This window comes from Labrus bergylta, chromosome 14, assembly GCF_963930695.1.
Source record: "Labrus bergylta chromosome 14, fLabBer1.1, whole genome shotgun sequence".
Classification (NCBI taxonomy): Eukaryota; Metazoa; Chordata; class Actinopteri; order Labriformes; family Labridae; genus Labrus; species Labrus bergylta.
Window position 1 is genome coordinate 22,180,348 of NC_089208.1, and position 105,822 is coordinate 22,286,169.

At 45.2% G+C, this 105,822-nt stretch overlaps 6 protein-coding genes across 11 annotated transcripts; 4 read left to right on the forward strand and 2 right to left on the reverse strand.

The window, feature by feature from the left end:
* Positions 1 to 292: 292 nt before the first annotated feature.
* On the forward strand, positions 293 to 11,163 carry p2rx5 (purinergic receptor P2X, ligand-gated ion channel, 5). 2 transcript variants are annotated; one of them, XM_020649956.3, is made up of 12 exons: positions 294 to 525; positions 1,644 to 1,794; positions 2,847 to 2,918; positions 3,002 to 3,077; positions 3,376 to 3,460; positions 3,666 to 3,746; positions 5,670 to 5,811; positions 5,952 to 6,085; positions 6,173 to 6,266; positions 6,356 to 6,421; positions 9,552 to 9,640; positions 9,742 to 11,163. In XM_020649956.3, exons 1-12 carry the CDS (start codon positions 395 to 397, stop codon positions 9,983 to 9,985), a joined length of 1,365 nt encoding a protein of 454 aa, XP_020505612.2. In that variant the 5' UTR covers positions 294 to 394; the 3' UTR covers positions 9,986 to 11,163. The 2 variants fall into 2 exon arrangements, with proteins under 2 accessions (XP_020505614.2, XP_020505612.2); XM_020649958.3 differs by lacking the exon at positions 9,552 to 9,640 and having other exon boundaries at positions 293 to 525; positions 9,742 to 9,984.
* Positions 11,164 to 12,187: 1,024 nt separating this feature from the next.
* emc6 (ER membrane protein complex subunit 6) lies at positions 12,188 to 18,572 on the reverse strand. Of its 3 annotated transcripts, none has more exons than XM_065963170.1 (2): positions 18,432 to 18,572; positions 12,188 to 12,937 (listed from the first exon to the last, which is right to left on the reverse strand). In XM_065963170.1, the coding sequence occupies exon 2, from the start codon at positions 12,901 to 12,903 to the stop codon at positions 12,571 to 12,573; it is 333 nt and encodes a 110-aa protein (XP_065819242.1). In that variant the 5' UTR covers positions 12,904 to 12,937; positions 18,432 to 18,572; the 3' UTR covers positions 12,188 to 12,570. The 3 variants fall into 3 exon arrangements, with proteins under 3 accessions (XP_065819242.1, XP_020505625.1, XP_065819241.1); XM_020649969.3 differs by lacking the exon at positions 18,432 to 18,572 and adding an exon at positions 14,217 to 14,416 and having other exon boundaries at positions 12,188 to 12,934; XM_065963169.1 differs by lacking the exon at positions 18,432 to 18,572 and adding an exon at positions 14,217 to 14,414.
* Positions 18,212 to 22,469, forward strand: shpk (sedoheptulokinase). Its single transcript, XM_020649953.3, has 7 exons — positions 18,212 to 18,398; positions 18,481 to 18,622; positions 19,395 to 19,569; positions 20,179 to 20,331; positions 20,728 to 20,903; positions 21,140 to 21,340; positions 21,806 to 22,469. The coding sequence occupies exons 1-7, from the start codon at positions 18,222 to 18,224 to the stop codon at positions 22,198 to 22,200; spliced, it is 1,419 nt and encodes a 472-aa protein (XP_020505609.3). The 5' UTR covers positions 18,212 to 18,221; the 3' UTR covers positions 22,201 to 22,469.
* A 1,414-nt stretch (positions 22,470 to 23,883) lies between these two features.
* Positions 23,884 to 42,062, forward strand: trpv1 (transient receptor potential cation channel, subfamily V, member 1). Of its 2 annotated transcripts, none has more exons than XM_020649949.3 (17): positions 23,884 to 24,074; positions 24,382 to 24,543; positions 27,144 to 27,371; positions 27,521 to 27,675; positions 28,785 to 28,937; positions 29,959 to 30,096; positions 32,002 to 32,303; positions 32,936 to 33,112; positions 33,254 to 33,412; positions 33,672 to 33,767; positions 33,866 to 33,936; positions 34,492 to 34,657; positions 34,738 to 34,804; positions 36,870 to 37,204; positions 37,296 to 37,417; positions 38,551 to 38,675; positions 40,239 to 42,062. In XM_020649949.3, the coding sequence occupies exons 3-17, from the start codon at positions 27,166 to 27,168 to the stop codon at positions 40,331 to 40,333; spliced, it is 2,367 nt and encodes a 788-aa protein (XP_020505605.1). In that variant the 5' UTR covers positions 23,884 to 24,074; positions 24,382 to 24,543; positions 27,144 to 27,165; the 3' UTR covers positions 40,334 to 42,062. The 2 variants fall into 2 exon arrangements, with proteins under 2 accessions (XP_020505605.1, XP_020505607.1); XM_020649951.3 differs by having other exon boundaries at positions 27,148 to 27,371.
* A 436-nt stretch (positions 42,063 to 42,498) lies between these two features.
* fam222ba (family with sequence similarity 222 member Ba) lies at positions 42,499 to 84,297 on the reverse strand. Of its 2 annotated transcripts, XM_065963168.1 has the most exons (4): positions 84,140 to 84,275; positions 82,881 to 82,979; positions 56,258 to 56,385; positions 42,499 to 46,679 (listed from the first exon to the last, which is right to left on the reverse strand). In XM_065963168.1, the coding sequence occupies exons 3-4, from the start codon at positions 56,337 to 56,339 to the stop codon at positions 44,989 to 44,991; spliced, it is 1,773 nt and encodes a 590-aa protein (XP_065819240.1). In that variant the 5' UTR covers positions 56,340 to 56,385; positions 82,881 to 82,979; positions 84,140 to 84,275; the 3' UTR covers positions 42,499 to 44,988. The 2 variants fall into 2 exon arrangements, with proteins under 2 accessions (XP_065819240.1, XP_020505598.1); XM_020649942.3 differs by lacking the exon at positions 82,881 to 82,979 and having other exon boundaries at positions 84,140 to 84,297.
* Positions 84,298 to 91,603: 7,306 nt separating this feature from the next.
* Positions 91,604 to 102,372, forward strand: eral1 (Era-like 12S mitochondrial rRNA chaperone 1). Its single transcript, XM_020649971.3, has 11 exons — positions 91,604 to 91,838; positions 93,243 to 93,401; positions 94,076 to 94,203; positions 94,311 to 94,388; positions 94,464 to 94,510; positions 94,608 to 94,669; positions 94,755 to 94,867; positions 95,800 to 96,093; positions 96,173 to 96,322; positions 96,876 to 96,956; positions 98,675 to 102,372. The coding sequence occupies exons 1-11, from the start codon at positions 91,733 to 91,735 to the stop codon at positions 98,795 to 98,797; spliced, it is 1,341 nt and encodes a 446-aa protein (XP_020505627.2). The 5' UTR covers positions 91,604 to 91,732; the 3' UTR covers positions 98,798 to 102,372.
* The last annotated feature ends 3,450 nt before the right edge of the window (positions 102,373 to 105,822 follow it).

A 105,822-nucleotide genomic window follows, 5' to 3' on the forward strand; every position in this document is an offset into this window, starting at 1 on the left:
CGGCCCTGCTGTTACACATTAAACATGCATACTGTAGTTAGTTCTCTAAATGGAAGATAAATGCAGAAACCTTATTTTTATTATTAATTGTTTTTTATTATAAATCAATACCAGCTTAAGTAAGTTAGGTGATTAAAAGCTCATAATGAATCTACATCTACACAGGACTTATCGTTAAAACTGCTGCTTGATAAAGTTTTGTGAAGCTCCAGGTTTAATACTGCAGTTACATTTCCTCCCATGCCTCTCGTATTGTTTTATAGCAGTCATTGTTCTGGGTGTACACAGCCCCTGTCTGTGTCCCTGTCTGTGTCTGTGTGGGTCTGCCTGCCTGACAGTGAAGCAGTGGATCATATGAGCTGCGAGCTGCTGAGCGCCTCATCGTGCAGGAGACATGGCAGGCTGGGGAGCCTTCTTCGTTTCTCTCCTCAACTACAAGACGGAGAAATATGTCATCGCCGAAAACAGGAAGATCGGGATTTTATTCAGACTGTATCAGCTGGCGGTGTTGGGGTACATAATCGGGTAAGCAGCGGCAGCAGCAGAGCCGTTTAGAAAGTGATTCACACAGTTAAAAATAGTGCAGCTGAAAGTGAAGCGGTGACTTTGTTTCTGTTGTGGAGGAGTCCTCGCTGTGGAGACCTTCTTTTATCTCACAAGTTGAGAAGTTTACATTGTTGAATTAAAGTCTCTTATATTTACACGTTATCCGTGTGATGATGTCACGCTGACAGGAATGATGAGCAGGTGACAGGGACAGTTTGCTGACGTCAGATAGTTTCTGGTTTGACCTTTAAAACTTCGTAAAGTGATTTGACAGCATTAAAAGAGAGACTTTACATTCAGAGGCAGCAGAGTGGTGGCTGATGATGGCTGCTTATGAAATCAGATGTGGCTCATTGGCATGCTGTGCAGCTTAGGCAGGGCTGCTTATGTTCATGCTCTCATTTTATTGCTTCGTCATGTCTGAGACGTGTGTGTGTGTGTGCTAACTGATTAGGTTTTAACAAAACATTTATTTTGCCCGAAATTTCAATCCAATGGTACGGTGGCCGATAGATGCAAAGGCTCCGCAACATGCTGAAACGATGCATTTTAGAAAAGCGTGCAGCATGTTCAGAAACTGCAGCACAATCTAAAGTTAATGCAAACAAATGCAATGACTGAAACACGCTGCAAAAGAAATAAACGTACTTCAAAAGAAACAAACACGCTGCAAAAAAAGGCAAAACAGCTGCATTAACACAAAACACGCTGCAGCCTGCAGATACAGAAAGTAAAAAAATACACACATTCATACAACAGCAAATACAGCAGCACATATTTATAAATGTCTGTCCGTGATGCCGAGTCTTTGCACCTGAAAACGGATATAGACAACAAAGAGAAGCAGAAAATCCCCAATTTAACTAGCTGTACACTAGATGATTTAAAAAAAAAATTATTATGATGTTGAGACTTGTGATTTGCTCCCCTCCGATGTAACTCTAGAATTATTCTATAATCTTGTCCAGGATTCATTTCCACATTACCAACACTGTTGATGGCAGTGTGTGATGTCACGCACGAACCACGAGGCTGCCTAACAAGGGGAATCACACATGCTGCACCATGTTCAAAACTTTCTCTCTTTCATTTTACAGGTGGGTGTTTTTGATGAGGAAAGGTTACCAGGAGAGAGAGGAGGGCATCCAGACCTCTGTCATCACCAAGCTTAAAGGTGTCGCACTAACCAACAGCTCAGAGACGGGCGTTCAGCTGTGGAACTCGGAGGATTATGTCATACCCCCTAGTGTGAGTCTGTTTATCTATCTATGGTAAATGGAGTTGAGCATGCTTTTTAAAAAATGTGTTTTCTAGTCATCTGACGCTTTTACATCCCAGGTCACACCTACACATTCACACACTGATGGTAGAGGCTGCTGAGTAAAGAGTCATTCAGTGTTAACACATCCATTCATTCACCACTGTGGCGCCATGGGCTGGGGATCAAACCCCTGACCTTCCGGTTGAGAGACGGCCAACTCTACCACTAAGCCACAGCCGCCCTGTTATCCATCAATCAATCCATCTATCCGTCTATAGATCCATCCACCCATCTGTCCAACCATCCATCATCTATCTACAATCCTTCTCTCCATGCATCCCTATGTCATCCATTAGTCCATCCATCCATCCATCCATACATCCATCCATCCATACATCCATCCATCCATACTTCTGTCATCCATACATCCATCCATCCATCCATACTTCTGTTATCCATCCATCCATCCATCCATCCATCCCTCTGTCATCCATCCATCCATACATCCCTCTGTCATCCATCCATCCATCCAACCATCAATACTTCCGTCATCCATCCATACATCCCTCTGTCATACATATGTCATCATCCATCCTTCAGTTCAACCATCCCTCTGTCATCCATCCAGCCAACCATCTATCTGTAATCCTTCTCTCCATCCATACTTCTGTCATCCATCCTTATATCTGTCTGTAATCAGTCCGTCTAGCCATCAAACCATCCATCCATCCATTCCCCTGTCATCAATCCGTCCATGCATCCATCCATCCATCTGCCATCCATCTGTCCCTCTATCCATATCTGTCTGTAATCCTTCCGTCTATCCATCCATCCATCCCCCTGTCATCCACACATCCATCCATCCAGTCTCACCTCAGTCAGATAGATGGTGATACTATCGAGTGTCTGCCTCAGTGGATATCTTATTAGCCTCAGCATCTGTCTATACAGATTTAATGGTATTGATCTTCTTTGGAGACTAATTTGTTTAACCTTTGCCTCTCTGAATCTCCCTGTCTGGATGTCATTTTATTTGTAGGGGGAGCAGGTGATCTTCGTCGTAACAAATTACATAGAGACGCCCAATCAGACGCTGGGATTCTGTCCAGAGGTGAGTAAACATGGGAACAGGAAAACCCATTATTATAACATTTTAGCAAGTGGCAGCTTCTTAATGTTTGTTCTGTGTCACAGAGTAATAAGGTTCCAGATGGGCGGTGTCAGAGTGACGATGACTGCCCAGACGGGGAGTCAGTGATAGCTGGCCATGGTGAGGATTATTGCTTTTTGATTGGATCATCATTTCATGTCATCATAATGGTCAATTGTGTCTGCTTCATTCATTAACAATAAACCCCAACGCCACCCAAAGTTATTTCAATTTGGACACTTTCATACACCAATGCAAAGCGACTACTGTTTGATTGGGACCATTGGACGTCCAGTATGAGGAATGTTAGCTTGAAACATTTTATTATGTACATTCTAACAGCTCTGTTTGCTTCTTCATGGGAACTTTAATGGTTTACAAAGAGTCAAGCCAAGCGTCTTTACTCTCTGTCCATCAGGAATCAAGACTGGCGTGTGTCTGAACAGCACTGGGACCTGCGAGATCCACGCCTGGTGTCCTGTCGAATACGGCGAGAGACCCACGTGAGACCCCCTCCCCTCTCCTCTCTTTAAGAACTCTGGATATTAGCCATTTTGTGCCACTACACTGACACTCACTCTGATCCCCCACAGGGACGGAGATATTTCACAGGTTCTATTTATTACTAATGCAGCCTGTCAGCTCCACTTGTCTTGTTGTTGTTTTTTGTTCTTCACATGGCTGCCTGTCTCTTTCCCGTCTTCACAGAGAGCCCTTACTAAGTGCGGCGGAGAACTTCACCATCTACATCAAGAACTTCATCAGGTTTCCGAAGTTCAAATTCTCAAAGTAAGTGTCTCTAAGTGGAGCAGATCACTCTTATGGTTTCAATGCATCGTGAGAGAGCCCACCGCAGAGTGTGCTGAGGGATATACATGCCCCGATGGCTGCTCGAAATAACTTTAGGGTGTAGAGAGCCTCTATTTATACCAGCCGGTGCAATGCACTGAGTGAGACAGTGAAACAGTCATCTGAGACGTCCTTGACAGCAGGCCGTGCCCTGGACAGGTGTCCGATCAGATGGGGGTAGCCCACAGAGCGGTGCTGCTGAGTGTTCAATTGCTGCAGGAAAGCAGAGGGATGCATCGAGCCTCTGTTAATTCATCAGTCAGGATCTTACTCCAGTTACACACCCTCTCTCTTATGTCCCTTTATGTTCTGCACTCATCTGGATGTGGTTTTGTTTAATGAGAATCTGCCGGTTATACAAATCCCTCCTAATGATTGGTACGCATCCAGTTACGCTGTGCTCAGAGCCAAAGGACATGGCACACATACTGTATATGTGGCTGTTAGAGAGTGTATATGGGGGAGTTAGGGAGCAGAGGTGAAACCCAGTAAACTTAAAGATCCCATATTCTCCTAACTGTCCATCTGTGAAGCTGATAGAGAAACTTTGAATGATTTACAGCTCAAACAAACTCCTTATTTATCAGACAGTGGCGTCAGTACAAACCATAGATGGTAAGAGTGAACGGAGCGTGAGTGACGTCACCCATCTGTTCCTGAAGGGGGCTTTGGAGTCCCATCGATGGTGGTCTCCATGCTGGAAATGCTGTCTCAGCCTTACTTTCGGTCAACCTAACGACAGGCAGAGAGCTGGAGCTGAGGCGGGTTTTAAGAGTCCTGACAAACCCTCACAGTCAGATCAGCCATGCAGACTAATTATGCATGACTGGTACCCTTCATAAAGCTAAATGGGTTAGTTAAAAAAAAATCCCCCCCGTACAGTGTGTGCTGATAAAGATGTTGACGAATCAGACCAGAATCATCGTTTGTTGATTTCTGCTGTCTGCTGTGTGTGAGACATCAGGGTCTCTAAGAGCCAGCCTCAAGTGGACTTATAACTTTGTAAAAAACAATGTTAAAGCTAAAGCTTGAGCAGCAAAGGTATCAAAGATGATGATCAAAAAGTCCAGCTGAGGGGAGTCAGTGGCGTCATGGTTGGTGCATGCGCCCAATGTACAGAGGTTGTGGCCCTCCAAGCAGGCGTACTGTGTTCAAATCGGACCTGTTGCTCCTTTCCTGCATGTCATCCCCCACTCTCTCTCTCTCTCCCTGATTTCTGACTCTATCCACTTCCTGTCTCTGAAAGAAGGCAAGAAAAGCCCAACCACCTCCTGAAAAAAAGTCCAGCCAATATTAGAGGTCAAACATTCTCCTCCTCTTCAACCAGTGTAAATAAGTGTCAGAGCTCCTCAAAACAAAAACAAAAACAAAAAGTGTGTTAAGTTTCTTGTTTTAAATCCACTCTGATCCTGTATTTGATCATGTCTATAAACCCCTCTATTTCAGCTCTGCACAGAACAGACCGTTTCTGTGTCTGTACCTTTAAATGTAAATGAGCTGTGTTTGACCACGCCGCCTTTCTGGAAGGTCTTGGGTGTCTCAGGCTTTCTCGCTCCATGTCCTATTGTTTACAGTGAGAAGGCAGACTCAGAGGGCAGAACAAACACCTAGCTGTGGGAGTGACACCCACCTGGGGGAGGGGCTACTGCCCTTTGTGATGTCATGAAGGGAAAATCTCCAAATGGCCTGTTTGAGCACACATTTTCTGAAAAGTGGAGCAGGCAAGAGAAAGAGAGGATTTTCTCATCATTGGGGGGTTTGTAGACGGACTAGAGACACATATTAGTTAGAGGAACATGATGAAGTGTATTTTGAACAATATGTGACCTTGTAGTTAATCACGTTTGCTGTTTTGACTCTCAGGTCCAACATCCTTGAAACGTCCGATGACAGCTACTTGAAAAGATGCTCCTATGAAAGAGTACACAATCCTTACTGCCCCATCTTCCGCCTCGGAGAGCTGGTCGGCTGGACGGGATACGACTTCCAGGACATGGCTGCTAAGGTACCGAGTGTTGTGATGTGTCAGTTCAGACTGCGTGAAGAATCACTTCTTGGCTTATAAAACGATTTAAGACGGTTATGGTGAAGGATGCGGATAATACGTGTGAACACTGACACATCCTGTCTGCTGTGGTCTGTCAGGGGGGGTCCGTTGGGGTCCTCATTGAGTGGGACTGTGACCTGGATAAAGACTCCTCACATTGTAATCCAGAGTACAGCTTCACTCGTCTGGACATGAATCTGAACACCTCGGTCACATCAGGGTACAACTTCAGGTCTGTCCTCCAAGATATTTAAGAGGAGACTCTTCTGGTCTCTGTCTGAGTCTCACCTGCTGAGTTTTGTTCTACACCCCCCTGCAGGTACGCCAGGTACTACAAGCATCAGAGCGGTGAAAGCTATCGCGATTTATACAAAGTCTTCGGGATCCGCTTTGATATCATGATCAATGGGAAGGTACGGTGGTCATACAAGTTTTTTTTCTTTCTGATGGAATTTCCTGATTTTGAAATGAGGCGTTCATAAATGTTTCATTTTTGTTGCAGGCTGGAAGATTCAGTATTATTCCCACAATCATCGCCATCGGGTCGGGTGTTGCTCTGCTGGGTCTCGTGAGTATTTTTGTTTTAAATATTACGTTCATGTGTCGGTGGATACTTGTGTGTAGGGAGAGAGGGTCTAGCTTGGAGAGAGGGTCTAGCATGGAGAGAGGGTCTAGCATGGAGAGAGGGTCTACCGTGGAGAGAGGGTCTAGCATGGAGAGGGGGTCTAACATGGAGAGAGGGTCTAGCATGGAGAGGGTCTAGCATGGAGAGAGGGGGTCTAGCATGGATAGGGGGTCTAGCATGGATAGAGGGTCTAGCATGGAGAGGGGGTCTAGCATGGAGAGAGGGTCTAGCATGGATAGAGGGTCTAGCATGGAGAGGGAATCTAGCATGGAGAGAAGGTCTAGCATGGAGAGGGTCTAGCATGGAGAGAGGGTCTAGCATGGAGAGAGGGTCTAGCATGGAGAGAGGGTCTAGCATGGAGAGGGAATCTAGCATGGAGAGAAGGTCTAGCATGGAGAGGGTCTAGCATGGAGAGGGTCTAGCATGGAGATGGGGTCTAGCATGGAGAGGGTCTAGCATGGAGAGGGGGTCTAGCATGGAGAGGGGGTCTAGCATGGATAGAGGGTCTAGCATGGAGATGGGGTCTAGCATGGAGAGGGTCTAGCATGGAGAGGGGGTCTAGCATGCATAGAGGGTCTAGCATGGAGAGGGGATCTAGCATGGAGAGGGGGTCTAGCATGGAGAGGCGGTCTAGCATGGAGAGGCGGTCTAGCATTGAGAGGGTCTAGCATGGAGAGGCGGTCTAGCATGGAGAGGCGGTCTAGCATTGAGAGGGTCTAGCATGGAGAGGGGGTCTAGCATGGAGAGGGTCTAGCATGGAGACCTTTTCTCGGTCTAGGAGCACTCTGGTCTTGGGGACGTCTTGGTCTTGGCTGGCCTTGACTACAACACTACAGTAGGGTAAAGTGGGACTCAGAATCCGTCCTGGATTCACTTCCATCAATTTAAGTGAACCTCGTGCCAATCAGGACTCGTTTGCTAAATCTTTCATTTTCAGTCATCGGGTCTTTAATTTCTTTTTGTTAATATATGTTATTGTGAAGCTCTTTGTGATGTCTGCTGTATGAACAGCCAGGCCCTGGAGTCATGGATCTATGCCCATCATGCCCAATTTAAACTGTCTATAACAGACAGAGCAGAGTAGGCTTCCTGAGCTTTTCCTGTCAGTACACACTGTAACATTATGGTACGATCCTCATCAGGCCATTTTCTGAAATCTGAAACTCTTTCAAAGAGAGAAAAGAACGTTTCAGGGTCTTTTTCATTTCATTTCATAAATTTGGGAATGAGCCACATGTTACCAATCAAATCAAAAGAGTGAAGAGGGGAATGGTTCCTGGTTAGACTGCCACTGTCAAACACCTGCCCAGCCCCTAGACTTAGCTTACCTTCTTTGATTAGATTTAGTTTCTGTCTTTCCAAATTTATTTTTGCCTGCTCACTTTCAAATTTAATTTTTTCTATAGCCAATTTTCTGTTTTATTCTTTCCTGTTCAATTTTAAGCAACAATAGTTCTTTTTGCTGTTCAAAGGAAAACCCAGAAGTCTAAGATAGTGACGGCAAAGACATCCCAGGAGCATTCAACAAATTATCATTAGCATTTCCAACATGTGCAGTCAAATCTTTCATTTCAAACAGGTTTGCTTTTAGAATAGACTTTACATTTTCTTTAAGTCTTTTCTCACTTATTTCAATATCATAATGCTCGGCTATTCTAAGCAAATCCTCTTTTGTACACAAGTCTAACAAGTGCTCAGAAGGAGCCGACAGAAATTCATCAACACGAGACATCATGACACCTTCACCAATCCAATGGAATGTATAGTATCAACACACTGACTTTACCAAAAAGGGGAGCGTTAAATGTAGGCGTGTCCCCACTATCTGCCTAACTAAATACTAGTTAAACTCATCCCTAGTCTTCATGCAGCTAGTTCTGGCAGGTACTTATGCACTGGAGACCGCTGGTATGGGAAACCGACCAGCTAGGTTGGCAACACCCCAAAACCACGGACATGCTCCCACCCCTTTCACTGCAACACTACAAAAATAACAAAGTCAATGAATCCCAAAGGCGAAACATTGCTGAGCCTAACAGGGGACATAAAAGCTTAAACTCCAAATCCTAAATCAGCGTGTCAATACTTACCTTCCCTTGGACCAATTAAGACTCTACAAGGCTACAAATCAAACCAACAAACAAAACTCACACGTCTCTCCCAACAAATGCACTAATTAGAAGCAGGTGCACTAATCAAACCAAAGGGAAGTCAATACAAGGCGCATGTAGAAAGTCTCTCCAAGTAGAGTGAAGTGGCAGCTTATATCATGACTGTGATCAGCGGGCCCAGGTGCTCCCAGTCAGACTGATGGACAGCAACACATACTAATTACACCAACCTGCAACACAAGAAAAGAGGAGGCACAACCTAACAGGCCACAGGGCCGTCACACACACACACCAAGACTCCACCTAGTGTTCAGTGCCGGAATTACACCCATCACAGTTTAGCTAAATCTCAGGCAGAAATTAAAAGAACATGTAAATTCCACATTTGTAGAAGGATCATGTTTGTGGGATTATCACATCCAAAGCTGCACATCTGTATTACCTTCTTGGTTTATTACATCTTCAGGCAGTGGGGATTCTAGAACCTGTTAGGGCCCCAGGCAAAAATCAATTGAGGGGCCCTCCAACCAGTGATCATCACCATTATGTCTGCCAGCCGACGCTTACTCCTCCTCCAGTTCATTCCAGTTTATTTTTCTGTCCCATAGACAGCTAAGTCCTCTTCAATTTCCTGAGGTGACATTCATTGACAAACTTTGGTTTCCACGGCAACAATGCATGCAATGAATAGCAGGGCAACGAGAGGAAGTGCTGTCAGCTCCTTAGGGAGGTTTCCTACTCTCATTGAAAAATTTGCACATTTTGGGCCACTGCTTCGGACTAAGTTTGTGAGCCCTCTGGGGCCCCTTACTTTCCTGGGGCCCCAAGCAGGTGCCTGCCTTACCTGTTGACAAGCAGCTCCACTGTGTTGTTGCTCAAATGTGAAAAAAGTTATATTTAAGTTTCCCCAGAGGGCGTCGGATGATCGCCTCTAACACATAAATGTTTTTCTGTCCTATCAGGGAGCCTTTGTGTGCGATATGATTCTACTCTACATGATGAACACAAGCTCCTTCTACCGCGAGAGCAAGTTTGAAGTCATCGACTTCAAGTATGACCCGCTGTAGCCACTCTCCTTGTTATGACAAAGGCTTTACTCCAAACCTCCAGCTCACACTTAATAACACCTTTCTCTCTTTTATTACGTAACAGCAAGAAGACCAAAACAAAGGAAGGGAAGACGAGACACCACGAAAGGAAATCCAGGAAAAAGGCTGCAGAGAAAGAAAACTCCGTCAAAAATGCGGATGAGACGTCTCCAGCTGCAGAGAACCAGCAGCCTGTGGACACACGCGGCCCAACCATTCCACGCAACACAGGACAGCGATACTCTGGCATGGTCTCTCTGCAGGGACCAGAGCCAAGGCATCACATCACCATCTCTTCAGAAGCTTAATCTGCAGGCCGAGCGACAGCAATCCCCTGCAGAGGAGCGTCCCTGCACGACTCGTCTGCAAGCCACTATTTCAGCGACGCTTGTTCTGACTGAAGATACGTTGGTCCAAAATAAAGGTTTAATGTTTGACTCTGAGGGCCGGGAGGCGGACGGACGAACTCAAAAGGTGGATTTCAGTGGCAGGGTGGGGATCCAGAGGCGGGACTTTGTGGGAGATTACACCTGGTCCATATATTATGTTGTGATAATGTCGGTGCAATCAGCAAAAAAACATTTTTAAAAAGTATCAAAGCAAATCACCAAATTTATACTGAATACTGATTTACAAAAGCAAAGAATGAACGGCGTCAAGAATCAGAGCTTTAAAGGCTGTTGATCAGACTCATGAAGCTTCCTGTCCAGATCCAGTGACATATTATGGGCTTTAGTTTGACATATTAATCATGAGATGACTTTGCACATCCTTTCATGAGACATTGTAAAATAATCATAATCAGAGTTGAATCAAGACTCTTACAACCCGACTGATTTGTTGTGTTTGCAACATTTAAGCCTGAAGCGTTAGAGAATATTTACTGGACGTTAGACGGTGTGCACAAGTCTTTTTCAACTCAACAGTTATTCTAATCACTGCAAAGAAATGATGATTGAATTAGGGAAATGGACTGTAATTGCTGCCCTTCTCATTGTGGCTCATTATCAGTTTGGATCTAAAACTTAAGATGTCTTAGATCGAGTGAAAATAAACATGAACAAATCGACAAATTGTCACCAGAGGATTTATTCTGCGAGCATGAATACGAGATGAAAATGTATTTAAAATCTGATCTTTGAATCAACATGAGAGGAGAAGTGTGGATGGTCTTAACTGCTTCCTGTACCCGTGTGTTGAGCTTAAACACTGTGAATGTTTCCTGCTGTATTCTCAGTGAGTTGAAGATGAAGATAAAGCCTGTTGTTTTAACAGATTGACTTCAGCTGTGACTCTGTGTTGTGTCGTCATGATGTGTAAACTGTGAGCAGACAGCTGATGTTCAGGCTGATATTTGATGAATTGTGCAACATGCTTGTGTTAGTTATAGGTCTGTCAAATGATAACATTTAAGTCACGATTATTCACATTATTATTAAGCATTTTATTTTGAATGTTTGTCCTGTCTTAAACTGAAAGAACTTTATTTACTGTGTGCTTTTATTTTGAAATAAAGTAAGGAGCTAATAGTAGATGGAAGGTTAGGACATGAAGTTAAGCGCAGAAACAGGAAGTGGTTAGGGATCCCAAAGTGAGGTCAAACAGCTCAAAGGAACGGTAACAAAGGTCAATGTGTGATGTCATAAGGTGGATATTACTTTGGACTTGTCAGCTGAGCTATCAGAGTTTGTTAAAGAGAAATGAGACATTCAAAGAAGCAGCAGTGTCCTTTTACATCAGAGACTACAGGGAGAGACTGAGGACCACTATCTACGGTGAGCCACAAGGGACAAAATAACACAAGATTAATGGAGATTTAAAAAAAATGCATTAAAGGAGCAGTCTGTAAGATTTGTAGTGAGTGAAATGACAAAGTGACCTTACTATATGATCAGACATTAAGGAGCAGCCGGTCTGTCCTCCTTCTAATTTTCTGGTTAGATTCTGGTCCTGAGTGCTCTGGATTTGTTTGGACCAGAGAAGGTAGGGAGTTTGAAGGCACCCCAAACATGGCCGTTTTGGACGCCCCTCGGTTTGCCAGATATGAGAGCAGTTATCAGGTCAACAGGTGTTGCAGTGATGGAAGCGGGCAAGAGAAGTGTTTCAGATAGAAGTGATTGTACCCGACCTAAAAAGCCTCTGCATGTTTCTAGTAAGCTCCACGAGCAGAAACGTGCTCAAACTAGGATCAATATTGGAGATGATTTTGAAAAATGGAGAGAGGTTAGAACACAGAAAGGTTTACAGACTGATGCAGAGCTGGACAAACACTGAAGCTTCAGTATCCACCACATGGTGACCTGTGTGAGCATCAACTCTAGAGAGGAGTCGGGCGGGGGGGAGGCAGCTCTCTACAATGTTTAGAATTTGGACTGCAGTACCCATTTTAAACACTAGGTGTCAGAGTTACATATTGCTCCTTCAGCTTCAGAGCTTAATTAATGGTGATTAACTGGTAAATTCTGAGAGCTCTAGTTGATGACAAACAATCAATAATGATGACAAAAAAGTTGTTAAGAGGTATTTTTATTTCAATCAGAAATCAGGTTTGTTTTAATTTAATCATAGTATTGAACATTAAATGTGATTAATCTGTTTTTGATCTATGTTACACTCTAAACTATGGCTCTGGTATGCATGAAAATGATCGCAGATCAGGAGTTACAGGTTACACAAGTCCATGTTCACCGTGATGTGTGGGGCAGAAGGGAAACAAGGACAGGTCATTCTGCATCACTTAATTACTGACACACCTTCATGTCAGTTCATCATGGAAAAGAATCATAATGTTTCTCACTAAAGGCCTATCTATCTACAAACAGCAGGGCAGACAACATCATTGGTTTACAAATTATTAGAAGGATTAATTCAAGGTTATTTGTGTTGGATCGTTTTAGTACACATGCACCATCCCGTAGAGGAAAGTCCAAAACAGGACGTAGGTGAAAAGGCCCCCGACGAGGCCCCCGGTGAAGAGCAGCCGTCGTGATTTAAAGCACTTGCTCCACCGCCGCCCGGCCTTCAGAATGAGCAGCAGAGAGAGGAGGAACGAGGCGAGGAAATAAAATATGAAGCCGTACAGTCCAGTCAGGCCAAGGATCCCGGCTGTTGCTCCGGACAGAGCAGATACAGAGGTGCGGCAGTAGTCCAGCACGGCGGCGTTGCCTCTCACGGATACTTCACTGATAAACTGCGGTCCCTCACGCTTGGCTATAACTCCCGCCATCTTGGCTCCGGTCAGCTGTCACAGGAAGGGGCTGCTGTTTCAGGAGAGATTCAGACACATGTGAGAGTTAACAGTGAAAATAATAAAAAAGACAAAATTCTCTGAAATCTGCAGATGGAGATTTGATATTTGCAGCTATAACTGATGCAATATTCGATTTGATTTAATACAGAGGGTGAGACAGGATCATTATTATTTATATCATTAAGTTTAAAACAACAATTAAAATACAGACAAACAAACACACGTCAGCTATGTTTTCATCTTGTGTTCATCATGTTGCCTCATTGATTATTGACCCAATAGATCCATTATAATGTATCCTAACACTGCTTAAAAAAGCTAAAAAAAAACAACTGATGCGCTGGTAGCCTGGCGGTTGGCGTGCACGCCCCATGAACGGAGGCTGTGGTCCTCCAGGCAGGGAACACAGGTTCGAGTCCGACCTGTGGCTGCTTTCCTGCAAGTCATTTCCCGCTCTCTCTCTGTCTCTGACTCTATCCACTGACCCGTCTCTAAATAAAGGCATAAAAAGTCCAAAAATAAAACTTAAAAAAACGCTTGTGTTTCAGCATGGTACCAGCTTAGTGTACGCACGCCCTCAGTCGCCCCCAAACCCTGCAGGAGGGGGCCAGTAGACGAGGTCACCTACTGCCAACCTGTCATCTGTCCCGATCAAACCCCAGACCACATTATTACTAATATCACCATCACTTCACTCTATGCCTTAAAAGATGGACAGAGGAGAGGACTGGGCGGCGAGGAGAAGTCAGGAAGCATGTCGAAGACGTAGGGAAAGAATTGGGTCAGAAAATAATTAATAAATATAATGGGGGGGAGGAAGGGGTATGTTGCTGGTATGTGATGTACTAATAATAATATTATTAATGATGACATTATAACTATTATAAGACATTTTTAACACAAACAACATGATAATAGTTGGCCTTTTAAAGATGGCACACCACTGTGATAGAAAGAAACCAGCAGATAAACAATAATAATAATCTAATAAGAGCTTTAAATAAAACAGACAAGACGTTAGCTTCTGACAACAATTTAGCATTAACGCTAATTACTTCATTTAAAGCCCTGCCCAGGATTAAAGGCATAATTACACTTTAAAGAATAAAAATAACAGAATAAACCAACTTAGTTACGTCTAATAATGAACTAAAACATAGTAAGGTTGGACCCTGTGAGGTAAACTTGACATTAAACTGATTTATTTCCACTTCACCATCACTAGCGCTGCTAACAGGCTAGCTTACACACTGCTAACTAGCCAAAGCTAACGGGTTTCAGATTCTCACCGGAAACACGCGCAGGGACTCGTCGACACTTCGCGGCGGGATCAAAGATTCATCACCTGTCGGATTAACTTTGCACACTTTTATATTTTATCGTCTGTTCGTAAAATTCTGCCGATATTGAGCCACATTCATTCTCGTAGGGATGACACTCCAAGGCAACAGTCGGCCATGCTCACTCCTTCGCGGTGCATTGTGGGTACAGCTCATCATCAAACAGGAGGCGACGGCGTGGTGCGTTCAAAGTACATTTAAGAGTAGGAAATTATGTATACCATAATAAGGAAATTCCCCTCATCTGACTTTGAGGTAATGATGCAAAGTAAAGGTTTTTATTGTCACGCCATCAGAATTGGATCAAGACCCAAACTCATGTAACAGACGGTTCTGTGGTTGTAAAAGGTAGAGTCCACCACTGGCGGACTCAGGATGTTTGAGGGGCGAATTAAAAAGAGGGGCACCTGCTATATTCGGTGCGACACCAGCGCACAAAAAGGGCATGTTACCATATTTCTGCATCTGGAAGGGCAACCTGGACCCTTCGTGTTTTTTTATTATCTACCACAGGAGCATCCATGAGGGCCCCCCTGAGTCCACCAGTGGTACCCACCTTTTAGATCAACGTATAAGATGAGATTCAACTTTATTGTCATTGCACATATACAAGTATAGAGTAACGAAATGAGGTTTGGCATCTCACCAGAAGTGCAATAAGCAGAAAGTGCAAGAATCTGTGCTATGTACAAGTAATTACAGAATTTACAGATGTAGACTAAGAAAGTGAATTATTGGGTATATATGGATGGATTAATGGGATGCTATAAATATAAGTATATTCTTCAGATTATAATATACAGATTAAGGTGCAGTGATCATGCTATACTAGATTACAGATAATATACAGAATATGGACATATTGTAGATCGATAACTTATTGAGGTGATATGAACATACTATAATACAATAATACAGGTGGATGAGAGAAGTGTGTGTATGACCAGGAGGAGTGGTGGGGGGGGGATGATGGGTGTGAGGTGATGTGCAGGGGAAGGGGGGTCAGCGGGGGGCGGAGTTCGGGAGGGAGACAGAGTTCAGAGTTCGGGGGACAGAGTTCAGTAGAGAGACAGCTCTGGGGAAGAAGCTGTTCCTCAGTCTGCTGGTTCTGGTCCGGAGGCTTCTGAAGCACCTACCGGAGGGCAGGAGGGTAAACAGTCTGTGGGCAGGGTGGGAGGAGTCTTTAAGGATGCTGTGAGCTCGCCGCATACAGCATTTTCTTTGGACATCCTCAATGGCAGGAAGTGGACACCTTGTGATGTGCTGGGCAGTTTTTACCACCCGCTGTAGCGCCTTACGGTCTGCGACAGAGCAGTTTCCGTACCAGACTGAGACACTGCTGGTCAGGATGCTCTCGATCACACAGCGGTAGAAGTTCATCAGTACAGCTGAAGACAGGTGGTGTCTCTTCAGTGTCCTCAGGAAAAAGAGGCGTTGATGAGCCTTCTTAACCAGACTGGAGGTGTTAGTTGACCAGGAGAGGTCCTCTGTGATGTGGGTCCCCAGGAACTTGAAGCTGGAGACAGGTTCAACAGCCATCCCGTTGATGTGAATGGGGTTGTGCGTGCTTCCTCTTTCTCTCCTGAAGTCCACGATGATCTCCTTCGTCTTGCTGGTGTTGAGGAGCAGGTTGTTGTCAGCACACCAGGCGGCCAGATGCTGTACCTCCTCCCTGTAGGCTGTGTCATCGTTGTTGCTGATCACCGCCGCATCGTCCGCAAACTTGAGGATGGTGTTGGATTCATGTACAGGTCTGCAGTCGTGGGTGAAGAGGGAGTAGAGGAATGGGCTCAGCACACAGCCCTGTGGTACGCCTGTGTTGAGTGTGATGGTGGTGGAGCAGGTGTGTCCTGACCTAACATACTGGGGTCTGTTGGTCAGAAAGTCCATTATCCAGTGACGGAGGGAGGTGTTGAAGCCCAGGTCTCCGAGTTTAGTGTTTAACTTGGAGGGGATGACAGAGTTGAATGCTGAGCTAAAATCAACAAGCTGCATTCGTGCGTATGTGTTGTTATTGTCCAGATGTGTGAGCACAGAGTGCAGCGCAGTGGAAACTGCATCCTCTGTACTCCTATTGCTGCGGTAGGCAAACTGGTATGGGTCCAGTGTGGGTGGGAGGCAGTTTTTCAGGTGTGCTAGTCTCTCAAAGCACTTCATTATGATGGGTGTGAGTGCTACAGGGCGGTAGTCATTCAGGCCTGTCGGGCTGGAGTGTTTCGGCACTGGGACAATGGAGGTGGCTTTGAAGCATACTGGCACAGCTGCTTGGGCGAGGGACAGGTTGAAGATGTCCGTAAAAACCCCAGTGAGCTGCTCCGCACATGCTCTAAGCACACGCCCGGGGGTGCCGTCTGGGCCAGCAGCCTTTCGAGCGTTGATCCGGCTCAGTGCAGCGTGGACGTCTGTGGAGGTGAGTGAGAGGGGCTGGTTGTCTGCAGGAGGTCTGGTCGTGGTCTGTGTCTCTCTGTTGTCTCTATCGAAACGAGCATAAAAGTGATTTAGCTTGTTCAGGAAGGCGACATCTGTGGTTATCGGGGTGGAGTTGCTTGGTTTATAATCACTGATGGCCTGGATGCCCTGCCACATGCGTCTGGGGTCGGAGTTGGAGAAGTGTTCCTCAACCTTCAGCTTGTAGCAGTGCTTGGCCTTGATGATGCCCCTCCTCAGGTTTGCCCTGGATACGCTGTAGGCCATTACGTCATCTGATCTGAAGGCGGTGTTGCGGGCCTTCAGCAGGAGACGCACCTCCTTGTTCATCCATGGCTTCTGATTTGGGTACGTGGTGATCTGCTTCCATGTTGTAACACTGTCGATGATGGTATTGATATAATCCAGCACAGAAGAAGAGTAGGTGTCAATGTCTGTGTGAGAGCCCAAGGTAGCCTGAGAAGCAAACATACTCCAGTCTGTGTGATGGAACTTGTCCTGAACAGAGTCTGTCCCCGCTGGCCACGCGTAGGCTCCTGCGATGTTTGTGTAAACATGATCCAGAGTTTTGTTTCCTCTTGTATTGCAGGAAACATGCTGGTGAAATTTAGGGAGCACTGTCTTTAAGTTTGAGTGATTAAAATCACCTGCAACTATAAATGCAGCCTCTGGGTGAGCAGTCTGTTGTTTGCTGATAGCTGTGTAAAATTCCTTCATAGCAGCTTTTGCATCGGCATCCGGGGGGATGTAGGCTGCAGTTACAATAGTGGAGCTGAGCTCCCTTGGCTGATATATACCTTGAGAGTTACCGTAGCTGCCATAAAGCAGTTGTTGTTGGAATCTGGCTCGCTGTGGCTGGAGAATACAGAGCCACTGAATTCTCAAAAAGTTAAAAATGTTATGTTGTGGGCACAAGCTATTATATTGTATGTAAAATATAATTATCTTGTAGAAACTGTTGTTTGACTGATGTTTTAGGCAGATCTGTAAGTTTTTCAATGTCCTGCTGGGACATAAGGCTTTTAAAATTCAGAGTCCATCACTACAACCGAATTTCTTGCCTGGTCTGTTGTTTTCAATTTACTGACTGAAGCAGCGTGATTCTTTTAAACTTCAATCAATAGCCCAAACTTTTATTTTCCTTATCAGTGAAATGACCCTGCCTTTATTTGGGACAGGCGTCAATACGAGACAGGCCGTATATTATTATTATTTTTTTTTACCAGAGAGCACCTTCTTCGTTGTTTCACCTGCCTAAAAAGTGCTGAATCCCTCCTATTTTGTTTCTATCAAAATATAAATAATATTTAAATTCAGTAAGGAATTATAAAAATCCCTCAAAGTGGTGAGCTTAATCTAACTCAAGTTAATGTCAGGAATTAAAATAAGGTTGATTTAAAGCCGATTGCAAACGCTGGAACTATTGTGGTCTTGTTTTTCTTTTAAATGTTCCTGCATGGAAGTAGTTTTCTAATCTCCGATTGCCTTCCTGCACGTAAACGCCCATTGTTGACTTTGCCCTGTCTGATGACAGTGGCTGAACGCTCAGTACGTGAAGCAGTAATGTCTGCCTTCATCCTCGGTTTAGACGTGGGAACAACCTCAGTGAAAGCCGTCCTGTTAGAAACTGACTCCAGATCGGTGGTTGAGAGTCACGCTTTGCCGACTGCGTCTGATATCAGCGACAACAACAACGGGATAAATGTGAGAGATAAACACACAGCCTGCTGAACCTACCTGTGTCACTGACTGAGGTGTGATTGCAACATGTTTCCATCTCACGCAGGCGAAAGAGCAGGATCCCGGCCGGATCGTGGACGCGCTGAACAGATGTGTCGGCCAGCTGTCCAGAGACAAGCTGCAGCGTGTCAGCAGCATCGGGCTGTCCGGTCAGATGCACGGAGTTTTATTCTGGAAAGCAAAGAGCGGTAAGGCTTCCTCTTTTCTTACCCGTCCATGAACGCACCGTGTGGTCATCCGTGCAATAACGGCTGTGAGACACGAGTCGTTTAAGCAGCAGAGGAAGCGTTTCCTCACCCCTTTATTCATTTAGATACTTTATTATTAAAGCTGAGGGGAAATGCCATGACACATAAACAGTTTGTGTGATGGGAGTCAGTGCAGGGAGATGAACAGTATAGGGACATGTGCTGTTTCGGGGAGGTTGAAGACTAGTCACACTGCTGCGATGTGGATCATCTGCAGGGGTTCGATAAACTACGGTGGCTGGGAAGTGCAAAATTACAAAGTGTGAAACACTTTTACAAAATTTGAGACAAATTAACATTTTGAAAAACATTTTTACATTTTTAAAATCATCAATTCCGACATTTGGTACATTGCCTTTCTATCAAGATTCTGTCATTTGTAAATTTGTTTGGGGACTGTTAATAGTGTTCTGCCACTTGTCATTTTGCTTTGCACTTCCCAGCCACCGTAGAAATGCATGTCATCTCATCTAACAGACAACAAACTAAGGAGACAGAATACTACACTCCTCCTTCAGAAGACGCTCTGCAGGACTGATGCACATTGCATCACCATGTCGCCCTCTGCTGGTTGCATCTGAAAGTGGACATGCATTTAGTCTGGCATCATAAAAACACAACTGGTATCCTTATGTTTTCAAACCGAACCAAAACCATCAACGTGAATATGACTTATCTTGCTGAATGGTTCCTGTCTTCTGCCTCCTTGCAGGTTGTGATTGGTTGAACATGGAATTCTTCACACCCAGAGACACCAGTCAACTAATCACCTGGCAGGACGGGCGCTGCAGCAGTCAATTCCTGTCCTCTCTTCCAAAGCCAGACTCTCATCTCAGCGTGGCTTCTGGGTTTGGCTGTGCAACAATCTTCTGGTACACGAGGAACAAGTGAGCAGACGCTTGTTAAAGGAAGAACGTGCAAACCGCTGTTTGGCCACACCTCCTCCACACTGAAGCCTACGCTCTCCTCCAGAGACACACATCCAACCCCCTGCCCTCACGTTCTCACTAAGGAGTTATGAATCAGAGCGCACTATCATTAAGCACCATAAAGCGCAAGCGACAGACAAAATCATCCTTTACTCGAGCTGAAGTCACCTGTGTCCTGCATTGTTGTGTTAGCTTGTAGCTTCACATTTCATGTAAACAGACACAAAATGAGCTTGATCTAAAAACTCTTACTTGACATCCAAATAATCAGTGAGTATGTTCTTCTTCTTCTCTCTAGTCCTTCACTAAAAAAGCTTTTATAAACAAGGGGAGGAGCCAGCCGTCCATGTAAAAACGGCTCTGACAACAATACAGCCAGTGGGACTCGAGCTTCTCACTCATTGTAGACAGTCAAGACTCAAAGAGACATTTTCACAGGATAGACTGGATCTTTGATATATTTATGTGGAACATGTTGCACATTCTGCCTCCTCCATGTAGAGCCTTCTTCCCCAGCTTTGATGGATATTTGTACTCACTACATAAATATGTGTGGTTCTGCTGCAGGCCGGAGTTCCTTGAGGACTTCACAGTGGCAGGAACCATCCAGGACTATGTGACGTCCATGCTGTGTGGTCTGGAAGAGTGTGTGATGACACCTCAGAATGCAGCCAGCTGGGGCTTCTTCAACACCACGTCCAACCAGTGGAACACTAACATGTATGTGATGTGTTTGTTTAATAACAACCAATGTCTGTGCTGAACTGTTGGTTTGACCTGATAACTGCTCTCATATCTGACAAACCGAGGGGCGTCCAAAACGGCCGTGTGGGGGTGTCTTAAAAGTGCCTACCTTCTCTGGTCCAAACAAATCCAGAGCATTCAGGACCAGAATCTAAAGTTAGAAGGAGGACATACTGGCTGCTGCATTGTTGTCAGAGAAGCCAGCACTTCAACATAGCATGTTTCCTTAATGTCTGATCATATAGTAAGCTCACTTTATCATTTCACTCACTACATACTGCTCCTTTAATATCAGGTGTACATAGTGCCTTAGGTGTTTAGTCTAACCTACATAACCTCTTCGCTCTGTGTATGTGTGTTTGCATGCTCCAGCTTGACGGAAGCCGGCTTCCCTTTGCACCTGCTTCCAAAGTGTGTGCCGTCTGGTGGCTTTGCGGGGAAGACGTGCTCTAACTGGCATGGTATCCCTGCTGGTACACCTGTAGCTGTCGCCCTGGGAGACTTCCAGTGCTCTGTCTACTCCTGCATGAGTGCGAACACAGACGCAGGTGAAACCGGATGTGCAGACATGTCTTCACTTGATGCAGTGAATGCAGCGCATGTATTTAATCATATGTATGTTACATGTTGCATCCATCAGTAGTTAAAGCATGAGTAAAGTACATAACTTCAGAGCTGAAAAAGAACACATTATGCTTCAGGTGTCGTCCCTCTCTCTCATGCCATGCTGTAAACTCTTCATTCATTCACCTTGATCACATTCTTTCTTCTGTTGTTTTTGCAGTTCTTAACATCAGCACCTCTGCTCAGCTGACCTTTGCCATGCCAGCTGGCTTCAAACCTCCAGACTCTCCTCCGCCCGCCTCCTCCATCGCCTACTTCCCTCACTTCAACGACTCGTACTTGGCGGTGGCGGCTTCACTGAACGGAGGGAATGTGATGGCGACATTTGTGGGGATGCTCGGTGCCTGGATGAAAGAGCTCGGTACGTGGGTGGTTCAAGGGGAGGGGTTAGATAATCTGAGCGTTTGTTTCAGACTTTTAGGGATAAATCCTAATGACGACGTGTCAGAGTTAAGACAGCTACACATCAAACTGACAACAAAGAATGAGCTGCAGCGGAAACCGACTCCTGCGTCCTGTTGCCCGCCGCTGATGGGCCAAGAAGCCGTCGCACTGTTCCCACCAAAATGATAGCAGCCTAGTATTTCAGTAGTTCATTCTACAGGAGAGACAATAACTGGAGGAAACAAACTGCAGAGTACAGAGGTTTATCATTTATCTGATGAGCACGTTTGGAGGGGGTGTTTATTTGAGGAAGGCGGGGCCTGTGAGTAAGTTCTTAATGTTCTGTCTCCAGAGAGAGATAAAGTGTTTCTAAGTGATTTAACTGCACGCTGATGCCAAAAACGTTAAATTGTCGATACTAAAAAGCTGGTCCTCCCTGCAGGTGCAGAGCTAAGCGATGTCTGCTTGTATGAGAAGCTGATCCACTGCGCCCTGAATCAGGAAACGAGCGACCTGAGGGTGAGTCCCACAGTCCTGGGAGAGAGACACGACCCGCTTTGTCTCGGCCACGTGACCAACATCTCCACCGCCAATCTGTCTCTGGGTCATGTGACCAGGGCTCTGTGCCGAGGAGTGCTGGACAACATCACCGCCATGATGCCTGCTGAGCGGCTGCAGCAGGCGGGCGTGAGCAGGATTGTGGGTAGTGGGAGCGCGCTTGCCCGGAACGAGGTGCTGAGACAGGAAGTGGAGAAGGCGTTTCATCAGCCGGTGGTGTACGGACAAAACGCGGACTCTGCTGTCGGCGTGGCCATGCTCCTCTGTGACTTACGTTGAACTAGACTTCAATGTAAACCTGTCACGCTGGAGCGCTGTCTCAGATTTTGCAGTTTTAAATCTTCTGATGATTTAAAACGTTGAGGACCAAATGATTGAAGCTATAGAAGAAAGAATATTTAACATGAAGGAATACTTTTACTTTCTGAGCATGCAGCCGATCTACAATTCATTCCAGCTCACTGGATTGTTGATTTGGACAAAAGAGAGGAGGAGAACTGATTAATCTGGTAACAAAGGACCGGTCTCAAGACCACTTTTTGAAGGTCTCAGACTTGACGGACTCCGGACTTTAAAAAGGACATATTATCCCCCTTCTCCACCTCTTCAAACAGTCCCCTGTGGTCTAATTGCTCTGATTTTTATCCCTCGGTGACGGCCGCTACCTTCCAGGTGTTGCGGTCTAAGAGAGTGACACGCCCCCTAACCGCAAGATGATGATTTTTCAGAGATAGTTATGGTCTTGGTCTTGACTCGGTCTTGATCCCTGAATGTCTTGGTCTTGTCTCGGTCTCTGAGCACTCTGGTCTCGGGTATGTCTGGGTCTCGGTTAGATTGCTCTTGACTCCAACATTACTTCATCTATACAGCATCATTTCTAAGAATCATTTTTTATTTTTTTAAATATTTCAGAGTTAAAAGATCCTTAAAATGTCCTTTGAGCTAACTTGAAAATGTTTCTACAACCAAATTATCAATGTACTGAGTCCAGGACTAAACCTAATTTTTCCCTGTTTCAGGAGGGAGAGTGTAACGTTTATGTATTATTCTATGTTTTTAATCAATGCTTAAATAAGGATGATTGTTGCTTTTTTTTGCCTTGATTGAAAGTCTTCCATCTTGAAGTCGTCTGTAGTATTCTTCTTTGCATTTGTCAGTGTGAATTTAGCTCGAGGAGTTCGTCCACCTCGTTTTAACACGCAGCCTTTGCAGGTGTTTTCTTGCTTCTGCTGATGTGATGCTCTTTTCATGTTAGTGGTGAGAAAGAAGGATACGAAACCAAAATTAAATGCAAAGAAGCCTTTTCTTGTACTTTCCTCAGTTATTATTAGAGAAAGCTTTAATGGTCACATATTCTCCTCCTCTTCTTAAACCAGTGTAAATAAGTATCAGAACTTCTCAAAACATGTATGTGAAGTGTCTTGTTCTAAATCCACTCTGATCCTGTATTTGATCATGTCTATAAACCCCTCTATTTCAGCCCTGCTCAGAACAGGCTGTTTCTGTGTCTGTAGCTTTAAATGTAAATGAGCTGTGGGGCGCCTATGGAGGCCTTGCTCCTCCAAGCGGGCTGCCCAGGTTCGAATCCCACCTGTGGCTCCCTTCCCGCATGTCATTCCCCCTTCTCTCTCTCCCTGTTTTCTGAATCTATCCACTGTCCTATCTCTCAATTAAAGGCACAAAAAAATTTAAATGAGCTTTTCACTGATTTAGCAGCTGATTGTAAATTTGAATTGAGAGCACAGTGTGTGAATAAAATGTAGACAATAAACTTTGGAGGGAAGCCGCAGGCCTTTATTTAATCTATGATGATGATGTAGTGGTTGCTGGATTGATGCTCATTGTGTTATAAACGTTATAAACATCCTGTCACCACCTTGCAGGCATGTGTGCGCTCTGAGGGCGAAAGCAGGAAGTAATCTTAAGAAATGAAATCATCACGCCTCATGTTGCTCAGTGTTGACTCTGCAACCACACAGTCACAGGACCGAACACACACACACATACATGCAATTACATAAAAACCAAGAAGAAGCAGCTTAGACAGACAGGAAGTATATCAGCAGCATTATGGACTAAAAAAAGACGCCTCACTGAGTTAAAGACAAAGACGAGAAAGCCACTCGTGTGTGAGAACAGCTGCATGTGAAACGGTGAGTTTCCAGTTATCTGCTTTTATACCTCCTGCATGATGTTTGTAAAGTGGTGGTGCTCTTTAAGGTCACGCTCTCCAGCAGTTCACTTCAGGTTTGGTGAATCTCATTGGGCTGTAAGTGCTCTGAGCGTTGCCTCTGACGCCCTCATTATGAGCACATTTGTGTTAAAGTCATATAATTCATTGCTAATCTGTGGAGAATCCTTTGTGGTATTTTTTTTTGCTGTCTTGGCGTTAACGCAGATGGTCATTCCAGCATCCTTTTAAGCACTCAAGGCTCCATAATGTGCTCTGATATTCTCTAGGGCGGGTCACTTGATCTCCCTCTGGCTTGTCCGGGATAATCTCGCCTCCTCAGGACGCCGCTCCAGAAGAGCATCTCTGCTGGACGCTCATCTCCACACTCTGCTCTGTTGTTTGTTATTTTAAATAAGGAAACTAATCCAGAACAGGAGGACGTCATTCTGGTGAGTACATCATCATGTGTTTTCTCTTTATTCTAGTTTGTTATTGATAGAAGGAAAATGATGCCAACATGTTGGAGAATTAATCTCTTCCCTCTTTGCATCAACTCTTCTTGGTGCTTTATGATTTCATACATTTGAACATACAGCCATGGAAACAGAGGGAAGAATGCATCTTTATTTATTATTGTACAGTGTTATATTTATTTTGCATCCAAACATGTCTGCCTGTATGTCCTTCTCAATCAATACAAGCATGAATAATACATCAGGACATGTTGACCACCGGCACACACAGAGGATTTAAAATACATCTTTCATTCACTTACATGTTTCTAAGTCATGTCTGGAAACCTCTACATGAGGAAGTGAAGACAGAAACCCAAGATGAGACCTTCACACTTCCTTGTTCTTTATTCGTTGTTTCTTTCTGTTCTGTTCATTCCTCTCGTGATGATCACGAGGCAATCAGTGTTTCCACTGCGGCATCTTGATTCCTCATTTCCAGGCTGAAATAGGGAACACCAAGAAGACACCAAACACTGGGTTCCTTTTCTCTCCAACCACCCGTTAGTTTGTTTTTTCTGAACTCTGCAGAAATATTCATATTTATTTGACTGGCTGATTCTGATTCATCCTCTTACTAACTGTAGTGTGACCGATCGGGTTTTTCTGCAGAGAAGAGTTGTGTGTTTGGCTGCCATGGAAATCTTCTTCTAAATACAAGTCTTTGTTAGTCACTGAGGGTGCAACCATCACATGTCTGAAAATATGTCTGCAGTGCCCTTTATGGCCTGCGAGGTGATCCCCTGTGATAAACAGGCGTCCCACCCAGCTGATACGATCTCACAGCAGCTCGTGTTGCAAAATTTGACAAAGATAAGAGGAGAGAAAATATGTTGTGCAGCTTAAACGTGTTTATTCTCCTGGTCGTCCCAACGACCTTCAGATGGCTCTGAACCCGGGGTTAAAGAGTCCCTACGACCACTGACTCAGTACTGGAAAGACCCACATTCACAACAAGTCACAGTCGCACTTTAATGCTTCTGCCTCCACTTTAATGCTTCTGCCTCCACTTTAATGCTTCTGCCTCCACTTTAATACTTCTGCCTCCACCCTAAAATCATTAGACACAGTTTATCACTCCGCCCTCAGATTTATCACAAATCTTCCACTCATCATTGCATCCTGTACGATAAAGTTAGTTGGCCTTCACTATCAGTTAGATGTGAACGGCATTGGCTGCTACTTATTTATAAATCACTTGCGGGTAATCTACCAGCATACATCACTTCTTTATTAATCTGGGCTGATAATCAGTATCAGACTCGATTAAGTGACTGGCTAATGTTAACGGTTCCACATGTAAAAACGAACTTTGGGAAAACATCCTAGACCTATTGTGCTGCACACACCTGGAACACAATACAAAACACACCCCGCCACCCATCGTACAGCTCGTTCTGCGCGTTCTGCCCGCTTGCCTCATAGACTGTAAATATTACGTTCGCCTGCCTGGGAGCTGGAGTCTGATGTCACTTTCCTGTGCCGTCCACTTTGCCATTTCGTTTTCGAGTTGGTTTGAATTATGATCACTTTTTAGCACGGCATGTTTGAAAACGAAAAGCCAAAGACCTTTTCGTTTTCATTTGAATGATGTCATACAATATGCATACATAAAGAGTAAAAGTATAATGCAAACGGATGACTGAATATTAATTTTAAATATAGGTCAAATAATGCACCTATAATCTGAAAATTAAAACGTGTTTCTGTTACTGTATTTTCACTTTAAAATTAGATTTTTCATTTGACTCAAATCAACAAATGTAGCGTGGCATTTTTTGAAAATGATAAAGCAAATGTAATTTTCTTCCTCATTTTAATTTAGTCAAAGAATGTGCATTTTTGAAGTTGAAAACTAAAATTCACATTAGATAAATTAATCATCATTTTATTTTTGAGTCAAATAATACACCCATATTCTGAAAATTAAAAAGCATTTCTATTAATTCATTTGAATTTTCAAATCAGCTTTATCATTTGAATTTTGATCACTAATCGCTTCCATAGTTCACTGAAGTTTTTGATCCAGTAGATGTCGCCCTTGAGCACCAGCATGAAACCAAAACAAACTGCTGTTTGGCCACACCTCCTCCATACTGAAGCTTCTGCTCTCCTCCAGAGACACACCTCCAACCCCCTACGCTCGTGTTCACATAAAGGAGTTTAAAACAAGCAGCGGACACAATTGTCCTCGGCTCGAGCTACAATCACCCGTGCAGCTGCAATCACCACATTGTTGTGTTAGCATGCTAATGTTAGCGCTCTTTAGTTAGCTCGAAGCTTCACATTGCATATACTGTAAACCAACACAGAATGAGCGTGATCTAAAAACGCTTAAGTGACATCCAAATAATCAGTGAACAATAATGGAATTATAGAATTTCAATCATGTGATTAGAAATGCGATTAATCACAATTAACTGGAGAAATTTAGCGATTAATCGTGATGAAATATTGAAATTGTTTCATAGGGCTAATTTAAAAACTTGACTGGATGTGTAGGTCGCTGTGTGACAACGAGTTGTATTTCTACGCAGACAGCTTGATAAAGAGGACGAGATGAAGAAGTCGGACATGTTTTCCTTTGAGCTGGAGACAGACAACAGGACGGCTGAGGAGTACGAGCGGGACAAAGCAGAGAGGAAAGATGGAGGCGCCTCTTCCATATTTGGCCCGAAATCGCCTAAGGCTCCCATGGACACTGATTACCAGGAGGAAATGGAGAAGACCAGACCTCAACTCAGATTCAAAATCGGCTCTGGCTTGTGAGTTGCTCCAGGCGCAAATGATTTCTGCTGTTTTTATTGCTCATTACAGCGCTGTGTCTGTATGATATCAAACCACACGGTGGAGATCTATGTGGAGGGTGAAGGTGATTGACCTTTCTGACCCTCGAGTCTGTTTCTGTTCACAGAGTGGATACAGGAGAGGGCAACAGCAGCGGGGAGGAGGTTGAGAGGTTTACCAGAGAGAGACTGTTTGAAGCCGCAGCTAGCAGAGACGTCAGCCGGCTGGACGGCCTGCACCTCTACCTGCACCAGAAGATGATGAAACTCTCCGACTCATTGTGTGAGTTTGACTCCTCCCAGAATGCAACACACACACACATACACAAACACACACACACACACACACAGCGAAGAGGTTATATAGGTTAGACTAAACACCTCAGGCACTATGTACACCTGGTATTAAAGGTCCAATCAGTAAGATGTGTAGTGAGTGAAATGATGAAGTGATCTTACTATATGATCAGACTTTAAGGAAACATGCTATGTTGAAGTGCTGGCTTCTCTGACAACAATGCAGCAGCCAGTATGTCCTCCTTCTAACTTTAGATTCTGGTCCTGAATGCTCTGGATTTGTTTGGACCAGAGAAGCTAGGCGCTTTTAAGGCACCCCCACACGGCTGTTTTGGACGCCCCTCGGTTTGTCAGATATGAGAGCAGTTATCAGGTCAAACCAACAGGTGTTGCAGCGATGGAAGCGGGCAAGAGAAGTGATTGTACCCGACCTAAAAAGCCTCTGCATGTTTCTAATAAGCTCCACGAGCAGAAACGTGCTCAAACTAGGATCAATATTGGAGATGCTTTTGAAAAATGGAGAGAGGTTAGAACACAGAAAGGTTTACAGACTGATGCAGAGCTGGATAAACACTGAAGCTTCAGTATCCACCACATGGCAACCTGTGGTGGAGCATGGACTCTAGAGAAGGGGGGGGAGGGGAGACAGCTCTCTCCAATGTTTAGAATCTGGACTGCAGTACCCATTTTAAACACTAGGAGTCAGAGTTACATATTGCCCCTTTAACGTTGTAATCTTCTGAAAAATGCCGGTTACATAACCGTTAACTTGCACAGAGGCATCCTTCTTCAAAATGTGTAAACTCCATTCTTCTTCTTCGTAACCGATAACTCACACAACCAAACGCACATCTAAACCAGTGAGTGTATGAGGGTGGACATCGATTTCTGGTGCTCACTTTCCATCTTGCCATCCAGAGTTTTCAACAGCCACTGAATTAAAAAATAAGACTCCTCCTTCAAAGCCTTACATTTTAACACTTTGACTTCAGTTAGAGTCCAATCGGCGCTCTCACAGGTATTTTCTGCTACTCGAGTAAAGAATGTGTGAACTGTACTTTTGTCACCATCCTGAATGTGTGGTCACACCTGCAGATCAGTCCTATGGGAAAACCGCCCTGATGAAGGCCCTGCTGCACCTTAGAGATGGCAAGAACGAGACGGTGGAGCTGATGATCGAGGTGTCAGAGAAGATAGGGGATGTTGAGAAGTTTGTGAATGCAGCCTACACCAACAACTACTACAAAGGTAAACTGTGTGTGTGAGGCAGAGCGGCTGTGTGAATAAACTTCAACAACAACTATGACTGTTTTATTACATTACTCATGTGACACTCACTCTCCCGCCTCCAGCTGGTTCAGAATGCAGCAGTTTGGTTTTCTTACAACACAAGTAACACAAAGACGTGCCCCTCCGGAAATCTGTCACTTACCAAACCCACTGACACCATAGCCCCCACTACCACAGAATCAGAGAAGGGGTATGACGGCTTGCAGTGGCACTGTGTAAAAAAGCTGCTGTGTCACAAGTGGGGAGGCTGGAGCGAGATCTAACCTGATGTTTTGCCGATGCACTTAGTGCCCTGGGCCCTCTGCAGATCTCAGGCCCCTGGGCAATTGCCCAGTTGCCCTATTGAACCCATCGCCCCGATTTTAGCTTCTCTTTCCTGTTAGTTTAAGAAATGGTTTTAAAACTTTACTTGTCATGTTTTAAATCCCATATGGGTCTGGCTCAAAGCTACATCACTGAACCATTGACACCGTGGTTTGACCCCACAGTCTCAGATCTTCCGGTGGGGGCCTCCTGGTCGTTCTAAAGTCGAGGTTTAGAACTATAGATGACCACGCTTTCCCCGTCATGGCACCTCGACTCTGTGTTTGGGTTCTTCTGCTTTGATCTAAAACAGGCCTGATTCTACGAGGGCGCAAAAGGATGCACTGCACCCTCCTTTTAAATTTCTGCACCCTCAATTGAATGAACACAAAATAATAACTGTAGTTTATTTTTTTCAATAAGTAATCAAGGCTTTAATAAAACAACAGTGACTGTGATGGTCATGACAGGTGCACGTGACCGGTCTGTTCCCTGGGGAGCACATGCAGACCCATAACACCTACGCTATTCTTTCATTGATGTTGCCGGTCCCTGTAGTTGCTGCACCCCCTTTCATTTCAGATGCACTCGAAGTCATTTTGTTCTCGGACCAGGCCTTCTGTCAAAGCACTTTGTTAACAAGGTGCTTAATGTTTACTCTTTGTGACTGTGACAGGTCAGACAGCTCTGCATATAGCCATCGAGAGGCGGAGTCTCTCCTATGTGAAGCTGCTGGTCAGTAAAGGAGCAGACGTCCACACCAAAGCTTGCGGGACATTCTTCCAACCTCACGATGGACCCAACTTCTACTTCGGTGAGTTCTTGCTGCTGCTGCTGTTGGTGAGGAACCTGCATGTTAGCATGAGATGAAATATCTTTATTGTCACTGTGCAAATACAACTAAATACTGTTGGAGCAAAACTGTATAGATGTTGCCTGATAGAAGTAGATAAATATAGAAAACATACTAACCAGCCAATATACAGAATATACAAATTATTCTAAACAAGAAATGTTGACAATAAAGGTATATAAAGTGACAGGTGCTGAGCTGATACTGATGGAATATTGCACAGACAGGTTGAGAGTCAGTGTGTAAAGGAGGGAGAGGGTCGCTGCTGGGTCTTCACAAGTGAAAGTGGCATCTTGTGGGAGAGCTCCGAGCCGCAGCGTCTGTGTGCGCCGGCATCTTAATTCCTGAACTTTAAGAGGGAACAAGTAACCAGAAGCATTATTTTCTAAGCTGGTAATTTCAAAACATGTCATTTTTCTTTTGAGTGATTAAATTGACTTCTCACAAGTATCTTCTACTACTTGATGAAAAAAACATAAAATCTATTTTAAAAACAAAGACTCAAATGTTCCCAGCAATCTGCGTTAATGGGCCAAAACATTCATATCAGAAACGCTGATAAGCCAAGGCTATAATGTTGAAGACAACACCGCCCCCATGTGTTGATGTGTGATACTGCATGTGTGCAAAGGTTTCCTCAAACGGGGAGGAGGATCTTGTTCAGATGCAAGAGTCAGGAAAGTCTTTATGAACCTGCTGGGGCTTGAAACCACACAATGCAAAGACGCTGTTTATTTGAGCTGCAGGATTTCTGGTCCTGCACCAGTACTGCACTCACGCTCAGACCCACCACCACCCCAGGCACCATCCACCTGCAGGCTCTGACTGGGGAGTTTAAGATATTATATCATCACTTCTCATATTTCTGCATGTAAAATAAAACAGCGAGGAGTGCTGAGGTCGGAGCCTAAACGCCAAACACAGACTGTGTTCTGCTGCTGTGATAAATATTTCAAACAAATGCAAACGAGAGTCATCTGAGCGGGCTTGCAGGTTATCTTCATATCTCTGTTTATCTGTGGTTGTCAGGTGATGTAGCCTAAACATGCGACGCTTTGAAGAGATGGGAAATTAAAATGCCTGTGCTGAAGCTCCACAGAGTGTTCAGTGGTCAACGCCACTTTCCTAAGATCTTTATGTCCTCTAAGCCTCCATGCAAAATGGCAACGCTTTTCTCCTTCATTGTGTCATAATCATGCAAACAGAACCAATAATTCGAGGGTATAATGTGAGAGGGTTTTGCTAATTCGGTGTTCTGAGAAGACAAACAGAATTCCTCCTTTGTCACACACTGGACTTGAGGATTGGCTTTGAACAAGTTTGTTCCAGCCCACATACAGTAAATGTCTGGGCCTCTTGAAGGGACAGTATATGGGCCCTTCCCAGGTGTGATTTAATATTAATCCATGCACATTGGATCAGCACCGTTCAACAAGGGGGTCATTAAACGCACTTTATGTAGGTGCAGGGCGGTGCAAAAACAGTAGGCTGAGGAAGAAGATATGTCTGCACACTTGCTCAATTGCCACAAAAACATTTTCTTTCATTACAACGGTTCAACCAGTCTCCTTTAGGCACTCAAGAAGGATCACCTGAAGAAGACCTCTGGTCGAAACGCTCTGATTGTGATGGGATAAAAACTATTTGTGGCATTCGAGCAAGTGTGTGGGCATTTCTTCTGCCTCAGTTCTAGTCTCTGAAACATCAGCGGTAGAAAACAAATATAAGACAGAAGAGAGGGACTTTATTGGGACCATGAATTGTCTGGCAGCAGTCAGTCAGAGCTCTGCTGTGAAGGATCACACGTGTACTTTGATTAAATGTAGACACACAAAAAAACACGTCTTCTTTATGGTCTGTCCTCAGGTGAGCTGCCTCTGTCTCTGGCAGCCTGCACCAACCAGCCAGACTTGGTCAACTTCCTCATGCTGAACGAGTACAAGCGAGTGAAGCCTGAGGTGAAGGACTCTCATGGGAACACAGTGCTGCACGCCCTGGTGGTGGTGGCGGCTGAGAACTACAAAGAAAACACAGAGTTCATCATCAACATGTATGACTTCATCCTCAAGACTGCTGCCAGCCTGTACCCCAAACTAAAGCTGGAGAACATCAAGAACAACAAGGGGCTGACACCTCTCAAACTGGCTGCCAAGACGGGAAAGATCGGGGTAAACACCTGCGGGACATGAGCTAATCAGACCTATTTGTTTTTTTTAACCATGCTGTAAACATGTTAATCTCTGCTGTAAAAACAGGCTTTTTTGAATGGGTGTGTATGTGACTTTCGGGGCTTCTGCAGCCTGCTTCTAGAGGACACTCGAGGAACTGCAGGATTTTACACTTATACATTGGCGTCATTTTTTAACAACAGAGAATGCTGCTTGGCAAAAAAAATCAAACCTGCTCCGGAAAAAATGAAGACAGATGATAGTTTCGGAATCAGTGTGCAAACATGATTAACAACGTGAGATTATATTTTTTCTTAATGAAAAAAACAGATTCAGTTTGCAGAGGCCTTTAGAGCTGCACAGTGTGTGCCAATCAAGACATGAGCTATTCAGACCTGTTTGAATGGGTGTGTATGTGACTTTCAGGGCTTCTGCAGCCAGCCTGTAGTGGACACTCGAGGAACTGCAGTTCTTTTTGCACTTGAGGATTACCGCACTGGAGGTTGCCGCTTGAGGTCTTCAGTCCTGCTAGCTGGCATTGAGTCACAAACACGTCTACAATGTCACGCTTGATAAAATAAATGTATCTAAATAAACACTAAATATTTTTCTTTCCTCTTGTTTGTCTGCAGATTTTTTCACACATCCTAAAAAGGGAATTCGATGAGAGTCACACCAAACATTTGTCCAGGAAGTTCACACAGTGGGTTTACGGGCCTGTCACCTCCTCGCTGTATGACCTTGCCTCTGTGGACTCGTACGAGGACAACTCAGTGGTGGAGATACTCGTCTACGGCAATGGCATTCCCGTGAGCATTTTGACTCCAGTCACAGCAGCAGCTTTTATTATTCTGTACTCATGACCATTATCAGAACAAACTGGATCCAAGCTGCATGACTTCATCACTGTAGTTGAGTTTAATCCCTAAAGTCGTCCTGTCTTCTCTCAGAACCGTCATGAGATGCTTCAGACGGAGCCTCTGAGCCGGCTGATGGAGTCAAAGTGGAAGAAGTTTGCAGGTGGAATGTTTTTTTTCAACTTCCTGTTCTACCTACTGTACCTGATCATTTTCACTCTGGTGGCCTACAATAAGAAGTCGGATAAGGAGGTGAGATAGCCGATCACACAGAAGCCGTTTTCACACATGCACTCCTGAAAAGGTATAAATATGTCAGGAGGACCGCCCCTGAAATCCTCCTGATCTGGTTGTTCACACATGCACCTCACAGCAGAGACTATCCCTGTCAGACGGGAGGGGGGGCGGGGGGTCTCATGTGGATGACATGACGCTAAAAGAACAACGTGGAAGTAGCAACAGAGTCCGCTACACAATGTTATGTGTCTTGTGTTTCTTCTCCGTTCCACAGCTGCCATTTCGCATTGAATACAACACAATGGGTTACCTGTACGTTTCAGGCCAACTCGTGACAGCTTTGTCAAACTGCTATTTTTTTATCACTGGGGTGAGTGAAAAATTCAAAGTCCAGACGCTAATATGGCAACCTAATGCAAACTGTGTTCTAATATCATCAGCTGTTTTAATGATGTTTTCAATCTCTAGATCATGGACATGTGGATGAAACGGCCGAAGATGCAATCATTGCTGGTTGATGGCTATTATGAGATTCTGTTGTAAGTATTGATGCTAATTTGTGAACTGTAGGGCTGTCAGCGTTAATCGCATCATGTTTTTTTCCCCATCGAATGGATCGCGGGCCTTTTGTCCCTTCAGGCTCCCCGTAGATAATCCTCCTCAGTGTCTCCCTGTAGTCTCAGTGATGTAAAAGAAGGACACTGCTGCATCTTTGAATGTCTCATTTCACTTTAACAAACTCTCAGACAGCTCATGTAGATATACTTTATGTTCAAAAATCCCGTAGACTTCAAGACGATAAAACCTGAGGTGCTAAAATGCTAATAAATTTTCTGGGTTCTAGGACTCGTTACTTCAGCGCTCTATTCAGTGAAGATCTGTCATTCTCCTTGTGGGGAGTGGTTGGGTGGCACGCTAGCGCCTTCTGTTGACCAGCCGCCACTGCCGAACACTTAAACCGACATAAAAACAAGACAAGTGTCATCTCGTCAAACTAGCAGACTTCATAATGTAGCTATCTGCTGCGGCTGTGTGTTAGTCATCATTTATAATCCTGAAGCTCCACAGGATCTCAGAGGCTTCTCTGTTTGTAGTCTGGTGCAGGGGGCCCTCTTCCTGGTCGCCTCCGGTCTGTACCTGTCCAAGCGGCCGGAGTACCTGGGCTTCCTGGTGCTGTGTCTCGCTCTCAGCTGGGTCAATCTGCTCTACTTCTCCCGAGGCGATAAACACATGGGCGTCTACAGCATCATGATACAGAAGGTAGACGGTCCTCACAGGTCACTCTGCTCCATGGTGAACGTCTGATCCCTGAATCCTTTTGTCTCATTTCTTTCTTGTAGATGATCCTCAGTGACATCATGCGCTTCCTCTTCGTCTACGCCGTCTTCCTCTTTGGGTTCTCAGCAGGTAGTCATTCAAAAAACACCTGATACTCTCTTTAAAGGTACAACGTGTAGAATTTTATTTGAACATTTGCACGGCCCTGTCAGAAAAAGTTCTTGGGATTACCGACACAGAAGCAGAGCTTTGTACCTTTGTGAACGAGGTTGGCACAACTTAACAAAGCATACATTTAAAGTACATATTATGAAAAATCCACTTGCACAGTGTTTTTTAACATTTATTTGGGTAACCTGAGTGTCTACCAGCCCACAAAATATGAAGTCCATCAAGTCCTTTGTTTGTGGTCTGAATAAGTCTTACAACACAGAGAAAAATGCTACGGTTCTAATTTGCTCTCCTTGTGATGTCACAGTGGGAATCTGGTAAAAAAAAATCCCCTCCCCTCCCCTGGTATCTCCACCCATGGACTCCACCCCCAGCCTAGAACAAAACTTTTGTGCAGGTCCGCCATTTTTAGTCTTGCTAAAGAGGAGTGATGTCTACAGGGAAAACTCAGGGGGGCTCATTGCATTTAAAGAGACACACACACCAAAACGGAGCGTTCTGAGAGAGCTGGTTTATACAGGGTCACAAACCTCCTCTGGTGCTTGATTCATGTTATATTTTGACCAAAGCACAGCACAGATGTTTCATTTAGACCACAGGGGACTGTTTGAAAAGGTGGAAAAGGGGGATAATATGTCCTCTTTAAAGCAACAATACGTAACCATTCAACCTTAAAATAGTAGATACAGAGGTCTATTTGACAGAACAATGACTTTCAACAGGGAGAATGGTGTATCTCACATGTCCACAGAGCTCCCAGGTCTCCTGTTTTCAGCACTATGTAACTTTGTCAGCGAAGTCATATCATTAAAAGTGCGTACGTCTTTACAGTGCTAGTTCACAAAGCAGCCTTCAGCTACAAAGCAGCCAGTTAGCTCTGGCTCTGTACTGTTTGATACGACGACTGAGGCTAAGAGGAAGAGGACGGAGACAGATGAGGAGAAGAAGAGAGAGTGAGAGAGCGAGAAGCAGAGTGTACATCCCTGCATATATTACTCAGAACAGATTGAGACGTAACGTTAGCGGTGTCATCGTTTTCTCATGTTTAGCAGCTTTAGCGGCTACAGAAATCAGAATCAGAATCAAAATCAGAATCGGGTTTTATTGCCAAGTACATTTACACATACAAGGAATTTGGTGTATTGGTGCTAAACAATTAACAAGGAAATAACGCAGAACTAGTAACAACTTAAATAATACAGTATAAGAAGCTATTACAATATATCAAATAGAATTTAAAGATGTAAAATATAAAACATAAAAATAAAAGACACAAAATGTACAAAAGGTGCAATGTGAGCTGTGTAGTGGACTATGAGAAAAAAAAATCTTACAGTGTATGTTACCTACTCACAGAGTGTATGTAAGAAAATACATTTTAAGTCCAGTGGGCATTAATGTAACATATAAAGAATAGTTCAGCATTCGCATTACTCTGATTGAAAGTCGTCTAACCCGAGTTATGTCTCAGGTTCGATCCGAATAAATCAATAAATCCATCTGACACCAAAAAGTCATCTCTCTCCTCGTCCATCTTCAAGTTAGCTTTATAAGTTTAGAACCTTACAAACCTATCTCAACCAGCATGTAATAAATGAGCCTCTCCAATGTAGACATTTCACCATGGCCTATAGTCGTCATGGTAACAGGTACATACACAGACACATACTCCAAATGCTAACAGTTAGCTAACAACAGGCTGTAGACGCTAGCAGAGTAAACAAGGTTCTTTAGCTGATGCATGTTGTTGAAGAGGAGGAGGAGTTGACAGCACGATGTGTGTCTCAGGACAGTGCAGTTACACTCCATCAGTGGGCTCCAGTGTGCACCAAAAGGAATTCCTATTGTTGCTTTAAAGAGATGTCACTTCTTTTTGTGTGGGACTTTTTTGAAGAGGTTAAAGTTCGTTAAAGTTCTACAAACCCTTTTCATATATGTGTATTGCTGAAGTTTCATGTGTACTACCCCATTTCAAAGTACCTCAGGTGTACTGGATGTAATCTGCTTCCTATCTCTGTCACAGCGGTGGTCACCCTGCTCATAAAGCCTGAAGAGAAAAACACAACCACTGTAGCTCCGGGAAGAGGGCGTCTCTATGGTCCCCTTGACGACAACGAGCTCTGCCTGAAACCGACCTTTGCAAGCATCTCCTACACCACGCTGCAGCTCTTCAAGTTCACCATCGGCATGGGCGACATGGAGTTCACCCAGGACTACCAGTACATAGAGGTCTTCTACATACTCCTTATCGCCTACATCATCCTCACTTACATCCTGCTGCTCAACATGCTCATCGCCCTCATGAACCGCACCGTGGAGAAGACCACCATGGAGAGCGACAGCATCTGGAAGCTGCAGGTGAGGTGTCCAAGAGGGAGTGACTGTGTAGGGCTGATTTTCTGTTTTTGTTGCAGCTGTGGTTTGATGACACGGTGTGATTGCTCCTCAGAGGGCAATTACCATCCTGGACATGGAGAAGAGGCTGCCTCGGTGCATGAGGAAGTGGCTTCGCTGCGGGGTGGATATAAACCTAGGAAAGAATATTGAAGATGGCTGTCGGAGGTGTTTCAGGTTTGCTTCTTTTGTTTGGGGACAATAAGCAATGCCCCACTTTTTTTTAGAAGTATTGACAGGGCAGCCGCTCTCTTAAGCTAACAAGTTAAGTGTGCGGAGCTCAAAAGATGTTTAAGTTCTCTGTTACTGTTTTTCAAATTTTATAAATGTATCCGATGAACTTTTTTAGTAATGCAGATTCCTGTTGATCGGCTACGTAAGCCTGGCTCAGATGACAGGATAATTGGGCCAAATTTGCCATGACACTGAAGCTTCAGTGTTTATCCAGCTCTGCATCAGTCTGTAAACCTTTCTGTGTTCTAACCTCTCTCCACTTTTCAAAATCATCTCCAATATTGATCCTAGTTTGAGCACGTTTCTGCTCGTGGAGCTTATTAGAAACATGCAGAGGCTTTTTAGGTTGGGTACAATCACTTCTATCTGAACCACTTCTCTTGACTGCTTCCATCGCTGCAACACCTGTTGACCTGATAACTGCTCTCATATCTGTCAAACCGAGGGGCATCTAAAACGGCCTTAAAACGGCCTACCTTCTTTGGTCCAAACAAATCCAGAGCATTCAGGACCAGAATCTAAAGTTAGAAGGAGGACATACTGGCTGCTGCATTGTTGTCAGAGAAGCCAGCACTTCAACATAGCATGTTTCCTTAATGTCTGATCAGATAGTAAGGCACTATCATTTCACTCACATCTTACAGACTGCTCCATTAAATGTATTAACATTAAGTAGATTGCCTGACCCTTTCATTAGTTATGACTGCTTTAAATGTTCTTTAACCCAGGCAGGTTAAGTATGAGACATTGAAATGATTCACAGGGCTGATATTCCTGTTGCTCTTTTATAAACAGCAGTAAATAACGTCAGATCCTACATGAATTCATGCTAAATTCACCAGTTCAACTCTACAGAGTGATCCTCTGCTGGGAAGCAAATCAAGGTGTAGTGAACACTTTTAAAAAGGGCAGCGAGAAAGATTCAGGTCTGAAGGTTGTCACAGAAGTTGTAGCTGAACAAGCAGCATCGATTGAAGCCGCTGTTCTGTGTTCTTCACTAACGCACCTCCTCTGACAGCGGAGTGATGCGTCACACACAGACAGTAATTGGAGCATGTGTCCTCTCGTCTTCACAGAGTGGAGGAAGTCAACTGGAACAAATGGAACATCAACCTGGGCATAATCAATGAGGAGCCTGGCTGGGATCAGGCCCAGCAGCCGGCCTCGGATACCTCGCACAGAGCGCACAGAGCGCACAGAGGTGACGAAACATGATAACAGCTTAACTTTAAAGCTTAGTTATAATATTTATAGACTTTTATTTTGGAGCTTTATTCAGCGACAGGACAGTGGAAAGAGACAGAAATCAGGGAGGGAGAGAGAGGGGAGGGACACAGGTCGGACTCAAACCTGGGCCACCCCGCCTGGAGGACCACAGCCTCTGTACATAGGGGACCACTAGGCTACCAGCGCCCCCAACGTAGTCACAATATTTAGATCTAATCTGCTGAAATGTACTCATAAAACCTGATTAGGAACTTAAACCAAACTGGACAGACACATGCTGCAACGGACAATCAGGACTGCAGAAAAAATTATTGGTGCCAACCTGCCCCCCATCCAGGACTTATACCGGTTCAGGGTCAGGAAACAGGCCTTAATGCAGACTCTTCACACCCGGTACACAAACTGTTCAAACTCCTCCCCTCTGGTAGGCGTTACAGATCACAGCCATCCGCCAATTTCATCATATATATTAACCAAGAAACATGTAACTGAAATAAAACAGTGTTAATGTTTCAGTTCAGATCATGGAAAGTGTCCTGTTAAAGGTCACCCATTGTTCAAAATCCACTTCACCATGTTTCTCTACCACTAATATGTGTCCCTAGTCTGTCTACAAACCCCCCTATGATGAGAAAAGTCCATCCTCTGAGTCTGCCTTCTCACCGTAAACAATAGGACATGGAGCGAGAAAGCCTGAGGCAACCGAGTCCTTCCAGAGAGGGGGCGTGGTCAGACACAGCTCATTTACATTTGAAGCTACAGACACAGAAACAGTCTGTTCTGAGCAGGGCTGAAATAGAGGGGTTTATAGACATGATCAAATACAGGATCAGAGTGAATTCAAGACACTTCACACACATGTTTTGAGGAGCTCTAAGACTTATTTAAACTGGTTGAAGAGGAGGAGAATATGTGACCTTTAAGTCCACAAAGATCCAAAGGAAGGGTTTCAGAAACTCAAAAACTTTATAATCCAGGCAAAAAATATCAAAAGCAACACATTGCAAAAAAAAACCACAAAAAGGGAAAAAATGGATTTCCAAAGTGATCGAACTCACAGGTCCTGGAATAGAGTAATTAAAGTCCGTTCTTCAGAGTCCTTTTGACTGAAACTCAGTGTTCCTGCTCCTCCTCGTGTGGAGGAGGAAACCCCATAAAAAGGAGCGTATATTTCTATTTCTCCCTCCAAAACAGCCGTCCAGTAGGGCTCCTCTCCCCTCTTTACCAACAAACAAAACCCCCCCAACAAACATTTCTCCGCCTTCCTTTGTTCTCCCCAAGGCCACACCCCCTACACACCTGTGTCTGTCTAGTATCCTCAGGTCACATGACCAGGCTGACTGCAAACTAAAAACAACAACACACAGAAAAATGACTGACAGGGACAGAGACACAAAAAAGGGATTTAACTTTGCAAGGATTTATTTTGAATGAATCCACCTTTATGTAAAACTAATGTGGTCACGTCACCACATAAACAAACTCAAACTTTCTGGATCAGAAAATGATCATGTCACATGTTCTCGTTTGTCCACAGGGAGGAGCTTTAGAGGCTTCTTCTCGGATGGCAGTCGCCGGTGGAGGACTTACCAGAGCACAGAGATGAACCCTCTGAGCAGCACACCCATCTAAAACACAGGAGCGTGTTTCACATCGGGTGTTTAGACAGTCTGACCGCAGCAACGAGGTGTTCAAAGACAGTTTTTCAGTTTCAAACCCCAAAGAGAAAGCAACTGGCAGATGTGAACACTGCCTTTTTAACTCACTGACTACAACAGAAATGTCAGCTGGATTTTTTAATTTAGTCTTTGAGGCAATAATTCAGGAAAACATTACAGATATTTGTTTGTCTTACGGACATTATGGTGCAAAAAAAGTTATCCAATCAGGTGCTGATGAATTAGGAGCTGCTTGATTTCCAGGTAAATCCTGCATTTAAAAAAAACATGAAGCATTCAATCCAAAGGCTTCTGCACATGTTGTTCCTGCCACCACCTGAGCAGGAAGCACATCCTGTCTGCACAAAGGCCATCACCTGCCGGCACCTCTGGCACGGCTCACAATCCTTGGTGGAGAAGTGCAGATCACCGAGCTGCTGATCCTCCCCTCCTGCTGGGCGCCCTCTATACAAGTCTCATTTTCATCACAGCCAGACGAGCTAAACCTTCTGCAGCCAGATAGTCCCGCAGATGTCACAGCTTGCTTTGTCTTCTCTACTTCCTGTTTGTATTTATCTCAGGGAAGCTGGAATAAATGGCATGAAAAGAACACCTTCGGCATTACCTGTCGCAGTTACATATGAGGGGAGACTGGGGACGGTCGACACAAGTCTTTGTCGTACATTAACAAATCTGATAAGCTGCTTACACAAACGCACTCTGGAACATTTCTGTAAAGTTTAAGGACAGCCTTAAAGTTCTTATTCACATGTCACTAACAGCGTGGCGTTTTCACTGTCAAAACAGACGGGGGGGGGGGGGTGCTACTCAGGAGGCAGGACAGGATGTTAAAGAAGGACGCTGTAGTCTTAATGTTTACAAGATATCCAGGATGGCAGGTGAAGTAAAGTCGTACAATATAACAGTTTTTATACCTTCATATCAATGCTTAGTATAATTGGAAAGATTTAAAGTATCAACTGAAGAACAGAGAAGAACTGGTGAGCAGAAAGAAATCTGCTTCATAACCATACACTTTAAATATGAATGTTTGAAGCCTGAGTGACGTCACCCGTCTGTTCCTGCAGGGGGCGCTGGAGTCCCATCGAGGGCGGTCTCCATGCTGGAAATGCTGTCTCAGCCTAACTTTCAGTCAACCTAACAACAGGATGAGTGCTGGAGCTGAGGCGGGTTTTAAGCCTCCCGACAAACCGTTACACTGCGCCCACCTGTCAATCAGGTCACGCCTTATTGTGAATAACTCTTATCCTTCATCAAATCAAAACGGATGAGTCATCAAAACATTCACCCCCCGTACAGTGTGTGTCGATCGAGACATGAGCTAATCAGACCTGTTTAGTTTTTTTGAACCAGGCTGTAAACATGTTAATCTCTGCTGTAAAAACAGGCTTTTTAGAATGGGTGTGCATGTGACTTCCTGTGCTTCTGCAGCCAGCCTCTAGTGGACACTCGAGGAACTGCAGGATTTAAAACTTCAGCACTGGCTTTATTTTTCATCACTTGAGGTTGCTGCTTGTTCAGAGCATACAGGATAATCACACCGGCTGCTGGAAATGTCATGGGTTCACACATGCAGCTTACCTCAAAAATGTTGTGATTAAATGAAATCCTTTTGATCTGGTTGTTCACACATGCACCTCACAGCAGAAGACTATCCCCGTCAGACAGGAGGGGGGGGGGGGGGGGGGGGGGGGTGCAGAATAAATACGAGGAAGATGGAGGAGAAACTCTAGGTGAAGTCCAAACTAAAAATGTGTCTGTTTGTGTTCACACATGCAGCTCCTCCTGGAAATATCAGGAGTTTTCTGCATGTGTGAAAGCACTTAAAGTGCTGCTGAACTAACAGGAAAAGCGGAGTTTGAAGGCATTTATTAATCATCACATTGTCCTAAAGTTTTGTATGAATAAATCTACAATAAATCCCTGAGGGGAAGGCAAAGTGTTCCAACTGTTCCCATTCTCGTCTATGTTGGTTCATGGCTTGTTAAAGGTCAGCTACTCGTCAGGCTGAACCTATGGGCTAAACATGTAAAAATGATTTCATGCAGAATGACGACGGCAGGAAAAAAGCACGCACCTGTTGTCAGGCGTTAGCTGAAATGAGTGTCCAGACTCGGGTCAAAGCATAAATTAGAACTTTATTTTATTATTACAATATTACAAAAAGAGTAGCACAACTCTCACGCTCTCGCCTCTTTGTCGGTCGTACAGAATGACACATAAAAGAACGACTTGTGGACCTTCTTCCATTTCACAGCAACAGAACAAGAAACAAGGAAAAATTTAAATAACAAGCAAATCAAGTATTATAAATAGTCACAACTGCAAACTGAAGCTTCGAAACTCGGGGGGGAAAAAAAGTTACAGCTCAGTAACTACACGTTGCTAAAATATATAATTACAAAATATGACTCCTCTGTCTTGTCTTACGTCTCCGCGATAAAGAATCTCTAAGGAATTGCTCTATTCAAAACAAACGTCCATTAAAAAAAGAGCAGAAGAAAAAGAAAATAATTGCTGTTTCTGTGTATCCGTAGCGTCTTCCTTCGTTCTCCTTATTATTTGGGGTTTTTATTAAAACCATGCTCATTTTCAAGGGAAGTCCAAGGACCAAACACTTAAGGCTTTTTAAGGGCTGTTAGGGAATTAGGTGAACAAAACATGGGCGTCATCGTTTTCTATACACACACACATTCTCACCGTCACACGCGCTCACCCTTAAATCTACCCACGTCAGCGGGCAACATTCACACACAATCAATAAACTTTCAAAGTTACAGTAGTCTAGTAGGTAAGCCAGTGTACAATAAAATAAACAATGCATTTGCTGTTTCACTCTGAACTTAAAAGTCCGTCGTGTTTTACCTCCGAGGGATCTTGCAAGTGATCAATTTTGGTCTTCACAGCCGAGTCAGAGGAAACTACACACAACTTAATTCACTTAAAGGCAGGGTTGGTAATATTCGAGAACTAGCATGATTTTGAAAGTAGCATTCCCTCAGTGCTCCGTCTGCACCCCCTCACCTCTGTGCTCCCTCTAAAGCCACGCCCCCTCACTTACATGCACGAGCGCTGTTGCTCCAGAAGTGGACCTCAGCTCGTCTCTTGCATTGTGTAGAAACTACGTCGTCTCATGTCTCATTCAGTGTTAAGTAAACTCACAGTATAAACTCAGTCATCTGTGATGCGCTTTGAGTGTGGGCTAAAGCAAGGAGGTTGAGAGCGAGCAGGGAGACAGGGAGGCGTGTGATTGGTTCATCAGATTGGTACATCGTGGCAGACATTGGTTGAAGTTTTTACAGGCTTACAACTGCTACAGATGACAGATTTTCTTTGTTCCTTTTTCAGAGAACATTAATTAATTTCCGTCAGGACCTAAAGACAATTTCCACCAAAATCTTAAAAAGTGGATCTGGAGGAAATTACCAACCCTGACTTTAAGTTCCTTCATCAGGATCAAAACTCTGCTGAGTCTCGTAGTTCATCTCTACAAGAATAACACTATGATCTTTTCTTTTAATCCTCATTACAAACCAGTCCCCCTTCCATTTCTGCAAAACAAATCGTCTCAACATTCAAGTAGTACAGTTTGCATGGTTACAAAAACGATCCGAAAAGGAAACAAACAAACAATGGCACATCTTCAGAACAGTTTGTCTCTGTTTACCTGACTTTGGCCATCTTCAAGGTACAACAGTTCATCTTTTATGACTTTTTTCTGCGCTAAACATTTCACAATCTCATTGCCAAACCTTCCCGGCTTTGACATGTTTTTCTTTTAAGAACACCTGAATTAATCGCAGCAGATTCAGCAGGACAAAGCGCGGCTGAGCGTCTACTATGTACAAACAACCTGATCACATGCATCCTTAACTGACAGTGAGGAATCAACCATGAAGAGTCCTATAATACAAATAAATAATTACATTTCAAAAGAATAAAACCTTTGTATACATGAGCCTATCGCAAGCTTTTCCTTCTGTACTTTCACGTCTGCATGGTCTTTAGGTAAGTGTGCACTCTAACAAGATCCTTACGCTCTCTTCTGTCATCAACTGATTGTTTCATATTTCAGCTACAATAAGATTTGAGCCTCACACCAAAGGAAAAACAACATCTTGTCTACCGAAGCTACTCAAAGTCCACCGTTTTCAAAACTGAAAGCATCCAGCGTAGATGTCGTGGTTTTTTCAGGGAGGGGATCTATCTGTTTTTCATCTTTCTTACATGCATAAGAAAACTGAATCGATAGTTGTGAAGAAGAAAAACACAGGATCAGTTGAGATCCAGGCACACAAATAGGGGAAGGAGGTGGGAATGACACACACACACATACAGTACAGACGTGTATACACACGCATGAGTTTCCTTAAGTGCAAGGTAAAAGCACTCATTCAAAAAAAAAAATTAATGTAGCAATTGATCACTTGCAAGATTCTTCCAAAAAGGAACAAAAAAAAACCTACTGTTTGTCTTCATTGAATATATTAATTTACCCTCTTTAACATAAGCAGTCATTTAAGTTATCAATTGAGTTTTATTAACGTGTCTCCTTTCTTAAGACTAAACAAAAGGGTTTGATAACTTTTGTGAAGACAAGGCCATAGCTTATCTGTACCCTGGGTGCTGGAGGAGAGCGGTTCTGCCATCCCCAACCTCCGGACCTACCCTGCTCAGAGGAGGCCTGTGCATCTTGCCCATCAACCCTAGATTCTGATCACGGAAGTAGGGCGTCTGGAAGTCTCCACCCAAGTAATCTGTTGTTTGCATGAGATTGGTCTGGGCAGAGGAGGAGGAGGTGGAGGAACTCGTTCCTAGCCTGTAATGTGGAGCCCCAGAGGGTCCACAGTCCAGTGCGGTGCAACCCCCTGGGCCTGCGTTGTGGAATGGCATTGCTATGTCCTGAGAGCCAGAGCTGTCACTGTTGGGTGTGGGGAGGATGCTGCTATTCCAAATATGGGACTGGAAGTAGTGACCATTAGTATAGTGGGCCATGGGGCCGGGCATACCATTGTGGATGACGGGGGGAGAGGGCGTTGGCCTGTCGACAGGGGGTTTCAGTGTGTAAGGCTGACCCACACACACCTCTGTAGGGTAGCCCATGCTCTTAAAGTTGAAGGCGGGGTCCCTGGAGGGCTGCTTGCAGAGGTGGGAACCACCGTTCTGGATGTGGGGTACATGAGACAACTGGTGCTGACTCCAAGAGCGCATATTCTGCTGCTGGGCGTTATGTTGTAGCTGTTGTTGCAGCTGATTGGATTGTTGGTGCAGGTGCTGCAGGTGGTGCTGCAGCTTGGGATCAGCATGGTTTGAAGGCAAGTGGTTCATGGCAGCCACACTGGGTTGGGTAGGGTGTTTCTCTTGAGGGCCAAGTATGCAGTTAGATTGAGGGTAGCCAGGGGTGGCAGGGTTGCTATGCATTGACACCCTGGAGCAGGCGCTGATAAGCAGGTTGCGACTGATAGGGCTAGGGTTAGCGATCTGGCCCTCACACATGGAGGTGACTCCTGCACCGTGGGCTCGGGCTTGGCAGAACTGGTTGATCTGATGCACAATTGAGCTCAGGTCGGCCTGGCGGCCTTGGTGCAGCCCTGCAGCCATGGAGAGTGGAATGGTTGAGGTAGAGACAGTAACGTTAGGTGGTGCATCACCATCTGGCAGCTTCATGCCCCCTTGCAGGCCAGGGGGCGGTTGCTGCTGGAGGTGCTGCTGCTGAAGCATGATCGTAGGGGGCCCCTGTGGGTGGACAAGGGTTGGGTGCTGAGACAGAGTCTGGAGTCTTGGTGGGCCCTGAGGATGCTGGGCCATGGGAGGATGGTGTCTGAGGCTCTGGGTGTGACCCTGCTGAGGAAGGGGCATCTGTAAAGTCTGAGGCTGTTCCTGTGGGGGAAGGGGTAAGTTCTGCTGCATCCGGGGAAAATTCTGCAGAGGTGGGTGGTGGTTTAAAGTGCTGGTCGAAGCCACTTGGTAGGGTCTGTTAGGAGGATTCATAATGACTTCAGGGTGCAAGCGAGCCCGGCTGCCGTCAAAATCTTTGAGGATGCCTTTGACTGAGGGCACCCTGATGATGGCAAGGAGGCCTGTCTTGGCACTGGCCTGAGAAGACGGGTAGGGGCTGTAGCGTTGGCCTGTTGTATCCAGCCCGTTTACAGTACGCCGCACGTGGTTCCTCTGGGGGACCTTGACGCTGTTGGGGAAGATCTTGATGGTGAGAGGGTTGTTGGCAACCTTCTTAGCATATGCATCCAATTCTGCAGGGGTCGGAAACGGAGCGGATCTCATCCTTTGTGTGGTGTCCCCTGGGAGGGAAAACAGAACAGGTTGGAGGTTAGATGCGGAGCAAAGGCAAGAAAAGACAGAATTGGTGGGATAAGAGATTAGGGAGAAAGGTAACAACCAAACACTAAGACCAAGTAGAGGTGTAAATGGTACAAAAGAACACATCAGTTGAAATCTGAGAAGTTAAGAGGATGATTCAGACAGCGACTCATATTCCTTACCTCGCTGATTTCCCCCCTAAACGCTCACAGCCCCAATCTCATGAGGACACAGAAGATTTCTAATCTCATTCTCAACTGAATTATTGCCGTCAACACATTCCCAGTCTTAAATCCAATTCTGTGGTTAAGTCTGCGACTTTAAGGTCAGGAGCTTTTAGTGGCCTTAATTGACGCATCATTGGCGCAAACGATAAGTATGCATCTGAAGGGGGGGCTGCTCTTCTTGCAACTGAATCACAAACTAAACAAAGAGCGAGCAAGGCTTGGATGGTCCCCTGTGGCTGCTTTAGGGGGAAGGAAAGAAAGAGATAGACGCAGAGAGCAGAGCCTCATGACAGCAGACAAGTAATCAGACACAGCAGCAGCGTCTCTGATCTGCGGGAACACCTCCCAGGCCTCGGCTCACAGACATTTGTTACACCTGCTAAGCACCGTGGCTAAATTTAACAATGTCGAACTGACAACATGAACATGATTATGTTTGTGCATGTGTGAGCAAGAGGGGCTGTTTCATTTATGAGGCTGTATATAATGTGTGGCAGGATTATGCAGGTGTTGCCTATATGGCAGTGTCTGGTAATAATTTGCCCGTGGGGGGATGTGAATGTGTTTCATTTTAACACTCACTTCCTCTTTCTACGCTAACACAATTAAAGTCAGTGTTAATCGTTTCCGAGAATGAAAGGCTCTTCTCTCTCCTCTTTTATCTGTCTCACTGTCACGATCACCACAGCTCCACCAGTCTGACCTACTTACATCAAAATACTCAAACTGACGGACATGACGGGAGCTGATCTTTGGGACAGATCACAAGTCTGATCACTGGTTATTTTCATTTACTCCTCAGTTCAATTTTAAGAAAGGGACGTGTCCAGGTGAAATAGATGTTGTTATTACAGCACACAGGCTGCTTCTCTCTGCTGTTAAGTGAGCAGTAATTTGAAATGTCTGAATTGTTGGCAGGGGTCTGTGGTTTCATGTGGACGTGGCCATTATGCTCAGTCTCACAGCAGACAAACTGGGCCTGAGGGATGAGGCACGGAGCTGAACTGCGAGCTGACACGGCAGCGCCAAGGGTTGTGCCAACTGGCTAATTAATTCACGCTTTATTTGTGAGCAGGAAACAATGGGCAGCGATGTGCGGGGCCGGTATGGGGCGGCACACAGGGGGCCGCTTTGACTAAATGTTCGGCCTGCTGATGGCAGCCTCATTAATGCAGGGGTCCCGGCCAAGGAGCCGGAGCTCAACACCCGCCATCAATGGGGCCTGATGTCTGTTGCTGAATAGATGCCAGGGTAAGCAACCAAATATAAATGAAGACTCACAGGCTGACAGGAAATGCTAAGGCTGGACTCGACTGTCACACAGGTAAAGACAAATTACCTTTTGGTGCAGTGACATAAAGGTCGACCACAGGTCATAAACTTATTCATACTTTTATTAGGGCTGTCAAACGATTAAACTCTGAAATTCAGTAGTTAATACCTATTAAATGCATTTTGAATCACATGTTAAAATTACCATTATTTTTTATTGAAAAAAAATAATTTTGTTCCGCTTTTATTTTGAGCTGAGGGTACTTTACTTCCTGTTTAAATGCAAACCTGCTTTTATTTTGAAAGAAAATAAGGAAATTGAGGTTACGACATTGACTTAATCAAAAAAAGAAACTCCTTACGGGTTGAATAACATTAAAACAGTTTAAGTATTTTGTATATTTATCCATATTGTTTATGGAGGGTATATTGAGACCCCCTTCTTGGTAGCTGGTGACCCCCCTGGGGGTCCCGACCCCCTCTTTGGAAACCACTGACTGTGACTACAAGGAGACAGGACAAGAGGAGACACCACACAGATGTCATTGCAGTGACTTTGGCACGGAAGCCTAAAAGAACAAAACAGCATGCGATCAATGTGATAAAGACATAATAATGAATGGAGTCGAGGAGTCCTGAAGTCTGTGATGTGCCATCTTGTTCATATCTTGTAAAGCATGGATGAGTTTATGGAGAAGAAGATCTGTTGAGATTCTGCAGATGTATGGATGCTGACTGATTTTAAAACTCCTGCAGTCTCAGGCAGGCTTTAATCGATATTATTCTACAGTTCATAAAAGCGTTGACTTCTTCAACTTGTTTGCCATCAGTATTCATAAGAGACATTTCAAGCTTCTGAGATTCTCAGAAGTCACCTCGGTCAGCAACTGCTGATGTCAAACCTCACGTCCCTGTTTCTGTAAAAAGGGTGGTAAGTAGTTGTGAAGTGAGCTCCATCAGCTGTCCCAATGAATAAAACCTCTTTCACCATTTCATGGAGGTAAAATCTGCTGGATGAAACCAAGTTGTGAACGGAGCGAAGCAATGCAGCTTTAAATGGGACTTTAAATTTCAGGGTTTGGTTGTTTGAAGAGCTGCAGAGGCGCTAAGTGGGGTTCACTGCTTCCAAAGCAGGGGCGTGTCCACAGGGGTGGTCAGGGGTGGCATGGGCTCCCCCAGAAATCTGATTGGCCACCCGCGGTGTCACCCCAAAAACCCTAAATAATAATAATAATAACTTTATTTATATAGCACCTTTTAAAAACACAGGTTTACAAAGTGCTTTGACAAACAGCAAGAACAAAGCAAACTAAACCAAACACAGAAAAACATTAACAACAGTAAGAATATAACAGATGCAAAATACCAAAAATAATTAAATACAATTCAACAGAAAAGAACCCAAAGTGCACGATACACAACCAGACATATATAACCCGACCATCACAAGAACCATCATAAGAACCCAGGAAACACAAGAACCCAACAACACGAGCTGAGACCAAGAGGACCAAAGATTTAGAAAGATGTAAGAAACTAAGAGATAAAAGCAAATAAAAAGCAATAAGAAGGTAAGAGCAGTAAAAGAAATAAAAACAAGTGGTTAAAGGATCCAAAAACCCAAAACTATAATATTAATAAAAATAAAAATTAACTATAAATACGAAACATAAATAGACAAAGTAAGTAAGATAAGAAATTACCAAGTTAAAACACAAGAGGAGATTAAGATATGAGCATAAATACGAGATGAGACCATAAATAAATAAATAGTAAAACCAGTAAGAGAAGACATTAAGAAGACGACATCACATAAAAGCAAGTCTGTAAAAGTATGTTTTAAGAAGGGATTTAAAAGAATTGAGGGAATCTCACGCTTCAGGCCACCCCTCCATAAGTCAATGCCCCAGTTGTGCCACCCCAGTCACAAAAGTCTGGGCACGCCCCTGTTCCAAAGACACCAGAACAACTTTATTTTTTATTTTTTTAAAGGTCACATATTCTCCTCTTCTTCAACCAGTTTAAATAAGTCTCAGAGCTCCTAAAAACATGTGTGTGAAGTGTCTTGTTCTAAATCCACTCTGATCATGTATTTGATCATGTCTATAAACCCCTCTATTTCAGCCCTGCTCAGAACAGGCTGTTTCTGTGTCTGTACCTTTAAATGTAAATGAGCTGTGTCTGACCACGCCCCCTCTCTGGAAGGGCTTGGGTGGCTCGGGCTTTCTCGCTCCATGTTCTATTGTTTACGGTGAGAAGGCAGACTCAGAGGGCAGAACAAACACCTAGCTGTGGGAGTGTCACCCACCTGGAGGAGGGGTTACTGCCCTTTGTGATGTCATGAAGGGAAAATCTCCAAACGGCCTGTTTGAGCACACATTTTTTGAAAAGTGGAGCAGGCAAAAGACGGATGGATGGACTTTTCTCATCATTGGGGGGGTTTGTAGACATAATAGAGACACATATTGTCAAAGTGTATCATATGTGACCTTTAAGGAAAAGGTTCCTAACACGACTCATGCTGCCAACACTTTCTACTTTCATCAACTGTTTACATCAGAATCACAATACACACTTTGTCATGTATAAAACTGACTGAATGCATCCATCCATTCTTATTTAGGGAAAGCTACCAATGTATGTTTTTAAAAATGGAGGGACATAAATCCATCACTTTGCTTTATAATGAGAAATGTGGTGAGGAAATCTGCAGTGAGCATGAAACTGCGTACACTGTTATTTCTCTGCCACTGGCACTCGTGTAATGAGTTTTAAACTTAAGTTGTTAGACCCAGGCATGTAGCAAAGAAAGCAATGTCAATGTCTGGAAAGTGACCAATCCATTAAATGGGAAAAGGGATTATACATCGTTAACACAGCTCAGGCAGGCATTATGGGATACAAAAAAAAGAAACTCAGGATGAAGAGTTGAACAGAGCGGCTGTAAAACGTGTCATGAAATCGGTAAATTACTGTTTACAGCAGTTCCCCCCAACAGTGGAAACATCAACCTCTGGCTGTTCACATCTGTTTAAAGGCTCTGGCAGCTGTTGATCGTGTGTTTTAGTAAGCAAGTGTAGCTTATTAGCATTGCAACCTTACCCTAAAACTTGGATTAGTTGTGGATCTGAAAGCATCAAGGGAGGGTTAATGAGGATATGAGTGAAGTTTGTAGGCGGCTGCAAGCATATCATCCCTCAGATCTCCCGCTAAGCACGTTCCCAGGGAGCGAGCCGGGGAGAGAGGCCAGTCTGGCCATGCGTTAATTACCCCCGCTGCTAGCTAGCTAGCTGCAGCACAAGTGCACAGTCAGCAGGCACTAATTAGGCTTTCTTTTATTCAAACTACTGTTTTTATTGAACAAGGTTTAAGCAGCAGGGGGCAGGGGCTCACGCTGCTGCAAATTGCACTTTTCACACAAGAGCGGGAAATTAAAGTCGGAAGCTTTGGCGTCAAATTAGACATATGAATGTGGTTTCCCACATGATGCCACCTCCTTACATTTTTACAGATATTCCAGCAGAGCCTCCCATGCTGATAGACCTTCGGGGAAGTGAAAAATATTATAAGGAGAGATGGGTTCCTTTGATCTCAGTCGGGACTTAGATGTGAAAATCAGCTGAGTGGCCCAGCAGCGCTCACTGTTTGTTCTGCCTGAAAGAAGTGAGACCACGGGCCATTTTGTGGTACTTGAGACATCCTGTCTGGAGTGCGAGCCTTTTTTCTTTGTGACCCGCTGTCTCCCTGCGTACCTGAGCTACTCCTCCGACAGCCTTTATATTTCACAGCCATCATCTGTTAACAGTCGCTCCCTGATGATAAATAGAGCAGCTGCTCCGACCTCGCCTCTGACAGCAACCTGCGAGCTCGTAAGTTTAAATTACGCTCCCATGCACAGATTTCTCCTGCAGGCGAGGAGGCAGAGCGCGGCCAGCCTGGTGATCTGAAGCTCTGGGTGAAAACAGAGGGAGGGGAACGTGTCAAAGACAATATTCTGTAACGCAAGACGCAGCGTCAGAGTGCACTGAGCAGCTGTAGGGATGGTGCTCAAGGGTAGGAAAATGGGAACACAAATTGGAGCTAATTATGTAAACTCTCCATCTGAGCCTTTTTCCTTTCAGTGGGAACTTGTCAGCATATTGAATAAAGATTTCAAGTGACAACTAGTCTATGAATTTCACCTCCGAGCAGCCAGACTCATCTCTCATGGAGTTAAGCTGTCAAATGATCGTCCATGAGGGTAAACGATGGCGCTCTGCAGAGACAGCACTGTGTTACTTTAGGAGGTAGGGCTGGGCGACACGGAGGAAAAATCATATCTGGACACACGGGCAGTCAGCGTTAATGAGTTAATCACGATTAATGTCTGCTATTTTGTCCCTTCAGGCTCACCGTAGATAGTGGTCCTCAGTGTCTCCCTGCAGTCTCAGTGATGTAAAAGAAGGACACTGCTGCATCTTTGAATGTCTCATTTCACTTTAACAAACTCTCAGACAGCTCAGCTGACGAGTCCAAAGTAATATCCACCTTATGACATCACACATTGACCTTATGACATCACACATTGACCTATGTTACCATTCCTTTGAGCTGTTTGACCTCAGTTTGGGATCCCTAACCACTTCCTGTTTCTGTGCTTAACTTCATGTCCTAACCTTTCATCTACAGGAAGGGCCTTACTTTATTTCAAAATAAAAGCACACTGCAAGTATTATACTCTCAGCTTAGGACAGAACAAGAATTCAAAATAAAAGGACAACTATTTTTATTTTAAAATACAAAATAATTAAATTCCAAACAAGCGATTAATCACAATTAACTATTGAAATATTTGCAATTTGCTGTGATTACATTTTGAATCATTCTACAGCCCTACTCGATGTGTTTTTATGTAAAGTCAGCTCTGAGGCAAATCCACGTGAGCCACATTCAAAATGTCACACAGGCACTTTCATCATCAGCATGCTGCACAAGGTCAACATGACGAATAATATTAAAAGGGGACATATTATGAAATCCCCTTGTACAGTGTTTTTGAACATATATTTGTGTAGCCTGAGTGTCTACTGACCCATAACATGTAAAATAAACCCATCCAGTCCTTTGTTTGTGGTCTGCATAAGTCTAACAACACAGAGAAAAATGCTCTGTTTCAAATGTGCTCTCCTTGTGATGTCATAGTGGGATTCTGGTAAAAAGATCCCCTCCCCTCCCCTGATATCTCCACCCATGGACTCCAACCCCAGTCTAGAACAAAACTTTTGCGCAGGCTCATTGCATTTAAAGAGACACACACACCATAACGGAGCGTTCTGAGAGAGCTGGTTTATACAGGGTCACAAACCTCCTCTGGTGCTTGATTCATGTTATATTTTGACCAAAGCACAGCACAGATGCTTCATTTAGACCACAGGGGACTGTTTGAAAAGGTGGAGAAGGGGGATAATATGTCCTCTTTAAATAAAATGCTCCTAAAAAATGTTTCCTTTCTTGCACATGCAGGCATTTGTTTGAGTTTTATTCAGAGAGAGAGAGAGAGAGAGAGAGAGGTGGAGCGGGATGAAGAGGAACAGACGGAGAACTTAAAGCTATACGGAGGGCTCGTATTGGCCTCACAATAATGAACTGATGTATACAGTGGTTCTGGCTTTTCAACAGACATGCAGAAGAAGATCTACTGGGACTGGGGAGTAGGCAGCAAACCCACCTGAGACTGAACACTTTTTGTTTTTTTCCCTTTTCTTTTTCCTCACGGCACTTTGATAAAAATGATTCAGACCCAATGAAAAACAGCTCCACAGCTTTTGATGTAACAGCGCGTGTGTTAATGATACTTTGAAGAGCAGATGAAAAGGAAGACGCATTACGAGAGAATGACGAGCAGGAAAAAAAATAGATTGAAATGACAGCACTAAGACCGGCCGCGCTGTGAGGAGCACGCTCAATCACCAAAATGGATTACAGCGTCAGGCGGAAAAACAAATTGAACTCCAGTTGTGCCTCCTGCTCTGCTGTGTCTCCGTTTGTCACATAAAGGACGAGCAGAGAGACGCAGCGGCGGATGGCTGCACCGTGTCACAAGTCTGCCTGAGTGAGGCAACAGACGTTGGCACTTAGCAGACTCCCTCACGCTCGCTGATCTCCCGGGGGTTGGCTGATTACTGTGATTCTGAAATTACAGTCTTGATGAGCTGGAGCATTTCACAACAAGGAGGGGGAAAAAGTGTTGCAGAAATGGGTCAAGTCGAGGCTGAGTTTTTACTCCAAGAGAAACAGGAAGAAGGGAAAAGAGGCCGAGACGTCTTCTGAACAAATAAAGATGATCAGTTATAATCAATGTCTGGAAATCGTTGAATCTTTAGCACTTCTTGTTTGAAGGGGATAAAGATGCAGAGAGTCTGTGAGTGCACGTCTGACTGAGTGCAGGCATCACTAATCATTTCAAAAAGAGAAAGCACATTTGAATGTGTCTCACAGGACATCATTTACACTTTATTTAACTGTCACATTTTGCATCACTATTTGATCACTTTGAAAAATAAATTCCCTGAAAGTCGAAGCCTAAGTTACCGTGAACATTCTTCTGATCTGAGGATCAGAAAGAGGAAAACGTCACCTGCAGAACTCAAACCTGACCTTGACTTGGATCATTTTTAACTCAAACTGAAAAGGATTTTTAAGAGGATTCAGACGTTGAGGCACGACTGAAGGGGCTTTTCCGATAGGATGCTGCAGGCCCTGAGCCCTGCTGTTGAACCTCTTCATTGTCTATGTGCCGACACGACAGCTTCACTGAGTTGAGCGTACAACGTTGTGCATATTTCAACTTGGGCGCAACAATCAAGAGCCACCTCAGACAAATCACCAGACGTTCTATTGGAGTGATCGGCTGCCTGTTTGTCCTCATTCTCGTGATTCTTGGTGAAACTCTCCCCAACAGGCCGTCAAGTTGCTCGCCACTCATCGGTCATTCTAGATCGGCAGCTCCTGGACAAATCTAAACTCCCCTACAACCCACATCCTCCTCCTCCAAAAGAAGAACGGTCAGGGCTGTCTCCTGAATAGTGAACAGAGATGTTGTGCATCCAAAAAAACAGCAACTCTTCAGACTATCGTTTAGGTCGCATTGCAGCTTGCGTGAATGATGGACGCGATTTGCAGGCGTGGGCGCTCCCCCCTGCTCTGCACCCTTATAGCCTTCGACTGCATCCTTATCTGAAGGCCCCTCAATCTGCTGCTCACCGTGCTTTATTATACTGAGTTGTATCTCTAGTTATTCTGTCTGTATTTAAAACGAGTTCTAAGTACTCACTGTGTGGTTGGATGTTAGCTGTCGACAATCTCAGGACAGACATCACAGACCAGCGTGGTTTACATATTAGACCCTCGTCTCTATAGAAACGATCATCTCATGTACTTGTCTTACATTTATCGGCTCCTCTCTCCCTGATCAGATCCAGTTAGCTTCAGCTCTCGCTGCACTCTGCTGACTCTGACACTCCACTTGTGCTGCTGACCCTCACACAGAGCGCAGTCCAAGTTTGTCAGCAGTTGTGAAACTCAAACACATTGAATTAATTGAGCCAGCTCGGACAAGTCTGCCGTTAAACCTCGGCAGCAGACTGCATCTTTAATTTTCTCACGGTACGAGATCACCAGGGCAATCTGACCGTGTGACTCGTCGTGAAGAATCTAACACGTGAACGTGGCGACAAAGTGTTGAAGTGCACGGACGCCTCTACACTCGTTTAGCCGACAGATCTTTGTGGAGGAAGGGAGGGGGCTAGTTCACTGTTCATCAGCAAATTAATGGCGCAGTTCATCCTAATTTCCCTTGAAGACAGATCTGTAGTCCTGGAGCACTAAAATATTCTGCGTGTGTGTGTGTGTGTGCGTGTCGGGTTTTAACACAGAGCTGCCAGAGAACCAGGCCAGGGTTGGCATGGGCATCTGACGAGGGGCGGGCAGCAGGATTGTAACAGCTTGGTTTGCTGTGTGGGATGGTGGTGGTGGTGGTTAAAAGTGTGTGTGTGTGTGTGTGTCTGGAGATCCCTACTTACATTTCTGAAGTCCAGTGTTCATCTGCGTGTGGGGGAGAAGCTGGAGGGGGAGGTCACCTGGCCCTGGCAGACAGGCCAGCATTTCACACAGACACTAATGCAACATGGGACACACACTTCTCCTCACACTGCGGAGAGAGAGAGAGAAAGAGAGAGAGAGAGGGGAGGTCAGCAGTCAGACATAACTGCCAGGCAGCACATGGTGCGTGGTGATACAGAGGCTGGCTCCAGACTAATAGAACTCTGCGACTGATCCCCCGAGGCACAGGGCTGAGGGAGACATAGTTACCTTTCAATTAGAAAGCGATTCACACCTGGAGCATCAGGTAAGGTGACATTTGATGCCAATAACAACTTCAATTAAACATCAAACAGCTGAAGTAAAACGGGCAGACTGGGCCTGAGGGACTGGCTGCTTTAAATCGACTCGGCTTCCCTCGCCCTGCATGTTAGTGCAGCTAGTTGGACCCTGCTACCTCTCCGCCTCCACCCGACCATGGCGGGGGAAATTAATGACTCCTGTACGCGGGAAAGGGAACATACTCGAGAGGCCGTGCGCTGACACAAGTTAGTGAGTCTGTGATCGATACTGCAGTGCTCTCCACCTCAGAGACGCCTTTATTTTAGGGACGTTAAACAATGGAGCCAGCTCAGGATGTGGTGAAAAGAAATGAATAAACAGCGCTACAGCTCCAATAAAAGCCTGCCACTCTGCAATAACCTGACGTAATAGAGAGGGAGAAAACGTTAGCCATGCTCCGCTTGGCTCACTGCTGTAGTCAAAACACCACAGATGCTTGCTTAATCAGCACTGAAGAACAGTCAGAGAGCAAATTAAGTCTACAGAGTCCGTGCCCTCCCCGCTTTTTGTGGCGTGGCATCAGAAGAGGGAGGCAAGTGTGCGCAGACAAACGGCGTCTATGAGAGAGGCAATTACCCACAAAACAACCTTGGCGTGCCTGTCTGCCGCAGGGTGAAGGCTTAAAAGTGTCTTCCCCCCTGCAGGGAGAAGAGACAAGTGGAGGAAAGAGTGACAAAGCGGGAGAGAAAGGTGGAAAGAGAGAGAGAGGCGGGAGGTGGGTTTAAGGTGGTGGCGGGGGGGCTGAACTTGCTTTAAAAAGCAGGAGCTCAAAAAGGTCAGGATGACAGCTCATTTAAATCCTCCCAGCAAGAGTAGAAAAAACAAGCCTTAATGAAGCTGCCAGTCCTACCTGAGAGCTGCACCTTGGGGTGCTGCAGGGGCAGGGGGGAGACAAGGGAGCGAAGGGTAAAGCAGGGTGGAGACAGGTGGGTGGCAGCACTGCCACAGATCGACAGATCTGAGGGTTTTGGGGGGGGGGGGGGGGGGGGGGGGATTTATGCGCTAGATGCTGCGTCACCCTTCCTGATACCCGGCCTCCCACTCCTCTCATCCCCCCCACCCCCCTCGCATTTCTGATTTACAGCCCGGACCGCCATATGGCAGCAATCCCTGCCCTCGATTCAGCGTGTCACCATGCATTAACTTTAATTGGCCTGATATGTTATTCTTTTCCCTCGGCCTTGGAAGGATTTTAGGTACATGGCAGCTCCTTGATGTCAGCAGGCAGCATTTCCAGCTCCCTCTCATTTATTGGGGTGCCAAGATTTCACACAAAGATAACAGCAATCTCTTTGACAACAGGCAGGTTCGGGGTGGATGAAAACCAAATATCAAATATAACTCTGTCTTTGCTCGGCGTTTCAAAAGCAAAACAGTGGCAAGAGAGTGAAAGGAGGAGGGGGGGGGGGGGGGGGGAACTCCAGCATAAACTGTCAGTTCAGTTGTTAAAAAAGCACACACACATCAACGCACTACAGGCAAAAAAAAACAGCCAACAGGCCATCAGCCCACCCCCTTCCTGCCTCCCCCACAGCGCCCCTGAATGTCAGAAAGCTGTGCAGTGGGGAGTGCTGCAGCAAAGGTCAGCCTATGGTAATGCCCCAGCTGACACTCTGCTTTGCAGAGCCGAGCAGGAGGAGATGAAACCCAACAGACAGAAAGCCTGACGTCTACTGACTCGCCTATCAGCGCCGCTGCCACCTCAACTTCAAATGTACAACACACGCCAAACACTGGCTCCTATTTACAAAGGCAGCACCCCCCACCACCACCACCCCAACACAGAGGCTTTTTCAACACACTATTTGTATGAGGATGACTACACCTGATAGAGTCGATTCAGATGGGGACGGAGCCCGCTGAAGTTGGAGGTACTGCTCCTCAGGTGGTAACCAGCACGTGACTGATTGGCTGCTGGATTCTGCAGAGTCCTGATTGACCTCTGACCACCATGCAGGGGGTTCAGTCCAGTCTGGACCAGGGCTCGACTCTTGACACATGCAACCACTTGGCATGGGAAATTTTAGATGTGGGATAACATTGTTAGAAACTGAGGTGACAGAGTGACGTGCAAAAATGACATCGCCTGTTCGGCACGTTTGTCACAGTTTCTTTGATCAGTTTCTTTGATAGGAGAGTGGAGAGAGCGGGAAAATAGGTAGAGAGAGAGAGATGTGGGAATGACATGTGGAAATTGGAGCCACAGGTCAGACTTGAACGGGGACTACAGCATGCGCACACGGGGCGAGACCGCTAGGCCATCATCCCTCCACATATCGATCATCTTGAATCCAAACTCATTCCACATTGCAGTCTCCTGATTCATAGAAGTCTTTGGGATATTGTTCTGCTCTAAACTGAACGCTTAGTACCGCATTTATAAAACATGTTTTGATGACGTGTACGTCTCAGATGGCCTCTCAGTCTCCGCCATGTCTGTCCCGACGGGAACACAGGTCACACACACACACAGACAGGCTGACGGAAGCTGCAGCTTAACATTGTTTATATCTGTTCATTGAGCTCAGGCGCTGTGAAAAAACACTCCAATAGGACAGGAAAGCCTAAAAATCTTTTATATATCACACCCACATTTCAGCAAATTCCACGATACTCTGCATTTTACAGTTGCTATAATTTTCATTCCCTGTTCTCATAGGGCCCCAGTGAATACTGAAACATTTACTGGTATTGGACCATCTCTGGTTTATTACGAATGTTCATATCGATGTGATGATGATGACTTATTTTCAGTCCTTATCAACTATTCAAGCGATAGGTGTCCAGCTCTTAGCCTCCTTTGTGACACAGACACAGCCCCTCCTGTCCAGGGTGGAAACAGAGCTGTGTCTGTGGAGTCCGCTGAGCCAGCTGGGCCGGCCTGTGGAGCCGGGATTGGCTTGGTGGAGTTTAGCCAGGCGTCTCACACTATCAGCCCCGTGCAGGCAGACACCACGGGGTTCTCAGAGTATTGGGGGGGGGGGGGGTGACTCGGCAAGTCTCCACCAGCTACTTATAGAAGCGTAATAAAAGTGTGTGAATAACTGCGCGGCTTTCATTATAGACAAATAAAAGGCGAGCGGACAAAAGCCGGGCTTGAGAGAGTGATGCACACGGCTTGTGTCATGTGTCGAATAGCTCCCATAAAAGCTGACCTATATTTTCTTTCTTTTCCTCACTGGGACCTGGAGGAAGACAAATCCATGACAAAGTTTCAAAATAAAGTGCATAGAAGAAAAGGAGGAACAGTAAAGACTGATGTTGTTTAGAGAGATTCGACCAGCTGACTGAATCGATGTCAGATCTTTCCCTCGAAATTCTCCTTGTCCACTATTAACAACATATGTAATAGTGCTTTCAGACTTGCAGAAAACTCCTGAATAACTCCTGATATTTCCATGCTGAGCGTCATGTGTGAACACAAACAGCTGAATGTTTCTCCTCCAGCCTCCTCGTATTTATTCTGCAGAAAGTCAGAGTGAGCTGATGTGAGAACGCAGCAGGATATAATCAGGAGAATTCACCTGGAGCGAGTGGGAGGGGGTGGTGACGTTTATGGTGAGATTCCCCCCCCCCCACCCGCCCCCCCTCCCATCTGATAGAGATAGTCTCCCACTGTGAGGTGCATGTGTGAACAACCAGGTCAGGAGAGTTTTCAGAGCAGTCCTCCTGAAATGATCTCGATGTTTTCAGGAGTGCATGTGTGAAAACAGCTTCAGAAACTCAGGAAGTGCATCAGGTCGACTTTATAGGACGTCGTATATTAAGACATCAAGCAGCAGGAGTTCAAACAGGAGAGGGAGGATGGTGCACCCAAAATAAACTCATTAGAAGGAGACGCATGCAACAATATTAGAGGAGGAAAACAAAGAGGAATAAAAACAGGTGAGAAAGTATGTTTGGCTGCTGGTTGAATATTACAAGCTTCTCTCTACCAATTAAAAGCAAAGGCAATTAGGAGAACCAAGTCACCATGTTGTACACTTCTTGTGCTAACGGCTGCAGGAGAGGAGGAGCAGAGAAAAAGGCAGGCTGCTGTTATTTTAATTGCATGTTTACCCCCAGGTTATGGGTCTGAAATAGAGCCAAGAAAAAAATGTTGCAGAAAGAAATTCAATGCAACTTCAGTGTGTTGATTCTCTCAGGGACAGAGAGAGTGAAATTACTTTTCTTTGCAAGCTGCGTCTCTGAATAGACGGTAAAGAAAGGAATAGGAGCAGGAAGAAGAGGAGGGCTTTTTACCCTTGAATGCAAAGGCAGAGTGTTCTGAGAAAAGGGGGGGAAAGCCTTCAGCACGTTGTGGAGAAATGACACATCAGTGTGGCCTTCATTAGCCCGTCAGACTTCACAAACAACAAAAGGTGGAGAAAGATTTGTCTTGCTTGCAGGGCCAGCGGCTTGTTAGGCTATGACAGGCGCACACAATGGATCCTGATGACTCCAGCACAACCCGGGGCGTTCAGGACGGGCTGTTTGCTCCTCCAGTCAGCGGAGACCCCTCGTCCACCCGGACTGTTATCTCACACCAGGAGAAAAAAACAGCGAAAGATTGGGAGACGGCAATGATAATGAGCAGGGAGGAAAGAAAGGGGGAGACAACCCGTCTAAACCCAACTCGCACACAAATTTGAGAGTGTGTAAAATAGTGGCTTCCAAGTTGTGAGTTGTGTCAGGATGAAACTGTCAAACAAGTAAAGAGCTGCAGCAGTGTGGGAGAGAGGAAGACAGCTACTTCTGAGGTAGGGAGGGAGGGGCCTGTGAACCAACCGGGAAGCTGCATGAACGCTCCGTAAGTCACTGATGAAAAAGTGACAGATCCCCGAGGTGATGTGGTGGATACGGAGCGGAGAGAGACAGCATGCCCCCGGAATAATGCACAGTCCACAGCCAGATCGGCTCAATCTTTGCATACGTGTCAGATACGGGGAGCTGATTTCACAGTGAGAAGAACACAGGCACCCAGAGGAGCTGTGAACCAAAGCCTGACCAGTATATATTATTGGTTTAGCGACGTTATCGGCAAACCAGCGGGCAAATCACAGACATATTGGAATCAGCATTTATGTTTTCAGAAATGGACAAATATCGACAGCAGAAGAGAGCGCCCGCGGTGATTTAAATATACCGTCGTTACATATTTGCACAATCTGAATCCATACTTCAAACACGACTTTAAATAATGTTTCATGAGGCTGAAGAGGTCGTGTACGTGTTTCTTATCTCTCATCAATGTTGTGTAGTAACAAAGGAAAAGGAACGACTGAACTTCATTATTCCAGAAAATCTCAGTGAAATATAAAGGTGACCTATTCTGCTGATCCCCATTTTAAAAATCACATAAAGTGTAACAATGCTGGATGTCCAAACTGAATGTGGGCCAAGTTTCAGTTCATGAGGTAAATGTATGTTGGAGTAATCCCAGGATGAGTCTGCAGAGGGCGCTACACAGCTTGTTCTGTAAATCACATCCTAGAATTTCACCAGATGGCTTCAAGCCTCCACGTAAGCCTCCACGTAAGCCACTCTTACATAGACTCTCTTCTCCCAGCACTGGAGAGCAGCCCTCCCCTGGCAGCCCTGCAGCGTTCTGCTCCCCCAGGAAGGCTTCCAGAGAGCTGGCCAATCAGAAGAGAGTAGGCACGTGAGGAGGGAGGTCTTAAAGAGACAGCAGCTGATACGAACAGTTTCAGGCAGAGGCTGAAATGAGGGTGTTTACTGACGCCAGTATCAGATAAATACGATCATGTAAAGCTGCTCCAAAGGTTTCACAGGCTGACGACATGAAAGGTGAAGACTAGGAGGATATGGGAGCTCTAAAGTTGTCTGGAAAATATACATAGAAATGGTCTATTTTTCATTCTAGCTCCAAAAAGCTCAATATTTGCTGCCATTTCTGAAATAAGTGATTTTTATTCCGTCTCAAATCGGTCAATGTGTTAAAAAGACGTATCAGTCAAGCTCTTGTGTGGATCAGGAAACTCAGGAAGGAAAACACACTTCAAAGTATGAGGCCTCTTCTTATCAGAGTGTTTTGTCTTTGCTCTTGGAGCCTGCAGCCGGCCAATTGGACGATATCCATGGCTGCTCTCGGAGGAGAAGAGGACGGTAATGGTGGTGAGATGAGAGGATGTGAAGACACGGGGCATTGGCTGTCCTGACCGAGCCGGGACATCTTTGCCAGAGCTATGCATTGGATTACCCTTCCACCACGTCAGCACTGCAGGGACAGCCAGCCAAGGTCCATTCTTCAACCTGGGGTCAGATTCACTAACAGCCACTTAAGCCCACTTGGCTTCCTAAAGAGCTCTGCAAAAGTGGAAGGTAGAGCTAAGTGTGCTCAGTCATGTCAAGCCTGGCCAAGGTCAGGTGGGCAGACGGAAAGGGCTGGCATCGCCCCATGTGATGCGTCATGCATGCCAAAACCGCCGGGCCCCATGGCCACGCCGTTTGACAGACATGTTTACACCTGATAGAAAATGCAGCAAGGACAGTCTGCCAAAACAGAGGGGATCCAAAGTGAGGGGTGCCAGCACAGTTATTTATTTATCTGCTGCAAATCCATCCAGAGTGCAGCCAGAAGCTGGGCATGCCTCAATGAGAAATAAGCCGGCATGCTGCTCTCAGACATGACAGTCTTGAACCACTCGAGGGAGAAAAAGCAGATCTGATACGACACAGTGAAAGACAAAAGCAAAGATCGCATAAAGAGGCTTTACATTTGATTTGTTCACATTAAGACATCTTACCCGAGGTAAAGATGAAACATGTGAAATCAGTCAAATTAATCAGATGTTCATAGATCATTGTAGTGTTCACTGGTTGTTATAACAGCTGATTAGGTAGTTAGCTGACTTAAGCCTGGCTCAGACTACGATCTAAACTTAGATCGATGCAGCAGGACGGAGCATCGACCTTCAGACGGTAAGGGACATGGATCAGAAAGACGTGTTTGTTGGTTGCTAGTCTGACAGATGCGTAGATTGTGGCTGCTGTTCTGTTTGGATCTTACATTTAAAGAGACAAACACACCAAACCGGAGCATTCTGAGAGAGCTGGTTTCTACAGGGTCACAAACCTCCTCTGGTGCTTGATTCATGTTATATTTTGACCAGAGCACAGCACAGATGTTTCATTTAGACCACAGGAGACTGATTGAAGAGGTGGAGAAGGGGGATAATATGTCCTCTTTAACTCTTGATGAACTGCGCCCACCTCTGCTGAAGGATCATTGCCGCACCAGTACGAGCCCAGAGTTTTGAAAGAAAGGAATGCAGGTGAGCATAAACACAATTAAAGAGAGTCTTTATCTCCTGGAGGAAACATCAGCCCTCTGGTTACCATCAGATCACACAGCTCAAGAGTCAAAGCTCCAAAATATGAGCCCAGCACGACTCCTTTCATCTCGTCCGTGTGGTGTTATCTCCAAACCGGGCCAGACTACCCTGCACCGGGTCACGTGCAGGATGCCAGACTGTGGAGGGTTTGGCACAGCACTGGGATGGCATGGTTAAAAAAAAACAGATATTCAGATACAAGAGAGCCCTATATCAACAATCTGTGTGTGTGTGTGTGTGTGTGTGTGTGTGTGTGTGTGTGTGTGTGTGTGTGTGTGTGTGTGTGTGTGTGTGTGTGTGTGTGTGTGTGTGTGTGTGTGTGTGTGTGTGTGTGTGTGTGTGTGTGTGTGTGTGTGTGTTTTTGTCAGTGCAGTGATAGAAATCATTGGGTTCAGGCAGCTGGTTTTTCAAGTCCCCTGCTTTGTGTATGCTCGGTTATAAATTGCATAGCTGTGAAACAGGCAGCAGTAAGAAACCCAAACAAACAGATACGGCTTCCCACAAGTCGCCGTGTGTTTTTGTCAGGCCGATATCTGCACCCGGTGTTTTTATTTATGTCATTGCATACAGGAGAATGCAGAGTTCAGACGGTTTTTATCTGAAGCCAAATTATCTGCAGAGGTCTCCTTCTCTAAATCAATCAACAAGTAAACAACCTGATTGTCAAAATTCTGAAAGAAACAGATTATCTCTTTCAGTCTGCAACAGCGGCGTAACATACGCTCAGCCGTCATGCCGTCTTTGTACATTCAAATTGATTCCAATGAAGACGTAATATAAATGTCCCAGTCTGTGACTCACATTGTGTTTGGGCGTTGCAGAAGCACGAGAGGAGCTCCACATACACATGCTGTCAGACATGCACACACAAACATGCACTGCGCTCGCTGGCTCAGCTGATCCCGTCTCACCTCTGTTACTACCTTGGAAGACGGTACAGACGGGGGATCACTTCGTCCCCACATTACGCCTCAACAGTATTCATATTGAACATAATCGTCAGGCCAGGATGGGCTGCGAGCCGAGCTGCAGCTTACTTAGTACTCAGCCTGTCTTTCAGTCAGGATTCCTCTAGTGTTTGTGAGGTTTTTACCTGAAGCCAAATTATCCTCAGAGAGTCAAACCCACCTGGTCCTGAAAACTGCTCAAAGACAGGAAGAAGCAGTTTCAAAATAAAAGACCGTGTGTCTTTAAGACACTTCAGAAGGTTTAGGGGGCTGCGAGGCGAGCTGCCTCGAACTTTGTTGTCTTTGTTGACTAAAACACTTTATCTGGTGAAATGATATAGATTAAAACTAGACTGTCAGGACTTGATACCAGAGTGGACTGTTGGACTGCTGGGGCAAAAGGAAAAACCCTGATAAAGAAAAGGATCTTACAGGTGAACCACAAGGCCAATATCTGACTTCAGAGAGGTGCTGAACACAAACAATACATTTCATAGTTTGAACCTTACAATGAACAGCTAAATATAATTGACTTCTAAAATCTTGAGTCAGCAAATCGGACAAACCTCCCGCACAAAGATCCAGAATAAACGACACATTACTTTCTGTAAACCAAATTGACATGAAGTGAAATTCTGTGAAACACAATTGTTGCCGAGCTTACTCCGCCCTGTGAAAGATAAACACAACACGGCAGCTTAGAGGGAACAGATGCAGTGAAACGTCCTTTCAGGTGTGTAACAGAGACGAGCCGAGTGCTGATCAGACATTTTTAAAAAGCTGCCTCCTGAGCGCGATCTAACTGTGCGACTGTAAGTCAGCCAGGCCGTCTGTCTGCTTAGAGGGAAATAACTCAATGTTCTGAGAGCTGGAGCACGGCTGCATTGTTCCAGCTGGCAGAAAAAAGGGGAAATGAAGATGGAGTGGTTTGATTTCATTTGTTAGCAGGTGCATCCATTTTGTGTTCTTCCCCAACACCCACCTCTCGTCTCCCAGTCAGAGCGCTTATCAGAAATTGGACACCCCAGTGACAAATTGAGCCTGCGATTAAAGGAAGAAGCAGGAATGCTTTGTTAAGTGCTGCTGATTGGGATCCCAGGCTGCCCTCACACATCAGAGGTGTGTGTGTGTGTGTGTGGCACATGTGTGTGTGTCCTCATGTATGTATGCTTGGTTCAGCGCCAGCAGCAGAGCTGACACCACTGACACCCCTACCCCCCCCCCCCTCCAGGTGTTCCCACGGCTTACATTTCTGCTCCGAGTACTCAGCAAACAAAACCAAATCAATGCAGCTGTTCCCTCATCTCTCCATCTCACACACACACACAAACACACACACTGCACATGCATAGGGATACAAGCAAAACCCGCGCACACACACACACACACACACACACACATACACTCGGCAGCGATTTTCTTCCGCAGGAATAATGACCTCCTCTAGTATTTCCTCTCCACCGTCTTCTTATTGACATGTGCGCTGTGTTTAACAGAGAAAAAAAAGTTAAGACTCTGCGCGTCTGTCCCACCCAGACCCATATTATTGACCCGGCTTTAACCAGCCTTGGCCTGTTTGCAACGCGGCCAGGCTGATTTAAGAGGAGGGGGGGGGTCAGAGCGGCTCTGCGAGGCAGAACTGCGCGGCCGCTGACTCTCACAAATCATCCTAAAAGGGCTTAACGCACAAAAACAGCTTCCAGTGTTACACAGGCCCGCTGTGAGAGATTTATCCACCGTGCCATTATGCTAACTGGCCTCTCTCCCGTATGAGCTGCATGTATTCCAATAGCGCACACACACACACACACACACACACATAAAACAAACCCTATTTAGTCTTGTGCTTGGTCCAAATCTGCAGGAGTCACACAAACAATGCAACATTTTAGTGGTGTGCATTAAAATCATAATCTTGTTTACCATTAGTCTTCTTATTTGCTCACATGCTGTTGGTTTAATCACCTTAAACTCTTACTGTGACTCGTGTGTGTGTGTTTGTGTGTGTGTGTGTGTGAGAGTGTGTGTTGTCTACATGAGTAAAAACACCAGCGTCGTTAGAGGAGTTTAGATGCTGTAATTATCGGTGTGTACTTAATGAACACGTTCCTCCAAAACACCATCAGAGAGACGGGATGTCATCTTAAATAACACTTTCATTTGTTTTCCTTTACAAAGCTCATGAGTCTTATTTATTCTTTTTTACGAGCCGTAAGAAACGCTCTCGTAAGACCCGCAGCAGTCTGCCGATTTAGGCTCTGAACAAAGGCTGTGTGTCAGCGGTAATCTGGTTGAATGATACGTTTAATGGCACGAGGGTTACTGAGGTTACTCTGACCAATATCAGAAATGTTACTCACAGTACCAGCGACTACAGCCCTGTTCAGACCGCTGCTTCAAGGTGTGACATTTACGCCCCTGTGACGTTTCGACTTCGAGCTGAATGTTGTGGAGGCCTAATGAGGGGACGAAGTGATCCCCCTCTGTACCGCCTTTAGAGGTCGTAAGAGAGGCGTTGCAGAGGAGAGACGGGATCAACTGAGCCAGTTGTGTGTGTGTGTGTGTGTGTGTGTGTGTGTGTGTGTGTGTGTGTGTGTGTGTGTGTGTGTGTGTGTGTGTGTGTGTGTGTGTGTGTGTGTGTGTGTGTGTGTGTGTGTGTGTGTGTGTGTGTGTGTGTGTGGAGCTCCCGCTGTGCCGTGCTTCTGCATCGTCGCAAAGCAATGTGAACTCAAAGACTGGGACACCAATATGACGCCGTCGCAGACTTATCATCAGAACGTTCTCATTATAGCGTCGTGTGGAGGACTGCTTGTCCGTCATGTCTGTACATGATCATGTATGTAGATCTCGTTTTAATGTGTCGTCATTGTGTCCTACTCTCTCCTTCTGTAGTCGTTCTTATGAGTGAGCGAGTGATCTTTGATTCTGCTACCTTTGGTGTTTGCACGGAGCAGGTGAAAATATTCTGCTGCATTGAAGTGCAGACGCACGAGTCAAAAACAAATGCCTGCTCGCTGATTTCAGAGCCCGCTGTGTACATGTTCGATAAAAGCTGATCCTGTGTCTGTGGTCGGTTGGTAAGGTCAGCCGCCTCCATGGCAGCTCTGACATTCAGTCTGGCCTCCAGCGAGACCAAACGAGCCCCCCACCCACCCACAACACCCCACCCCTGCATCCGAGTAATAAAAGAGAACTTTCTGCAGCGGACAGGGCTGTGTGAGACGGGCGACACACTGGAGGTGTTTGTGGTCTCTCCTTCATCTCCCGTGTGTATGTGCAAGCATCTCTGCCCCCCAGTTTCTCTCCCCAGCTGACGGCAGCTCAGAGCACCGAGCAACCAGCTGGTGGACTCTGCGGAGAGCCGGGCAAACACAGGCTCAGCACGGCAAACATCTCACCTCTGTGTCTGCATGGGAACATCTGTCCCTCCCCGGCTCACAGGGCCCTCAGTCTGTCTGCCTGTCTCACTCTGAGCCTACACATACTGTCAGTGTGTCCTGGTGTTGTCATGGCACCGGGGTCTTTACTCCTACACAGGTACTGGTTTAATCTGCAAAAACAATCCCTAAAATACCAAAGCAAACGAGCCAAATGTCACGCAGCAATCACAGCTTTTCTATGGTTTACAAATGACTCATTTAGCAGCTCTGCTTCCATCTTTGGCCCCGTTATTCATTCAGTTCTAATGAGTTCGGATGTCAAAACAGAGCAAATCTACAAGCAATAGTTCATGTTGGATGAGATCTCACAGAGGCTGGGTTTGAAAGTATTAACTTGTGCAGCATGAAAAACACTGTCATGCACTAAAAGCTAGTATGAAATATCTGCTTTGTACTTCTTCAGAATCTCAGCTTTAAATCAGAAGCAGACGGTTTCATTTAGAGACATACGTCCATGTTCAGAAACCCTGCAGGAGTGGGACGTCGTCCTTTAAGCATCGTCTTTTTATAGACAAACACTTCAATGAGATCTCGTCTAAGTTGAGTCTCATGGCGGTCATATTAGCTGATGACAGACGCTCACAACGACTAGAAAACCTGCAAAAACAAACGGCTCATTTAGGTGCTTGGACCGTCTCTAAGGCGCCGCAGAGCGATGTTTTGATTGACATCTTTCTTGTTTTGATTGACGGCGTCACAGACAATCAGCGTTAATCAGGATCGGAGGAGCAGAAGTCATCTGAGAATATTCAATTCAACTCGTCAGTAGCGACATCCAGGGCCGGCCCGTGGCATAGGCAGTATAGGCAAAAACTGCTAGGGGCGGCGGTCATCCATAGGAAGCGCAGCTGGAAGTTTATTCATGTGTTACGAAAAGAACTAGTTTACTGTATCTCTAAGAGCGTGCATGCATTTAATACATGAAGTCCTCACTGATTAGATATCTGTTATTGATGTAGGTCGGGTTGTAAGGCTTAGGATGTAGTTTTGGCTAAGCTTACAAACGATGCTGAGGTTTCTGAACTGCTCTGAAGAGAGAAAAACGACCATATTATTAAATTCAGGGATTGAATGTCGAAGTGGCTACAATACAAGGGACACCAGCTGGAATCTTGCCAAGGGCACCAAGTTGGTTAGGGCGATATCCCTTTACGCCCCTGAGACATTTCAACTTCATTATGAACGCCATGGAGCAGTAATGAGGGGCCGAAGTGACCCTCCCTTTGTACCGTCTTCAGAAGTAGTAACAGAGGAGAGACAGGATCAGCTGAGCCAGCGGGGGGAGAGCAGTGCTGTGTGTGTGTGTTTGTGTGCATGTCTGACTGTGTGTGTGTGTGTGTGTGTGTATGTGGAACTCCTGCTGTGCCGAGCTCTCTCGTCTGCAGTGCCGCAATGTGAATACAGAGAGTAGGAGACCAACGTTACAGCGTTGCAGAGTCAAAATGAACATTCATCGTACGACTACTAGTTGTCCGGCAGACGTCAAAGACCATCAGGGGATGATGCTCGAGCTGTAAGAATCTAAAAAGCTGCCGTGTGGGGCGCAGGTGGCACAGTGGTTAGGAGGACTGGCTTTCAAGCGGGCGGCCTGAGTTTGAATCAGACCCGTGGCTCCTTTCCCGCATGACGTTCCCTGACTCTTTCCACTGTCCTGTCTCTCCAAAAAAGGCACAAAAAGAAATCTTAAAAATGAAAAAGCTGTCGTGTGACTTTTCTTGTGAAGAGCTTAACTAAGCCCCATTCAACATCTCAATATCAGGAAAAAGTTTACAGAAACGCTAATAAAGAACATTTATTCAAAATATGGACTGCGAGTTGTTTCTAATACTTTTCAGATGCTAACTATTAGAAACATGAGACCATAATTTCAATAGCTAGAGGGCTGCTGTGGATTTGTGTATCCAGCAGATTAAAAGGAAAAAATTTTTGTCTGAAAATAACTCGTTTTAAAGTTTTGTTTTTGTGCATTAAAACATTTCAAACCCATGATTTCACCATGGTTTACGTCTTTATGGACTTCTGGGATCTCAGCAGTATTAAAATACATTTTTAACAACACTTTTGTCCCCTCATAAAAACAACACGTCTCAGGGTGCTGGTGGCGCAGTGGCGCAGTGGTTGGTGCGCGTGCCTCATGTATAGAGGCTGTAGTTTCAAGTGGGCGGCCCGGGTTCACATCCCACCTGTGGCTTCTTTCCTGCATGTCGTTCCCCACTCTCTCTCTCCCTGATTTCCGACTCTATCCACTGTCCTATCTCTACAATAAAGGCACAAAAAGCCCAAAAATAAATCTTTAAAAAAAAAAAAACAACACATCTCAAAACCTCCCTCTCTTCCTGTCAGTAGCAGTGAGACAGAGTTATACGAGTGATAAAGTTTGCCCGTGTGATAAAAACTCTCTCCGATCGCTCTCTCTCTCTTCTCTTCTCTCTCTCCTCTCTCTCTCTCTCTCTCATCTCTCTCTCTTGCTTTCTTGCATCATGCCGGCTCACTCAGATCTCCTGCGGCCGTCCGATGATTCAAGACTGATGAGGCATGCTCAAAGGTCTATGCCATTGAGCACAGCGTTAATGCACCCAGCAGCAAATTTTTTGCCATCGACCCCGGTTCCCTGCAATAAGGACAGAGCCATCAATCAGGCCGAGATAGCCGACACCAGACACGGGCTGATGAAGTGGGGGACTTTGGAGCTAATGACAAATGGATCTCTCAGATATGGTCACAGTATTCTATGACAGTCTGCCGAGAATGCCTGACCTTTAGCGAAATCCTGAGCCAACAGGGTGGAATACAAAAAGAAGAAGAATATGCAAACTGCTGCTGTGAATGGTGGTTATTGTGTGGGAGCTCCTGGGCCCAGCTGAGGGTCTCAGGGCTGCTCCTGAACGGCCCGGCCCTCCTCTTGTCCCACACCAAAGCTCTGGGTGTGACCTTCAGGAGGCCTGCTAGTCTCGCTAATTGGGGTCTCTACAGAGCAGAGCAATACAACCCCCCCCCCCCTCAACACACACACAGGCTCACATGCAGAGTCAGAAGATCAGGGGATCGATCCCCAGCTCCTGCAGCCACATGTCCGCTGTGTCCTTGGGCAAGACACTTAACCCCAAGTTGCTCCTGATGCTTTGGCGGCGGCAGCAGCGTATGAGTGTGTATGAATGGATGAGTTAATACTGCAGCAGCCTCTACCATCAGGGTGTGAACGGGATGAGAATGGGTTGCTGTGACATGTGGTGTAAAATGCTTAAAGGGATACTTCACCCGTTGAAACATGAATCTGTATTGACATTGGGTCATATATGTAGTAGAAATATGCAGCAGCCGAGCCTGTAAGAGGTCATAGAGGTTTTATTGTATCTTGGTCAGAACGTTTGCTTTCTGTCAATATGTTATAAGTACAACAACAAATCTTCAAATAGTTGTTGGTCATTTGTTGGGAAGGTTCTCAGATATCTAGGTCGAGGTAACTCTTGATCTGTAAATCGGGGTAAAGACTACGAGATAATCGGGACCTGATTCCCCCCTTGCGACCAAATTCAGAAAAAGGCCAGTAGATTGACAATAGCCAATCAGGAAGCAAGCTGACTGAAGCAGGAAGCGCAACCAGCATAACCACGGTGACGACTGCAAACTCAAAGCATAAAGTTAGATGGACGTCGAGACGGAGGAGCAACTTGTTGATCTGTGGAAACAACACGAGTGTTTCTATAACCTGTCCCGTAAAATGAACCATAATCCAACGGAGAAGGAAACGAGTTGGTGTACCAGGTAGCTAACAGCTAGCCACATTTAGCTCGACCGTCGTGTTTGTTTACTCTTTGACGGGCAAAATTAAAAGCTCTGAGAGAGGAGACTCTGGTTGTTGGTGAATGAATCGGTCAGTGTTTTGGCTGAGTCGTTCGTCTCGTTGCTCTCCGCACACGTTAAGAAACTGAACTGTTAAATCTGTCATGGGTTGTCGTCATGTGTGGGCGCTCTCACAGCTTCAAATGGAAGATTTTTTAATCCTGTATCTTGCACCATGCAGGCTTAAGTTAAAGCAACTGGACTGAACTCTCACTTGGTCCAGTTACTTCTCAACTCAAGCTTTGAGTTATTTTTACTGTTTACCCACAAGTCATTTAATCGACTGCTCATTCCCTCCACGGTTACAACATGTGCAAAACAAGAGGCTTTGCTTTTTTCGTTATGAAGATTCATACAGACACTCCGGGAACCAAGAAGGACCCTCGGATAAAAACAGTGCTAAGATCAAAGCAAACAAAAGAAGATGGACGTTAGCTTCCAGACTACAGAAATAGTGTTAAGTTTAATATACAAAACAGGAAGTAGATGATGCGTTTACTTAAAGGGCCGGTGGATCAGGAGAACAGGAGATCCAGAGCAGACTCCAGATCTCCAACACACCATCCTATCAGGACCACTTCCTATCAGGGTGATCAGCACTCAGGTTTAAAGGGAAGAGTACAGGAAGTCTTCCTGTAAAAACAAAGATACGGACAGCTTTCACGGAGGGAAGAGTTCTCAAGTGGTTTCTGAGAATTTATTTAAGGGCAGCAGACACTTTTCAGGAGGAATGAGAGCGTATAGTGAACCTGGTAACCATCGGAGTGTGAGTGAGGATGGCCACAAATAGAAAGGTCTGCATTTAATTTGCTAATCCATCATTCCAATTGTGCTGGGTAACAAAGGGAGAGGAGAGTGGTGGGGCATTCAGAGGCAATGGAGCATGCTGAGGGGTGCGTGTGTGGTTCTCCATGGAGCCAGAGAGGCCGTGGCCCTTGGCCCTGAATGGCCGGCCAGCGCTGGGGAGAATGGGATCTGATGAGCTCAACGCAGGCAAGACTAATCCCTTCACGTCCAAAGAATTGTTTAACTGTGTTTGACTGATTAACCCAAACCCTCGATTCCACTTACAATCTATTTGTTCAATCAGCTCCCCTGCTCTCATCGTGCTGCAGCGTGTGGGCGGCCATGAAGAGGGAGGAAAAGACAGAAAGAAAGAACAAGAGAGGGAAGGAGGCTGCAGAACGATCCTTTCGGAGGACGCGCAGAAAAGTCAAAAGGACAGCTTTTTTTTTTTTTTTTTGTTCTACTTGCAGTTCTCCAAATGCACGTAGCACATGCATCCACAAAAAGGCTTTCGCTAACATTCAAAGGTCAGACGACTCTTGCCTTGAGAGGTTTCAAATGAAAGCAATGGTGGTGCGGCGTTCTGGTTTCCTGGGAAAAGGAAATTTAAAAGCACTCTCCCCTGCGTGGAAAAGAGGTTGCCAGGAAGATTAACCCAGCTTCCTTTTATAGCCTCTGACAAGAGGTTAAATCACACATTACACCGCCTGAAATGTCTCCTCGTAATTAGATCAGGAATATTACTCTCTCTTCTTCCCCCCGCAGACTGCAGCTGATCAAGGCCTAATGATGGTGTCAGAGCCATCGGCGGGGCTGGCTGGGTGAAATCTCCCCATCGGGACGGCAATCTGTCAGGGCCTGGAGCTCTGCTAAACAGCACAGGACACGAGCACAATGGTGCTTGACACAAAGTGGACTAAATGAACCGTATCTTTTACCAACAAGATCTCCATCAGAAGAAGCATCAGTAATGATTCTACAACTCTGTTTTGAGTCCAGGCCGAGTGTTTATATGTACACACTCAGCTGAGATGTATACACCGACAGAGAGAGAGAGAGAGAGACGTGTGTTTCATCCCGATGACAGTGAATCCACTCGAGTGATCTGCAGTCTCTCTATGCCGGAGCAGATCTAAGCAGCACCTGGTCCCTTGATGGGACGAGGGGGCTACTGGCTATTAATTACAGAAAGCCGACACGCAGCGCAAACCCTCGCAATGAGACCCTGGGACGTCAGATATACACAGCAAGACGAATGCTCCTCTGTTACACGGCAACATGACCTGCCTCAGGACTCTTTACACACAAGTACTTTCAAGTATGCCTTTCAAATGGTGGCCCACCCTTCTCCCTCTCTATCTCAATCACATTCTGCGGATGTTACACCACTTCGGGGGATACTTTCTGACTAATGCAAAATGCTTGTGCAGTAGCACGATAAAAGTTGACATTTTCCTTTTCTAATTCAGGGCTTCCTTTGTAAACAGCCTCGCCTTTTCATGCGCGTGAGCTCGTGCACCCTCGCACAGTCTGCAGACACGACGCACGTAATGGTCAATTTCTGTTATTTGCTCTAAAACGCAACGCTCGCAAACAAAAGGGGGAAATGTGCAAGGAGATATGCCAATCATTCGTCGTTGAAAGATGTCTGACAAAAAGGGGCCTTGGAAAAGGTGACAGCTTTTCTTTTCCATGTCAGTCCCGGGCACAAGCAGTTCCTGAGAAAGGGGCCCCGAGACAACAGGCTCCTGCAAGAGGTCTGACCTCGGTCTTAACCCCATACAGGTGGCACGGCGCTGACACAGGAAGCGGGGAGAAAAAAGGTTTGTTCTCCTCCAAAGACCTGCACTCAGAGATCTTTTAGACGCACACAAAGAAAAGCTCAATGCCAGTACAGCGTATTCTCGGGCACTGAAAATGAATCCTCTCCAACACATTAAAGGTAAAGACTCGTTCTCAGCGTGGACTAAAAGCTTCTGGTAAAGGCGGGTTTGAGAGTCACACTGTTTGGTAAAACTACAACTTTAGCACATTTCATGATGCTGCGGAGGCTGTGCATTTTAAAGTGCTGACAGTAATCCAACAATGGTGGCACATCGGTTAAAAAGACAATTTGAACTTCTAAAAGTGGAAGAAAAAGAGGACGTGAAGCTGTAAAGAATAATCGATCAAAGAGTTATGAGATCAAAGAAAATAAACTGATTAGGATTTGATAAGAGGTTTATTTATGCTGCCATATTTCAACCTATTGCATGACTTCTTTTAGACTAAAAGAACAATCAATGAATAGTGACGATAACCAGCAGATTATTGAACAAAGCTAACATTATTTATTTGGAGCCCTTCTTCTACGGTGTGGAGAGAAGTTATGATACCGACACCAGGATGGGATCTGCCGCCGTTAACCCGCCTTCAATGTGTTCTGGTGTCCATGCACTGATCCAAACCAGAGTCTGTCAGGCGCCAAAAAACCATCAGACTTGCTTTGTCATCATCAGAACAGTAGCTTAGCTTAGCTTAGCAAGCTAGCAACGTCTGCAAACCAAACTGGAGCTAGTAGAGAGCGTGAAGTGATGTTACCATCAGTGGTTTCCCTTTGAAGGTGGTATATGTCCTCTAACTGTAAAGCTCCAGGATGGATCTTACATTTATAGTCAACTACCGCTACAGAAAATATTTGGCTCTCCAAGTGCCGCCATTAAGGCCAACATTAGAATACAGTAACATAGGGCTACTTAACTAAATACAGTTTACACAGATATGCATATTATTTATTATTGACTGAACACCACGCACTGCGGCCTCTCTGTGCCTCTTCAAAAGAATCAAGACTTGATGTGACTGGAGTCATATTTTCGTACTGTTTAGCGTCGTGTGTTTCTAGCGGGTGTTGAAACATCACTGGCAGCGCTAACGTCGCCTCTTGAACTTGTGCTGCGTTCACTGTCGTTGACTTCAGTTTGTGCCGTAGTGCTCAACGTATCGAGCCACATATGTGAAACATTTTAACCGTCATTTTCCTCCGCTTTCCATCACAACTATGCTTGTCAACCATTTGATTTGTACATCTTTATTTAAAAAAATCTGAGACTCCCAGAGTACCACCAGTGGTACTCGCACCACAGTTTGAGAATGATTTAATGGTTTGAGTGGTGTTTCAGACAGAAAATCTCATCCTGCTTTATTTTAAATGTCAAACGAGCAACTCCCAGAGAAGCTTCACTAAGAAGGGAACAAACAGAGGCTGTTTCAACAGCATGCTGTAAACCGCCTCGCCTGGCACCTACCAGCGGTTACAGACATTTGAAATAACTCCATAGATAAAGTTGATCTTCTGACTGATGGCCTTGTTTCATTTGTAAAGAGTCATCAGAGTTTCATAACCAGCTACGACTTCCTTACAGGAGCATGAAATAAGTTCACAGCTCGTTTACGTTCACACAAGCAGGAGGAGAGAGTACTGGATATCAGCAAATAATTGAGCCCAGGTATCAAAAGAAACCAGGAAGGGATAAAAGGTTTGTGGACCGTCTGGTATTATGTGAGCTTTATGATATAAACCCTGTGAGGATGAAGCAGAATAAAGTCCAGTGCTGTCCTCCAGTTCAGGAGGATAACGTGACTCTTGACCTGATTGCAGCTCGGTTGAGTCCAACCACAGAGCTGAACTCTGAACTGTGATTACAGTCAACATCCCCCCCCCCCCCCCCCGCAGAGTGACAACTGCATCTCTGCACATTCCTGGAAACGCAGCCAGCTGAAGACAGCAAATACGCCAGAGAGGAGCACACATAAACAACGTTAGCTAGTTTGAGAGCTGCGCCGATGTTTACTGTCTCACTAAGTGCATTTCATCCCTGCTGCTTTCACAGCAGCGGCGGTATTTTCAGCATGCAGTACAGAGGGGCTGCTGATGCCACAGGTCTGTGTACAGAGGGCTCAGTCACAGGCTGCAGAGACTGTTTGGACAATGTAGGTGTCAGACACACTGCCTGTCTGGAATAACGATTCAGTTCAGCTGCTACAAACACCCTCTGGTCCCCTCCTTTCATAGCGGAGGTTCAATCAAACCTAACTTGACTGTGTCTGGAGTGTAGCTGTTTTGAAGCGGAGAGGAATTTCTGCCTTGTTTGACTTGGTACATGGCTATCAGGGAGAAAAGGTCTGCATTCGCTTCAAACAGGCACTGAATGACATGCCAGAGATTAGCCTCTGAAGGTCACAGTCTTAGCCTATCCTTTCAGCCGCTTTTCACAACACAACCCCCGGGCCCTTTTGAACAACAGGAAGAATGTCATCTGGTTACTTTTCAAGGCACGGAGATACCATTCACTGTGGCCAACAATGGCTGCAAACAGGACCAGAGGGTTAGGAGGTTATAAAGGGCCCCATTCTCAGCTCCGCTCCATCTCCAGCACGCCACACACACTCAGAGAAAACACACCCACACACTGAGGCCTGGAGAAGTGGTGCGAGCCGAGATAAACCGAAGGAGGGTCATGGCAGAGTGCCGCGTGCTGACCGGCTGCTCACCTCGGCAGCCCTCTCTCCGCTCAGCCTCCGTACCGCCCCGGCTCGATGCTAAACACCCAGACTGAGCCTCGGAGGGTCCGCTGCTCTGCCAGGCATTCACATACACTCACTGCTACTTCGTCATTCTGGAAAAGATAACTCCACGATATGTGTGTGTGTGCTTCCCTCAGGTTGTTGGGTTTAGCTAAAGGCTACAAAGAGCAAAAGTTTTGAATTTCAAATTTACTTTTTAAAAAGAAAACTAGGATTCTGAACACCTAAAATACACGATTCAGAGTATCCTTAAAGAGGACATATTATCCCCCTTCTCCACCTTTTCAAACAGTCCCCTGTGGTCTAAATGAAACATCTGTGCTGTGCTTTGGTCAAAATATAACATGAATCAAGCACCAGAGGAGGTTTGTGACCCTGTAGAAACCAGCTCTCTCAGAACGCTCCGTTTTGGTGTGTGTGTCTCTTTAAATGTAATGAGCCCCCCCCCCCCCCCCCTGAGTTTTCCCCGTAGACATCACTCCTTCGCTAGCGAGAATAAAAATGGCAACCTGCACAAAAGTTTTGTTCTAGGCTGGAGATGGAGTCCATGGGTGGAGATATCATTTTTACCAGAATCCCACTGTGACATCACAAGGAGAGCACATTGGAAGCAGAGCATTTTTCTCTGTGTTGTAAGACTTATGCAGACCACAAACAAAGGGCTGGATGGGTTTATTTCACATTTTGTGGGTCAGTAGACACTCAGGTTACCCAGATATATGTTCAAAAACACAAAGGATGCCCCCTTTAATACTAAAATATATGTAAGATAACAAGGCTGGAACAACCTTTGCGCATATCTAAAACTCTGGTGAGCAAAAAAAAAAAAGCCATGAGTTCAAAGTCCTTAACTCAATCTATCTGCTTTGATTCAGGTTGCAAAGCTTGTCCCAAAAAGACTCTCAGACTGCAGCCAGAGCTGAAATCCGTCACCAATTTAGTCTCTAATGAACCCTCTGAAATATTAAAAATAAAGCCCAATTAGCCGGCAGCCTTTTACATCTCCTCCCTCTATAATCCTCTGGTAGCTTAGCCTTATCTAATGTCTGCGAGTACTCTGACACTCAGTGAGCTCACTCTCCCTCTCTCCCCCTGCACTCCATATCCCCTCCAGCTTTACTGCTGCTTTGTTGTGGCATCCTCTCTGACCCCACAGACCGGGGCAGAGTCTGAGCCTCTCTGTGGTCGTGTCCCTGATATGTGCAGTCGACATGGACACTGGGACAGGGCAGCAGTAACCTCACACATGCAGATTACTTAAGAGTAACATGGGGCTTGCCTGTCCACCTCTTATTAAACAGGGTTTTGGTATTTAGGTGTGTCAGGGGAGGGTCAGTGATCCGGTTCAGGCAGCCTTATCTTGTGCCTTAAACAGATAACAGTATCTGCTCTTCTGCTGTTCCTGTGAGATGTAGGTGGATAAACAGCACTGTCGTCTCCAGTGCCTGCGCCTAGTCTGATCAGACAGATGCTGTCCTAAAACCCCCCGTCCTTGTTCTTCTTCCTCCTGCTGCTGCTGCTGCTCTTTATGCCGTGAATGTCACCAGGAGGCTTAGATTTCTCCCTGATTGCCCTCAAGCTGAAGACACAACAGTTTCAGAAAAGCCCTTCGGTCTCCGGTGTTTGTAACGTCAGGTTGCAGCTTAAGGCCTCTGGTTTGCTGATTAGGCGATCTACCCAGAAAGAGCGGCGCTGTGTGCCCTAATTGGATCTGCAGGCTAAGACTAGACTCAGAGTACAGGAGTTCAGCACTGGAAAAACATCAATCTGGTTTGGGACGTAAAGTTAGGCCCTGACTATCTGCGAATGTGAGTGATGTAAGAGGTTTAAAGATCCAGACTTACATCCCCGAACAGCTCGCAGACATCTGACCCGTCCCAAATCAGATTAAAAACATTTTATAATGTATTCATGATGCACCGGTTCAATATCGGCCCTGTTGACAGACATCGGTAAATAACATGGCATGAGCTGATGTTAAAGTATATAGTACACCTAACTACTGATTGAGAGAAGAGGTTTTATATCAGGCAAACTCTGATTGTTTTCATCGTCAAACATGAGAGAAAATGTCGACACTGTGGAAGTCTGACACCAATCTTCAATATTTATGACGACAAATCTAGATCATAGCAGTAATAAGAGGATAACATTGTAACGTAGCATCAAAGAAGAGAAAATATAATCACAGTGAGGAGAAACACCAAGTGGATAAAGCTCGTTCTAAAACGAGGGTGAACCTTGAGTTGTCTTTTACCCGTGGACGTGGAGTTGGTCTACTTCCTGTTGGACAGGCAGGTGACAAACACCGGCTGTTAGCTTGAGCTAGCGTGCGTTAGCTTGCAGTGTAGCTACAAGCAGTAAACGTACACACTACATCCTGCAGTGAGGGTGAGCTTCTGGGGATGATGAGCCCAGGAGGAGGGGCCCAGTTTGAATGTTTACAAACATTTCTACTGACTCCGCATTTAAGTCCAAATGACTTGATTTCTAAGGCAGAGATTATAAATAGCTTCAGTGATTTCAGAGAGGTTGTTGTTTCTGTTAAGCCACAAACTGCTTACAGGTAAGCCCCCTCACGCCATCTTTACTCTCTAGAAAGGTCAAAGGTCAACGTCTGCGTCACAAGAGATCTAAGACGCCGTGCAGTGTGGAGAACCAGCAGCAAAACCTGTTAACCACGACACAAGTTCAGAATGAGGCTATCGTCCAGATCACATTTAGTGAATATTTACAACCCGACAGAGCAAACTAGACAGAGAGAGATCTACTCTACTCTCATCTCGAGTAGTTTTTGTCACTTCAGTTTACGTCCGTCTCCGAGTGACATCATACAAGATCCCATGAGGAGGCATCACTCCTTCTACACAGCATGATCTTCAAAAACACTCTGAAGTGATTCCAGTGATGCACTAATTATTTCATGCATGTTTGAGATCACTGAAAAGAACATCTGTGAACTTTCTCCATCAGTTAGGACCTTTAAACTCCGGCCCTACCTGCAATTTCATGCAAACTAAAAAGTTTAAAGGCCACAAAAAAGTAGTAAACAAAGACACAAACTGAATGTATAATCAGCCCTACCGCCTGTGGTGACTTGGCACAACATGAGTCAACCCTGTGAACCAAACTAAATACCACATAACAGCTGACCCACAGCCTGAGCCTGGCAGGTCAGTGGCTTGTTCTCGGAGGTATCCAGAAGTCGCCCATGATGTCCCCAAACACCTGATCGGGATGTATCATGTGGCCGCAGTTCTTTCCTCCTAGCCTGACCTGCGTTTGACCCTCAGACTGGGTCTCCTGACTTTGCCCGTTCACACAAAGACGAGCAAACATCTGCTACCGCTCTGAAACTGCACTCACACAGCTGAGGAGACATCGGGTGGCCTCACAGAAAGTCTCTCTCTCTCTCTCTCTCTCTCTCTCTCTCTCTGAGTGGTGGGTGGCTGAGTGGGCGAGTGTGGGCTGACAGCTGCCCCGGTGACTGCACGGCTGAAAGGTGGAGCCGGCTGGTACCTGGAAAATCTCTGAACAGGGGTGGCAGCCTCATTTAGCTAATGGATTATATTCAACAAATGCATCTGAGACGAGCAGAGCGAGGAAAATAAAAATCAGCCATGCAAATCAAATTCACAGACACCTGCAGGAGATTTATCATACACAGACCCCCGCTGGAATATGAAAGAAACAAATGTATTGCACTGGGATGAACGTGCGGTTACACATTTCCAATTCAAGCACCGTCTCTAAAACGCTACATCAAATGACTGGCTTTGAATAAACCCAAATGAGCCTCGGCCAAGTAGCTCGCTCCAGCACAGAGAATCATTGCATCAAAAAGTACGCTGGTTAGCCGAGCCGTTCCAGTCAACAATCACAGAATCAGCACTGTTACTAATCAATGTGTTTTAATGAGCACCCTGTGAATCCCCCCAAAAAAACAGCTGAAACATAAAAGCTGCAGAGGCTCTCTGGTTGACTCTTTGTACCTTGTGATCTGTTATTCATAGTCTCACTGTGAAGTCTGTGAGAAATAAAGCACGGCTTTGATGTTATCCTCTTATTACTGCCGTCTGAGAGCAGCCTAATGTTGGGAGTCTGATTGTTTGGATGTCACGTGGAGAATCACCAAACATCCCCGCTTCAGTGGAAGCTGCTCGCTTTGTCGGTGCAATTTGCTTACAAGGATAAAGTTTGATACGGAGAGTTTTAGCATGCAGGAAAACAGAGTGGGAGTTAATATTACACTCTACTCACTACTTTAAAGCTTCCACTCAAGTAAGCCCAAACACGTAGGTGTCCAACTTCTGCACAATATGCTTTTTTTCCCCCCCTGCAATAGTTTAACCTCGTCTGCAGGCATCTGTCGCCCGAGAGGCTAAAGCAGCAGAGATGCTACACAAGTATTTTAGAGGAGATGATTGTCCTCTGTCCACAATGTGAATCAATGCGTTCCATCAGATTTGTTAGTGGTCGGCTGTGACAAAAACAAAAACAAGGCAAACTTGCTTCCCTGACAGTTCGCCCTGAGTGAAGCCTCGAGGTCTGCAGTGACAGGTCAAAGAGTCAGCACATGACTCAGGGCCAGAGCAGCAGAGACACTTTGAAACGCCACGCAGAGATCTAATTAACACATGCGCTCAAGTGCTATTTCAATTTGGAGGAAGGCTGTAATTTTCTACAAAGCTGACCAGCATGACATGAACTAATAAACCAGGCGCTCCTGACATTCAGGCTCGTCTGCTTCTCTTATAACTCACGGAGACACACACTCCGTATTCTTCAGGATTAAACAGAAGTAAATAAACATCGGAAAGCGACGGAAATCTAACTTTGACCACAGAGACGAGGCCGCAAACGACTCCAAACATGTACCCGAGTATCCACAGATTACTGTCATTACTGGCGACCTGCGTTTTACAGATGGGGAGAGGCCTTACAGTCATTTGTTTCTCAGACCTAATTAATCTTCATTGTGCTGGGAAACGTAGCACCCCGATGCAAAAAGGGTTCCTCCTTCTACACGATAATTGCACAGAGTCTAGGGGCCCGAGTTTCCCAGACAACAAGGTCTGAAATTTAATTATCTGCTCTTCGGAAAATGTAAGGGGAAGAAAGCTACGTTGCTAAACTGCACTTTTGGGCGAGTAATGTCAGGCTTTTGTCGGAGTAAGCACAGGATGTCACTTAGCACATCCTCCCTGCTGTCATGAACAAAAAAACGCTCTCAGCATTGTTGGAGGTAAAGGAGGAATATATCATTTTTAAGCTTCAAAATGGGCATGCACAGAGGAAGGCAGAAGAGTTTTTACTTCACAAAATGGCACATTTTCATCATCTTACCATGTGCAGAGTAAACCCTGATCACTTCCATAGTCCGGGCAGCCGCAGAAGTTTGGGTTTTTAATCATATCCGTCCATCTCCATGACGTTACAGAGCAACTACAGCAACATAAAGCCAGACTCAGAGCAGCCAGAGACAACGCACACAGGCTGTGGCAACATTAACATTCCTCCGTGTAAAGATCAAGCTCGGAGGGGGGAGGCACATCGATAGGATCCCATTAGTTAAGTGTGCCCTTAGGTTACCCGAAATTTGATCAGAGATAAGCCCTTTCCTTCCTTCCAGACACGAACCATTAGACGTTATGGCAAAAGAAGAAAAAAGCTCCTCTGAAACTACTACTCCTCCTCCTCCTCCTCCTCCTCCTCCTCCTCTTTCTCCACCTCCTCTTCAGTTGTGCAGCAGGATCAGGATGAGCCCGGTGACGTCAACCTTTTGTTATCACCTTTAACACTTGCCTTTGCAGGTGGAAACACTTTCCTCCCCTGTTATATTAGGAGGTGCTATTTGCAGACAGGCAGAGGAGCAGGGAGGCTGCACAACATCTGGATCACACGTGAAGACGACTGACACTCTAAATATGGACGTATGCATGCATGTCCTAATGAGTATATCAGATGGTAGCACGGGGAGACAACTTAGTGACAGCGAGCACACTATGCAAGCTGAGAATAGCAGGAGATAACCACACTTCACTCCCAACTTCATGCACAGCCTCCCTTTCCCAGGAGAGCTTCCTTAACCATGAGCCTACTTCTCCCTAGAGGTGTCTGCATCGTGTTAATGAAAAATCTAATGAAGATGCAATTATGGTGATGGCCTTGCAGGCAAATTGTGCTCACATGGATCCTCATTGGTTGATTTAATCTTGTAGGACACAAAAAGGTAACAAGCCCAATAACACAAGCCCTATTTCGATCAGGTAAAACAAGCTTTAAACAACAAATCATGACTTTTTCTAGAGTCCAAACAGGATAGTCTTAGCTCCACACATGCAGCTGAGCTTTCACATATTTACAGTAGATACACGGACATTACAGGGAACCAGTACAGTAGCTTTAAAGCCTGCATGTTGCCAGTGGAGAGTGCCAGCTGACTGCCCAGGCTCCTGGCTAGCTAACCTAGCCAGTCAGTCAGTCTGAAACATACACAGTCCCATTGTTGCCCTCTCCAGCTCTCCTGCTCATTTATGCCCCAATCTGAGAGGATGTCAGCCAGCATCGAGCCGCAGGCGTGTTATCAAGACACAACTACTTACTCTCCGTTCACCTCTGCGAAAGGCATCTTTTAGTACGTCGCCATGGTTTAAAACGGACTGATTTTCTCCCGTTGCCCTGCGCTGCCGAATCACTGCTGCTGCTGCTGTCTGCGGCAGCAACTTCCGGCGCATGCGCACTCCCTGGGACGGTTCCAGACAGAACTGAGCGCTGCGCAGGAGGAGCCGAGTGATTTAAAGGGACAGGCTGTCTGAGATTTAATTGGACAACTTAATATTTTTTAGAACTTTTACCATGTGGAAAGGCAAGTGTGAAACCCTTTTACAAAGCTTGGAGCCATTTTTTAGATTTTATAAAATAAAATGACAAATACTTTCACCGAGGACAAAACAGATGAATATCTTAGAAAACAGATTTACAAGATGCAAAACAAATGCCAAATGCAGGAAGTGACCTGGGATTGATTGATTGAGTGAGCGGTCAATTAGTTTGATTTGGTGGACGAGACAGATGGTCTGGATAATATATCAGGCTCAGTTATTCATTTCCTTTGCTCGTGGAAAAGGTTTTAAAATGGCCAAACAGAATATTTATAAAGAAGAAGAAAAATTCTGGGTCATGCCACAGTAGCTCTGTGGGGACTTTGGCGGGAACTGGAGGGGCGCTGGTTCAAGTCCCAGTACGGACTATAGTATGGAAATTAGTCTGATTGTCAGAGAGCTGCCAAGTCACTAAGTGGGGCCTCACCACAGATTACTTAAAGAAAACCTCTCCGTCACTCGTAATGGGTCAGGCCAGATAAAGGAAGGGGTCAAATATCCATTCCACGTGTTGCAGCGAGGGCTATTGGAGTCACTTCCAGAGTACCAGCTCAGGAGCCCCCTGTGTGCAGCTCCACTGTGACAAAAAAGTCATCAAATTTGTGACTAGAGTCCAGTGGCAAAGTCTAGAGCCTGTCAGGGCCCTAGGCAAAAATCAGTTGGGCGGCCCTCCAACCAGCGCTCATTAACATCATGTCTGCAAGGCAATGAGTGCTGTCAAATGAGGCCCCTAAGGGAGGTTTCCTACTGTCATTGCAAGATTTGTACATTTTGGGTCACTGCTATCCACTTCCCCATGTTCCTCTAACACTAATATGTGTCTCTAGTCTGTCTACAAACCCCCCAATGATGAGAAAAGTCCACCCTTTCCATCTTTTGCCTGCTCCACCTTTCAGAAAATGTGAGCTCAAACAGGCCGTTTGGAGATTTTCCCTTCATGACATCACAAAGGGCAGTAACCCCTCCCCCAGGTGGGTGACACTCCCACAGCTAGATGTTTGTTCTGCCCTCTGATTCTGCCTTCTCACCGTAAACAATAGGACATGGAATGAGAACGCTTGAGACACCCAAGCCCTTCCAGAGAGGGGGCGTGGTTAGAAACAGCTCATTTACATATTTAAAGGTACAGACACAGAAACAGTCTGTTCTGAGCAGGGCTGAAATAGAGGGGTTTATTGACATGATCAAATACAGAATTAGAGTGGATTTAAAACAAGAAACTTCACAGACATGTTTTGGGGAGCTCTGAGACTTATTTACACTGGTTGAAGAAGAGGAGGATATGTGACCTTTAATGTTTATCAGCCCTCAGGAGCCCCCTGCTGGAGCTTCTCTGGAGTAAATGCAGAATTAACTTGTGTGTGTCTCAGTGAAGTAAACCCTCAGTTTGTCATTAAATAATCGTGTTTTCTTGCACCTCATCTTCATTTCACCTTCCATAAAAAACAAGTCTCTACATCGCCTAATGTAAAAATAAAGTGCTGAAGTGGCTCACACTGTGCCTCTTGCTGTGTCCCCCTCACGTTTTGCATCATTGTGCTCCTCACATATTGTTCTCTAACCCTCACTGAGGAAGATAAACCCGGTGCGAATCCTCCACGGTCAATAGTGTCACATGCTTTGTGATTTGATGAAAGGTTCTATTTGTGTAGCCTGATGTGTCGAGCTCCCTAATCAAAGACTTATATTTCTGTGACAACTAAAATAAATTACTCCATTAAGATCGCCCACCTGCCCTCTGCACAGTATTGATAGGTTTTTATTACCAGAGGGAGACAGATGGACGACACTGAGGACTGTGGCAAGTTATGAGAGCGTGTGCGAACGTCATGTCAGGTTAGAAGCTGCACAAAAGTACTCAAATCATTTGATTGTAGAGGGAAAATTACACGGGTTCAGCTCTGCAAAAATGTGTGAACTAAAGCTTTGTGCAGGGTAACTCCACGGCCTGCGGGCTTCCAGTACAAGACCGAGCTTATTACAATACTCCTGCCAATTTAAGGCTTGCAAGCTTCACTTCCCCCATCAGCCTGTGAAAGAAGGGGAGACATTTTGTGTGAAAGCCCAATCACACACTGCGCTCTCAGTTCAGCAGGTGGGGAAGTAGCAGCAGCAGGCTCCATCAGGCAATAATACAAAGTTAATGATGCAGAATGGTGTCTTTCTCCATTCCAAAGAAGACGTCAATACAGGATGTTTAAGGACGCTGCTCCTAATTACGCTTTTTAAATTCACCACCGATGTGATTGATGATTTCAAAGAGGGGTCTTATTGATCCACTTCACAGACAAGTCACATCGATTGCAAGTCTAGAATGAATAAAAGTTTTTTCTCCCCCACGGAGCGAAAGACTGTACAATCAGAGCATCGCTGTGACCTATATATGTGTAGTTTGGGAGCTAAATCACCTCTTTTTAAAGAAGGCAGACAGAGCGGGGACGTATGGAGCAGTGATTGCTGGATCCGGGGGACCTTGGGGGGACCTTCAGCGGCGTCACGTCACACGCCAACAGTTAACTCTCACCAGGTTTCTCATTTATCAAGCGTGGAAACTCATCCAGCCGTTCATTAATCTGTGGGATGCTTCACAAATGGCCTGTCTGAGTTGGAGTCCTCGGCGTGAAAAAAGTTGAGGAGCGGCTGTTTTATAGACAATCAGCCAGCTGTGCAGCATCACGCCTCTCACTGCAATCAGCGGTGATGGAGTGATGGATGCTCTGACGCTCTGACAGATTGTTTTCCCCCACCTCTGCTCCGTGTTGACATGCCCCATGGCTCGTGTTTATTATTCCGTGAACTTTGTGAATCCTCGTGAGCAGCCAGGTTGTAGTCTTAGTGCAGAAGCTGCCAGTTATTGCATGTCTAATTCCAGCAAATTAACGAGTTTGGCTGCCGCAGCAAATCCTGGAGTTGCAGAAGGTCGGCGTCTGACTTCCCCCGGTTGCAGCTGCAGAAAAAGCTGCATGCTCAACGACTTATTCTCTGTCAATACAAAGTGTTCTGTTTGAATGACAGAAAACTGTCGACAAGGCAATCTAAGCTGCTTTCGGGAACAAATAAACCATCCGAACCTGGTCACGAGAACATTATTCTCCATATTTTGTCAGGCTGCTTCCATCAGCATGAGGGACTTTATAGGAGAAAGATTTAGAGCAATAAAAAAACATCTCCTATCGCCTTTTAACAGTCAAACATATCACTAACTACAAGTGTTTTCACACCTGCACAAAACTCCTGAAAAAAGTTTCCTGCTGAGCGTCATGTGTGAACACAACCAGCTGAATGTTTCTCTCTTCACCCGGAGTTTCTCCTCCAGCCTCCTCGTATTTATTCTGCAGAAAGTCAGAGTGATCTGATGTGAGAACTCAGCAGGATATAATCAGGAGAATTCACCTGGAGCGAGTGGGAGAGGGTGGTGACGTTTATTCCCTGTGATCACTGCACGACCATAGACTGTCTGCACGCCACCTCTACCATCTCTGTGCTCTAATGAACCTGCTGCATTATGTTTCCTGTTCTCCAGTATGTTCTTCTCCACTCTTTAGTTCACATTGTGATTCTGTTCAACTACACGTAGCATTGATAGAAATACACATATTCTCATTATAACGTGGTGTAGCTTAGGGGTTCCCATACTTTTCAGCTGGGGACCCCCACTGTCCTTGTCATTGGTCAAAGAAAATTAAATATCACATGTCTCATGTTATTATCTCGTTTGATCATGTCAGGTAAAGGAAGAATGTGCAACTTTTTGATCCAGTAGATGTTGCACTTGAGCACCAGCAGGATAATCTGCTGTTTGGCCACACCTCCTCCATACTGAAGCCTCCGCTCTCCTCCAGAGACACACCTCCAACCTCTCTCCACTCACGTTCACATGAAGGTGTTAAGCGCAAGTGGCGGACAAAATTGTACTATGCTCGAGCTGCAGTCACCTGTATTGTTGGACACAGGTGCAATGCAGACTCTCAGCTGGGAACTTTGCTTTTTTACTTCCTTCCATTTGCCATGCTTAACCGCCTCTGCTTTATCTGGTCTCATGCACTTTATTCTATCCTTTCTATTTCAGTATTCATACAGCTCTGGTTACTTTATTCCTGTTGTTCTTATCCATCATTGCACTACGGTCACTTTATTTATATCATTTTTACCTTTACAGTTATATTGTTTATATTAGTTCTGTTGTTCCATTATTCACCATGCACCTTAATAACTTATCATTTAGTATTTGCCTACTTGCACATAGCTCTGTATATGTATATTTATTTCTCGTTTACTGCACATAGTTATGGTTACATCTGTTTACATCTGTAAGTCTGATCACTGTCCACTTATATCTACTCTTTTATGTTTTGTATTTTAAGTTAAGTTTAAGCTTTAAGTTGTATTTAAATTGACACTTTCCATTTAGGTTAAAATGTTTCGTACTTGCACTGTGGTTAATTTACTGCTGTGTGCCTTTGAATTGCAAATAAAGTTTTTTGAATTGAATTGAATTGTGTTAGCATGCTAATGCTAGCGCTCTTCAGTTAGCTCGTAGCTTCATATTGCATGTAACGTGAAACAGAATGAGCGTGATCTAAAAACTCTTACTTTACATCCAAATATTCAGTGAGTATGTTCTTTCTCTCTAGTCCTTGATTAAAACAGCTTTTATACACAAAGGAAGGAGCCGGCCGTCCCATCCATGTAAACACGGCTCTAAAAACAACACAGCCAGCGGGACTCGAGCTTCTCACTCATTGTAGACAGTCATTACTCAGAGAGACATTTATACAGGAGATACTGGATTTCTGATGTATTTATGTGGAACATGTCGCACATTCTTCCTTTAAGTCACAGAGCTGTAAACTACACCAGGTGTTTAAAATGTTTAAGTGAGGAGCGCCAATAGCCTAGCCCTAGTGGTTAGAGCTTGGCCCCATGAATGGGGTTGTGGTCCTCCAAGCGGGCGTCCTGGGTTTGATTTTGACCTGTGGCTCCTTTGGCTCTCTCTCTCTCTCTCTCTCTCTCTCTCTCTCTCTCCTCTGTCTCTGGCTCTATCCACTGTCCACAGTAACATTTGAAAAATGCATTAAAGTGTTAATCATAACAACAAAAAAAGATTTACAGGAAAACAGATTGATTAGGGATCAACAGCCCGTCGAATCGCTGCTGCATGAGGCAGGTTTTCCATCACACCACGCTGAATCTCATTGGCAAGTGCACTTCAAGTGGCAAAGTGGGCTACAGTTTATGATTAAATGGTCTGCAGGCGAGGCCTTTTTGTCTTTTTTTTTTAGACAGAGAGAGAGAGAGAGAGAGAGAGGGAGAGGAGAGGGAGAGAGGGAGAGAGAGGGAGAGGAGAGAGAGAGAGAGAGAGGCAGAGAGAGGGAGAGGAGAGGGAGAGAGGGAGAGAGAGGGAGAGGAGAGAGAGAGAGAGAGAGGCAGAGAGAGGGAGAGGAGAGGGAGAGAGGGAGAGAGAGGGAAAGGCAGAGAGAGGGAGAGAGGGAGAGAGAGAGAGAGGGGGAGAGGAGAGGAGAGAGAGAGAGGCAGAGAGAGAGGGAGAGAGAGAGACAGGGGAGAGAGAGAGAGAGACACAGAGAGAGAGAGAGAGAGAGAGAGCTCTTTCTGAAGGCCAAAGTTAATGCAGTCATAGAAAGAACTCTGATACACTCCCACGTGAAATGGCCATGTGAGGAAAGCCCGGAGGGAGAAAAGGCCTTGAATGAATTTAAGAGAGAGAGGGAGAGAGAGAGAGGGAGAGAGAGAGAGAGAGTGGGAGGGAGGCAGATAGAGAGAAAGTTCAAACATTACTGATCCTCAAACATCCTTTTTGGTTTCTGGTTCAATTGGAATCTGGCAGAATCCTAAGTGTCTGCTAAAAGCTCAATTTTTTTTGTAGCTCTTCCTCCTGCATCTCTGCCGAGCTCTCAGAGTTTGATGCTGACAGATTGTGAGCTACCTGATATCCTTCATCATCCTCCCCCCTTCAGTGGAGGTGTTTGTTCCGCCCTGAGCAAGTCCTCCAGGACTAACAAACAGCCGGCGAGCTTGATGGACTACGGGGAGACATCTGCTCTGCCCAGCTTTGCTGTACAGAAAGAAAACAACGCGTTGCAGTAATCAATCAACGTGCAAAGTGTCTCATGATTAACCTCACACACCTCACCGTTATCAGGTCGTCATATCAGCTCGTCGTTGTGAATTAGCACTTAGGAGTTGCAGGGCGTATGTCTGCCAGCACGCACTGTTTTTTTTTTTATCCCCGAGGTTGGCATATTGCTTTGCTCAATTTATATCCTCCGCATCATTGTCACAACTGTGCTCGAGCCCCCTCAGGGATGAGCTCTGTTTTGTGTACTCGGGGGACGAGAGGGAGAGGAAGAGTCTGCCATCTGCAATCTGATTTGTGGTTATAGAATCAGCACCCTCACAGAGACAATATCACCAGAGCCCACATATCCTTTGAGCTCTGTCATCCATTATAAACTGTGAGCGGCTCATGTCAGCAGATGTGTGTGTGTGTGTGTGTGTGTGTGTGTGTGTGTGTGTGTGTGTGCGTGCGCATTGTGATGAGCTGGTTTAAGCATCTGAATTTCCTCCTGCAGACCGGTTGTTCCCTAACAGGGGCCTCAGGGAGTTTCAGAGGGTTCAGTGTGGAATGATGCATAGTCGAGTCTGAAGCTTAAAGTTGACTTTTTTAATATGTAACATGACATTCATTTTCACTCACACAGACATTTCAGACGTGACTGACAGACATCTGGGAGAGAGAGAGAGAGAGTGGGTAATGACAGGTATGGGAGCCACATGGGAGCCACAGGTCAGACTTGAACCCAGGCCGCCCACCTGGAGGACTACAGCCTCTGCACATGGGGCGTGTGCACTAACTACTTTGCTCGGTGTCCCAGATTGAATCCATCCTGTCTGTTCTTCTGTGAAGCACTTTAGGCTGCACACTCTTTTGTGCAATAAAAGTGCGTGATTGGAGTTGGAAGCGTCCTAACCTTTCTCCCCCACTCACTGTTGCTACCAAACTCACTATTATCTCATGTGAGAGGGGGTTTGTAGGAATTGTTTCAGAGAGCATGTGGGATGAGAGACATTTTCTGTAGTTCACATACAGGTCGCTAGGGTGCGGTGTAGCTTCAGCCTAAAGAAACAGAAACCTCTACGAAGACCCTCTTTGAACCGGAAGCGCTGACTACTCGTTGGTTAAACCAACATGGTGGCACCCTGCAGGCAATGTGAATGTAAACAGCGGCTCACCTCTGGGACATTAAGCACTTTAATACCTGTTTTAATAGAACTTATATTTATATAAAACCCTCAATGGCTCTCAGAGTGTGCGCGCGAGTCTTCAAAGGCTCCGCCCTCCTTTCAGCACGAGCCGTGGTTTCCGCGCGACACGAAAGTGCGTCATGGATTCTAACGACAGGTGAGATCATCACACAAGCACGTTTATTTTTTATTAACTTAGAGGTTTTATTTAAATATGTGAGGACACATTTTGAGATTGTAGGGGGAAATAAAATGTTGGGACGTCAGGAGGAGAAATGAACAAACATGACATTAAAATGTTTAAGGTAATAAAATGTTTGCCCAAAATAGATTCTAGATTGTGGTTTGGGGGATACAAACAGGTCTAATCAGGGCCGTAACCAGGGTGACCCGTGGGGTCCAGGAGCCTAGCACTGTAAATATCTTCTAGAGCTGGCACGCTGACACCAATCATCCTTAGTTTAAGGATGTTTTTCTCCTGCAAAGTGAGATTACCAAACCAGACTGTCAGCTGGTGAGGATCCTTTAAATAAAAGTTATGTAGGATGTGTCTGTTTAAAGGGGACATATTATAAAAATTCACTCGTACAGTGTTTTCGATCATATATCTGGGTAACCTGAGTGTCTACTGACCCAATAAAAATAATGGGGTTGTGAAATAAACCCATCCTGTTTGTGGTCTGCATAAGTCTTACAACACAGAGAAAAATACTCTGTTTCAAATGTGCTCTCCTTGTGATGTCACAGTGGGATTCTGGTAAGAAAAAAATCCCCTCCTCTCCCCTGATATCTCCACCCATGGACTCCACCCCTAGCCTAAAACAAAGCTTTTGTGCAGGTCCGCCATTTTTATTCTCTCTTGCAAAGGAGTGATGTCTACGGGGAAAACTCAGAGGGGCTCGTTGCATTTAAAGAGACACACACACCAAAACGGAGCGTTCTGAGAGAGCTGGTTTCTACAGGGTCACAAACCTCCTCTGGTGCTTGATTCATGTTATATTTTGACCAAAGCACAGCACAGATGTTTCATTTAGACCACAGAGGACTGTTTGAAAAGGTGGAGAAGGGGGATAATATGTCCTCTTTAAGGATACTCTGACTCGTGTATTTTAGGTGTTCAGAATCCCAGTTTTCTTTTTTCCTTGCGAAGTAAAAGTAGCTGTGTAAAAATTTGAAATTCAAAACTTTTGCTCTTTGTAACCTTTAGCTAAACCCAACAAACAGACCACAGGGGACTGTTTGAAAAGGTGGAAAAGGGGGTTCACAAATGAGGGTGAACCTTGGGTAAGGGGCGGAGCTATACAAAACAGTTTAAAAAAAGGAGAAAGTGAGACAATAGGAACAGAAAAAACAAGCTCTCAGCTCGTCCCCTCAAACTGTCGTTGTCCATGACTGATGGCCATGAAATAGTAATGCCTAAAGCTGCAGGAAGCCTTTCAGCATCACTTAGTCGAGGCAGTGAGCAGAAGTGGAGGACAGAAATGACAGCGAGAGGGAAGATTGCAGTTGTGTCTCCCCTGCCGGAGAAGTGACGTAGATATTGTCTTTGTCGTCTTTACAGGAAATGGCGCCTGCATCCGAGGAAGAGGGACGGGATTCAACTTGACTCCTGCTTGTTTTATATCTTCAGAGGTTCTTCTCAACAGATTGATGAAAGGCAAAGCAGTGGAAGAAGACGGCAGCATCCATCGACAGCCAGCCTCAGTTCCACCGGACAGCAGTAATGAGTTTATTATTAAATAAATGTATCAGTTATTATGTGAATAACGCCGATTCATAACAAGTGTTATCTCGAGGCGCTTTACAAAAGAACAGGTTAAAGACCTTTACGCGTAGTTAAGAAAAATGGGAAACGGGATCAGATGCAGGGAGGATTTCTCCTTTGTATTCCTGGCGTTCCTGTCGTCCACACTTGCTTGCTGCTGAGGTGGAGGTCGGAGCAGGCCGTGCATGAATGAGGACAGCAGTGGTTGTGGGGACGACACAGTCCGATGGTGGTGGCTGGGCGTCAGAGACGTCGGGTGGTTGTAGTGCCAGATCACCTCGCTGAAGGTTGGGGGGAGCTCTGTCTACTTGAGAGCCCGGCCTCCTGGCTTCTAATTCTCATCCTGAATTCATCTTATTGTTTGCACCCGGCCGGGATGCAACAACACGGCCAGCCTGCGGTTCAGCATGTACCTCGTTTTGTTTTATTTCACAGTTTTTAGTTCGCTTTATGTTTCCACTCGAGTACGTCGACATGTGTAAAGCGATGTTTGCAGACAGTCATTTCTTATTTTTAGTGTCTTCTCTTCCTCATCATGAAACTTGATGCTGAAACCAAAACCTCCTCCGGTTGCTGTTTGTCTCCGCTGTGACATCACATTTGTATTCTCAATCTAATCTTTGTTTCAGGTGAGCAGTTTTCTTTGTTGCTGAGAGATCCGGATCAGCCGGAGAACTCAAAAGTTTTGAAAGTGGCTATTATCGGAGCTCCGAATGCAGGGAAGTCCACCCTGTCCAATCAGATTCTTGGCAGGAAGGTAAACGTCTCGACTGTCTCACTTTAAAACCTCCACTGTGAAGTTTGTCTCACTGAAGAGGAGGTGATGCTCGGTCTTTATAACAAGTGTTTCTGTTTGTCGTTAAGGTGTTTGCAGTGTCCAAGAAAGTCCACACTACGCGCTCCCGAGCCCTCGGCATCCTGACGGAGGACGACACACAGATAGTAAGAGCTTTAGAGTGAATTCTCTCTAAAGGCTTTTTAAATTCTCACTGAATGTTTGGTTTGTCTTTTTCTTAGATTTTACTCGACACTCCTGGTCTCACAACTGCATCGAAAGTCAAAAGGTGCCTTCCTTTGTCATGTTTTTCTCAGAAGTGTGTTGTCATACTTGCAGCTTTAATTAAACAGCGTAACGTATAACTGGACCCTCTGATTCCTCAGACACCAGTTAGAGAACTCTCTGCTCGTAGATCCCTGGACAACAGTCAAAGAAGCCGATCTGGGTATGATACCGAGATTTTTATCAGTCCTGCATGCTTTTGTTTGTGTTTGAGTTTTGAGTGTAAACTGTGTCCCACTGTCTCTCAGTGGTCGTCATGGTGGACGTGGCCGACAGATGGATGTGCCTCAAGCTGGACTTCGAGGTGCTCAGATGTCTTGCTCAGCACCCTGACATCCCTGCGATCCTGGTCCTCAATAAGGTAACTTTACAACATGGTTACTATGTCAGAAGGAATCATTTGAACAATAAAACGTGTCTTTTTAGCTCCAAATTTAAAGCTAATTAACGCTTTAACACATTTATGGTAAAGGAGTTTTTGTACAGTAGCTTATATAGAATATAATGGAAAAGCCGGTAATTTAGCATTTGTTTGGCACTTTCCTGTCCAGCAGAAAGCATACCAACTTCCAGTCTGAAAGCCGCTGTTGAAATATGAAGCCGATGCTGAAGTGCACAAAATCCTGCAGTTGCTCGAGTGTCCACTAGAGGCTGGCTGCAGAAGCACAGGAAGTCACATACACACCCATTCAAAAAATCCTGTTTTTACAGCAGAGATGAACATGTTTACAGCCTGGTTAAAAAAACCAAATAGGCCTGATTAGCTCATGTCTCGATCAGCACACACTGTACGGGGGGGTGAATGTTTTGATGATGACTCATCAGTTTTGATTTGATGAAGGATAAGAGTTATTCACAATAAGGCGTGTAGCTGACCTGATTGACAGGTGGGTGTGGTGTAACGGTTTGTCAGGAGGCTTAAAACCCGCCTCAGCTCCAGCTCTCAGCCTGTTGTTAGGTTGACTGAAAGTTAGACTGAGAGCATTTCCAACATGGAGACCGCCATCGATGGAACTCCAGCGCCCCCTGCAGGAACAGACGGGTGACGTCACTCAGGCTTCAAACATTCTTATTTACAGTCTATACTCTAAACACACACGAGACTCCAATGACCCGAAGCTCAGCATAAACCAAGACTTCCCCCAGAAGTCAAAGTCAGTATTACACAGGTCACAGTGTTGGGTTTTTACGGAGAGGAAATATAACGAGCAATTTTTGCTCCAACAAATATACGTTCACCTGAGCTGAGGAGTCTTATAGATGGGTTCACTGCTGCTCCTCTTGTTGTGTTAGGTGGACCTGCTTAAGACCAAGGACCGGCTACTGGATATCACAGCAGAGCTGACGTGTGGAATCGTTAACGGACGTAAATTGCACGTCAGGCCGGTGATAAAGCCTCCGTGGGCTGAGAAGAGGCTGCAGAGGGACTCTGAGTCCTCGCTGGAAGAGGAAAAGTCAGGGCCCGAGGGCGGCGGCATGCTGAGCAAAGAGCAGCTGAAGGTGCTGAGGGGTCAGCGGGGCTGGCCTCACTTCAAAGACGTCTTCATGACGTCGTCGGTGGACAGAGAGGACGTGGACACGCTGAAGGTGAATTTAATGCTCGTAGTAAAGCATGCTCAAAACTTCTTCAACCCTAGCTTTATTATAACATGTCTCTCCATCCTAGAGTTACTTCCTGGTTGCAGCGAAGCCGGGCTCGTGGCCGTACCACAGCGAGGTCCTGACTGACCAGAGCCCCGAGGAGCTCTGCACCAACATCATCCGAGAGAAGCTTCTGGAGTATCTGCCGCAGGAGGTGCCCTACTCAATGACTCAGGTGACTAAGGGCGTCGAGGCTGCTCTCAATCACACGTGATGATAAGCTGGCAGCCTAGCTGAGTGCACCCATCACGTCTCTCCGCTCTGACTGACACTGCGGCTTATTTCAAGTCTTTCATTCTCTCTGTCACTCCACACACATGATGAAGCACCGTCCCCCTTCCCCAAGGTTCACCCTCGTTTTAGAACAAGCTTTATCCGCTTGGTGTTTCACCTCACTGTGATTATATTTTCTCATCATCTTCATATTGCTGGTTTGAATTGCGTCCAATCACTGAACTGTATCCACTCCTAAACTTACCTGCTGCGCTGTGGAGGAAACACACCAGCTTTGTGTTGTGTGTAAGACAAACTAAGAACACGTTCTTGATCCCGACCCACCAGATGAAGACCCCTGCTCTACACAATGCATGAATTGAATTATGGCCCTTAGTATTCAAGCCCTCCTCATCATGAAGACACGCAATAGACATTCAAAGAATTCTGGGATATGTGGTCATGACAGCTCCTCGTCCACATTGTTAACTTTGAATGTCTCTGCTTTCTTTCAGTCCATTGAACTCTGGCAGGATAGAGAAGATGGCGACCTGGATATTTCTGTGAAACTGAACGTCAGGAAGGAAACACACATGGTAAGAAGTGCTCTCTGGTTTTTTCTGGCTCTGGAGACGTGAGTCTTCTAATGGGACTCACTGTGTATGAAATATGAGCATTTGGGATTTTTAGGCAGTTTGTATTTTGTTTTTTTCACACCTACCATCAATGTTTTTGTCTTTCTGTGACTTTGCTGATGTAATTCTTCCATTTCACTGTGAGGGGAAATAAATCCTCTGAAAGAATGATTAAAGGTCTTAGTGTATGTAACTAAGAGGGTGATGTGTTGAAAGACATCTTAAGAAGTGAAACATGAAAAAGGAAATCAGATTTTATTCACTTTTGGTTTCCAAGTTTTGAACACCAAGACTCCCTAAATTTAGTTCTGGGGTAATTGATCTACCCCTAACAAAGACCCTGATTGTGGTTAGTACTTTCAAAAGGTCTAGGGACCTTGGGGGGAAGCAGGTCCTGCAGCACGTCTCTAGCCCTGTTCAGACCGCCGTTTCAATAGTTGCGCCCTGAGATGTTCCGCCTTCGATCTGAATGTTGCAGAGGGGGGATGAAGTGATCCCCCTCTGTACCGTCTTCAGAGGCATTCGAGGAGAGACTGGATCAGCTGAGCCAGACAGGGAGCGCATGGTGTGTGTGTGTGTGTGTGTGTACATGTCTGATTGTGTGTGTATGTGGAGCTCCCACAATGCCAAAAAGTTGCTGTCATGTTCTCTGCGTTCTTCTCCGACGTGCGAGTGTGAGTCCGCCTGTCTTGTAAACTAAGCACGCTTCATAATGACATAAAGCCATGCATGTGTTGTATTACCACGTTTTGTACAGGAGGTAACCGTGCTCAGGCCCGGTTAGTCCTGGAGCATTGTGAGTGCAGGTCAACAGGGAAACGTGGAGGGGGGGTAATCGTGCATCAGCAGCCGAGCCGAGTGTGAGTGCACCTTCAGAAGTGCTGCTGCTGGACTGAAACCAGGATGAGGGATTGTAACTGCTGGTCTGAGTGAAGTCTCTCCCTCTCTTTAAGACACCTGTAGCCCCTCCCACGCCTTCTCACATGTACTTACCGCTCCCTCGTACCTCCAGATCCCTCTTTCCTTGTCTTCATCACCTTGTTAATATTTCAGCAGCTTTTCTGAACCATGCATATTTGATGGCAGAGAATATTTGAAGCTCCATCTGTGGAGCTGAAGCACTTCAGGCCGACAACCTGTGAGCAGACCGACATCCTCCTCCTGAAGCTTTTACCTTCAGCTCAGGACGAAACCACAGAAACAAGCAAAAAAAATCCAATCTCTAATTTATGAGGAGCTCTGTCTGTCATGTTCAGATTCTTATCGGTCAATCTTAGATGTCATTGTTGAGTCATGTTTTCAGTTTGAGAGCTCGTTGCAGAGAGCCTCGCACTAATCCTCAAAGAGCGGGAAACACAATCCCCTGAAGATTTGGAATGATGATATGCAAACATTCAAACCCCACATTTAAGTGACAAATGCACAGACGACATATCAAATGTTCAAACTGAGACGTGTCTTTGCTTTTGGATTTTTGAATGCTTGTTTTGAATGTGATGTCAGCGATACGTTTAAAAAAAAAAAAAAAATTGGGACAGAAATCCTCCGCTCTCACGTCTGCTTTGTTTTGTGACCTTTAAAGTCTGCATGTTGGTGTCTGATTCTTACACTCAATTTAACCGTCTGACCCTGCGCGCTCTGTGCTTCCTGACGCCCGCTCTGTTTTGTGTTTTCTGTAGAAGATGGTGATCGGCGCAGGGGGTCAGGTGGTGGCTCAGATGGCCCGAGAGGCGGGCGAAGACCTGAGCCGCGTCTTCCTCAGGGAAGTGAAGCTGAAGCTCTCGGTGAAGCTGAGGAAGTGAAGAAGATGGAAGAAAGACTTTGAAATGCATAAACCTCTGAAGGGATGAAGACGTGGAAAGATGGAGGACGGACATGAAGAGTCGAAGCAGGAGCAGTGACCTCCACAGACGAGATGTTTCCTGGAAACGCCTCCTTCTTTTTGACTTTATCTGCAGCCTCCTTTCATGCACACTCACACCTCGTTATAAAGACTCCTTAAGTGAGGAGGCAACAGAGGACATGTTGGTGTCATGGTGGAGAGAGATTTAACTCGTCTTTATCAAGTCAAATCGAGAAATGACAGCAATAAAAAACCCGGTTGAGGAATGAAATGAATAATTGGAGTTTATTTGAGCAGTGATGTATTTTAGGCATCAAAATGACACAGACCGTCATCAAACGCATGTTTTGACAAGTTTGACAGTGTGTTCATGGCTGGGGAGGTTTGGCGAGCTGTGAAAAGGCCGATGGTTTATCTTTGGCTCTCAGAGCTCTTTACTTGGCGGGCGTTTGGCGCCTGATGGAACCTGCACAGTCATGTTCACTCAAATGTCCCTGATGCCCCCCCCCACCCCCCACCCCCGCCCCTGTTCCCTCCACTCCCACATCACTTTAGCCTTCGCCGCTGCCTTTGAAGTGTGGCCATCTATCCTTTGCTACTATCACTTTTTGTTCCACTGCTTTCTTCTCCCCCTCCCCCTCTCCGCCTCCTCCTTCTGCTTTTTTGGCTCTTACAAAGCGGCGCTCTGCCCCCGAGGGCTGAGTCGTCTCCGTAATGGACGGCAGAATGGAGCACTAACCTGATGCTAAAATGGGTCAGATAATGGTGATTGGATTCCTTCCTGCTGCCTGTGAGTTAACTCTGTGGTTACTCTATCCAGGGCATCTTGATGAATAACCAGCTCGTGGCCTAAAGCGAGCTTGACAGAGGGAGGGAGGGAGGGAGGGGGGAGTGAAGGGGGGGCAACTCGACTCACAGAAGCTGCGTCAGCCCCTCCAGCTCTCTGCGCCGGCTGCTTCTCAGTGATTAGACGAGCCGGTTACGCAGCAGAGATCACCACTTAGACAAGCCAACTGCTGCTTGCAAATATTCTAGACGATGCACGTTAAAGTCATCCGTCAGACCCGGACACACACTTCACACGTTCACTCAATAAATGACACACTCGTTTGTTTGGGGCGCCATCAGCTTTATTCAACATTCATCCACATGTACATTGTTAAAACCGTGTCCTCCAGAAGCTCCTGAATATCCCATGAAGTGACCTTTGTCATCCTCGTGGTCACGATGAGTTTGAGCGAGGGCCATATAACCCTTACCATTACTGGAACTCAGTAATGGTAACGGTTTGACGGCCCCCCTCTGCAGCGTGTGCGGCGGTGTTGGTGTCAGCGCGTCTCTGTTGCTGAGGACGAATGACCCCCTGGATAGTACATCATCTATACTGTAGTGTCTCTTTAATGAACTTACAGTATAAGATGATATCCTGTCCAGGGCTCAAGATGCGTCACGGCGCCCACACAGCGAGCTCCGGCCGTGCTTTTAACCTGTGAGGAAACACGAGGTCGACTCGTTAGCAACTTGAGACAAATGAGAGCGTTGATCAAAAAGTGAAGGTGCTGCTTTGAAAAGATTATTAAAAAAAACAACCTTTAGTTTAGAGTGGACCAACCACGGAACACTCACCGTTACACGCCACGTCGCTCAGATCGTCTTGCCTCTCGCTCACATGTTCCGTCTCATGTTGATGTTTCACCGCTGCTTGTTCACAGACGACTATCTGCTCTGCACGCCGGGCTCTGGCACTTAAAGGCCCCCTGGCTCATTAGCATACCGTGATGACATCTGGGTTGACCAGACAGCGTTTAAAAGGAAGGGGGGGTGGTGGGGGGGTCTTATCTGGTCCTGACCTGACCCCCACACCCTTATCACGCCGGGCTGGACTTTGAAGAGAAATGAAAGTTTTTGTTGATACTCATTTAGAAGCAGGCGATGCAAGCATAGGAGACTTTTTAATCAGTTTCTTTTATTCATTATTTGAACATCAAGTTCCATCATCAGGTCGTTTCAGCGTCTACAGGTTTCTGTTTCAGGAGGTCATTCAGCGTTAGAATGAAATGAACAATTATCAGGGACCCCTTAAAGAATCTTTTCCCTCAAATGTTGAGATTAAAGTCGTAAATTTGCGAGCTGATATTTGTAAATTGGTCCATGGTTGAAATGATTATTCTTAAAGGTTGTATCAGAAGAGAAGCTGTCCACCTGCGTGTAAATGATGAAAGGAGTCCTGATACTTGTGACAATGTGAGGCTGATGTGTCAAACGTATGTGTAGTTTGATATCTACAGACATAAAGCCCCGATATGTAGAGACCTTTTTTTTTTTCATATTTATTTTTGGGCTTTTTCTGCCTTTATTGGACAGCGGATAGAGCTAATTTAGGGAGAGAGAGTGGGGAATGACATGCGGGAAAGGAGCCACAGGTCGGATTCAAATCTGGGCCGCCCGCTTGGAGGACTACAGCCTCCAACCACTGTGCCACCAGCGCCCCATATTTAGAGATTAAAGCAGTCCTTATTAGTTATAAAATGTACCAAAGTATAACTTCCCAAGATGCTCCACGTCCATCATTATTGTCGTACAGACAGCTTCTGCTCTCCTGATTTAACTATAGACTTAAATACCGTCTTTATTCTCGTAAATTTTCGACCTTCATCTCAAAATCTCCGATTGTTTCCCCCCTTAAAGGCAGCGTTGGTAATTTCTTCCAGATCCACTTTTTAAGATTTTGGAATTGTCTTTAGGTCCTGATAGACATTAATAACTCGTGCTCTGAAAAAGGAACAAAGAAAATCCGTCATCTGTATCAGTTGTAAGCCTGTAAAATCTTCAACCAATGTCTGCCACGAGGTACCAATCTGATGAACCAATCACACGCCTCCCTGTCTCCCTGCTCGCTCTCAACCCCATGCGTGCACGAGCCCACACTCAAAGCGCGTCACCAATGACGGAGTTTATACTGTGAGTTTGTCGCTGGCCGTTGTGAGTTTGTCGCTGGCCGTTGTGAGTAATCAAATAGTCTATTTTTTTTTAACGTGTATTATTAAGTTTAGTGTTTACTTAGGGCACTCGTGCATGTGAGTGAGGGGTGTGGCTTTTAAGGGAGCACAGAGGGGAGGGGGTGTAGATGGAGCACTGAGGGAATGCTACTTTAAAAATCATGCTCGTTTTTCTCAAATTACCAACACTGCTTTTAATGTGGCCCTAATACTCCTTCGTATAAACTGGATAAATCACAAACATGAAATGAGGTAACGCTTTAAATTTAGGTCACAATCTTTACTACTAACTAGCTGCTTATTAGCATGCTAGTTAGCAGCACACAGGCTGCTAACTAGTACCTTTATTCTACATGACCATGACTGTAGCTAATAGCGAGTCTATAGCATTATCTCAGCGCTTTCCCTCCTGATTACTGCTCATTGATAGTCAGTCAGGAAGTTGTTGAACATGAGTTATGATCTTGGCTGTTTGTTTTGATGATGATATACCACATTGTGATTCAGATGGAGAATATAAACGGTTGATGGTAAATGGTCTTGAGCTTGTGTTGTTCTTTTCTAGTTGATGTTAAAAAATGAAGTCGATGCTGAAGTGTAAAATCCTGCCGTTCCTCGAGTGTCCACTAGAGGCTGGCTGCAGACTAACGGTGTCACATACACACCCATTCAAAAAAGCCTGGCCGTATCCGAATTGCCAAGTACATACTCAATCTTTCAGTAGGCAGTATGCAGTACGTACTATCCGTGCTGTATACTGTTAGTATCTACTATTCAGTATGCACACACAGTAGGCAGATATTTGTTCCTACTTCATCTGATTCATTCAGTAAGGAAGTGACGTCATTTACGTTTCCCAAACCGGCCGCATTCACCCGTTTTTTTTTGTTTTTTTGTTTAGCTTTATTCAAGAAGAGTAATGCTCATATACAGTCAGGTAAACAAAAAACAATATCACAATGTAAATCAAGTAAAAGGCAGATTAAATAACTAAATAACATACAGTACATAAAGGAAAGTACAAATGAAAGACAGTAATATACAGAATATAAAATAAACCAATAAAGACGCATTTAAATAGTGAAATCATTATTTAAATAGAGGGGGAAAGGTTTTATAATAATGCAAATATTTGTTATATTTTCTGTTGTTAATTAAAAGTAGTGATTTCAGTCGGGACTTTAAATTAAGATGAAAAATTGATTAAATTAGTCCACGCTCGTTTGTTTTGATTTGGAGGCGGACGTGAAGTGACGATTTATGTTTAATTTCGCACAGCATTGTGGATGGTAAAACACAATTCATTTCCTGAAAGCACGCATCCGTAGTGCATAAAACCCGGAAGTTAGTATCCATACTGAAATGTTCAGTATACTGCGCGGACCCAAAAAATGTATACTGAATGACCACGAAAGTTCAGTATACTGAAACTCCGTACTGAATTATTTTAAGCTTAAATTTGAGTATTTTGCAGCTTGTTTTGGGGAATCTTCAAACTGTGAAATGTATTTTCTGTGTGCATTTCTTAATCCCAGAGTTTATTTGGACGTTTTACAAAACTAACAATTCGTGTCAAACATGAAAACTACTCTCTGCTCTGTGAAATATTTAGTAAAAATGAATCCCCCATACATTAACGTCAGGTCGGCTAAAATACATTCTTAATAGATCTCTAGAACAAATTGTGGCACCCTACTGTGCAGGCATCGAATATGATCAGTATGAAAGGGTTAAAAAAAGAGAGACAGCAATAAGCTGCTGTGTCTCTGAACGTCTTCATCTGTCTAAAAGCGTTCATCTTAATCTCACAGTTTGTAAAACACCTAACGCTCTTCATCTCTGAATCTCCCTGCTTGTGGATTTATGAGTGATTGGTTCCGTGGGGTGTGAATTTAATGCTCCGATACGTCAGCTGATGTCACGAGATCTGACTTATTAAACTCTTTTTCAAACGCTCAGCTCGACTCCAGGAAACGCAGAGCTGAGATGTGTTTTTTATTGGCAGTGTCACATGCACGTCAGATTCACAGCCTCAAATTAAAACCCGGACTGTGATGGAGCGGCTCGCAGTTTGCAGTCGTTTGTCTCCGATACCTGACAGTTTGACTACAACCTGCAGAAAATAAGTCTCCATGGGGGGCTCTTCTCCCCTGTTACATTCAGCTGTAAACTGAACATGCAGCTGCCAAAGATGGTTGATTATTAACTAAACAAGGTCTGAGTCATGTAGTGCAGAATAAGCACAAAAAGATCCACTTATTACATGCATTCTGCAGCTTTTTATGGTGGGCGTTTATGACATGAGACGTGATCTTTACGAGGAGGGATATGAGGGTCAGGCCTCTCCCTGGTTTGGGTGTGGGGGTCAGTCTTGGGTGTGAGACGTCCTCCTGTACACTCAGATAAAGATGGAGGTGGGACCAGCAGGGTGGTTTGAGTTTATCTGCTGCACAGATGTTCCATACGCGCTCTCAGATAAGTTCCTCATGGCGGCTTGGAAGTGCAAAACCAAACCTACAAAGTGTGGAAGACTTTCTACAAAGCTTGAGACACATTTACAAGAAGCCCAAACAAATGAACAAATGTCAGAATCTTGCATGAAAGGGAATGAACCAAATCCTGGAAGTTTAGAGGACAAAGGTGAGATGGAGGGTCTGGAAGGTGCACTTAATCCTTCAGTCTTGTCCGTGTCCTTCAGAAACTCCAGAGACCCTGGACACTCAGGTGGGTTAGTCAAAGTGGTGAAAACATCATTCAGTTACCATAAACTCTGTAATACACCACAGGCCCTGGACACAACTTTCATTGGGCCCTTACCTACACACGCAAACATTACTCTCTCACTGTGTGTGTCCTCCCCAAGCATGCAGAATGTGTCTGCACAAAAACACATAACAGGGCAACCCACGATCACACAGCACATATTCTTTTTGAAATTCGATGCCATGATTCGCCTATTACTCATTTCTCAGTGTGAAACGTGTTTACAGCATTTGGTACATTCCCTCTCCGGACAGATTCTGGACATTTGTCTCAGTGCTCGTTAAAGTGTTAAGCATGTTGTCAACTTGTTTTCTAAAATGTAAATGTGTTTTGTCATCAATAGATGTATTTCACTTTTGTCATTATGTTTTCTAAAATGTAAAACGATTCTCCAAAATTTGTGTCAAGCTTTGTGAAAGGGCTTCGCACTCAGTGGGTTTGGTTTGCACTTCCCAGCCACCATAGTTCTTCACCTCTTGAGGGAACATGAAGGGTCATTTAACAAGCCGACTTTTCCCCAAGTGATCAGAGGGAAGTTCTCATGATTTAATTAAACTTCATGTAGAAGAGGAAATAATCTTCCTCCCCTCTTTCTTTCTTCCTCATGCCTGGCCCTGATCCTCTTCTGTAATGACATGGCCTCACACACTATGCTCACACAGGAGGTCACAGGAGATTGTCCTCGTTACAGGAAGGTCAAAGGTCGTAATCCAGACTCAGCAGACTCGTAGTAAAACGACGGCGTAGAGAGCAGGCCTGAGATCTTTCAGACTGAGCTGTGTTTGTTTCCTGATTATTGTCTTGACTCTGCAGGCTGTGACGCTGAATTGTCCTTCTGGGATTATTCAAGTCGTCTGAATCTGAATCTTGTGAGATCTTCAAATGGAACCAGTTTAAATATGACTTGACCCTCTTTAACAGAAGGCCCTTCATCCCCTGATCCATTAGAGTGAAACCTTTAACCAGCTGCAGCGTTCTTGTTACTCAGGGAGAGTCAGAGACAACAGATCCGTCTCTACATTTTTATGTGACATATTTTTTCCTTTTTCATGAAGCATTTCTGCAGATTACGACACGACCATAAACAGCGGGTTGGAGCAGCAAAGCCCCCCCCCTCCCTCTGAACACATAAATTACAAAGAACATAAATAAACCAACTGCAGGCCGACACAGCAATACGAGAACGTCCTCAGTAATCGATTCATCATTTTAAAACCTAATG

What these genes read in the sequence shown, in the direction of transcription:
- emc6 (XM_065963170.1), bottom strand. Translation starts at nt 12,903, where the DNA reads ATGGCGGGAGTTATAGCCAAGCGTGAGGGACCGCAGTTTATCAGTGAA.
- eral1 (XM_020649971.3), top strand. Translation starts at nt 91,733, where the DNA reads ATGGCTCTCAGAGTGTGCGCGCGAGTCTTCAAAGGCTCCGCCCTCCTT. An exon ending in CTCAGTTCCACCGGACAGCA is followed by an intron (nt 93,402 to 94,075) that starts GTAATGAGTTTA and finishes TCTTTGTTTCAG; the next exon opens with GTGAGCAGTTTTCTTTGTTG. An exon ending in CGATCCTGGTCCTCAATAAG is followed by an intron (nt 94,868 to 95,799) that starts GTAACTTTACAA and finishes TTGTTGTGTTAG; the next exon opens with GTGGACCTGCTTAAGACCAA.
- fam222ba (XM_020649942.3), bottom strand. Translation starts at nt 56,339, where the DNA reads ATGCTGGCCTGTCTGCCAGGGCCAGGTGACCTCCCCCTCCAGCTTCTC. An exon ending in GAACACTGGACTTCAGAAAT is followed by an intron (nt 46,680 to 56,257) that starts GTAAGTAGGGAT and finishes TTTCCCTCCCAG; the next exon opens with GGGACACCACACAAAGGATG.
- p2rx5 (XM_020649956.3), top strand. Translation starts at nt 395, where the DNA reads ATGGCAGGCTGGGGAGCCTTCTTCGTTTCTCTCCTCAACTACAAGACG. An exon ending in GTCAGTGATAGCTGGCCATG is followed by an intron (nt 3,078 to 3,375) that starts GTGAGGATTATT and finishes TCTGTCCATCAG; the next exon opens with GAATCAAGACTGGCGTGTGT. An exon ending in TTTGAAGTCATCGACTTCAA is followed by an intron (nt 9,641 to 9,741) that starts GTATGACCCGCT and finishes ATTACGTAACAG; the next exon opens with CAAGAAGACCAAAACAAAGG.
- shpk (XM_020649953.3), top strand. Translation starts at nt 18,222, where the DNA reads ATGACAGTGGCTGAACGCTCAGTACGTGAAGCAGTAATGTCTGCCTTC. An exon ending in ACAACAACAACGGGATAAAT is followed by an intron (nt 18,399 to 18,480) that starts GTGAGAGATAAA and finishes CATCTCACGCAG; the next exon opens with GCGAAAGAGCAGGATCCCGG. An exon ending in AACCAGTGGAACACTAACAT is followed by an intron (nt 20,332 to 20,727) that starts GTATGTGATGTG and finishes TGCATGCTCCAG; the next exon opens with CTTGACGGAAGCCGGCTTCC.
- trpv1 (XM_020649949.3), top strand. Translation starts at nt 27,166, where the DNA reads ATGAAGAAGTCGGACATGTTTTCCTTTGAGCTGGAGACAGACAACAGG. An exon ending in CACCAACAACTACTACAAAG is followed by an intron (nt 28,938 to 29,958) that starts GTAAACTGTGTG and finishes TGACTGTGACAG; the next exon opens with GTCAGACAGCTCTGCATATA. An exon ending in ATAAGAAGTCGGATAAGGAG is followed by an intron (nt 33,413 to 33,671) that starts GTGAGATAGCCG and finishes TCCGTTCCACAG; the next exon opens with CTGCCATTTCGCATTGAATA.